The sequence below is a fragment of the Chiroxiphia lanceolata genome, chromosome 2 (genome assembly GCF_009829145.1).
Source record: "Chiroxiphia lanceolata isolate bChiLan1 chromosome 2, bChiLan1.pri, whole genome shotgun sequence".
In the NCBI taxonomy this organism is placed as follows: domain Eukaryota; kingdom Metazoa; phylum Chordata; class Aves; order Passeriformes; family Pipridae; genus Chiroxiphia; species Chiroxiphia lanceolata.
The window spans coordinates 33,955,005-34,067,245 of record NC_045638.1 but is presented as its reverse complement, the minus strand read 5'-3'; the positions used below and the strand labels follow the sequence as shown (position 1 = coordinate 34,067,245).

At 39.9% G+C, this 112,241-nt stretch overlaps 4 protein-coding genes across 14 annotated transcripts; 1 reads left to right on the top strand and 3 right to left on the bottom strand.

The window, feature by feature from the left end:
• The first annotated feature begins 334 nt into the window (after window positions 1-334).
• CYFIP1 (cytoplasmic FMR1 interacting protein 1) lies at window positions 335-74,217 on the top strand. 2 transcript variants are annotated; one of them, XM_032679194.1, is made up of 31 exons: window positions 335-491; window positions 17,015-17,138; window positions 17,765-17,854; window positions 19,131-19,208; window positions 20,217-20,318; window positions 21,790-21,971; window positions 23,298-23,394; window positions 23,534-23,662; window positions 24,869-24,973; window positions 25,147-25,238; window positions 26,501-26,618; window positions 27,309-27,431; window positions 29,921-30,046; window positions 30,340-30,506; window positions 31,454-31,601; window positions 33,446-33,599; window positions 34,828-34,984; window positions 35,545-35,641; window positions 35,974-36,050; window positions 36,144-36,252; window positions 36,830-36,949; window positions 39,662-39,861; window positions 46,574-46,661; window positions 57,978-58,121; window positions 59,648-59,738; window positions 66,986-67,116; window positions 69,389-69,461; window positions 70,630-70,724; window positions 71,858-72,096; window positions 72,987-73,134; window positions 73,605-74,217. In XM_032679194.1, exons 2-31 carry the CDS (start codon window positions 17,022-17,024, stop codon window positions 73,767-73,769), a joined length of 3,762 nt encoding a protein of 1,253 aa, XP_032535085.1. In that variant the 5' UTR covers window positions 335-491; window positions 17,015-17,021; the 3' UTR covers window positions 73,770-74,217. The 2 variants fall into 2 exon arrangements, with proteins under 2 accessions (XP_032535085.1, XP_032535086.1); XM_032679195.1 differs by lacking the exon at window positions 33,446-33,599 and adding an exon at window positions 32,999-33,146 and having other exon boundaries at window positions 73,605-74,188.
• LOC116782460 (fibronectin type III domain-containing protein 9-like) lies at window positions 50,721-55,988 on the bottom strand. Its single transcript, XM_032679196.1, has 2 exons — window positions 55,537-55,988; window positions 50,721-53,247 (listed from the first exon to the last, which is right to left on the bottom strand). The coding sequence occupies exon 2, from the start codon at window positions 53,118-53,120 to the stop codon at window positions 52,449-52,451; it is 672 nt and encodes a 223-aa protein (XP_032535087.1). The 5' UTR covers window positions 53,121-53,247; window positions 55,537-55,988; the 3' UTR covers window positions 50,721-52,448.
• A 2,735-nt stretch (window positions 74,218-76,952) lies between the features above and the next one.
• Window positions 76,953-89,909, bottom strand: NIPA2 (NIPA magnesium transporter 2). 8 transcript variants are annotated; one of them, XM_032679713.1, is made up of 8 exons: window positions 89,527-89,787; window positions 86,447-86,503; window positions 82,681-82,741; window positions 82,096-82,318; window positions 80,365-80,421; window positions 79,501-79,591; window positions 78,797-78,957; window positions 76,953-77,906 (listed from the first exon to the last, which is right to left on the bottom strand). In XM_032679713.1, the coding sequence occupies exons 4-8, from the start codon at window positions 82,232-82,234 to the stop codon at window positions 77,269-77,271; spliced, it is 1,086 nt and encodes a 361-aa protein (XP_032535604.1). In that variant the 5' UTR covers window positions 82,235-82,318; window positions 82,681-82,741; window positions 86,447-86,503; window positions 89,527-89,787; the 3' UTR covers window positions 76,953-77,268. The 8 variants fall into 8 exon arrangements, with proteins under 8 accessions (XP_032535604.1, XP_032535605.1, XP_032535607.1 ...); XM_032679714.1 differs by lacking the exon at window positions 89,527-89,787 and adding an exon at window positions 89,341-89,417; XM_032679716.1 differs by lacking the exon at window positions 89,527-89,787 and adding an exon at window positions 89,230-89,248.
• Window positions 89,910-93,687: 3,778 nt separating this feature from the next.
• On the bottom strand, window positions 93,688-108,596 carry NIPA1 (NIPA magnesium transporter 1). Of its 3 annotated transcripts, none has more exons than XM_032679519.1 (5): window positions 108,378-108,596; window positions 105,246-105,293; window positions 101,286-101,376; window positions 99,867-100,027; window positions 93,688-98,767 (listed from the first exon to the last, which is right to left on the bottom strand). In XM_032679519.1, the coding sequence occupies exons 1-5, from the start codon at window positions 108,535-108,537 to the stop codon at window positions 98,256-98,258; spliced, it is 972 nt and encodes a 323-aa protein (XP_032535410.1). In that variant the 5' UTR covers window positions 108,538-108,596; the 3' UTR covers window positions 93,688-98,255. The 3 variants fall into 3 exon arrangements, with proteins under 3 accessions (XP_032535410.1, XP_032535412.1, XP_032535413.1); XM_032679522.1 differs by lacking the exon at window positions 93,688-98,767 and adding an exon at window positions 98,790-99,151; XM_032679521.1 differs by lacking the exons at window positions 105,246-105,293; window positions 108,378-108,596 and adding an exon at window positions 104,474-105,211.
• Between the last annotated feature and the right edge of the window lie 3,645 nt (window positions 108,597-112,241).

Below are 112,241 nucleotides of genomic sequence, written 5' to 3'. Positions count from 1 at the left end.
CCCTACGGTGGTGCCGGGGCGGTGCCGGGGGCGGGTTTGTTTACGAGTACGAGGGGTCGCTGTCCTCCTGGGCGTGGTTTTGTGTTCTTAGAGACAGATTTCCCGATGCGTAGGGCACAGAAAACGTCATTTTCATGAAAAGCAAAGGGACGCAGCTCTGCCGCCTGCAGTATTCCTGGGTTTACTCCTGGCTCCCCGGCAGGAGGAGGAGGAGCCGAAGCCGGAGCCTGCCGGGGGCGGGAAGGGGCGGCAGGTTTGGGATGAGGCGGGAGGAGGAGGAGCTGGAGCGGCAGGAAGGGTGTTTCCCTGCGCAACTCCCGGTTGAAGTGACTCAGACAGGAAACTCCCTGCAGGGCGCGGCCCAGGAGCGGAGCCGCCGGGCCGGCGCGACCCTCGGCGGCGGCTGGGCCGAGCGGAGCCCCCGGGCGGGCGGACAGACGGGCCCCTCCCGCCGCCGGGCAGCGCCGTTCCCGGGAGCCGGCGGCGAGCGGGTGAGCAGCGCTTCCCGGGGCCGGGAGCGGCCCGCCCGCCGAGCGGGGGGGGTGTCGCTCCTCTGCCGCCGCGGGACGGCTTCACCCCCTCCCCGAGCATGGGCGCTTCGCCTGCGAGGCCGGGCGGCGCCGCGCCCCCTCTCGCTGGTGACCGCGAGTCCCATGCGCATATTTCGGGTTATTTATTCCCCCCTCTGCTCGGTATTCGGTGCTCCCCGCCGGCTGGGAGGTGCCGGTGCCGCCGCGGGCGATCCCGCTGCTCGAGCGGGGCCGGGCGGCGCTTCGGGGGCGCGGCGGGGAGGGTCGTGCGGAGGCTCGGCCGGCGCTGAGGGCAGCGGGCAGGCGGCCTGTCCTCAGGAGGGGTCCCTTACGGGTGCTCGCCTAAAAGCCCTTTCTGGTTTTTCTTTCTGAGTGTAAGGTTTGTCTTGTTCTCGCTCACGCGTAGCCCTTGTGTCTGTAACACAAAGATGGTCGGAGTTGTGCTTCCTAGGCTGTCCTGGAGCGGGTTAGAGGGGGGAAAAAATAAAAGTAGAAAGCCCTGTGCGAGTTCATCCCGCTCTTCAGAGGAAGGAGGTGATCTATAGTGCCTGTCTAAGGACGTGGAATAACTTCCTCGTGAGGAAGTTGAGATTTATCGAGTTAAAGTAACTATAGTGTAGTGAAAGCAGCAATGTAAGCTGGAAAATCTCCAGATGGATGGTCTGGTACTCCATCTCTCCCCTCTGATGAGCAAAGACAGACACGCACTTCATCTGCGTGAGTATTCCTGTAGTTCATCAACGTCTCTGCTAATAGTTTTTGCCTTTCAGTAGGCTCTTATTGCCTTGATTTTTATTCCCGCGCCGTTTGATGACAGGTTGGAGTAGCATTCAGACATGTAAATAGGTGTTTGTGCCAGGAAGGCTGTTGGGAGGAAGTAGTCTTTGTGGGATGTAGCCAGTCTGCCTGAAGTGCTGGCTGGAGAGTGTGCGTTATTGAAGGGGAAGGAAAGCTAGCTGGAGGAATTTCTTCTTAATTAGAAGGTCATGCCAGGCTTTGCTGTAAACTGTGGGAAATGGAAAGCTTAGGCTAATGAGTGACTCCAGTCCTTATTACATTCCAGTTACTTATTTGGCATAACTTTATTTTAATAAGCTTACTGAACACATACACATGCAGTGTTGTTTGTTAGTGTGTTTTTCAAAGTGGAATTTCTAATAATACTGTAATGCAATTCTGCAATCTCTGAATTATGTTTATATTAGCTGTACTTTAACTGTTTTATGCTCAGACAGAGAATATCTGAGCTATATGCTAAAAAATGCTATGCTAGTCCTTACCAGAGTTCTGATGTTCTGATTCTTGACTTTATTTAAGTTCCACTTTTTACCTTTAAAAATCTTTTTTTTTTTTTTTTTTTTTTTTTTAAATTTGTAAACACAGAGTTTCTCTTGATCTAGTGTAATAGGCTCTTTAAGCTTTCCCAGGCAACCGGGTCTGTGAAGTCTGGCTGGTGCAGGCAGCCAGTTGTCTCTGTAGTGGCCAGGAAGGAGGAGAAGGAAGCAGCAGTCTGTACAGCATTGGGGTATAGCAGGAAGGTTCAGTCCCGGTATCATCTAAGCTTGCTCTCTAGAAAATGTACAGCAGTTTTTCTTTGCAGCAGCTTAGAATTTTACATTTTTTTTTTTTTAATAGGGACCATGCAATTGATGAAATATCTCTAATATGCTTTGGTTTTCAGATTGTCACACCTAATTTATTTATTTTGAGAATAAACCTCTCAGAGTCTTAGAAAAGTACCCAAATACTCCCGACTCTGCCCTCCCCCCCAACTGCCCTGCTGAAGATGGGTAAGGCTTTGTTTTGTTTACAGGTCTTGGGTTTATCAGTTTCTCTTGAGGGTTCTGATGGGGAGAGCAGAGTGGTGTTTGGAATGTGGTCAGCTCTGTTAACTTAAAATTTCTACCCTAATAGGTATCACAATATTTAAACTGAAGTGGAGCTGAATTACCAAAGTTGTTTAAAAAAAATAAATAAATCTCTGTTACAAGAAAGGGAGCGTTCCCCGAACAATCCAGACTTTTCAGTTCTTAACTCCTGAATGTGTGACTTACAAAAAAGCTGGTAGTCCCTTAGTGATGTACCTGTAATATCCAACGCATTCATTAACAAAACTCTTGTTTCTTCAGCTTGCTGTGGGTGGAAATTGTCCATTGTGCTTAAACCAACAAATTCTCTTGATTGGTTATACAGACTTTATAGTGTAATTAAATAATTAACAGATATCTGTTCCAGCTACATGTTTTACGTTAGGTGTTGTCTGATATACTCCTTAAGTTTTGGCTAGTACCTTGTTTATTCATGAAGTGAGAGAGTTGTCTTGGAAGGTGACTTGTTCCCATGAGTAGATTTTAAAATTTTATCATAACTCTTGTCAGAATCATCTGATTGTTTTATTTTTAATTTTGTTTCTCAAAGATTTCCAAGATACTCAAGGTGAGGTGGAAAATTCAGGGTGGTTGGAATTGAGCTACAGGGTTGTAATAAAAAGATGGAACAAAAAATCCCCACAAAGTTCTTTTTTGTGGATTTGATTTTATTCATCCTCTGGTCTGAAAGCTGCTAGAATTTCTTGCAATGCTGTAGAAGAGAAATTTAATTTTAGTATAATTTCCACACCTATTTATGTGCACATCAAGAGGATTTCATTTTACAGTTGTTACTCTATGTTCTCAGGGCAAGTCCTTGAAGTGGTTCCTTTGCTGTAAACTTGAATGTTGGGCAGCAGGTTTTGCCCTGGTGAATTGGAAGTCACCTGTGTGATTGACTTTGCTGCTCTTGAAACAGTGACTCTGTGAGTTTCTAAATTTCTATTGTTTATATATTTTTAAATAGCTGCAGTTACTATGGCAAGTCCCAACTTAATAAGCAATTATGCTTGAACCAAATTAAGTGCTTGTTTACCTAGGGATGCTGCGGGAGCTTGGCACAACCCAAGCGTGAATGACCAGTGAAGTGGTTCGGGTGGATCCATCCCTGTGCCTGGGAATGTAATTCATTTAAACAGGGCTTCCCTGTGAACATGTTCTCAGGGATGAAGACAGAGTAGTAAATGTAACAGATTTGGAAACGATTGATATTTAGAACATGTACCTTGTTACCAGTGGCCTCTGACAGACCTTATTCTTAAAGGATATTTTGTTACTTTTTGACTACATTGTTATTTGAATATACAACAAATCAAAGCCCCCTGTATTTGTCGGGTTTGTACATGTGTGCAGAACTGAGACAGTAACATGAAAGAAGGACATTTCAACATTGTGAAATATGACCATATACCTACAAAACCTGAGAGCTTAGTGCTTTATGTTTTAAGCTACAGACATCAGGATTCTCTACTGCACATCTGCCCTTAGAAGCTTATGTTTGTAGGGCTTGGGGGCACGCTTTGCTGTGTAATACTGATAACAGAGCGCGTATTGATCTGCTTTGTTTAAGTGTAATTCCATTAATCCGCATCACTGCCTTTCTAGTGATAAAATTAATGTATGATGCATTGATGAGACTTGCTACAGTAATACAGAGGGTGCAAAATAGCAGATAATCTTTCTATCTCTTGGCACCAAAAATGTAGGATCTTTTGGGTAGCTCCTTATCTTTTGTAAACACACTGGCAAAAATCCTGAAGCTTGTTTTCTTCATAAGACTTAGAAGATTTTCTCTCTTTCAATATGCACTGTTTCATCTTTACCTCTGTTATGTCTATAAATATATGTACACTCATAAATGTGTGCATTTGGGGGGAAATTCCTGTCTTCACACAGTTCAGTTTTGTGAGAAAAGTGACAGTCTTAGACTTTTAACTGTAAAAAGCAGACCTGTGGTAAAGTATGGCACAAATAATTGTCAGGCATTTGCCATCTCAGCAGAAATGCCCCTTCCCTCAGGCTGACTGTCAGCAAGATGGCACATGAATTTCTAGCTATGTAGCCTTTCTACATAAAGACCATTGTGGGAGAGGTGATTTAAGGTTGAGAGCAGATCTGGCTGGGGGTGTTGGAAACAGAGCCCATCTCTCCAATCCTTCCTAGCTGATAGATGGTGGTGTCCCTGCTCCCAAGGATGGCTAGGAGCAGCACTTAAGCCCTGCTGCCATATCACTTCTCCACATCTTCTGTAGCTGTTTCATTCTACCAGACTTCTGCTCCTGCTGGCGGGGACCGCAGCAGGGCATCAATCTAATGGCATGGTGAGCTCAGAGAGGGCTCTTGGGCTGGGAATCCCTTCACAGCTAAATGAGCTGCTTTCTGGGCACCTCCTGTGTGGGACATATCCAGCTGTGGTCTGCCAAATGTGGATTTGCAACCCTCTGAGTTATGCTGTGAGACTGCCATGAAACATAATGACGAGAGAGAAGTAAAGGCGAATGTGGAGGTCCTTCAGTTGTGTGGTTGTTCTGTGATTCTGTGTGTGTGCATTGCTGGGACAGCTGCTCTGGCATAGGCACAACTGAAAGTGAGTGTTCTCCACAAGAGGGGACATTCTACCTGTTGACTTTAATAAAGCTTTTCTTATTTCAAGTAATCAGGTAACATGTGAGGAATTGGCACTGCTGTTCTTGCTTTCACTAGAGGTAAATGCCAGGGCAACAGCTGTGGTGCCGTCCTTTCCCTGGTTCGTGAGTGCTCCTGGTTTACAAAGCAGTTACTCCTGGAGTGAAGTTGTATGATTTCTCCTTGCTTGAAGCAGATGTTGGGAGATTTTCTCAGTTTAGCTGGGCGACTCTCGCCAAGCCTCTCACATGGCTGGTTTCTGCAGGTCTGCTTTCAAGGAATGTTGGTTAGGAGGTAGTAGGATGACCAAGAAACTTTTTAGAGACAATAGTTGCTCATTTAGAGAAAACAAATGCCATTTCCCTTCCTTTCACTGAAAAGCATCTTAAGTATTCAGGCAGTTTATAGACTTATGCTTACTAGATGACACTCTCTACAAGTGATTAACAGAGTTGAGTCTCAGTAATATTCTTATGAATTAATATAGAATATATTATTAAGTAAAAAAAAAATGAAATGGTGCTTTTGGTCTTAGAAACAAATAATCAGATTTAAAAACTAGTACTGTGGGTTTATGTTAGGGCACAAATCTTGAGAATTGACATGCTAAGTAGTGATTCCAGGTGTGCAAATGGTACAAGATATTTTTGGAGATGCTTGCTTTATGTACTGCAGGTGTAGAAGAGATTTCTGGGATTTAGATAAAAATACAGTGGTGCTGTACATCACTTTAAAATACTTTAATTCTGATATGGGTGTGGACACTTTATTGGCAGGAACTAAAAGTGCTGTTGACCTGAACTTATTTATAGTCTTCTTTCAGTATAACTCTAACTGTTTTAAGTGGGTTCAGTGACATAAAATCAATAAGGGGAGTACACTGAATTATACATTCTGAATGTGAAGTTCAGGCAAACTATCATGACACATAGCTCAAGATAGATGTGGATGTCTATCAGGTGATATCAAAAGTAAAGCTTTGGATTAATTTTCACTGAAACAGCTTATTTTCTTGTATAAAATGTTACAGATTATAAGCTCTTTTGGAGAAAAAAGAGAGCTTAAGAACTAAAAGCTATTTACTTATTTCTGTTTTTCCTTCTACCCTCTCCTGTAGTATTTCCTTTATTTTTTTAAGGAAATTATTAAATCATGACTTGCTTCTTGTCTGATTCACACTCGCCTCACAGAAATGCACACAGTGGTACATTTTTTTAAACAACTTCTGAAGCCTGTTGTGTTTTTCTTTTTTTTTTCTTTTTTTTTTTTTAATACTACAATTTTGCAAAATTGTACATTATACTTTTACTGATTTGGATATTAAAGAAAAGCTACTTTTAAGCATAGTTAATACAAATTTGCCTAAAATATCTTCCAGCTTATTTTTCAGATAAAGCCATGTAATTTTTTTTAACTGAAAGTGGAGAGAGTTGTATTTACCAAGTACTTACAGGTAGAGGAAAGGAGTGGGTATGACAGCAGACAGCCTATGTTTTAAACAGTAATTTTTATTTTGGCCTTTGTTCACTTTTTGAAGTCAAAATAAGGCAATGCTGAAGCCAGAGCTTCAGCTGCAGGCTTGCATTTAAAAAAGGACCCCACTGGATATAATTAACGCCTGCCATGTCATTGGGGAGCACATGCTGTAAGACGGAGCTGGATGCATAATGTGGAGGCACTGTGGAATGGGAGACTTGTGGAGCTGCCCCTGCATGGACAGCTGCCCTCAGCAGTGATGCAGTGGGTGTCCTTCCCAAAGGCAGGGGTGTTGCCAAGCAGACTCGACTGAGAAGCTGTAAGACTAACTTACAACCCTCTCTGTAACTGAGCTAAGGAAGAGAGTCTCTTCCAACTGAAGCCATTCTATGATTCTAAATAAACGGTTTGTCTATGGCTGAGGGGCTGTGTTGTTGCTTAGATTGAAATCTAAAGACTCCAGACCTTTGCCTTCATATCTTTGTGGCTCCTCTCTCTTACCTGTAACATGACAGCCACCATCCACAGCTGTGCCCTTTTTGATTAAAGTAACAGCACTCCCTTTACACAATATACAAAGGGCAGCCAACCAAACCCACATTGAATTGAACGGGCATGAGCAATCTGTGACAGAAATCTTCCTGCAGGATGAAAGGTGCTGTGTCGGAGCCATGCCAGCCTAATTCCATGTGCACGTGCTTGTTCTCCCTTCTGTGGGGTGGTTATTGCTCTTGTCACTTCTTTTCTCATTCTTTGCAGGCTGTTTACATGGGCAGTGTTATCTTTGCTAAGAAATGAGAGAGCTTTTCACAACTGCTGAACATGCTGTAAGCCCTGTGCTTCAGTGCTTGGCTTCTGTGCTAAACTTCAGTCGTCCCCAAAGAACTGCTGTGCAGCATTGCTTCCTAACACACCCATGCAGCAGCAGGAACAACCAGGAACAGAAGTATGGAAGAAATGCTCATTGAGGACAGCTGCAGGCGATAGCAGCACAGCAAAACTGGAAGCAAACAGAAGAGATTAAACAGGGGAGGGGAGGAGTGAACTGGGTGAGAGGAAAAGAACACGAAAAACAGGAGAGTGAGTTAGTCAAGAAGAAATAAGATGAAATGGTGCAACTCAAAGATTTAATATCAGTATTAAGAGGGTGAGGCAAGTAAGTGTAGAAAAATGGATCTCAACACACTTAATCTATAATGACAGTGCTTAAATCTTTAACTTCATTTCAACCTGAAGAGAGACCAAATATTGTAGAAGGAGGTTCATTTTGTGCGTAAGTTTAATTAGTTCACTCAGAACTAACTCAGCTCTGTAAGAATTAATTAGTAAATCAGCAGAAATCCCCTCATCCATCTAGCCCCACCAACATTAGAATTTTATTTTTTTATTTGTTACTTTTATCTTGAACGTCAGACTTAGGTACACAGATAAAGCAAACCAAGCGAAACACCTCTGAATTCTTGTAGCACAAGTGCCGCTGCAGAGGGGGTTGCGTGCTGCAGAATAAGCTGCAGTGACAGGCCCTACCTTCTTATTCATGTGAGTGGGATACCTTTGGAGCAAATTTTAGAGACTTAGACCTCTCCCATACCATCATAATGGATTCTCGAATAGGTTCTCATTTTTGAAGTGTGTGCATTTTGTGCTTGAGATTCCTACATGGGGATAGGATTTGACCCTGTATTTTAACATCAGTAAGTTTCATCTTTCCTCCAAAACTTCAGCATGTGGAATGATGCTGCAGATGCATAGTGCTGGCCTGGCTGCCCTTCAACATACCTGGCCATTACTTGCTGCATTGTGCAGATGCTGCTGCTGTAGAATTAGTATGTGCTCATCTGTGTGCTCCTGCTGGCTGCTAAAACAGCAGGGAAAAATAAACTCAACCTTGTGATGACTTGCTAGTAAAGACACGGTGACTCCAGCCTTGTGCTATGTTACAGGAGTGCTAGGGTTGCATTATTTTCTCTACGTGTGGGAAAATTGTCTTATCGATGCTGTAGAAAGGAGGAGCTAGCAGACCTACACCTGGTGATAAGCATCAGGAAAGGCAATTCTGTCCTTTCATGACTCACCAGTCTTGATGGGTCTTTGTCTGAAGAGCCTGAGACTCCCCATTCATAACCTATTGAGATGATAGTAGAGTGTCAGACCTTCCTGTTATTGGAAATGTGCTTGGATTCATCCAGGACGTTGGAAGGGAATGGCTGTAGTTACTTGACAAGCGTAACCGATTGTCATCTGAGTCCTGGTGGTCGGTGTGTCTGCAAACCGGTTCAGCTATGTGACAGCATTGTTACAGCGGTGTCCTCCTGACCCTGGTTATCATGTGGGTGGGAGGGAGGAACAGTACTGACTCATTAAAGCATGGCTTTTAGGTTGCATAAATGGTGCTACTGTTGCTCACTGACACTGCTCAGAATTCACTTTTCCAGGTGACAAGACTGGTGTATCATTGAGTGCTTGAACCTTGTTTGCACAGTCATAGTGAAGGTATTGCTTGCGTAAAGAGATGGGGTTGCTTGTTGTGATGTTTCCCTGCAGGGGACAGAAGCTGGACAGGTAGTAATGTGGGTCACATGAAAAATTCACACATGACTAAACACAAACAGCTTTTTTGGAAGTTGAGATTTTCTACAAAAAAAAAAAAAAAGGAAAACTTCCTCACTATTAGCCTCATGCTTTCCCTCCAATCTGTGCCTGTTTTTGGAAGCCTACTTTCTTCCCTGCACCCATCCAATGGCAAGGCAAAACAGTTGACGGGAGCCGCACCACCCTGTAGGAGTCTAATACTAAATTAATTGTTTCCATTATGTGGCCATTCTTCTGGGAATGTGATGTTGAGTTGCGATAATTCAGTGCTGGAATTTTTGTTTTCCCTTTTTCACCTATTGAGCCTTTTTTTTTTATTCCAATCACAGACGTATTTCTGAAAGCTTAACAGTATGTCAAAGCTGTTGCACAAAAGACTGTCAACTGCTGTTTACTTTCTTCTGTCTCTTACTTTAATCAGGCAGGCCAATAAATGATGTGGAAAGCATTTTTCTTTGCTCCTTCAGCTTATGCAAATCTGTTGCTTAGGAACGAAAAGGAGCTCCAGTCCCAAAAGGAACATCTTAGGCTGATCCATTTGGCAAAAAGGCAGATTGTGCTGTCCAGAGCACAGAAAAAGAGCATTCAAACAGAGAAGATCCAGTGTGTTGGTGTTCTCTGAAGCACTTCAGTTATCATGCTGTTAAAATGTTTTCTGCTCACTCTGAATTGATAGGTAACCAGTTGAACAGCCAAGGTGTTTGAAATTTAATTAAAATAGAACTAAAAGGGAATTTTTGAGGGACATCCTGGAGGTTTGAAATAAAATTTAATATTAGAGTAATTGCTATGCTGTTCTTGGAAGAAGAAATCTGATCCTTTTGTTCTTCCCTTTACAAGGGCCCTTTGAGACTGGATTCTCATGGTTTAACTTGAGCAGAAACATTACACAGAATATTGAATCAAATTTTCTTAATAGAAAAATGATTTAATTGGTTTTCTGCAAGCCAGTAGCACAGGAGAATGAGATAATGGGACAGAAGAAACCTGAAAATGTTGTGTTGCTATAGGGATAAAACTTAAATTGTGCTGCCATGCGAACCAATTCTATTCTTGTGGGAATGTTGTCATTAGTTTCCATGGAGTTTACTGGGGTTGGTCTCATAAACCCCAATTCAGCAGGCCATTCGATCATCTTTTTAAATATATCTCCATTTGAATTTCTTTCCTTCAATGCATGGACTGTGGAATACCTTTGTTTCTCCTTTTAAAAATTATATTCTTCTCTTCTTCCTCTTTAATTGCTGTACATAAAATTTTCCTGATTTTCTTCATAGAATTCTGTCCTCTTAAGTAGGGTAAGATTTATTTATTTATTTATTTATTTATTTATTTATTTATGCTTGTTTTTAAAAGGCAAAACAAATCATATGGATACATATTTCAGTTAATGGATTGCACAACAATTGCAATCTTCAATATCCATGCCAGGCTTGAGACTATGTTTTAATTTAAAATTCAAAGATGCTTTTGCAGACTTAGGAAAGAAGAGAGGCAATGTCAAAGGAAGCGCTGTTTGAAGTGCAGACATGCTTCCTCTTTGTCTTATTTTGAGCCTGGGAACATGTACAAGCAGTTGTAGATCAAATGTGTCTATTTAAAAGCAAAATGTGACCGGTGGTTTGCAAATAGGCATAGGGCATCCCTTCCCAACATAATTTTTCAGTCAAATGAAACACTGTTCTCATCTGCAAAGTCAGAAAATATTCTAAAATTTCTGTAATCCAGCAATTTTTTGTTAATCATTGAAACTCCACCTTAACTATCTCACTCTTTGGCATGATCCTTCCCCATTTTTTATATGAAATAATTTTTTCCACTTAAAATTTCAGCATTTGAGATCCTTTTGGATTACGTAGAGCATACTCCTACCAAAACCGATTCCTCAAATGTCCCCAAACTCTCTGCTTTCTTGGGCTGTGTTCTCAAGCTAATATTTACATGTGTTGTATTGGTGTTGGACGTAGGCTGGTTTCTAGAGCTCACATTTTACTGGGTGCAGCAGGGGCCCGTTCTGTGCAGCTGGAGGTGGGGTGTGCTGCAGCACATTTGCTTGCCCCACTTGGGCAATTGCAAGAACACGTGGCTGAACGTGCTGTGGTAACTTCTTCCACAATGGGGAAAGAGAGAGAGACTGTGCTGGAGCAGGCCAGGCTTTGCTGATCCCAGCTCAGAGTGTGGTGGTGTGTGGCCCCTGGCTGCCAGCTGTGGCCCAGAACTGCTGATCCAGCCCTTTGGGACTGGAGGCCCCAAACTCTCCTCTCAAGTGGTGGGAACTTGCCCTGCAGTTGTGATGGTGATATGATGTGTTTTTCCTGAACTGTTTCAAGCTGTTTGAAGTGGAACTATCTGCATTTTGAATGGATTCGTGCTTCATTTAAAGTCTGAGTTTTCTTGGAGCTTGTGGTTAAATGACTGAAAGAAAAAGCTTTGGAGAATTTCTTAATTTTGTTTTTGTTTTTGTTTTGGTTTGTTGTTTTTTTTTCTGAGATGTGTGCTCTGCTCTCACTGCCATGGGGATATTCATTCAGGAGCAGATGGGACATGCCTTGGTTTTCAACACCCTTTTTCAGTCAATGAGAAAATTGGGATGAATGATTCAAGGAAAGTTGCATCTCATAATTTTTGTGGTGAAGGGCTTTATTTTTCCCCAGTAAGTAGATATCATCAAACCCAGTTATCTGAGGTTGAACTTTTATGTTGGGAATCAATGTCCTTTCAAAGCTCAACTGGATAGATTCTTAAGATGATTAGAGGACATTTCTGGAGAAGTCTTGGCCAAAGGCTAAAGAGGAGCTGTGTGGTGATTTCTGCACTTATAACAAGGTCTCAATAAGGCTACAGTTACTTAAGTTCATTTGCTTTATCCGTATTTATTTATTTTTTAATTTGGTTGCTGGCTACAAGTTACATCTGTTGGACTGTGTGCACCGTTGCTGAACACGTGTAAGAACTATCTCGTACCATAAGCGTATTTTTTCCTGTTTTAGCTATTTATAGGCTGAGTGCCTGACTTGTGTTTTGATCATTTCTTTAGTAAATAATCTGTCCTGCTTGACTCTTTCACTGAAAGAAAACTTAAAAACTTCTTCATATAGCTACTTAACTCTCTAGAATTTGGGGGATTTTTTTTTTTACCTTTTAAGCTTGAGAGCAGAATAGTGTTAGTCCTCTCTCTCCCAGTGATTTTGAATTTAATGCTCTCTTCTCTATTCTCTCCTTTGTCAGTCCTTACCTTCTGCAGTTTTTATTATTTCTTTTGGTTAGTTCTGTATTTTTTTTGGTCCAAAACACTTTTCTCCTTAATTTGTTCCTGTTCATATTTTCTTCCAGATAATCTGAAGCTTCAAGAAGCCCAAAAGAGCAGGGCTGGGAGATGCATGCTCTCTGTTTTCTGGTATACTTGGAATTAAGAATATAGATCTTCTGCAAAGGCTTTGACATTCTGTAAGGATGGAGATGTGGAAATGATGTCTCTACTAAGACTGACAATCATCTCCTCTAAATACCAAAGCAATGTTGTGAGCAGGGCGCTGCTTACCACACAGCTGCATGGCTGAGAGCAACAGTACAGAATCAGGACATTTTAAAAAGATTGGCAACTCTTTTTTTGTGGATATGTTTCAATAATAATCCAGTTCTGAAAGTTAAATTAAAATGTAAACAATGCTGGAGGACCTTCAAGATCAGTTGGCTTTTTTTGGCTGGGTTTTTCTCGTGGGCAAAGTGTGGCAGAGGCAGCTCAGTGAGCTTCTTCACAAGGTCTTCTGAGCAGGTCAGGCCCACCTGGTTCTTATCTCCTTCAGAACTGAAGAGAAAGAAGGATATCTTAGTTTAGCATACTTCCACTAACGTACTTAAAGTTTCCCCAAAACACCCTGAGACTGATACCTCTGATCCTTGGACATGGTGGGACTTGGCACTGTAAGGCTGAAGCTTGTTCAGAGACAGGGATTTTTTTGCTCTGAAATCCAGAAAAAGGAACTGAGAAATAGGACAGACGTTGCTCTCTCCTGCTTAGAAAGCTGACTCTGCTCATCTAACACCAAAATTTAGCAAGACAGGTTGCTGATCTGTGTGATTCTCTCTCCTGAAGGGAGGATTTCGGATGTTGAACGTTTTTTAATTAAGTTGTGTACGACCAAGAAATTGTGTTCTTGGAGTGCATTTTGACTTTATTGTTGTAATGATGGGTCATAATACAAAGATACTAAAAATAAAAAGAGCATTATTTCAGAAGTAATACTTACATGTCTTCTACCTGACAAAATCTGTCCTGGATAATCTCAGATAGGTACTAAACTGAAAACACACAGCATTATAGGAATTTAGAAAGAAAGAAATTCTCACAACTTGTGCAAATTTAATAGTGTATCTATAATGATCAGTATGATTACAGCGTTTTAGTCTGTTCTCATTTAGGTCAACTCCTAATCTGACTTTTTTTTTTTAAGTAGGTCTTTGAAATTTCTTATGTTCTCTGCCAAAAAGGAGTCTGTTAAAGTATTAGCTTTCCTTCCCAGTAATTTCAACTGTTAAAAACTCATAGTGAATGAGGCAAAGGAGTTTTGTCTCTTAAGGAATTGGGAATTTTACCTTTCTTAAATTAATTTTTCTGATCTTAGAGGGAAAAAAAGTTCTGGTTTTGCCAACTCTTCATCACTATACATTAGAAACAGCCATTGTCTTTTAGAACTTATTTTATCAAGAACAGCAGCATCAAAGAAAGGAGAAAAAAAAAACCCTGAACTTCAAGAAAATCTTTTCTGTCCTGATCCCAGGTCTTCCACATCAAAGAAGGAGGTGGTGTGGACTGTGCAGTGGTGTCACCTGGCTGTGGTACATTGTCTCCTGGTTAACACAGTTGGGAGTGTAGCTGAGCTCCAACCATCCCCCCACTGTTGCCACTGTCAAACCTATGCTGCTCACTTCTCGGGGGGCAGAAGGGAAGCATGAATCACCCCTTCACAACATTTGCAAAAGTGTCAAAGATGGGTGGGAAGGAGCTGCTTCCTCTTTCATGTCTTGCTAGGTACAGAATACAAGGGCTAGAAGAACAGGAGCGTTGCCCTCGGCCAAAGAAACACCAGATGTGTGGATACCTTTGGCAAAACTGCGAAGCGGAGCTGTCAGCAAGCAACCTCAAAACAAGAAGATGTTTGTAACTGCGTTGGAACATTTGTGTCCAATGGTTTATGTGTTCCTGGTTTGAAAAATACTGATCTGTCTTTGGGAAATCATGCTGAAGGGCTTGGAAAAATGTACCTTCCTGTATTTCTTCTCACAACCCAGAGGACAGCAGGAAGCTTTTGTTTCTTGGTTGGGCCTCTGGTCTGATAGTGAGGCATTCCCAGAGTTGTGCTATTAATTACATGGCAGTGTAAGTCAGCTGGGACTTTGGTTTCCATTTTTAAATTATTTTTCAAGTATTTAAAAAAAAATTCCACAGATAGTCTGAACATAGAAAGCTGATGCTGGAGGATTACAATTGTAAATATTGAGGCCAAAAGTGTGCAGGTATGCTTTCTGAAATAGGATGTATGGGGATTAAGGGCCACATCTTCAGAATATTTGCTTGTAGTGCTGAGGAAACATAAGTCAGGAGCCTGGCATTTGTGAATGCCTGACGCTGTTCTGCAGCAGGGGCCTGAGTCATTGATGGACCACGTTTTAGGATTGAGGAAAGGGTGTTGATACTTTTCTTGGTTTCAATGACAACTCCCCTTCACACAGATAGGTGCAGTAATTTTTGGTGTAGAATGGCCAGATGTTATTTGCTATGGGTTTTGGAGCATATTGTGCTTTCTTGGAACCAATGCTTTGTGACCATTTGCCTGTCCAGTGGGAGAGAGGGCTATGTGCCTATTGGTCCCACCACCGGCACATCCCAGAGCAGCTGCACAATTGGGTGTTTCTGCTTTGACAGAGAGGCTAAGAGGAAGAAAAGTTTCAAGTTGGAAGGAGCCTCTCAGTTAAAGTAACCTATGTAAAGTGTTGTGCTCTTTTCTTTTTTTAGCTAAAGTTTGAATTTATGGATACTCAGACTCATATATAGAGTACATATAGGTACTCAGACTCATCTGTAGATGTTCTGACTTCTTCTCCCTGTTTCCTCTGGGGTAAAACTATTCAGTCTGACCTCCTCACTGAACTTTTGCCCAACCATGGAATTTTTTTTGGCATGTGCTCATTTATGGAAGGGAGGATGCCATGTTTTTTGCTGGTCTCTAATTTGAGAATAATTGTGGCTCTTGTATTGGAGCTCGATCTGGGTGTAAGCAGGTGTTGTGCAAGAATCCTAGTGCTGGAATGCCAACCAGCACTCCTGTCAGTCCAGTTCTTCATCCTTTTTTTGGCAAGGATCACAAGTTGCACAATATGGGTGTTTGTTTAGTTATTTTAACAAAAACTCCTATGCTCAGGCTGGAAGCAAGGTTTGGACCAGGGCTTCAAGAAACAGGCCCCTGGATCTTTCTGTTCATTGTTTGTAAAGCTGTTGGTGAGCTCTCTCCATCTGGAGTACATTAGCTTTGCAGCAATCGCTTGGGACACGGGATTGGTCTCTGGAGGTAGATAGGTAATCACTTATGGTTGTTTCCTTTCCTTTGGTTTGGGTTTTGGTTCTACATTTTGTCAGCTGAGCACTTCTTTGAAGGCAAAGCTGCTGTTTCAATGGAGCTTTCCCCAGGAATCTAAAATTAGGCAAGAGAAAGTGAGGAGATATTTCTGCCAGGCCAATAAAAGTGCAGTGAGTGGTGGCATCGCCAGCCCATGCCAGCTGTCTTGCAGTGAGCTTTTGTTAAATCTGTGCTGGGATCTGCTTGCACCCTCCCTGTTTGTGGGAACGTCATGGTTCCACGGGGGTGACACATGGCAAACAGGGTCCTGCTCCTCTGGGATATAGGTCCTTCAGTGTTCCTTCCCTCCTGGTTAGAGCCAGGGGCAGTGCTCAGCTGATCCTTTTACCCAAAGTGTTTGGTTTTGCTGTGGTAAGTGAAGGAAAATAACTTGCAAAGCCCTACAGAAAAAGAGAAATAGCTTGATTAGAGGTGTTACCTTAAACTTTTTTACTCCACTGAGGAGAATGGGTAGATCATTATACAAAAGTGGGTGATTAAATTGTTCCACCCCACACTTTCTTCCTAAAATTTCACAGAATCACAGAGTGGATAAGGTCGGAAGGGACCACAGTAGGTCATCTGATCCAACCTCCTTGCTCAAGCAGGTCATCCTAGAGCACATTGCACAGGATTGCATCCAGATGGTTCTTGAACATCTCCGTTGAGGGCGACTGCACAGGCTCTCTGGGCAGTCTGTTCCGGTGCATGGTCGCTGGTCACAGATTGCCCAGATTTCTTCCCATTGCTGTTCTTGGTTCAAAACCGCATGCAGTGACAGCAGTTGAAGGTGTATGGAGATTGTCATGACCCTGAGGGGTTTTGGACTTCTCTATCACTAACTACCCAAAGCAGTTCCAGATGTCCTAGGAAATGAAACACTGGAGACTGCTGGCACCTTTTGACAGGCTAGTCTCCTGAAGATGGTCTGGGTGTAGTAGCTGTGCATAAGATTTTGATAGCATGTTGGCTCGAACTGAGCATTAGAGGTCATCCTTTCCTCTATTTTTGGTGTGTTTCTGGTGTGCAGCAGTGGAGGAAGAGAAACATTTCTCAACTCCTAAAAGTAAGGACGAGACTGTTAGTTCCAAAAGTCTTTTTTAAACTTGTATACTAAAACTGACTGAGTTTCTGTTTGACTATTTCTCTGCCATTGTGGTGGAAGGGAAACTTCCCATTTCCCACAGTATAAGTAGTTCCCTGCTCTTCATATTACTCATGTGTTTACTGTGTATGTAGTAACACACACAAAGTTATATGTATGTGCATATACATATCTGTATGTATGTATGTATTTTCTAACCAGGTGCAAAATGACTGCTCAAGTAACACTGGAGGATGCCTTGTCCAATGTGGATCTCTTGGAAGAATTACCATTGCCAGATCAGCAACCATGTATTGAACCCCCACCATCATCTCTTCTTTACCAGGTATATTGTCATTGCAGGAAAAAGAGTTTTTCCATTGTTAGGAAAGAGTACCTGCTTTTCAAAAAAAACCCAGCTGCCCAAACCCAAAGTGTCTTAATATTGACTATATATATATATATATATATATATATATATATATATATATATATATATAAATATAAATTCTTTTCATACAATCATAGAATGGTTTGGGTTGAAAGGGATCTTAACGATCATCTACTTCCAACCCCTGTGCTGTGGGCAGGGACACCTTTGACTAGACCAGGTTGCTCAAAGCCCTGTCCAGCCTGGCCTTGAACAATTCTAGGAATGGGACTTCCACAACCTCTCTGGGAAACCTGTTCCAGTGCCTCACCACCCTCACAGTCAAGAATTTCTTGCTAATATCTGATCTAAACCTGCTCTCTTCGCGTTTGAATCCATTCCCCCTTGTTCTATTACTACATGTCCTTGTATAAACTCCCTCTCCAGCTCTCTTGCTGGCCCCCTTTAGGTTCAGGAAGGTGCTATAAGGTCTCCTGGAGCCTTCTCTTCTCCAGGCTCAACAATGCCGGGTCTCTTGGGTTTTCTTCATAGGAGCGATGCTGCTACCAAAGATTTAATTCTGTATTTTCCTTTCGCTGCAGCCAAACTTCAACACTAATTTTGAAGACAGAAATGCATTTGTCACGGGCATTGCAAGATACATTGAGCAAGCTACCGTCCATTCTAGCATGGTAAGTAGATGTTCTGGTAAGATGAAGAAGTGTGCAGCTTTTCTTTTTTTTCCCCAACATATTTAAAATTTTTTTAAATTACTTTTCTTCTTAATCAACCAATGTTGTTCAAAGGTTCCCTGCTTTCATTGTGCATTTTCCCGGTATTCTGAGGCTAGTTAGTTCTATTGACAGCTAGCTGCTGTAACTTGAGTGAAAAATTACCTTCCATCCACCCAAATTTCCACTATTTCTGTCAGTTTAATGGTGTTGAAAGGTTTTTTTGGCTTCCTCACTGAGGAGTATGTATGTTAGTGGTTTATTGGCGTTCTTTTGTGTAAGGTATTCTGTGGTTTTAACAGTTCCACAATAGATGGTAAGAATTCATGCTAGTAATTCCATCTCTGCTGACGGTGTAACTTTTTGGGGATACAAAAAAACCTACAGGCTGCCACTGCTGGTCTGTACTGAACTTGTTCTCTTTTCATGGCATTCTTGGAAAATGAGGAATAATATGTCTTGTGATTCTAGAGGCCAGTTCACAAATGGTGAAGTGGACAGATAAAGCATCTGGTTACATGCTACTGCAAATTATGTGTGTTTACACCAATCTACTTATAAAATTATTTGGTGACTCCTTAACCTGTTTTAATTGTATGGATATTGTTGTATGTCTCCTTTGCCATGTAATAAAGGACACTGCTCTGCATGTGTGGACTCTTTTATCCTTGACCATTCCATCTGGAGTTCCTAAATTTAAAAAGAAAAATAAACACCATCCCATCACCCTCTCCCCTCAGATTGGCTTTTTTATTTATACTTATAGACCACAGTGTCTTTATTTTTGGGAAGAAGGAACAACACAAAAACCAATCTCATCTGGGGAGATGATAATTTTTGTCATTAGATAAGCACAATTGTTGCAATTGTTGATTAGTGATCTGATAAATACTTGTTTGTTTAAGTGGGATGATGATGATGATGTGAATTCTCTCAGAATTAGGTGGATGACTGAGAATAAATGGAATTTTTTTAGCTGCTGGATTATAGGCAAGCTGCACATCCATAGTGGATCAGCTCTTATATGTGTAATATGTCAGATGAGCCTATGAATTATGGTAATACTGTTTTACATACATACATTATGATGTATCATTCTGCTTACAATATACATGTGTTTGTACATAAACAGTCTGATAGGAGAAATAGGTTTGTTTGGACAAGGGTTTGGAATGATGGAAGACACATGGATTTGACCCTTTTTTATTACAATGCCTAATTATATTCTTTCCTGCAGAATGAAATGCTAGAAGAAGGTCAGGAATATGCAGTCATGTTATACACATGGAGAAGCTGCTCAAGAGCCATTCCTCAGGTAAAGGATGAAAATTGTACTGTCATGCATGTCTTGTTTTAGTGTGGAGCTGCACAGATAGAGCTTTGTCAATGAGCTCCAAAATGGAGTCTACTTTGATTCCTGAATCATGAAACTGGGCATGCTATAGCATGGAGTCTTTTAGCACCTGGGGACCAGTTGGATTTTTTTTTTTTTTAATAAGGTGCCTATGGTAATACCTCATGGGTTTTGTGTCAATCTTTGTTCAAGAGTAGTATAGGGGTAATATGCTTTAGAAGGGAAATTTTGATTGTGGGATGTTTGGGGTCAAAATTTCATTCAAGAGAATGGACCCTTCCCACTCCCAAGCTTAATACTTAGGTTTAACAACTAGCATAGCATGTAACAATTAACATTCAGATTAAACATTAAAGTTTCTAGACAACTTAGGTAATCACTTTCTAAATGTCAGAGCTATGTAGTGTTTTCTTGATCTGTATACAAAAATAAAACACTGAGAATAGGTGATAAGTCAACTTTAAGTGTCTGCGAATGGTTGTACAGGCAGGGGGTAGGAAGAATATTAAGATGTATTAGAAAACCAAACAAAATTATTCATGAGCTGACTCCTTCCTTTACAAGGAATTTGTAATGCAATCATTTTTGTTATGAAATGCAAGAAAGGCATATCCTGTAGTTTAAATATTCAAAGCGGAAGTCAGGTAATCTGTTTTAATTTCTAGTTCTGACCCTATTTTAGGGCATGATTTTGAGCAAGTGGCTTAATGTGGAAAGAATATTGTTCTAACCATACAGAGGTGTTTGACAACTAAATTACTTACTGTGAAGTAATAGAAAAATCTTAGAATTTTTTTTTTTTTTTAAACACAATTAAACTTAGAAGGCTTAAGCATAAGATTACCAAACCTGGAAATTTTTGTCTTAAGTTTGTCTCTTTAGGATGATAGTGCATTTTCTCAGGATCTTAGTTTCTGAGGTTTTATCATGGAAAGTTCCAAGTGTAATGATGTCTTTAATTATCCTCAGGTCAAGTGCAATGAGCAACCTAACAGAGTAGAAATCTATGAGAAAACTGTGGAAGTTCTGGAACCAGAAGTCACAAAACTGATGAATTTTATGTATTTTCAGGTAAAAGAAATTTCAACAAAATTTGTCAGTAGGCTTGTAATTCTATATTACTATTTTGTATACTTGATGTTGTGTGCCCAGATACTGAACATAGTCATTATACTTCAGAAAAAAACCACCATATACTCTCCCAGAAGGGGAGAATTTCTAGTGCCTATCCTAAACACTAGGCAATCTCCTGTAAGGCTTTCAACATAAAATCAAAGGTAATTGTGTATAGTCCCTGTGCAGCACATGAGGACAGAGATCTGGCACTTTAGGAAGAAAGGAAATAGAAATATAATGCGTTTCACATGTGCACATAAAAACATCTCAGCACAGAAACCATTTGCTGGAGAATGAGGGATCCACAAGACTGGACAACAGAGCAGCAGGTGCAACTTGGCTATGGCAATTTATAACTGGGGCAAGCGAACCCAGTTGCTGTGACCTGCCAACCACCCGAGCTGGAGAATAGCAGTCTGTCTTGCTTTCTCCTCCCTCCTGGCAGCTTGCCATTTATTTCAATGGACTGAGGATGTTTCCAGGCATTATTCAGAGCTGGAGCAGCTAGAGCCTGTGAGGGTCAGAGCACACAGGAAGAGGAGACTGAATAAAATGTAATATTTCCTGTCGTCTTCCCCAGTCGGAGGGGTCTTACTGAGTACAATCAATCTCCTTTTATTCAAGCAGATTAGTACTCTAAAGTCAGAACAGATTCTTCTTTACATTTGAAGTTATTGTCTCTTTTGTATCTGTAATTTCCATCTGAAATGGCTCTGCTGTGTGCTTGGAAATAAGCTCTCAAATAAACATGTGCCATATGGTGTGCTGTGGATTTTTTTGTTTGTTTGTTTGAAGAGAACATACCTATAATCTGCCTTGTAATGTATATACACTTCCTCACTAAAGAGCATCAAATCACTTGTCTCAAAGGGATTTTGAACTTTGTAGAATCGCAGAACAGTTTGGGTTGGAAGGAATCTTGAAAGATCATTTAGTCCAACCTCCCTGCAGTGATTAGGGGTATTTTTAACCAGACCAGGTTGCTCAGAACCTCATCTAACCTTGTCTTGAACAATTCCAGGGATGGGGCATGCATGACCTCTGATCAATCAGTGCCTCACCACCCTCATTATAAAAAATTTCTTCCTTATACCCAATCTAAATTGACCCTCTTTCGGTTTTAAACCATTGTCCCTTGTTCTGTTTTTTGTTTATACTTTTATTACCTTTATCTGCAAAGAAGAACCTTGACTCTTGTGTCAAGCAAACTCTGTGGCAAAAATTACTGATGCTGCTTGTAGCACACGTCAAGTTCACAGATAGAGTTGGAAGGCCTATTCTGATGCCTTGCTGGTTTTGCATGCTTTAAACATTTTTCCACTTCAGTGGAGCTTTTCACTGGACCAGCTCTAGGTACATGATGAAACTTTTTCCCTGGAAACGTCATGGCTTTTACTCCGTTTCTTCTCTCTTTTTCCCCCAACAGAGAAATGCAATTGAAAGATTTTGTGGGGAGGTGAGACGCTTGTGCCATGCGGAGAGAAGGAAGGACTTTGTGTCCGAAGCATATCTGATCACACTGGGCAAATTCATCAATATGTTTGCAGTATTGGATGAGTTGAAGAATATGAAGTGCAGCGTGAAGAACGACCATTCAGCCTACAAGCGGTAAGTGGAAAGGAGTAACAGGACCTGGGTTTCTGCTGTCAGGATACAGGCCTCCCACGAGATGGCAGCAGTTGCTCTTTTTCTGACAGTCTTTTCTTCAACAGTACTCTCTTCACGTGTGGGACAGATTACCTTGAAACTAGGGATGGATTGACTGCAGTTAGGCGGTTGAGCACATCTGTTTTCTTTCTGCTGTTCTTCCAGCAGCAAAAGGTTTTTCTGCCTTTTGATGCCAAGCTCCCAAGTACTTATGTCTTGGTGTATGCATATACTTTGTTCAGTAAAGCTTCTATTTTTTTAAGTTTGAGAGGAAACTGGCTTTCTGGTCACTTGTGCTACTCTCATTCTATTCTATTTTATTCTTGGCATTCACTTTTGACATCTGTAGCTGACATTTCAGCTTTGCTGTTTAAGAGCATTATGACCATGAGTGTAGCAGGGAGGGTAGGGCGTGGATATCAGTAGCCAAGTTTTGTACTTGAGCTACCAGATGGTATCAGATATTTTCTGTTGAACACAGTGGTCAGAGCAGTAGGGGAAGACAGCCTTTATGCCATCTGTAGCATCTGTGGCCTTTCATAAAGAAAACTATTCAGGCAATGACTAGCCAATTTTGCCTATGCTGTTTCTACTTACATGAGACTTAGTTTCTACCTCCACCTGTTGCAGTTGTTGTGCCTGGAGACCTCCTAAACTTAGCTGATTTGCCTTTCTTTTTGTTTGGAGGTGTGCTTCTAGAGGCCAAACTCTTGTTTTCTGGAAGACTGACTTTTTCTGGGTTGTTGTGTGGCTTGGATCTATTGAGCCACAACTGCACGCATCAGTTGAAGGATATACCCCATGTTTTTTGGTTTAGGTTTTATTGGACCTTTTAACTAGGGCGTAGTGGGGGATTTGGGATGGCAAACCAGTATATTTTGGATAAATTAGGTCCATTTCTCTTCTAGTGAATTTTTCACCCCCTTTTTTTTTTTTTACCATTTTCTTAAAAAACCTTCTCCTTTATGAAATAGGGTCTTGACAGTTTTGAGTCCGTAGCCTATGTTTGAATAACTCACTGTTATAAAGCTGTGGCAAAAGAAGTACTGGTTGTGTCTGCCCAGTTTTCTTTCTGCTTCATTCAGGAGTTTGGAGGTGGAAGATACACTGAGGTTGACAATCCTTTAGGATCAGTGAATGATACGCTATTGTACTGGCTCTTAAAGGTGTGCTGATGACTTACAGGTCCACTGACATATTTGGGAATGGATGTGTTTCTATTGAGTGGGGATTTGCTTACAAACAGTCCTGGCTAGGGGAAATACTGTTTTTCTTATGTTTTTAAAGAGCTGCTCAGTTCTTGCGGAAAATGGCAGATCCTCAGTCCATTCAAGAATCCCAGAACCTCTCCATGTTCCTTGCCAACCACAACAAGATAACACAAGTAAGCTTTAACTGTCTTTTTGCAAATTACCTAGTGCTTTACAAAACTATTAAAATAAAGCTCTTCCAGTTTGGTGGTAATTATTGTTCACCAAGAAGTATAACTAGTTGACTAATATCCTTTCTTCTTTTTTTTCCAGTCTTTGCAGCAGCAGTTGGAGGTGATTGTTGGCTATGAAGAGCTGCTTGCAGATATTGTGAATTTGTGTGTGGACTACTATGAAAACAAAATGTATCTAACACCCAGTGAGAAACATATGCTTTTGAAAGTAGGTTTCTTTTGGGTACAAAATTAAAAAGGAATGTTGAAACGGGACACAGATGTTTGAATTCCCGATTGTTTGTGCTTTGGCTTTTTTTTAAGAAACCAGATTAACCAAATAACTCAAATTACTCCTTTCCCCCACACATCGTCTTTATTATATTACATACTAAATGTATTTATAAAGCTTCTAATCCATTTTTCTTTTTCATAAATTAAGTTGACCCAACTGAACCTACATCCAGTCCTATGGAATTGTGTTTCTATGAAGTATGACAGCAGAAAGGAACTGCTACATTTTAATTTAGATATGTGGCAAGTTTGTATAAAAAGCTTTTGGAAGTGAGGCTGCATATGAAATGTTTCAGGGAATAAGTAGTTTAAAATTAGGATTAAGTAAATTTTGTTAGCTTGAATATGTACTTGAGTAGGAGGGTGGTAGGCAATATGAAGTGTAGTTGATCTTAGCTCCATGTCTTGCTGTGGAAGAAAAGATAGAGATTAAGAACGTAAAATATGCCTCAGATATTTGAGTCACTTCAGCATTTAACTTCTGAAGAGCTCTGTTTGTTAGGACCAAATGAAAGCATCCTGAAACCATACACAAACTCTAGAGCATTTGCTTTCTGTCTGCAGGAATGTCCAATGTGACTTTGATATTTAGGCCTTTTGTCTGGTAAATGCTTGCTTAGAAAACAGTAAGTGGCTATGCTTGGCTCCTGTAAATACCAGATTATAACTCTGTTAATGAATAACTTGGACGAAATGTAATTAGATCTTTTTTAGATGCATTGGAGCTCTTATGTGTATGCTTCAGAGTTGCACTGAAAGCCATAAAAAACAATCACTCAGAGATGTTAGATCTAAATTTCTGTTACAGATCAGTTTGCACATACAGAGTTATAGTAAATACAAATGAAAAAAAAAACTGTCTAAAATTAGCCAGCCTCTAGTTTCAGTGAGGTGGGGTTTTTTGTATGCTAAACCTTTATACAAATGAATAGCAGCTTCTAAGGATAACTGATCAGGCTAATGTTAATGTAAAAACTACTAATATACATGTAATAAAAGAATACTCATAAATGTATGTATTTGAAAATATATTCTGTTTGAAGGAGGTTGGGTGTTTCAAGATTGTTTTTAAAATGTTACCAACAGGTTTTTACCTCTGGAAGTCCTTTTGTGAAAAGGATTGATTTTTTTTCTTTTTCAGGTAATGGGTTTTGGATTATACCTGATGGATGGAAGTGTCAGTAACATCTATAAATTGGATGCAAAGAAAAGGATAAATTTAGCCAAGATAGACAAGTACTTTAAGGTTGGTTAAGATGTGATCTTAGTATGTGATTTTAAAGGTAATTCTGCTTGCATTTTAAATATAATTCAATAGAATAAAGATCACTTTGGATTATACTGTGGGTAAATAATGGTTTCCTTTTACTAAGATTTGTGTTAATAATTTATCTAATCTGATTTATTCCCTGTGTACAGCAGTTGCAGGTTGTCCCGCTGTTTGGTGACATGCAGATTGAACTTGCAAGATACATTAAGACCAGTGCCCATTATGAGGAAAATAAATCCAGGTAAGAGGGCAGAAAATAAATCCAGGAGGCAGAGTGGAGCATCTGGGCTGGGGAAAGTCATACCCTTGATTATTTCCATTATCACCTTGTAGTCTGTAGGTCTGTAGTAATTAATGGGATTTTCACCTGGTCATTTTTTTGGTGTGGGTATTTCGCTATTAATGTAATTCATGTAGTAGATACAACTGAAGAAACAGATTGTTTAAAAGCATTTCTCTGCTACTGAGCTTATTCTTGTATCTGTGACATTTCTTATCACCTGAGTTGGAAGAAATTAATTTTATCTTGTACTAATTTAATTTTTATTTTTTCCTTAAATATGAAACTTTCTTTAAAAGAAATGAAGGATTTTACTAAGCAAGGTGAGCAGTAATAGTGCATGGGTAAATAGGCATGTGTACATTGTACATGGAGCAGCAACTTAGCTTGTCTCCCCACTCTTTTTGATTTATTTTTTTTTGGCTAGGTGTGCAACACAGCAAAATGTTTGGAAAATGCAGCCAGTTTTTGCATAAATGGTTCCATGGTTTATGATTATTGCTTTGTTTTAGTGAACGTTTCTATGCTTCTCCAAGACCTTTCCTCCATGCAGTTACATGAATTCAGAACGTTGTGCTTTGCATTTTAATTCCTGCAGAAAAAAATATATAACCTGCATGTAATTGCTAAGAGAAAATCAACAGCAATGGGCCTACTGAGCTACTAAAAATATGAGGCTACTTAACATGATGTTCTTGATAGCATGTTTTCTTACCTCTTGATAACATGTTAATAGTATTTAATAATGCCTTTTTTATAGTTGGGAGCATACTGTACTCTCTTCATAGTTAAACAAGAAGAAACATCCAAAGGTAGCTAGATGTGTCTTACAGCCTATACCTATACTTCTGCCCGACCTTTCAAACCTTTTAGGTCTTGTTCCTAAGTGTATGCCCCTGAAGAGAGATGCTGGTTTGTATTTCATAGCAACAGCCTTTAAAAAAACAAAAGAAAAACGCCAAAACAGAAAAGAAAAATTTTGGGATCTTTTTTTTAAGACTTGGAAGGAATGCTATTTGAACTCAGCAGGGCCGTTCATCACTGATGGATTGTGCAGGGTTAGAGGTAGAGGTGTGAAGAGAGCAAAGGCATCAAGTAGCAGAGAAGGAAGATGTAAAAAAAAAACAAACCAAAAGGTATTGTGGATCTTTCTTTGCAGTATCAGTTGTGCTGTTTGTTGCTAAAACTGATTTATGTGGCATTTTTTTTGTCTTCTGAAACAGATGGACATGCACGTCTTCCAGCAGCAGTCCCCAGTACAATATATGTGAGCAGATGATCCAGATTAGAGAAGACCACATGCGTTTCATATCAGAACTGGCTCGTTACAGCAACAGTGAGGTGTGTGGGTTTAGAGCTACATGTGCATATTTCACATCACTCACTAACAGTTATTGTTAAATATCTGAAGAGCAGGAAAACATGCTAGGAAAATGACAAAACTTGATCATCTGAGTCAGGAGTTGGCTGCAGGGCTAGTATCCATTCTCTGCATTATATTTACTTTATTTAAATTTAAAGTAATAATGACACATCATACAAAGTGCAGTCTCCTTCTGCCTCTTTCCCGCTATATTTCTAGGATAAATACCCTAAAACTTTTGCTATGTCTTTTTTAGAATATATTGTCTAACCCTTACTCCAAACAGGTACTTGTAACAATTTAAATGAAACTAAAAGTTAAGGGATTAGTAAAGGAAAACTGAAGTGCACATGTATACACATACTTGTATGTATAATCTATATAGAACATATAACTATGTATATTGTATATAATTGATGTCTTGAGTTCATCTGCAGTAGTATTTTGGTAATTGGGGATATCAGTGATTTCCATCTCTTAACCAAAATCTATGAAGTTTAGCTACATAAATCTCTGGAAGCAAAAACTGATATTAATGCAGATGTTTGTATATGTGATGCTGTTTTAATGCTTAAAAGAAACCTAGGTAGAAATTTGGCTGTTGATGCTGGATACAGCATGTTCTGATGTGGGTTTGTTGGGCTTTTTTCCGTTTAATAATATTCTAGGTGGTGACTGGGTCTGGTCGGCAGGAAGCTCAAAAAACAGATGCGGAGTATCGGAAGCTCTTTGATCTCTCTCTCCAAGGCCTGCAGCTTCTCTCTCAGTGGAGTGCACATGTCATGGAAGTGGTATGTTATCTGGAAATATAACCAGATGGAAAAGAGGTGACTTGATGAGGTTAGACAGAATAAAACAGCTTTTCTTTAATGGAATGAAAAATTCATGTTGTGTTTTCACAGAATCACATAATATTCTGAGTTGTAAGGACCCACAACGATCTTCTTTCCTTAATTCCCCTCTTCTTTCACTGCTTTTCTCCTTCTGCTCCAAACTCCACTCTTAGAGGAAGGCACATGAAGTTCTCAGAGTTTAGGAGTAATGTTGCTGCTTGGAAGATCCAGTAGCTTGTACAATCTCACATAGTACATTCAACTTGTTATATTCAAAGGATAGGCTGTCACCTGTGAACCTTCAGCAGGCGTTTTAATGTTGCTCTTGATACGTACATTTTGTAGACTAAGACTTCATCATTTTCTTCTAAACATTGTTTAAAATTATATTGTGAGAACTATCGACACTGACAGGCAGTCACCCAGGAGGAGGTAGAATGGCTCCAACTGGCTCTGTTTAGACATCACCACTTAGTAAATTGAAGCATGTACAGTCTTAAAACACAAAAATGGATGGAAAGGCTCCCATTGGCTTTAGATTGGGCTTTTAGTCAGAAGGAAAGTAAATGCAGGGAAAGGAAAATTTGAGAGGAGATGAAGGAGGGGAAATAAAGAACCTGCAGAGTTGTTTCTCTGTATTGTAATAGTTTATTTTAAAAACAGATGCCAGTTAGAAAAGTGACTGTGTTTGGGTTTGGTTTTTTTTTACAATAAGAAACTGCTTAAGGCAGAAATTGAAGAGGAAGATGCAGGAGTCCTTTTTATGCTGCAGACTTAGATAAAAGTTGCATGCCTTAGCTGCACCAAAATATGTGCTAGAAGGGGTTGAAACATGATTTACTATATGAGAGAAGCCAGACTTGCTCCACTTCTGCCTCTAATGTCTCAGGGGGCATCAAGTAATTTGCACGATGTGAATTTGTGCAGTGCAGTCACAGTGGGCGTAGCTAGAGACCCAGTTTTCTTTCTCTTCTGTATTTTTAACTGCCTCTTTTAAAAGGTAGTAGGACTCATGCTTTTTCCTGTATTATTCTATTCCTATTTAAATCAACAGTGTATTTTATGTTGAAAATCTTTTTCTCCTTTTCTCCTCTTAAGAGAGGTTGCTGTCACCTATTCCTGGCCTCTGCAACTCCCAGACTTGCTCCCTTTATTTCTCATCAAAAATTGCTGCATCTAGGATCTCTTTAAAGTGACAATCTTCCTATTTTATCACTGAAGAAAGTCTCTCATTCTTAGCTCTGTTTTTATTCTCCTCGTTCCAGAACAGACTTCCTTTGAGCATCACAGGAGGGTTTTTTTGAGTATTCTTAGTGTTTTTCTTTGTCTTTCTAATTTGTATGGATTCCCATAAGCACTTCTTATGTAAGTTCAAATTCATGTTCACCTTCTCCCTATCCTCCTACTGAGAATTCATTCTGATATGGAGTATCCTAATTATTTATCTGTCCTCACATTCACTCAATATCCATGAACCTACTTACATGCATCATGTTCAAATAAAAAGTTTCAGCTTATGTTTGTTGTCCATCTTAACTTAATGCCTCCCAAAATACTTCATCTTTGTTTAATTGTTTCCTCGGTGTCCTCTTTTTAGCACTTAGGTTGCAGGGTGTGATGCTCTCTTTTGCCATAGGTAAATTGGTACTATTAATCCTTTATAGTAGGCAAATTTATATTGCTGCATAACTTCTGCAAAGATGATGTCAACCAGATCTTACTATTCCCTGAACTCAAACTGTGAAAAATTGTATTTAAATGTGACTAGGATTTTACACTTCATGTACCCTAATGGATATTAGACCAGCCTAACAATGCTCAGGGATATTTTGAGCTGTGTTTGCAGTAACTGAAAAGGCAGTATTTAAGAGAAATGCATGCTGTGCAGATCATATTGTCCCAGATAATACAATTATTTCCACACATTTCAGTCTATTAAACTTAAAACTCCCCCGCCCACCCCCCCCAAAAACCCCCTGTAGTTTTCCAGTTGTTTTTTGAAATCTAAATGTGACTATTTGGCCAAGTAGAAAGCTACTCTGTGTGTGGGTGTGATGGATTCTTTTTTCTTATGCTCTGAGGTGTTTCTGCGTTTCTTGTGCTTGAAACAGAAAAGAAACTTCTGCCTATGCCAACATTTGCTCAGAAAAAAATACCCTGAAGTGCATTACCTGATGAGTTTGAATTGCATTTTTTGAGCTAATATAGAATCACTGGTTTTCAGGAAAATTGTTTGGGGAAATTATTGTTTGGTACTTCTGCTAGATAGTAGTTTCAGAATTTATGCAGGGTTTGATACTGTTTTTCAGATATTCATGAAAACATTACAGTATTTCTCAAAGCATGTTATTTGTGTCCAGCTGGCTTTTTTGTGTTTCTCAGGCATTTTTAAAAATTTTTTGTTCCACCATCTTTTTTTTCTCCCCCTTCTGCTCTGCAAACTGCAGTATTCATGGAAGCTGGTACACCCAACTGACAAATACTCTAATAAAGATTGTCCTGACAATGCAGAAGAGTATGAAAGAGCAACAAGATACAATTACACTAGTGAGGAGAAGTTTGCTTTGGTTGAGGTAAGATAAATGTCTTTTTTTAGGGATTTTCCAAAGATTAATTCTATACAAAGGAGAACATTCTCTCTAAGCATTTTCTCTACCCAGTGCAAAAAGACAGCCTGCCTTGTGCTGACTCTGAAACACCATGTGTTCCTCTATTCAATATATACGAGCACAGCAAAACTATCCTTTATCTTTTGTAACTTACTTCCTTTTTTCTAATTTTCTGTATTTAAAAAAGGGATTTTTGAACAATTTTAAAGAAAAATAGGAAAAATACAGTTGTTTGGTTTTGTTTTTTATTTTTTCAGGTGATTGCCATGATCAAAGGTCTTCAGGTGCTGATGGGACGGATGGAAAGTGTTTTCAATCATGCCATTCGTCATACTATTTATGCAGCTCTTCAGGACTTTGCCCAGGTCACACTTAGGGAGCCATTAAGACAAGCCATTAAAAAGAAGAAAAATGTCATTCAGAGGTAGCATTCTTGTTTTCATCTCCTTCTATATTCTCCTTCTATATTCTTTCCCCAAACCTTAGTAAATTTGTTGCAGAATTGCACAGCTGTTAAATTCTACCTGTGTAATCTGTATCCCCCTACTAGTCTGTTTGGCATTTGTAATTAGCTCATTGGATACATGTTGAAAGTTGAAGGAGCCTGAAGTTAAGAATGAATGGCTGCCAGCATGGGTAAAGTAAGCATCCAGGCTGTCTTGAGCCTCTTAGGACTACTTCTGAAAGTCTCGTGTTCCCTGTTGTTTCTTTATATTTTAAGAAAATATGAATATAGTGATTCTGAAAGCAAGATTAGTGTTTTTATTTTGAAGAAAGGTTTCACTGTCCACTTTATAATTCTGGTGTTTCCTCTCCTTGTGTCTCATGTTTATCCCACTCGATCTATTCCCTGCCTCTCTTAGCATTCTGCCTTATTTCTCAGCTTCTGCTGCTTTTGCCTTACAACTCTCTTCTGGTGCTCCATCTGCCAACACTGATTGGTGACATTTCCCAATCTTATTTTTTTGTCCCTAATTGTTTCCTCTGAGAGTGGTGAGACACTGGAACAAGTTGTCCAGTGAAGTTGTAGATGGCCCATCCCAGGAAGTGTTCAAGGCCAGGTTGGATGGGGCTCTGAGCAACCTGATCTAGTGGAAGGTGTCTCTGCCCATGGCATGGAGGTTGGAATTAGATGGTCTTTAAGGGCTCTGGACTATCCCTTTTTTGATAAACAGCATGGAGTGATTATTTTGTGGACATGTCATTCTTGAAGTTGTTAGTGAAATGGTTTGTTATTGCTTTGAGTTACCTTGAGCTCCTAAACTTCTTGCAAAGTTTCTGTGCTTGTGGAAGAGTGCTTAAAAAAAGTAAAGTGTTCTCATCGGCACACTTGGATGCACACTGGTCTAAAGTCGTGTGAATTGTGTTCAGTGTTTTGCAGGCCATAAGGAAGACAGTGTGTGACTGGGAAGCAGGTCACGAGCCGTTCAATGACCCAGCTCTTAGGGGAGAGAAGGACCCCAAAAGTGGTTTTGACATCAAAGTCCCAAGACGTGCAGTGGGACCCTCCAGCACTCAGGTATTTTCCTGTCTGGTGGTTGTGATATCCATCAACAATTATTGCATGAGTTGTTTTCTCTCTGTCCTGAACTATTTTAAAATTACAGGTTTTATTGTATTTTTTATAAATGCTAAAAATCTACTCTGATTTATATTTACAAAATTATATATACTTAACCAAGATCCTCTGGTTTACTGTAATTTTCTACTCTGATGCATGATTTTTCCAAGTGTTCAATTTCTTCAATTTGATTTCCTGGGAAAAAATATTTTCTCATTGAGCTCCTAGTGTTTTTTAAATAATATTTTTGAACTATTTGAATTACTTATTGGCTGACTGCCATCTCTGCTATGGCTGATGAAATTTTTTCTTTAAATCCTATTATTCAGTAGATGTCTAGTAGTTTTAAAATACGTTTAAAATATAAATGAATACCTGGAAAACATGGGAGAGTATTTGACTTCTGACAAGATCTCTCTCAGTGTTCGGTAATGAATGATAAAGCTGGTCCCTAAAATCTATCTAGCCTACTGCTGCCGCTAAAACAAGAGGTATTTCAAGTGTTATCTGTGGTAGTCATTGAAATCCCATACTAGATGCTTGTTCTTGTTACCTCCATATAATTCTCTTTTTTATTTTATTTATGGATTTGTTTGGAAAGTGTGTGGTCTGATATTCAGAGCTCATCTGAGAAAGTGAGCACTTTGGGTGACAAATTAAAGGCAACTGTGGTTTGTGCAGACAATCTTGTAATACCTAAAATCTGTGGGAAGGAGAGCATATATGAATAATAATCTTGGGTAATAAAAAGTTGCTTAATTTGTGATAAGATGGCTTTAATGAAGATTTTGTTTTGATAACTGGAAAAAATTGTTTTGATTTCTAATTTCCTGGGGGAAAAAAAAAGTTAAATATTACCACCAGTGTGCTTTCCGGTGCTTTAAGGGCTTTGCTTCACCTGCTGCAATAGGCTGCTTAGAGTGTGTGGTTCTGTCTGCTTTTTCCGCTCTTGGGCTGGCACACTTGTCCTTTTTGACTGACAGGAGGAAGAGAGGTCAAATATATCCATTTTTAGATAGGTTTTTTTCTCTATTTCATGCAGTTCTAAAATGACTGTGTATGAATTGGGAATTGGTAATAACTGGAAATCTTTGTGAAATCGTTTGATAAGATGATGGCTCTCTGAGCGTCCTCTGAAGTGAATGGGAATTTTCCCCTTTACTCGAGGGAGCACCATATTGCAGTGATTATTCTGAACAACCTTTCTGTATGACCTCCTCTGCATGCTTACTGTGCTGTTTTTCATTATTAACAAACTAACACGTTTTCTCTGCTTCTGTTTCCCCTTCCTTATTTACCCATGTGTTTTTATTAACGGATTCTCTTTCCCCTGCCTGCCCTCTGTTGGTTTTTAGCTCTTCATGGTTCGCACTATGACAGAGTCCTTAAACTCTGCTGAGCTGTTGAAGCAGCTCAAGTCTCTGGGATTGGAAAAGCTATTGCATGTGACACACAAGTTTCTGAGGCAGTCCTACATCTATCCGCCTCTTTTAAACTTTGGTGGTAAGACATTACTTATTACTTTTACTTTTTGTGGTGAACTGTTCCACTGCAAATGGTCCTGCTGCTGAGTGTCAGTGGAGGTCCCCTTGGCATGGGTAGGCATTTGTGCTGGTGCATAGGCTAGTGTTGCATCAGTTCCTCTTGCCTGAAAGGCTTTTCTCCACACTGTGTCAGTTTTCAATTTGAAGTGGAGCAGTCGCTTACTGATAGTAATTCTCAGTGTTGCTCAACTAATGTACCATGTGTATTTTCCTTTTTTCCCCCCCTTTCCACCATAATTGTTTCCTTTAATGATACAGCTTTACATGGTGAGAACTATGTTAGAGTCCCTCATTGCTGACAAAAGTGGTTCCAAGAAAACCTTGAGAAGTAGCCTTGAGGGGCCCACCATATTGGACATAGAAAAATTCCATCGCGAGTCTTTCTTCTACACTCATTTGATAAATTTCAGTGGTAAGATACGTAGATGATCAGTGTCCAGCTTAGCATGTCCTAACACCTCTAACACGACCTGGAAAATGTTTCCGATTGCCTAAGTCAACTTACCTTTGGGTTGTTTATCAAAAGCCTTGGTCTGTCCAAACTTTTTCTGAGACATGGTATTTCGTATTGTGGTGGGGTTTTTATTTTGACTTGTTATACGTTTGTTTATAATGCGTCAAATTTTGTATTGTTACTGCTTTTTCTATTTTCTTTATGTATGTATTTATTTAAACAAGGGACAGATAAGCCTATACAGGTGGAAATTTTTAAAAGGAAGTAGTTTTTGTGTTTTGGAAGATTTTTTTTTTGTTGTTTTTGTTTCAAGTACAGAGGGAAAAATTCTCTGTTGTGGTAAATTTGATGTCATTTCACTACTCTTACTATTCAGTTAATTGTAATCGGAAACATGCTGTCCTAAAGAATTCACCTACTGACATTGAGTGTATCTAGTCTTTGTCATCACCATGCTGTGTTGTCTTTTATTTTTGTTTTGCTACTGGTCTCCTTTACCTTCAGAGAAGGGGGAACCTGTTAATGTCAGTCATAATGCTACTGGGGAACAGCACTGCAAAAGGTCTTCAGAAGGTCTTAGTGTAAAAACTTCATTCCTGTTTTAGTTTTCAAGCCTTCTGCAAAAGAAGGATTGCATCAAGTATTTTCTGCAGAGATGGGAAGCACACCTCTTTGCCCTTGGCAGCGTCCTTAGGAACCTGTTGGTTTAATCCCTACTTCATGTGTCTGTCTGTCACTTCCTGCCCATCTAATCAACAGGAACATGTGGAGTGATTCAGTCCTCCATAGGCAGAGATGGTACTGGTGGATCCAGTGCAATTTTGTCTCCTTCACCTGCTGCTTCCCAAGTTCAGTGTATGGCTTTCTCAGCCCCCAGCTGAGAAATTGAACTAGAAATCCCCCTTTCCTGGTGTACATAGTTTTTCTGTTTAACTGATAGTCTGGTCCACTTCCACTCTTTTTTTCTGTAATAAAGCACCATTTTGGGGGCCGATGTGGAGTTCAAAACTCTTTTAAAAAGTCATAGGCTTTACGTTCTGAATTTGGTTTACATATTTGGCCTCTGTATAGCTCTAGTGACTCACACCTGCTTTTTTTGTTTCACATTGCATCATCAGAATTGCAGTTGTATTGTGCCTGATGTATTTTTATAAGAAGTGTGATTCTCCCTTATTTATTCTGCAAGAAACCCTGCAGCAATGCTGTGATCTGTCCCAACTGTGGTTCAGGGAATTCTTCTTAGAGCTGACCATGGGCAGAAGAATCCAGTTTCCCATTGAGATGTCCATGCCTTGGATTTTGACGGATCATATTTTGGAGACAAAAGAGGCATCGATGATGGAGTAAGACTCACTTGTACTCGTCCACTGAATGTTTATTCTTAACGATTGCCATTCCTTATTATAATGTTACTACTTTCAGTCGTTTTAACAAGTAGCCATTGAGAAGGTATTCTAAACCTTTGTAAAATTTTCCACTTACATTTTCCCATTTCCAGATTCTCTTAATCTTCTTGAAGTAATTGAAATGCTAAACCTTTCATATAAGTATCATTGCACCAACCACACATTTTGTTCCGTGAGTGAGTTCTCCTCACTTACCCTTCAAAGATATCAAATATAACGTATAGTGGTAAAAACCTAGTTCCATTTTGATGAAAAGCTACATCTAGAAAACAAGTTTTACACAGCAAAAACTTATCTACACCTTTTCTTGAATACTTTCTTAAAGGAAAAATTGTGATACTTTTTTTATATAAACTAAAAAAGAAAAATATCCTGTTTACATGAACCACATGTAGCTTACAGTATTGACTGGCTTGCAACATCTTGACTACTCCATCCTAAAGAATCATAACTTTTATACACATGTAACTCTGTTTTTTTTATTCTTTTTCATTCAGGTATGTTCTGTATTCTTTGGACCTTTATAATGACAGTGCTCATTATGCACTTACTAAATTTAAGAAGCAGTTCCTCTATGATGAAATTGAGGCAGAGGTAAAGTAACTTTACCTACGGGACAAAAATAACCTGTACCCGAAAGTAAAAATGATGGTAAAGGCGGAGACCTATATTCAGTTGGAGATAACAAAAAAAACTGAGACAACCGACCAGAAGATGTGTAACTGGTTGGATATGTTGTGAGAAAACCTGCAGACCTGTGCAAAGCCTCACACTAATGCCGAAAGCTGAATGTCATATTCTCTTGTACTGGGAAATTTGGATGTATTAACTTTCTTGATTCTGTTTGATAAACAGTGGGAGGTCTTGGATAAGCTCTCCTCTTTTAATTTTAAGTACCTCTAAATGGACATTTTTTTCCCCTCAAGGTAAACCTATGTTTTGACCAATTTGTCTACAAGCTGGCAGACCAGATATTTGCATACTACAAGGCAATGGCTGGCAGGTAGCTATTCCAGTAATGAGAACTTTTCTTCACGCGTTTCGGCTCTGCTTTGCTGTTTCATGTACTTTAAGCATTTTCTTCCTTTCTCAATAGCCTGCTTCTGGATAAGCGATTGCGCTCAGAATGCAAGAATCAGGGAGCAACCATTCAGCTGCTACAGTCCAACCGCTACGAGACGCTGCTGAAACAGAGACATGTTCAAGTGAGTTAACTCCTACTGTGTTGTACTGGAGTTGCTGGGCACTTTTCCGATGGTGTTGATTTGTGTAGGTAAACCAAATTCATTATGTGCTTTATGTTCTGTCATCTGAGTGGCATAACTGAACATTTGAGATCTGCTTTTTTGTCATATGAAGGAGTAAGTTAAGAAAAAAAAACCTTAAAAAGATCCTGTTTTAATGCAAATGTCTGTTGCAGTTAAGCAAACACAAACCAAATAGGAATGTCACGGGTGGTAGCATTGTCTTCCTAGTAATGTCTTTCACCGGTTTTCAATATGTTGTTGGCACAATGTCATGGAAGCATAAAATGCTGATATAAATACTTAAGTGGAAATGCAACATGTAATTTTGCTGCCTTTTGTGAGAGTTGGGATGTAAATTTTAGTACTTCATTTGTTCATGAATTTGTAAATTTTGTCTATCTGCTTTGTTTCAATGTGTTTGAAATGCAAGTTCACAACGTGAGAGTCTGTTAATCTGTGGGGTCTCATAGTCCTTGCAGAGTTTGTCTCATAGAGTGACTTTCAGTTCAAAACTTCACAACATGTTTTTCTTTAGCTTCTTGGTAGATCGATCGACCTGAATCGACTGATCACTCAGCGCATTTCAGCAGCCATGTACAGGTCAATGGAACTGGCAATTGGCAGATTTGAAAGTGAGGATTTGACTTCTATAGTGGTAAGTGTTGTGTTGCAGTTTTGCCAGGTCACTGACACGTCAGTTGTGGTCTAGGTGCTAGGTTTTTTTTTTGTTTAATGTAATTTATTTTAATTAAATGTTTATTTCTTTTATTTGCATTGAGAATCATAAATATTGAGTGCTTTTTAAAATATTTTTTTCTTCATTATGAATTGGTATTTGTGTTTTAATGGCAGAAGCATTAGGACTTCTGGCTTTTGCTGGAAATCCTACAAGTATACACTAAGCAAATAGCTGGACAGTCGCTCCTGAAATAAGAAGAGGCTGAATGACAAACAGGCAAACTTGTTTATCCTAAACCTTAATTACATATATAAATGGGAAATAATTTAAGCAGTGTCATTAGAAGAATAACAAAACTCTTCATTCTGATGTTTTGTTTTCATTGTCCTATAAGTGTGAAGTCATACAATGCAATGGTTGAAGTTTGTCTGGTTTACTAAGTCTAGGTCAACAAAACCTCTTACCAGAGAAGCAGCTTGGTCATACAAAAGGCATTTTCTTAGTTACCTCCATCTATGTCATAAATTATACTGGCAAACACTGTTACCATTGTAGTATATGTATTGTGGACTTCATTAATTCTGATGTACCATGATTTTTGTCTCACCATGCCTTACCCTGCCTCTCTGTTCAAACAGTGCTTTGGCCTGAGCTGATGCAGTCCTCTGAAGCGTGCTGCTATACATGGGACTGTGCAAGTCCCAGTCCTGTTGAGATAGAGAATTTTGTTCTTTCGTTGCCCAGAAAAAAACCCAAACCTACTGCAACTGAGGACCCTGGCAGTATAGTATAGAGAAGTATACTAGGAGCCACGAGGAAACAAGGAAAACAGCGTTCTTCTGATTTAAACTTCTGTAAATGCCTGTTTCTGTTCATGCTTGTAGATAAATTACAAATCAAAACAGAACAGCCTTGTACCTGGTAGAATCAAAATTAGTTTATTTATCCAGGCAGCTTGGTTTTGTAGCATGACAAAAATAATTTCTTTGTGGAAGAACGAGATCTAACTTGTGCCTGGGGAAGAAGAGCATCTGTGCAATATTGAGGTGTCTTTTTGAGTTAGTTTCCTAATTAAAATGCTAAAAAACAAATTTTATTTCCAGACGGCATAAATTTGACAAGTAAATATGCAGTCAGCAAGAAATATATCAGGCACATTCAGTTCTGCTGCAATGAAAAATAAGTTAAAAGTTACACAAGGAAGTTTACAGTTGGTCATTCTGTATTAAGTTTTTTACCAGTGGCGTTTTGTCATGCAGTTAACTACCTTGATTTAATTTCATTCTTTACTGAAGAGAAATCAAATAGTGAGGCCATAGAGCTTCTTGACTTTTCAGTGCTTGGTTTTATAACCTTTGAATTATTGAAATGTAGTTTTTCTTCCTTATGTGCAGAATTTTCTTAGTGGCTAGGTGAACAGAAACTGTTGATGATGTGTTTCTTAGGTCACAGGTTCTCATTCTTCCCATTCTTTGAGTTAGAAAGTGACAGAACTAAGATGTTGTCCATTCACCACGCTCCTCTTTTCTTTTTTTTTTTTTTTCTTTCTATCTTTTTTTTGTGGGGGAAAGTGTGGTTTTTGGCTTTTTTATTTGTTTGTTTGATGCAAAATAATTTCCACTGAAAACTGCTTGGTTTCCTCAGTGAGAAACTGATACTAATAACTTAAGTAATCTATAATTTCTACTGTTTTTCAAGTTAAATAAATTGAATTAAGGTATTTACAAGACTGAGTTATTTTTTCCCCTCAAATTGGACTTAATACTGTAATAACAATCATAATGTTTTTTTTTCCTTGAAGTAGCTGTTACTCACATGTTTAAAAATCCTTTGAAATATGGAGCACTTAAATGAGAGAACAGTGTATGGGAAGATGACCAGTAGTTTGATACACAGCTAAACAAAACCACCGGACATTTCTTCACTAGGTCATTGTACAACAATCTTTAAAAGCAGTGCTTGCATTTTTTGGAAGAAGAGGTGGTGTTCTTTCTATTTGGTGTTTGCAGTGTCTGATGTCAGATATGGAGTTAGTTTAGTTTAAAGAAAGTGTCAGAAATTATACTAGGAATTTCTTATCAAGAGGGAAAGCATTATGAAAGGCAGTGCTTATATATAATGTGGCCTGCAGCTAGTGATTCTGTGGATATCTTCACAACATTTGTAAATGTCTGATCTGGTCTTTCATTGCATCTTAGTAACCTCCTTCACTGGAGTAAATGATGAGAAGGATTTGTGGTAAATGTGATGTTATTCCTACCAGTAGCACTACAACAGCTAATTTACCAGTTACCCTACTTAGCAGAAATTGCTTTCTGTGTTTCCTACTTCATAAGGTATCACAAAAATGCTTTTGGCTTGTGTCTGACCCCGTTTAAATGTTGGAGTTTTAACTTCTGCTCAGTGGAGGAAGAGTTGGCACAGATCTGTATATGAGATCCATCTGCAGCGTGGATGATTTTGTTGAATAATCTGAAGTTCTCCGAGGGTTTTGGTGTTTCTTTCGTTACAAAACAGTCCCAAGAGCATTGTTTCTTTCCAACTGTTATCATTAAAGTAAGAGACTAGGAAAGAGTTGTTCGTTTTGACTTCTTTCTAATCTTCTGTTTGGTCAAGGTTATTGATATACTTTGTGCAGTTTCTCCACTTTACTAAATGCGTCACTCTCTTTCCTCCTGTTTTTTGTAGGAGCTGGATGGCTTGATAGAGATAAACAAAATGACTCACAAGCTTCTGAGTAGATATATGACCTTGGACAGCTTTGATGCCATGTTCAGAGAAGCCAATCACAATGTTTCAGCCCCTTATGGGAGAATCACTCTTCATGTCTTTTGGGAACTCAATTATGATTTCCTGCCAAACTACTGCTACAATGGATCCACTAACAGGTTAGCAAGGCAGCTTTTTTGTTTGCAGCTGTTATTCTACCATCCTCCTGCAACTTCCTTCTTAGCAGGTGCTGACAAGTCCCTCTCCATTCATTTAGTATTTTCCATTTCAAATGAAGTGGCATGAGTCATTTTACTCATTACTGTTAAATGTATGAAAGCCTCTTATTTGTCCACAATAGAAGTCAAATGTAGCCACAGCATCCAAATTCATCATTTTAATGACTTAGTTATGATATGCTGAAAACTAAAGTGTGTCCAAACCCACTGCGAAGTGCGTATCAGGAAGATATTTTGGTAAACATGATCTTCAACTGTGAGACAATGGAAATAAAACTATATTCCTGGTTCTGTGTTAATGTGAAGAAAAGAATTGTTTGCTGGAGAACAGAAGAGTTCAGTGTTCACTGCAACTACAGTTGCAGCCTTGAGTGAGTAATGGAAATAGGAAGAAGAAGGTGGGATCTAAGGTTTGAATGAGGGGGAAGGTGCAGTGTTCAAGATTTTTCATTTATGGGCTTCCTGCTTGTGTGCTGTTTTTAGGATTTGTGTTGCTTTTAGTTTTTACTCAGGTTTTGGTTAAGGCCTCGTGAAGTGACAGTAAAGTGATATTGAATATTGAGATGTAGGAAGAGGAGGAAACCTGTTCTCATCTTTCACTGTCTCCTTCAAAAGCTTTCCCTGTCTGACATGTTCTATGATGGTTATGTTGTATTTTAGATCCAAGATTCTGTCTGCAAGGAAAAAAAAGAGGAGTGGTTTTTTTTGTGACTAACTTCTGTTAAGTGAATCTGTTTGCATAGGGAAGTTGAATATATTTCCAAGGGAGCTGCTGTGCAGTTGATGTATCTGGAGATCAATATTGGAATATTCAGTGTGCTGTATTAAGAATCATATAAGTATAATATTAAAAGAAAATGCTGATGAAATGCTGCTGCTTCACCTGTCAGCTTTATTGAAAGACATTCAATAGTTCCTATATGGTTTAGTCTGTGTTCATCCTGGCTGTAAAGACTGACATACTGCAGACCACAATGCTTGGAAAGCCAAAGTGAAGTGCCAACACCAGCCGAGTCTTGTAGTTGCTTGCCTGTTTAAAAACTGTACACAAGAATTAAGATGATCCTCAAGCTTGTTGGGTAATTAATTCAGGGTAATTAATTTAAGAGATGATAAAGGGAGCCAGATCTTAGGCAATCTGTGTACCGTGTTGTCTGATTTCATCGCAAAATTGCTTTGATTTTGGTCAAAAGCAGCAGTGTGGAGAGAATTAATGTGTGTGTTGCACGTGCTATACGGTGCCCTTTGATATTTTTGGTGAGAGAGGGAACAGGAAGTTTTTAGTGATTTTTATAGTTCTTAAGCACGTTCATGATGTCTGTTGCTGCCTTACTGTTAGTATGAGTTTTCAATTGGTGAGCTCTCTGCATTGAACTGTACAGGTTATTGTGTGTAAATACAGGAGGATACAGTGAGGAGCTGTGTGAGAGCTGCTGGTCTAATTCTTGACTCCTGATATGTAATGTCTTGTATGAAGGCTACATGTAAACAAGGGAAGAAAAGTAGCAATGAAAGGTTGGAAGAAAGAGAAATAATCATTATGAAAAGCAGAGAGGTTACTTGGTGTGAGGGGTTGGAGACAGTTTTCCCAGGAAATGTGTAATACCTATGGCTTGCCTTATATTAATTTGTCTGCAGCTTCAGTGTAAGGGTCCTTCTTTTAAAGTTGGTGGGTTTTTGTATCCAGTACCTTTTGAAGCTCTTTTCCCAAGAATGCTGGAATGTTACAATTTCAGATATCTATAGAAGAGTTCAAGTATTTAGAAACCCTGCATATTAGTTCAAAGCTAAGGCTTTTCATGCAGAAGTGCTGAAACATGTTGCACATTTAATTATTTGGGACTTAGAAATTCTTTTATATCTGATAACGTACTGAGATTAAGCAGTGAGGCTGCTATTAAAAGATTTAATAATTTAGTAATTGCAGTTGCCATTTATCTGAAATTTAGTCTTATTAATGCTGGCCAGCTGTACAGCTGTGGCCAGATTCAGGGACAGCAGTTTGTGGAGAAGCAGTGGGGAGATGAGTGAGGGGACCTCTGTGGATGGGCCTTAGGGGTAAAATCCAAGGGTGTTTTTAATCCAGCAGTTGACGATCATGAAAGAAAGATAACAAACCTTTGGATAATGCACAAACATATGAATTGTGGGTTCAGTGCCATGGTCAAAGGCAGGTGAGGTCAAAGCTGTGTCTAGTCCAGCGTCCTGCTGCTGTCAGCAGCCACAAAGGGGCTGAGTGTGAAAACAAGGGAGGCTTAAGGTGATTTTTCTTCCCAGGAAACATGCCAACCTCTAGCAATGATTAGGTGTTTCTGTAAAATAAAAATGTTGGGATGTTAGTGTATTTCTGGCCCTTTACAGGTATAGTTTTTTCCCCCCATTGCTTTGTCCTGTCCTTTTTATAAAGCTACGTGAGATTTTGGCACTCATGATGTGCTGCAGTGAAGCTGTGTGCTGCAAGTATCTCTTCTTGTTTGCTCTCATGTTGGCCCTCAGTCGCATGTCTTCCCGAACCAGAGGTCTTTCCACACCAGGAATCTTTGTCATGCTTATGTCTGCATCTGTACTTTTTCATTCCCCTGTACCTCCCTTTGTGCAATTAGGAGGTCTAGGAATCCAGCGGATTCAAATGACAGAAAGACAACATACACATTTTTGTTCTTTGTTCCTTTTCCACTATCTGTAGTGTCCCTTTTCCTGCCTTATGTTCTTTACTAGTTCTAAGCTTGTCTTTTCCTTCCATGACAGCTTGTTTTGTGTTAAGGACTAACAGAGGAGCAAGTGTGAGACAGTCTTATATTTATTTAAATAGAAGATTTTCTGTGCTTTCTTGACACAAATGATACAAGCTTTTGGACACAGTAGTCAGACTAGTAGCTCCATCTCCTCTCAACACATTACCCAAATCTGTGTTCTCTGGTATAAATTCACTTGTATAGTAGTCTTCCAAATGCAGTGTGACATGTTTCTTCCAAGGATACAGATTTGTCACAGAATGAACAAAAAGACCAGCTTTTTATTTTTCACTCTTCCTGCCTGCCTGCCTCTCCCCGTTCCTTTTGCAAGCTCTCTATCTCTCATGCTGCTTTTGAGACTAGCATTCAGAAGAGAACAGCTGTGTCTTCTTGTGTTGCATATACTCTGACACTCACTCTTCAGAAAAATGTTCAACCCTTTCAGACACCGCTGGAGCAAACCTGAAAAGAAGCACTGGCAGTGAAAATTACCTAGTTTCTGCTACAAAGAGCCAAATGGTGCAGAGATACAGACTCATGCAAAGTTGAGGTGACTGTAGTCAACTACCTTTCCCAACCTAAGAAAGCAATCAAGCAAACGGAAAGTCTTTCTGCCAAAAGGAAAAGTAATAGCAATGGATTGGTGGATATCTATTACTCTTTCACGTGGTGTTTTGCCTGCTGTTTCCTCTGTTCTCTCCATCTTGACATCCATGTTCAAGAAGGGTGAGTTGGATCTAGCATTCACTTAGAGAGAAGGTGTAGGGCTACTCTTAGAGCTGGTAGATGGGACAAACTAACTTGAGAAGGCTGAAAGTTAAAAGTGTTCATACCAATTAGGCAGGGGAGTGCAAAGGGACAGTTTCTGTAAGAGCAGGGAGGGAGGATAGTGATATCTTACTACTTCTGAGATGAAGCTCAGGAATTTTGTGAATGAGATTGTCTGACCTGGTGCCTGCAGTAGAAAGGCAGCAGGTTCATTGACCAAAAGTGGTCTCTTTCAGATATCTCCTTAAATATATTATGGTAATTAGAATCATAGAATCATTTAGGTTAGTTTGTGAAATGCTCACTATGAACTGCTTCCTGGCAGGTATCACACAAACACCAATATTAAATGATGTGATCCCTAAAATACTTACTTTAGAGGCTCATGTTTTCCTTTAGCAATCACTGTTGCAAAGCTTTGGTAAGCCAGAAGGCTTTTCATCTGCTTAATCTACTTGGACTGCTTACAACGTGTACTGATTAAAATGGATAAATTGCTATGAGATCATCAACACTGATTAAAAATGAAACTGATTATCTTGGAGTATGCTGAAACCTGCATCCAATCAGTATCCAAGGGAAAGTAAAAATTTACTTAGCTTTAGAATTGACACTCAAAGAGCTTCAGTTCTTCAAAGAGATGTTTGAGGAGGAGCAGGAGGAAGCCAACCAGCAGAATGTCAGAAAGAAAACACATACACACACAGAGAAAAAGTTTGAAGAACAGTAGATGATGCTGAACTGTAAAGGTTTCTATGTAGCCCTTAGTTTTGAGGGAAGAAATTTCTAATACTTATCTGAATGATATACTGGGATTAGTCACATACCTCCTAGAATGGTGCAGTCTCTTTAACCTGTTGTATCCTTAACCTTAGACATTGCCTCTCCATAAGATATGACTGTATCTCTTACTGCTACTTCCTTACTCTTTTTCTTCCTCTCTTGACCTCTTTCACCCAAGAAAGTATAAAATGAGTGCTTGCTTCAAGTCTTCGAGACAGCTTTAAGACTGTTTTGCTACTACTCTGAAGCATTAGAGTTGGAGAAACCCCCAAGAATGCAGAGAAACACTGGGAAACACACAAGAGTTACTTGTGCTTGTACTAACTGGTTTGCTCCCAGACTCTTAATGTCGTTGTCATTGAGATATAGTCACAAAACCTTTTGAAAAGTTTAAGAATTACAGTTGCAACTTCCGAAGTTATGGGGTGCCCCCACTTATATTTTGAAATACTCTTTTCCTTGTGAGTTCAGTGATAAGAAATCAGCTCTTGCCCAATGTGCCCACACACTGAAATGCAGTCTTTTATCGAATGACATATCTCTTATGATTTCTTTCATTTTAGAAATTTTCTTAGGGCTTCAAAGTTGTGTCAATTCCCAAAGGAATGGGATTTGGAGAGATAAAGGGGAATAGAATAATCTCTGGGACTGTCGTATGTTGCAGGTTACTTTGAGTTCCATCAAATGTTTATATCATCTCTGATAAACTCATTAGTGAAGTATCTGCAGAAAACAAATTCCAGTGATCTCAAAGGAGATTTCTATGTAAGTGAGAGAGAAGGGGGGAAACTTGTAAACTGAGGAAATATAAACGTAAAGAGATTTCAATAATATATATAGTATCAAAAATAAATCACATAAAGGATGTATTTTTCCTCAAAAGTTCTAAATGCAAACACTTTCTGGACTGCAGCAAATACAAGTATTTTGGGGAAGATGGGATAAACTGTGTCTGAACAAGTAGCTGTATCTATTTTTGATCAGGATAAAAAAAAATAGAAAACGTTGTCCTGAAGTTATAGAGTCTCACAAGAATGATTCAGATTTCTCAGAAATAGAATGTAGTGGAAACTATTGAAAGCAACATGGTGCAATTTATACTTGTCTGGATGAAACCATTTTGGGTTAGCATGGCTGTTTTTGTTTTCAGCTAGAAAATGGATTTATTAAAAATAGAATGTCTGTTATTTCTAGGAAAAATTATTAATGAAAAATTGATTTTGTATGCTGGTTTAAATTAAAATACATTTTAAACAAAACCAGATCAAGATAAAATTCTACCTTATGATATTGTAGCATATTGCAAACTTCCTTTCCTGAAACCTTGTCCTAGATGCATTTATTTTGCTTGGTTATCACTCAGATCAGCCTGATTTGATACAATCATTTGATGTGCACTCCTTAAATAGCTGGTTTTGCTTTTCGCCATGCATATGCAGCTTTACACCACTTAGCAAGAAATCCTTTTTAATCAAGTTAAAAAATAAAGTGGCCATCCAACTCATAAACAACCCCTCCAATAATTTTCCTCTGTTTAGCGAAGTTAAGCAGAATCAGAATTGCCGTGGATGTTGATTAGTTTCTTTCTGCACTAAAACTGTAGTGCTGCCAAATGTTCATTACACTATTAACAGGGAACACTGGGGGGAAAGTCTGTGCTGCTTGTTCACAAGAGGACTTGTGAGTAATCCTTCTGACTTTGGTGCCTTCAGTTGGGCACTCAGTTGGCTTTTGATCCTATCTTTTGCACTGCTCCATATCTTTGTAGTTCTCTTGCAGTCCTTTTAACACTATATAAAGGTAAAGCTAAATGTGGTTTGTATTGGTATTTGCTCACACTAAAGTCTAATCAAACTTTGGAAGCATTGATTTTGCTACAAGGATTATACCCTTCCTCATGACTTTTTTTAAAGGTAACAATCTAACATACTTCTGCTGTGAGTTTGGGGGGAATAAAACTCCAAAACATTAAATAGAAATGTCATGTTCTTCTTTGAAGGTGTACTTCTTTCTCAAGGATTTAATTTTGTGAGCACAAGGAACTTCTTTACTCCCCGTTAGAGGTTATTGCTACTTTGTTAATTGCTTCCTTATTTGCTGGGCTGGGCTAGAGTAGAGGTGAGGACTCTTTTGGGGCTCTGCATACCACTGGAAGAACAGTAACAGTTGAACTGCATTATGATTTGTGTCCATGCTTTTGGGCAATGCAGGCTATGTGCTTCCCCAGTTTCTACTAGGGCTGAAAGGCTACCAGTCCAGCTTTGATTTTATATGCAGACGAAAGCAGTATTATACAGGGAAGGTGGATCAGGTGCACACTGACTAACCTAAGTATAATTAATTAATTCTTTACTATTTTTTTATAGATTTGTTCGGACCGTGCTACCATTTTCTCAGGAGTTTCAGCGAGATAAGCAGCCTAATGCACAGCCACAGTATCTCTATGGATCAAAGGTTGGATTTAATTCCTGTTATGTTTATGGTTTGCTAATGTTTAAAGGTATCTCTTTTTAATTATAGAAAGTATGGTATATGAAAGTTATTAAATAGCCTGAAATACATTCTGTGTGTATTTTAAATTGAACATACACTTTTTTTTCAGACTTTGCTGTGAAGCTCACCATATGTTTCAGCCAAAGTGCAAGTGATTAGTCTGATGGTTAGTCTTATTTGACATAGCTAAAAATAATTCCTTCTCTCAACCACCTTGCATTGCACAGTTGCTTATAGTGGCAGAGCAGACTTAAAGAAAAGATTAATTACTCATCTGGTGAAGTGAGAATGAGAGCCCATCTTGGGTGCAGCTGCTCCCTTGTTACAGTGAGCAAGACTGAAGTGAAGGGAAAATATAGGAAAAATTGCTTCAGATGTTATCTGACTTAAAAGGAGTATAGATTCTGACCATCATAAACTATCAGATACCAAACTGCTTAAATTATTTTTTTTAAATGTAGCATTCCAACCAAGAGCCTCAAAGTCATTGGGATGAAATTGGAATTCAGGGCATCTCATCTCCTGCATTAGCGTCATGTTTGTTGCTTTGCAGATTAGGAGGGCCTGGAATATTTATGCAAGTTTTCAGTAGAAGTGTACATGATATGCACTCATGTACTCTCTGCCTTAAGGCAATCCCTGATACTAAGGTTGGAAAGGAGCTTATGTGGGTGACAAGTTGAAAGAGCACTTGACACAAGAGAATAGTTGTGGGTTTTCATGGGGCTACCCGAGTGAGGGAAGTTAACCTGTATTCAGAGGACCAATGCTATGCTCATGTGTAATAGATTTGTTCTCCCTAACCACTGCAGATCTATTTTCAGAATTATTACCTGAGTCTTAATGACAGTTAAAGGCATAGTGCATTAACATATATCTGCATTTTTAATATCTAGTCAGAAATATTAACCTACTTCCAACAGCAGTAAAAACCAGCAGTGATATCTTCAGCAGATCATTTGAGAATATTTAACGAGCTGTCATTCTATATTTTGCATTGTTTTTCTGAATACCAGGGAGGCAAATTTAAGTATAGAAAAGATAAATGAAAATATAAGGATCAAATTAGAGAATTGACAATAAAAAAGCTTTAAAATTATTTATTATTATTTAAAATTATTTAAAAATATGTACTCAGTTATACTTTTAATTTATACAGGTGTGCTCTAAGTGTCATGTCAGGCTACTTTCATTATCTACCTCCTGCTTAAACATGAACATAATTAGTCTGTGTCTTACTGTTATTTTCTGTACATCATATCCTAGTTATGTGGTGCAATCTCTGCCTAGCAATCTAGTTTTTGAGAGCTGAAGAGATAGCTCAGAAGTTGCAGATTTCAGTCCTAAAATATCTGTTTTATTTGTAAGACTTTCATGCTTTTAAAATGTAAAGGAAGTAGAAAATGATTCACATGTCTTAATGTGGAATGTAACAGCTGATTGTTTGGTCCTGTGAATAGTGTTTTATATAATTATTTGCCAACAGGGCACAGTAAATTATAGGAAAGTGGGATTTCCTTACATTGGAGTTATTGTGTTCCTTACTATTTTAGGAGCTGACCAGATGCAGCGTAGAGCAAAAAACCCACTGAATTTCATAGAGATTGCTAACTTAATTTATTTGAGTGATGATACAGTGGGGTGAGTGACAGAGGATTAACTGAGGAACACTTTTTTTATCAGTCAGGTTACATTATTAAAATGAGTTTAGTAATCTTTACTCTGAGAGCTCTACATTTTCAGAAATCTTGATTATTTTTATCTATGAACAGAAGCAATTGAGGAGGGGCTTACTTGCATTTCTGGAGCAAATTTCATAACTAAATATGCCTATATTAGCAAATATTCCTGACTCTCTGTAATTTTAAATTTTTACAGGAGTATGTTTTTATTCTTGAATCTAGTGTGGTTCGAAATTGAGGATATCTGAATGGAATTTTTTACACTCCTACTGTATACAGCCAGTAACAGATAGGAATTCTTACAGGATGGAGGCTGCACGTTCTAGTGTGGAATATGACTGCATGATATTATTCTGTGTAGTATATAGCCAGGCTTGTTACAGAGCACATCATTGTTTGGGTCCTTTAACTATTACGTTGTTGAATTGCCTCCTGACTGGATAATAATGAAATATGGAGTAGCTGTGGGTTTGGTTCTTTTTTAATTTTGTCTTTTTTGAGTTCTCGAACTGTTCAAGATATTCAGGTGAGCGCTTCACATTGATCATTTTGCCTTCATAGTGAAGAAATGTCTTTTCCATGTTGGATTTTTTTGTTGCTGGTTGGTTTGGAGTTTTTTGGCATTTTGGAGTTTTTACGTTTCTTTAGCAATGCATGTGTGTATTTAGGTCAAGTCAAGAGTATTTTGATTTCTTGTGCCTATGTGCACTCATATATGCATGTATTGCACTGTAATGGCTAAACACTTTCTGTGCAGAAGCTTTGCACAAGCAATATGCTTGTATAAGTGTAATTAAAGAAGGTTTTAGTTTGGATCTCCAAGTGTTCACATATTCTCAGCTATTTCTAAATGAATCAAAGCATTTGGTCTATACTAATGTGTATTGATGCTTAGCATAGACAGTTGTAGCAACATTCTCTTTTGCCTCTAAAGTTTCCTGAACAGTATCTTCATCCAATTAGCAAAACAAAACCCTGCAGATAAAATTATTTCTTCTGACTGAGATGGAAGCAGAGCTGTCAGGTGGGAAGGGGCTGACCTGCAAAAGCTTCTCAGGCTTTTAAGTGAGCTGGAGTATTTTAAAAGATTGTTGAGCATGGTCATTGAAATTCCTTTACTCAGGTAAGGTGAGTGTAGGATTAATGAAATTAATGTTAGCAGGTTGGAATTTGGCAACAAGGAGTGGATGCATAAAATATTTAATAATGTACATATAAGAAAGAGTCTCCTTTGGGGATTTGAACTAACATGGCATGTTGATGAAATGCCTGGTTATATAGAGGTTGTGTAGACCAGCATTTAAGAACTTGCTTTCTTATTCAGTATTTTCCAAAGATTTTCATGTTTGCATGTCTCCTGCATTTTGTAGGCGCTAACTCATTTGTTTTCTGAAAAACACCCCTTTTGGAAGGTACTTTTCAATGTGAATATAATGGTTTTTATCTACTGCTGGTAATTAACATCAGTCTGCACTCTGTTGTAACTTGTTATGAGTTTGGTAATCACTTAAAATGTTTGCCCCTTACTAGATGATGGTTAAAACTGGACAGTGAACTACCAAAACACAGAACTGCCAGAATGAACCTGAATGAATATGTAATAAAACTTTCTGAGCAAGAGAGGAAGAATCATGTAGTTGTGTGAGCGTGTGATGACATGAGTTGTTCAAAGCTAGTGGAGAACACAGATGCCACTCTGTATACATGGCTCATTTGCAGTGGGTGCGAGATGCTTCATTGATTGTAAGATAATATAAATGTTTATCTAAGTAGTGCACAGTAAACTCTGTGGGTGGAATGGTGTTACACTTAGATGAGGTAAATCCCTTTGGGAGCACTTCTATGGTACCAGTTTGTCATCTCAGTCTGATACAGACGTGTCTTTTTGGATATATGTGTTTATATACAAATAACAAAATTCAGTAGGTGAATTGCCTCTTAACTGCTTTAAGACTGAACTGCTCCTTGTTTTCAGTAGGATATATACATGTGTATATAACAAATATATGGAAATATGTGTATTGGACTACCTTAAAACCCACATAAAGAAACAGAGATGCAGAGAAGTAAACAGGTTTTCAAGGGCCCAAGATGTTGGTAGAGATAAGAATATGTCTTGACTCCATCCCTTTAACATTAAAATCATCTTTTCTTTGATGAAAACCCGATCACAGGAGTGTTACCGTTAATTTGATTACAGAAAGATATTAAAGCATTTTTTCTGTTCCCAGTACCCAGCCACCCCTTTTCAGAAGTTAACCTGTAGTGTTGGCTTCATTGTCTGAAGAGGGTTTTTCAGTGTCTATTTCATGAAAGACCATCATTTGAAACAGTGGTGCACTGTTATAATTTTCAAGTTTATTTGAGACTGATGTGCAAGACAAAGAAAAACATGTCAACTGGAGGAAATGCTTTGTAGCAGGTGGACAAAACGTTATGGCTAACTTCACACAATGCAGATGCCTTTTGAACTGATTTCTAAAAGTAATACTTGCCCCCATCAGCACATGTTTCTGTGTGCCATGCTTATCCTAGTAAAAAAAAAAATAAAGAAGATGCATCAAACTTATGCAAACTTGTGTCTTCCTTCCGCTATGAGAGTTGATGCTTTTCACAAGTCGTGGGAATTGTTGTCAAAATAGAGTAGCTGAAGAGATCTGTTACCTGCTGTGAAATTGGGCACTCTCTTGCCAAAATTTTACACTCCCCTAACTTCCAGGGCATGGTGGAAAGGGATGGCATCTGCCCAGCTAACAGTTCTCTAGCCTTTACTGGTACAACTGAGCTGTGTCGGTGGGAGCTGACTTCACACATACATTCATACCAATAACGATTTAAAATGCTTGCAGTCACAGTGTACCTTTGTTTTCTAGGCAAAGTATCCTGTATTTTATATGTACTATATAGCAATACTAAGATTTATCATGTTTTTATGGAACACAAATGCACTTAAGAGATTTAAAACAGAGTGACTTATGCATGCAAGTCAGATTAGAGTTGTAATGTTGTGAGAGTGAACAGGTTTCTGTCTGAAGGACCTTGGCACTTTGCCATGAAGCTCGAGGCAGAGTAAGATAATCGGCAGGTTTTCTTCTTACAAAAATAAAATGTATTTTTACTATCTTGCCCTCCTTCGTTACTCAAAATGTACTGTGCAATCAGAAAGAAATTTGCAGCTGATTAGTGAGTTTTATCATTGAAACTTGAAGGGAAAGAGAGAAGGAAGGGCCGGGAGCTGCTTCTCTGAATTCCATTTCCTCTACAGGGAGTCACTGGCCTGTGGAGCAGAAGGTAGCTTGTGGTGGGAGCAGAAGAGTGCAAAATGTGATAACTCAGGATGTTTCCTTAATTAGAAGTGTCCTTACAAAGTCACTGTGCTGCATGTATGTAGACCAAGGGAAAATTTCAAAGACAGATGAAAGGATACCACAAAAATCCTGGTGAGTTTAGCTTACATACTGAGACTGACCTCAATGCACATGGGAGCTATGGAGAGCACCATGGACAGTGAAGTATATAATCTGAATGCAGTAATTTGCAGTGTGTGGTTTGGGAAGCAGTTAAATTTGTATGAGTAAAACACTGTCAAACCACTGCACTCTGTATGTTCCAGTTGCCTGTGGTGTAGCAGTCTCGGTTGCCATCTGAAAACTTCTACTCAGTCTTATTCACTCTAGTTAAAAAAAAACCCACACAAAACCCCAAAAACCTACAAAAATTCTCATGGTCACTTTTGATTAATTCTTCTATTTGCTTGCTGTTTTAGACTAAAGAAAAGCAACCAAAAAATCCCCTTGAAATGTAAACCAATTATTTGCTACATGCTTCATTTTTAAACAGTGGAGTGTAACTGAAGTGCTCACTTCTTGGGAATGTGAACCTTTGCCTCTGAGTACTTCTGGATGCATATAGGTTGTTGGAAAGGGATGTGACACCAGAGGTACAGCTGAGAGCGCTGGGGTGAGAAGTCAGAGCTCCCTGTTGTGAACACTGGCAATGCATGTGATGTGTTGGAAGCAGTTGGGATATCATACATAGTAAAAATCTTCTCTCTGACAAAGGGTTTCTAATTTATAGCAGAGCACTGTCCCATTACTGGGACTTGTTCCCGGCTTTGAGAAGTTGATGTGACAGGCTCATTGCACACAGAGGGATTCTCTATGATTGTGGCCAGCTGGATGCCACCTGGATGCTTTTCTTCAGTGTCCTGCATCTGTTGTCTCTGTCTGCTGAACTCCTCTGAGGTGTAAGCCACGCTTTTGGTCCATGCCTCCTCATGGTCTTGTTTGGAGGTCTTGTTTCGTTCTTGCAAGCGCTCATGTCTCCTGCGGCACAGGAGGTGCAGGCAGCCATAGAGGAGGATTGCAGCAATGATGAGGAGCAGGATGCTGCTGGTGAGCCAGATGCCCAGTGCCAGCTCTTTCTTGGTGTTGCTCGCAGATGCCGGGTCTCGTTCCAGTGTGTTGAACACTCTGCACTGGTCACTGGAGGGGTTTGCGGACTGGCAGGTCACGCACATGATGTATGTGGTTAGTGGAGTTAGGTTTTCAACAACAAAGGAGGAGCGACTGGTGGGCACTCTCTCTTCCTTCTGAAAGCTTTTTCTTGAGTAGCTGGATAGCATGTTGTTCCAGTTAGGGTGGTACATGATGCTGTAAAAGCTGTCAACACAGCCGGCCATTTTTGGCCAAATTACCATTGCCGTGTTTCCTGTGATGTTTTGGATGGTAATTCCCATCAGTATGTTGCTCGTGTGTTTTTTCCTCTCTTGATGCTGATCTCCCTGTGGAAAGGGAAGACCTTCTTTGGAGGTAATAGAGAATCTGTGGCACTGAGGATGTTGTGTGGATCTTAATCGTAGTGCTCTGTAATTTAGGAATGGAGTTTGTTAGGAAAGTATGCTCTCATCTTTGGTACTGCAATGTAAAACTGTGAGATTAAAGTTCATAGAGTTTGGGGTATTTTAAAATGTGTATTTCTCTTCCAAGTGAAAGGATAAACATAAACTTAGAGAAATTCAATCAGAGTTGCTGCCTGTTACAAGTGACCAGTTTTACCTTTTCTCCATGAGAGATGGTGAATTTTTGCAGAATTTGCAATCAGGGAATAACTTCCTTTTACATTTTTTTTTTCCAGGTGATAATGGAAAAATACAGCAGTTGTTTTTTCTCTAGTCTGAGTGTCTTGCATTTTATGTTAAGTGGAAAAAGAGGGTTGGCAGGAGTGGATATTGAGGGATAAATGCCTCTGCCATCCACAAGTCTTCATTTTTGCCAGTCACATTCAATTGAAGAACAAAATAGTGTTTGGAAACATCACCAGATATTATTTTGTCTCCAGTATTTTACATTAGTTTCTTATTCACAAATATGAATATGAGCACCTCTCCTATAAAGACCATGTGAGAGAATTGGTACTGTTCAACCTGGAGAGGAGAAGGCTCCAGGGAGACCTTAGAGCACTTTCCAGTACCTAAGGGGAGCTGACAGAACAGCTGGAGAGGGACTTTTTACATGGGCAGATAAGTGATATGACAAGGAGAAATGACTTTAAGCTGAAAGAGGATAGATTTAAATTAGATATTAAAAAGAAATTCTTTACTGTGAGGGCAGTGAGGCACTGAAACAGGTTGCCTAGAGAAGCTGTGGAAGGTGTCTATGCCCATCACAGGGGTGTTAGAACTAGATGATCTTTAAGGTCCATTCCAGCCCAAACCATTCTGTGGTTCTATGATACACTCCATTTTTGCTGGTGAATTAGCACATCTGTAGCTACTGCGGCTCCACTGCGGCAGTGGCTGTGATGACTGTACATTGGTGGTATCAGTATCACAATATCTAGTCTTGATGCTAGTCAGCCTCTTGGAAAAGCTTTCTTAAGTTAAGCTTAGTGAAATACAGCTTTCACTGTAGCATGCCTCTTGGAAAAGTAGTGGTTGTTTTTTTTTTTAAATTACTAATAGTCTTTTCTGTTCTAAATGATTTCATGTAATCCCATAGTCTGTCTGCCCTGAACTTCTCCTCATAATAAAATTCAAAATAGAAAACCTGCCAGTATTTTGAGATTCTCAGTATATGTTACCACTGTAAATAGTGAAAGGAAAGCATCTATTTTGTGCAATTTTCTAAACACTTCTATGAAAGAATATATAATAACAGCCAGTGGGTATTTTCATTTGGTTTTGCTTTTACTGTTGTGAGTGTAACTTTTGAAAAAGAGCCTATCTCTTCGTTTAATTGTCTGTTTCCAGTGGCACTCATGTGAAAGTTTTTCTTCCACTTGGAAAGTTTCTTACTTTTTTAATGAAGATAAATGGCCATGACAATAGCACTGTATTTAATTGTTTATGACTTCATTATAAAAATGAATTTATTATGATCAGATTTAAAATGTTACATCTCCTGACTAAATAGCAATTAAGTATTGAAAATTCTCTGAGGAAGAAATCTTCTAAGATTTGCTCATAACACGTTCTGAAATTATTCTGTAATACTTATATTTTATACTATATAGAAGACTGGAAAAGTATATATTATTTTAGTGAGATTTTGATAGTGACATTACATTAATAGTAAGAATTCTATACCTATTTATCTATGAAAATTTTTGCTCAAGGCTTTTGGATTATACTTATTGGGAAGTGAGAAGAAAAATATGTATGTTTATTTACATTATGATGTAAAACTATGGATATGAATGATCTGAGTAGATACCACTGTTCTAATTATGTGGTAAGTGCACCCTTTTAATACAGAAACAGTATAAAGGAACTGAGTTTGCTATCAAATAAACTTATCAGACAGACATATTTTGGCATCTACCCAGCTACTGCAGATACTGAAATTGGGTGCATTAGTAAGATCAGAGCTTTTACTTTCTCGACTGTCTTCTCTTTAGCTGGTATATCCCTAGCACTTAAAATTACAATTTTTTTATTTTTTTTTAGAACACTTCCTAACACAGCCTAGAAACAATAGTTTCACCAATTTAATCCTCACAGCATTTTGTAAGTAGAATGTTTGGACTGTAATTAAAAAACAATGATACGTTTCTAACATTACAAAACATCAGTTATTAGAAGACACATAGTTACTGACATGTAAATGTTTGGAAAAACCATTTGATGTTTTATGGATTGTAAAGTCAGTACTTACCGTCACTTCCTGATGGAAATTTCAGAACAGGATTTTCATATGACGATGCTGCTGTGAAAATGATTTAGATACCAAGTTTTCTCTATCCCTTTCCACATGAATTATTTCCTGACTGATCTCTGTTTGCCAGTTTGCTTTTTCTTCCCCTCAGATTCCCTGGACTGAATTCTCATTGCTTGGTGATTTCAGTTTTTTTCTCCGATGCTGCTAGTGGCATGGTTTCTTTGTCTCTTCCACTTAAATTCATGCAAGAGCACATCTTGTCTAAAGATGCTGTTGCCTGGCTTTTCAAAGACTATGCAGAAGAAAAAAATGTCTTTTCCCCCCTCTCTTGCTTGCCTCCCCTTGGACAGTGTACTGCTTGAGCATCCCTGTTATATGCTCTTGTGCGTGGACTAGTGATGCTGTGAGTGATTAATGTTAGCACTTAGATGACATCAGCAACTAACAACTCTTTTTTTTTTTTTTTTTTTAATTTAAGTAGGGGAGGGAGCAAGTATAGATTAAAAAATAATGAACAACAACTTATCTTCCCTCCCTCTCCACCCCCACTCCCCTTTTGTTAGTGGCTTCTTCCCTAAGGATTTTATGCTTCTGTGCATCGTGGGGGGGAAGTGGTGGTGGTGTGTAATGGTGTTTTCTAAATCCCTTCTCACAGTTCGTAAAGCTTTAATAATGCAGCATTTACAGTGGACCATTTTAGGTACTCTCCCATGAGGTTTACTTTAAAGAAAGCTGTATTTTTAGATTGGCTGGCTTCTTATTGTGAAGTTTTTTAAATACTGAAATCATAGGTTTAGGGCTTGCTTGTCTGTGACAAATTTTTGCTGTCTGAAGAGAAGTTTCTTCCCCTTAACCTCACAACAGTAAAAAGCTTTAACCTACTGAAGTAAAATTCCTCTTGTGCTATAGTCAAAATACGTAGTTCGGATGTGTTTGTTGTGGAGATCTACCTGATTGGAAACATCAAAAGCAAAAGAGGAAATCTCATCTTTTAGGGGCAGTTGTGTAAATGCTTAGTGTACCAGGACGTTGATCTGCACATCTGTTCTTAAAGTTTTCCCAGTTCTCTCCACTGTCTTTGCCCTGGAACCCTTTTCCATATGCAGAAAGCTGTGGAAATGCACAGGTTGCAGTGGAGGGATGCTGCTTTAGACTGCCCCCCTGGTGGGACATGTTTGGAGTTTGGCCTTTTAGCCAGCTCTGATGTAATAGCAGGACTCTGCTATGTATTAGGATTCTAATAATTATTCAAGTGTCTGTTTTAGTTTGCATCTAGAATGCAATTTTTAAATTTCTAAGACCACAGTTGGAAACTAGTGTTTATATAGAGATTTATAACGTAAATAAAAATATGCATTTTCAATCCTGGTTGCTTCTAAAGATGGTTTTTAAGTCCTTTTCTGTTATGAGACTAAAATCCTTCAGGAGCTTGGTAGAATTTCATTACTTGAATTCCAGTGTTGACTTGCATGGGTAATTAGGGCAGGATCTGCATTGAAGGAAATGTTCTCCCTGGAAAATTTTCTATAACAGCTGTGTGTGAAGTTAAAAGTCTAATAGTGTGCTGTTTTCCATGTGTGTATTAGAGAGAATGAAACTGCAGAAAATAAAAGGAAACACGACAGTGCCTTCTGTAAGAAAGGACAAAGAAAGAGCAGGATTCCCTCTTAAAATTAAATTTCAGGATATTAGGAGAACAACCCAGTTGCAGAAATGGAGGATGTCAAGTTATCTGACTCCTCTCTGATCTGTGGCTTCAGCAAACAGTTCTTAAATCCCCATACAGCACCAGTCTGTACAGTTGTGTTCACTTTCATAGAAATAAATGATAATATGGCAAAGCACCTTGTCCAATTTATACAGCTCTTGAAGAATTTCCATGAGGTTACATCCCAAACTTAGATTCGCTTTGATCTTGTGTACAGCTAAGGGGTTTGAAGAAGAAAGATCCTTATTAATTAGTTGCAGAGAGCAGTAACTGCAGAAGGCTTTTTCTTGGAGGTGAGTACTCAGAGACTTAAAACAGAAAATTGAAGTAACTTCTTTCAAGATGTTTTGTGTATAAAATGGATGATATAGGAATAGAAGCTGTGCTTTAAATTCAGGGATCTGAACGTTGACTTTGACTACTCAAGCCTTTTATTCTCATGTAAATAAAAAAAATACAAAAGAGGAAATGTTCATGGCTTTATAAATGGTAAATGGAAGATGTCTGGTGGAAAAAAAAAGTGTTTACAACTTTGTCTTGCTAATACAGAGATTTTGGTTGAAGTTCCTGCCTTATAAAAGGGAAACTCTGTAATTAAACTTTCCAGAGTGACAGTGAGATACAACGTTATTTTAGTTTTATTATACTTTAAAACACTTTTTAAATTATATTATTATAAAGATACAGGCAGACAAAGTTTCCATTAATCATATGTGTTCTCTCATTTTAGGCATTGAATCTGGCATATTCCAGCATCTACAGCAACTACAGGAATTTTGTTGGTCCCCCTCACTTTAAAGTCATCTGTAGACTTCTTGGATATCAGGGCATTGCTGTGGTGATGGAGGAATTGCTGAAAGTTGTCAAGAGCCTGGTATGCTAATTGTCTTTAATTTTCTGCTATTCCAAAGGGTTTCTGGTAGGAAATGTCTCAGGGAAAACAAAGTGAAAATAAGATCTTGGATAAAAATAATTAAAACAACTTCCACTGAGGTTCAATATAAGCTGGACTTGACAGTCTTGTGCAAGCAATAGATATGCCTTGGTACCCTGAGCAGTGTTTTGAAAACCTGAGATTCTTCATTAGAGATTAATTTAATTTGTGGAAACCTATGATGTTAGGGCCTAGGTAGACTCTGGAAAAGTGTGAATATTTCAGATTAGTTGATTTCAACTTAAAGACCATACTGTAAATTTTCTTTCTTGATATGTTTTTGACAACAGCTGGAGTGTGCTTTCTGCCTTGAGCCTAACTTTGGGGCTGTCACTAAGGACATCATTAGTAGATGACTCCTTAATAACAAGCCAGGTTTGATCTCCATGTTTGATCTAGCAGTGGTGCTTGGGCCAGATGTACAAGATCTTACCCATACAGCCAGGGTACCCTGTATTGGAAAGGACCTTTTCTGTAACTAGGAGGAGGTTGAGGGGCTGACTGTTTGCTATATTATTACTATTTATATATACAGCCATAGTGTACTGCAGTTAATTTAAGCCAAAGAAATTCTTTTCTGCTCTGTCCCTGTTGCTTGTAAGAGGCTTCCTGCCAAAAAATCCAACTGGGAAAACTGTGGTATTCATAATCGCACTTCAGGCACTTGACACATTTGGCAGTTTGTTTACAGTAATTCCCAAAATGTTCTAATTACATTTTTGGTGTTCTAGAAAGGCTGTAGGATGCTTGAAGAAGTGCTGTAGTCTAATCTTCAGGGAGAGAGGAAATCACATATATTTTTCAGGGTTTTGGGTGTTGAGTGTTGGTTTGTTGTGTTTTATGAGGGATTTTTTTTTTTAATAACTTAGTGGCAAATCTTCTCAATTCATTAAAGGTGGCATTGAACACTTAGTCATTTACAAAGAAAGTTAAAAGGCCTGGGGGAAGATATCCTGCCAATGCCTGATGCAGATGCTCAGATGTGGGGAGACAGATAAGAGATAGGTATCTAGTAGGAGGAAGAGAGACTGACTGTAGGCTGGGAACTATGTCTCAACTGGTATGTCCAGAAGAGCCAGTTTGGGCAGTTACAGTCATATCTGATCATCAGCTTTTCTCTCTTGTTGCTTTTGAAAGTATTCAAATGTAACTTTTTTACCAAAAACCTAAAAGTTAGTTGGACGGTAGAGACAGTGTGCAAGGCAAGAGCATGTTTTCATCTTTTTTACCTTCCTGGCCTTAGCTGTTGTGCCACTCTTCTTGTAGTGAAAGGTGTCTAATGCCACATGAAGGAAAGTGAAGTTCTGTTCATCTGAAAAAGTTGCCTTTTTAAATATGATGACTGGTGGAATTAAACGCAAGATTTTTAGAACTGCTCCAATTCATGTGTAGTTTGAATGCAATTCCTTGTAAAGTTTCTTCGTTCAATAACACTGACATGTTTGCATACATCTGTTTTCTCTTAGTTACAAGGGACAATTCTTCAGTATGTCAAGACCCTAATGGAAGTGATGCCTAAGATCTGTAGGTTACCAAGACATGAGTATGGCTCTCCAGGTTAGTTCATGTTTGGTGTTATCACAGCAGCCTTAATAAGATGATACTAACCACTGTCTTCTAGATCTTGTATATATCTGACTTTCCCTCCCTCTTTTGCCTCCTGGTAATCAGCAGTTAGTCTGTGTTAGGCTTTTGTGTTTTGTTTTATTTTGTTTATTCCCACAACATGAATCATTGAATGCTGGGCTTTCTGCAATTACATAATAAAGTTTAAAGACTGCTATGCATAGAGCAAAAGGATGACAATCTGTATATAGGCAGTCTTAAGATATAATTGATCTTGAGCTGGGATGTTCACAATAGTTTCTATTTTTAATCTTTCTCATAAGTGTGTTGAGCTTTTCCTCTGCAAGTTAGCCTCTCACATTTTTTCTTTTTAAATGTCTAATTTAGATAACCTTGATTCTCTGGAACAGCCTCTATTCCCTCTTCCTTTGCCCTTATCAAATGTCAGATAAAAGGAGTGATACTGCTGAGAGGCAAACTGGTCCTGCCAGAATAGTTATGTCTGAGGCTTGTGTGGGGCGCATCTTAGCTGCTCAACAGGAGGAGTGACAGTTGCAGGAGAAGAAATGGCTTTGAAAGCCACTTACCACTATGGAGAAATAATTGGCTAATTAGTATTTATCACATTGTTCACTGAAATTTTGAATCTGCTTCCCCCCTTCAAAATATTCCTCCTCCACAACTTCTAATTAACACAAATTAATCCTTCCATGTGCCACCCACCTCCTGAGTTTATTTTTCCAGAGTTGCTTAGTTTTATTAAATGCCACTCCAACTGGAATGAGGTTGGTTTTTTTTTTGCTTCCCACAGTTTTCTTGACGCTCATTACCAATATTAAATGAAACTGAGGCATTACTAAGTGTTTCCTTCCTATTTTTCTCCCTAGAGCATAGAAATGGATGAATCATGGTAGTTAGCAAAAAAAAAAATAATGTCTCTGAGGCTTTTATCCATTCATTAAAGTCTTACCTCAAAAGCAGTAGGTATTCTCAAATGTAGATTATGCATCACCAGGGTCTGTGATGCTTCGGGTGACATTAGGAAGCTCATAGTCTGTTGCCAGAAATCCTCACCTGTAAGGTAAGATGGCAGGAGATGCCCAGGGACTTTAGGAGAAATCTTTTTCTTAATGTTAAAAGGCAATCCATCCTATAGGAAAGGCAGAACTTTACTTGTACAATGGTAACAAACAATTTGGATCTCATATTTACTCTTCCAAAAGAAATACCGTATGTTTAGATGCCTACTGTACCGAGAAATCAAAGCAACTCCTATTTTTACATGGAAGATCATGGCAACTAGAATTGGACTGGATCTCAAAACCACACCTGATTCTCTGCTCCTTCAGTGCCCCTATTCCTGTCAGGTTTTGTCTTGACACATGTAGTTTCTTTGTTCTGAACTATTTCTAGCAATGGACACTTAATAACCCCCTGGAGAGTCTCTTCCAAGAAGTGGCAGAGACAACCTTTATCACACTGTCTTGCCGCTTCTCCCTCTCCTCTCAAAGACACCAGACAAAAAGACTTGTGGAAGCTCAGGGTCCCTCTATCCCTCTCTCACATCACGGGAGCATTACATTGTGCTCTCTGACACCTACCCATCATGGAGCTGTCTGTCCTTGGAACAACTCTGACTCATAAAGCAAAATGTTCTCTGTGATGAGGATGTGCTGTAAATTTTAGCCCTCATCTGATATCTGGAGAGGAACTGCCAGATTGTAGAAGGGGGGGCTCAAAGTGTGCTCGATTTCAGTCACTGTCCTCACCTTTCTGTGCTAAATTCTCCTCCATAACAGTCTTTGCCGCACCTTGTTGATGTGTTTTGCCACAGAAAATGCAAGCCAATACATGCCAACTGTTGACTGTTCTCTCCTCTGCCTCCAGAAGCTTTCTCAGAAATTACTGGTTGTAGTAGTAAGCCTGAGTGCTATGGGATATATCTGTGTGCTGCTTCTGTTCTTTTATAACAAATCATTCAATCACTAAACTGGCACTACCTACGTACACAGACCAGAACTGTGATTCCAATCCCTAGATTAAATATGTAGATTCTCATCTCTCTTGATGTAACATGCATTTATCAATTCAGAATTAATTTCCTGAGTCCATTCTCCACAAGCAAAGTGATTTAAGTATGCTCAGTAAATAAGCCTCTAGCTCTTTCATACACTTTGGACTTTTTATTTGGAGAGCTTTGTTTGGTCTCTGCTGATTGCAATTCCTTGAGCCATAGGAATTCCATCAGCCTTCTAGACTTGTGGATTTCTAAATGATGGTTTATTCCTGCTAAAAGGAGCAGAGTACAGACAGTGGCATCAGAGTTGTTCAGGACTCCTCTTTGCCAATGGGTTTGTTTCCATAGGAACAGTCTAAAGCAGCGGGGAACTTGCTCATCTTGTAGTCATAAAAATATTTGTCTAAAAATACATTAAGCATAAAGATTTTTAAAGGGACCTTTTAAAGTTGCTGAAGCTCTTAAAGGAGTATTTGCCTTATAAGAGTTTAAACTTGAAATTTCATCTTGGAGGTAACATTCTTCTGCTATTTTTGAGTATTTGAACATGGCATTCCTGCTTTTGATGAATGAGTATCGTGCCGCTCTGAAGTGTCGTTGAATACCATGAGGAAAGTAATTTGTCATCTCTGCTGTGAGATGAGGCTTTTGTCACTGGTATACCACCCCTCCAAAACAAAGTTTTTTAAAAACTGATGAACTTAGCAAGACATAAACTTGAAGAGAAAGTAGCCTAATTGTGTATTTTTTCGTAAGTATAGTATTTCCATATTCTTTAAAAAAGCCCCAACAAAACCAAACCAAAAAACCACACAAAACTGAAACAAAACACTCAAGCTGGTGCAGGACAAAACACTTGTTACCCCAGGCCGTGATCTCTTGAAATCCCATGTGTTAACACCACAATTTGGGGAAGTCTCCCAATGCCCCATGCTGCTGGCTGCTGTGTTCCCATCTCTCCTGGGCTGATTGTACAGCTGGCAACACCTTGTGAGCTGCTTCAGCACAGCAGTCTGGCAAAAAAGCAGTCTTCCATGCCTTCTTTTTCTAGAATATTTCAGGTCAGACTGTAATAGGAACTGGAGCAAGCCTGCACTGGGAAGCATGGGGGAGAGCAGTAATGGCTGAAGGCTGCTGAGGAAGCATCACTTGGGGTGTAGCAGAAGGGTTAAGTAATGCTTCCTGTTATCCCAGGCTTTTGATCAAACTCAGACGAGTAGGAGAATAAGTTAAGTGGAGGCACAGTGGCCTAAGTGCTCACTGGATGAAGGGAATGTATTCATAGGTCTTTCTGAAATCTGTCCATTGGAGAAGGATTTGTGAGAGCATCACAGACTATTTGAAAGACCTAAATCACCTGGTTGACTGCAAAAGGGCAGTAAGGACTCGTTAAATATGCAGAACAATGGGGTATTTCTTTCTAGCAAAATAAACACAGTGCACAGGCTCCATGGTCACAATTCCTGGATACATGGAAGTGCTTAAACCTTATGAATAGTTCTATGTCAAGGAATGGCAGGACCAGTGATATGCAGAGTTAATGATGTCTCTTGTGAACCAAAGAAGTATTTGGAGCTAGTATTGAAAATTATGTGTGTGTTGAAATGTATGAAAGTGAACACAGGCTAAGGGTCATTATAGGACCCGATTTCTTGGGAGCAGTTTTGCTATTGCAGATTATTAGATTTTATTTCATAATAGTCAGTTCTTTGCAGAAAATAACCCAAAACACACTAGGCCAACAATTATATTAAAAATCCAGTCTGTTTTTAGTCAGAAATTCAGTTCACTTGTCATTAGTCAGAAATTAGCAGCTCATTTTTGTCCTAATCTTTTAGGTACCAGAATTATTCAAGCTCTGGAACGTGTTTGATTTCAGTCTGTAGGTGTGAACTGAGAAATGAAAGGTGACCAAAGCGAGGGACTCCAGCTTTGTGTTGCATGTGTTGATTTGCTCAAACTTCCTAAATGAATTAGTGTACAGACTGCACAGCTGAAACTTGGCATCTGCTGTTTGAGTGCTGTTGGGATGGGATTTTAGAAGCAGAGAAGGAAGCTAATCCTTTACTAATCTTCTGTACTTTACTGGATCTATTTTATATCAGCAGTCTTTGCTTCTGTTGAGATCTGTGTAAATCAGAAACTGGGATTATAAGATCAATTATTATGACACCTAATGTCACCCCATCTGCAGGAATAGAGGGATTTAATTGAAATTGCTTTCTTGGGTAGGAGAAGCAAAAACCTTGATTCATTTGCTTTGCAAAATTCAGTGTCTATATAACTAACTCAGTGACTTATGATTGCACCTTAGGGGAAGGAGGAAGGTTGCATGCAGTTAAGTGAAATTAACTTTCCTAAGACACTTGTTCTTTTTCCAGGACTTCTGTAGGCATGCATAGTATTTCATAAAAATACAGTTCTGTGTACTGTACACAGAAGTGTAATTGGGAATGCCATTGCTTGAACATTAATGAAGACATGATGACGTATTTCTGCCACAGGACTCCATTGGGGAGCAGATTGTGCTTTCATCAAAAATAGCCTATGTAGCTCTGTAAACTTTTTTCTGTTTTGCTGGTAAATCAAGCCCTTGATCTAAAGGGAAGTAGTACACGGATAATGGCAGCATTTGAAACAATGCTAAATGCATGCTAAATACTGGCTGTCAGCTTTTCAAAATAATGTCACAATTTGTTCATGAATGCATCTGTGTGGGTGTGCATATTTATATATCTGTATATGGAGACTGTGGCTTTGGGTGAAGAAATAAGGAACTTTGCTAAGGATTTTGAGAGGAGCTCTGCCACCTGGACTGGCTGTAAAAGAGAATATGTAATTTTTACGGTATGAGCCTCAAGCCTCTCTGACTTCTACTATCCTGCTGCTTTTGGGTGGACTTAATGGCTCATTTTGGTGTCAGTCACACTTTCAATATGAGTTTCTTTTTGCTGTTCCTGGTTTCTCTCTGTGCCATCCTGCAGTTGATCCTTAGAAGATCTTTCTTTCTAGTTGTGGAAACCCTTTCATGAGCAAATACAAAGGAAATACTAGTGTAACTAGAACATGCTGTACACTTGTGGTAAAGCTTCCCTAACTTTGCATGGTTTTCCTGGCATCAAAAAATTTTTTGTGAAAAACTTCCTGCCTTTTCAACTTCATCTTTAAAACAGGAGTCCCAGTACTCAGCACTGCAGCATCCCACTGCCATGGTGGGCAGGTGTATTTAAATGACAAACACAAGTGTTCACTGCTCCTCATACACCCAGCAATTGTGACTGGCCTGTATTCTGCAGCGTTGAAAGAACACCGACGGCCTTTTCCAGAGCTTTTTCATTACACAGTCCCTCCCCATGTTATGGGGAGGAGGGAGTTGGTGATGTGCTGGCATGACTTGTTTGCTTTTTAGCTAGGTATAAATGTGGGTTTTTTTAATAAATTAAGCTCAGCAAGCACTTGCTACATCTCACCTTTCTCCATTAGTTTTTCAGTCCTGTTTTTCTGTCGAGTCACCAGAGTACTAAAGTTAGGTCTGAAATTTATCTTCACTGAATACATGTGGGAACACTCATTTACTGCTAATTTTCTATTGACAAACACTTCTTTGAGATGTAACAGAGCCGGCCCTGCATCACCTCGTCATGTACTTTACTGATGTTTCGTCTTACTAATTTTGATCACATAAGACTTTCTGTAGAAGTGTGGGAGTTAGCTACACGGTTCTCTCCTTCACTGTATGTTTTCAATTTCCTCTGCTGAATTTGAGGGATTTCCTTGGAATATATAGGGTGCAGGCTGTATTTTATATTTGCGTGCTCCACTCAGCCGTTGCCTTACTGGGTAGATATCAAAGTCTAATCTCCTGCATGAGAAGTGTTCATCATTTGTGTTGAAGAAGCACATGGGAAGGTGGTGAAGGGCATCTATGTTCTCTTTCCTTGTCTTCTTTCAATTGCTTTAGATGCAATTGGGTGGAGATTTATCTGACTTAATTCAGTGTAATGGAAATGAACTGCCATATGCAGCATTCAACTGGAAAGCTTTGTATGATGCATTTTCTTCTGTTATCAGCCAAGGGGTTTTGGTAGCTTTTTAAAAGGGGCAGGCTTGTTCAGACAGATGGACAAATGCTGATAAAAATTAACTTGTAAAAAGCTGAAGAGCTGTCTGACCTACCGTAGTTCTCTGCTCTTCCTCTCCCATCCTGCACATCACTTTAATCTCTGTGGTGCTAACCAGGTCGAGTCTCTGCAGAAGCTGCTAAGCCCATGGTTTCCTGGGCTTATCTCTAACCAAGGACTGCACAGCCTTTCTGGGGCTAGAGGGTAAGGAGCTGGAAGTCCACCAGTGTGTTAGGTATCACTGTTGTTTGGGAGAGGTTTGGTGGAAAAGATATATGTTTGTGGAAATTGTGGTTTTGAAAATCATAATTTTAGCTGGTTTTTATCAGCATTTGGCAAAACTTTGACAGAAATTGTGTTCTGATTATGCTTGTCAGCAGGATCTAAGCCTAAGCCTAAGTAAAGCAGAACTTTACTTGTGATCTCTGTATTTAATTGCTTTGTGAGGTTGCAGGTCACCTCTGGCCCTGTGGCACTGTCAGTCATACCCTGATACTACCCCTGTTCCATATATCTTTACTCTCTGCTCCGTGCCGGCCCTGTCATCCATGAAAATAGCAGCTGTGAATTGAGCATGTCAGGTGGTGCAGCAGGTTGGAGAACAGAGGCTAGAACAGGACTAATAGCAGACAAGAACCTAGTTTCTCTTCCTGCTCCCGGGTATTTTTTTCTTACCTCTTACACTGGCTCCATTTTGCATGATGTATGCAGTTAAAAAGGTCAGTGCACTACTGGCTTAACACTTCATAACCTCTGATTTTTAATGCATTTAAGTGCTGCTTCTTTCAGTTTCCTCTAGGCTGCACATCTGGAGATAAAATCTCATGTACTGATACATGGAGATAGAACTCTAAACCTGCACCCTTGGTTAGTTTTGCTGTATACAGTATATGCACACACATTTGTGCAACCTTTGAATAGGCAAATTGGTTAGAAAATCAGGGTGGTTTTGAAGCAGAAAGAAAAATTAGTCCTGGTCCATGTGACTTATCCACCTGTCCAGTATCCTTTGCTTTTTTGAGGTAACAAGTGTGTCTGTCACTAGATTTCATTCTAGTTCCTGAGATTTATTTATTTTTTTGCTTCTCTTTTGATTTCAGGTATCTTAGAGTTTTTCCACCATCAGTTGAAGGACATTGTTGAATATGCAGAACTGAAGACTGTTTGCTTCCAGAATTTGCGGGAAGTGGGAAATGCTGTCCTGTTTTGCCTCCTCATTGAACAGAGTCTGGTAGGTGCCTGCTGTGCTAGTTTAAAATCCATCTGTCTCTCAAAATGTACTCTCATATTTTTGTTACTGACGTCATCAATAACAAGGTTGAAATCTGCGAGTTTGCTATTACTGATGGGCAGATGGGTAGAAACAGTTCCCTGTGCTAATCTCTTACAGTCTTGCAGGGGCTTTCATATCTGTGAGACAGCAGTGATGCCTGACTGCTGGGTGAGAGACATTGCCTCTTGTATAGTACCTGAGGATCTAATATTGTAATCTTCACCATAAATTATAATCACATATAGTACTGCTGCATTCAGTCACAACAGAGAGAGTCACCCTCTCTTTATGTCAGTGAGTTGTGCATCTGGTACTGTTATATTCCTTTCCTGCATGCCATTCCTGTTGTCATCACAAAGTTAATGTGGACATCCTTGGACATCCCCCTTGCTGCTTTGATGGCTGACAGTGGTGCCTGCTCTGGCAGACTTTCATCTGTCCTAGTGCGAATGAAGCTGTGAAATGTGTCCAGTCTTTCAGCTGGTTCTGATATATCCTGATTCTACCTCACACTGTGCAAACCTGCCCGCTGCTGAAGGCACAGTGCTACAGTTGCTCTTTATTCCTACCTCTAGTTTTCTTTTCCCACTCTTCTTCCACATTATTATTTTTTACTGTTCAAACAAAATGGCCAGCCCCTGTAATTTCTTTGTCTTCAATGCTTTTGGGTGCTTACAGAGGAAAAGGTGGGCATTGATAATGGACCAGAATGGCAACAGGTGTGCTGCCTTCCCTTTCTTTACCTACCTTGTGCTGTTGAGACTTGGGTGGGGAGTCTCTTCCTGCTGTGCATACAGGCACCCTGCCCAGGCTGTGCAGGCTCACAGTGCTGCTGAGGTTGGACATCACACAGAGATCTTTGCTGACTGCAAACCAGCCACGTCATTTCCTCAGCAGGCTGGATGGGGGCCTGCCGTTGTACAAAAATAGATCCTCACGGAAGATGACTTCTCTAGGGTCTGTTAAAGCTGTTGATGTTAGATAATGTAATGGAGACATGCTGTTCCTCAGAGTCCAGCTCGTGGTGTTAGAAGGATCCCTCCCTCATGGGGGAGAGTAATTTGAGGGCTAGGTGACAAGCAGCAAACCTCTATTCAGTAATGGGATGACTGAAACAGAATGAGAAACTGTATTACTTTGGATTCAGGCTGAGTGGGTATGTGGTAAAAGGCCAGGCAGGTGAGGGCCCTAACTCCCTCCTGAGAGAATTGCTTGATGGTGTACCAAAGTGACACCAGCGTGGAGGTGCCTTCTTTGGGACACTGCCTAGTCATACCCCTGTATTCACTGCCTTTCCTCTTGATTTTGCCCTCAGTCATGTGCCAATGTCCTGTCATGAAATTCCATATTTTTTCCATTCTGGTCATCCATCATAACTAATCTAGACTTTACCACAGTGCAAAGTGTAATTCTGAGTACATCTCTGCTAGTGGGTGGGTCTTGTTCATCTTGACTGCCTAACACATGCATTTTCCTGGTATTGACATCAAGGAATTAGACCTGGAAAAGGCACATGAGCCCCAGTACCCTGGCCTTGCCGAGAGTATAGCTGATGAACAACTCTTCTAATATTAGTGTTGAGAGATTACAAATTAGTAGGGCCTCTGCTTCAAAAATGAGGAGAGTGTTTTAGCAAAGTCATGCATCTGCTTCTGGTCATCTCTGCATTTTCTCTGCACATATATACAGCAGCCAAGAAACAGGAGACATCTGCCTCCCTTTTTCTCTGTCCCTAAAGATGTAAAATACTTCCTAAGACATGGTTCACTGCTGCTATGTGTCTCAGCCTGCTTGGCAGGGAGATGCTCCCACAACGATAAGCTCCCACTAGGATAATGGGTTGTGGCTTTGATAAAAATAACCAAGCAGTGAGTCATCTTCTTCCCCTCTTTGTCTGCGCAGGAGCCGTCTGTCACTTTCTCACCGAAATTACTTATTCTGCATTAGTTTATTTAATAATTACCCTGCCCTTTATGAACTGGTAGCTGAAGGTGGGAGGAGAGTTGCTGGAGTTTGTTTGGGAATTCAAGGTAACCTGATGAAATCAAATCGTCTTTTGGAATGATCAATGAGGAGGGAGCAGGCTCCCTGTGGTGGTGAGGGAGGCCGGCTGCCCTCTTGTGTTTCTACAATGGCATTGGCCTGCATTTGGAATTCTGTTGTGGGGTCTGGTGTGGTTTGGGGATTGATTCTTTGGTCCTAAATGTTTCTCATTTTCTTTTTGTTCCAGTCCCTAGAGGAAGTGTGCGACCTGTTGCACGCGGCACCATTCCAAAATATTCTGCCCAGGGTTCACGTCAAAGGTGAGGGTTAAGTGAAAATACTTTCTTTGGGTAATGTTTTCCACTTCCCTTGCTGCTGCTGCAGTTTTGGTAACTGTCCCCAGACACCCTTTACAACACCACTGATAGTTGCAGGACAAAGGTAACAGATTGAGGTCTGTTTGCCTGGCTGAAAAAACATGTGTTTTTTGGCAAGGCTCTGTGCAAATTACAAGAGGAAGAAGAGGAATGCCATGATATGGAAAAGCAGAATGGATGCCCAGGGCAGTATTATCCTGCTTTGCAGATATGGTGACAGGCTTTCCTGAAGCTGCAGTTCAGATTATAGGATTGTCAATCAGATGGAGTAGATTTGATCACACAGGGTGTAGGAAATCTGTCAGCAAGTAAGTAAATATCAATGGTTCCTGGTCCCAGTAGATTTTTCACATCCTTTTTACTAAACTAAGCATGCAGTAGTGAATATTTGCAATATTGCTTCCTTTGGTATCTGTTCTCCTCTTTCATCAACAGAAAGTGAGCTGTCCCCCCCTGCCCCCCCACCTTCTCTTCTTTCTGTGTTGCTTCTCTGTCTCCTTTCTTCTCCATTTCTTGCTGCCAGAGCAGCTGATTTGTTTTGCTTGGAGAAATCCCATCAGCTTGAAATCTGTGAGAATGTTTCCAGGCTCACAGCAGCTACTTGCATTTCTGTATAAAACTAACCAGACCATTGTAAATGGTATTTTCCCATTTGCCAGAGAACATTTCCTATTTGCCAGTGTTGAGGGGGTGCCAGCTGCTTTTTCAGCCTTGCTATACACAAGATTCCATCCTCATTGTACTTCACCTTCTAGAGACAAGCATTTTATGCTTAAGGACAATTTAGTTGTCTTAGTACAAGTAGGGGTCAAATATGTCAGCAGCAGCATAATAGAGCCTTATATTCTTCCTTGAATTTAGTTAATTAAATATATTTTACTACAAGTCCTTCTTTCTGTATGCACAAGTAATGTAACATTTTAAAATATAAATGTATATTTTTCTAAAAGCGTGTTGAGGATTAACACACTCTTTAGAACTGAAATTACCTATAAAAATGACACACAGAGTTTTCTTCCTCACTGAATAAAGATTGTGTGAAAATAAGAATTTTCTTGATTAACTGCAATTTATTAGTGCTCTCTTTTTTTTTTTTTTTATTTTCTTTCAGAGGGTGAAAGACTTGATGCTAAAATGAAGAGACTGGAATCAAAATATGCTTCACTACATTTGGTTCCTCTCATTGAAAGACTTGGCACACCCCAGGTAATCTCTCTCATTTGTGTCAGAGGCAATTCAAGAAATCTCAGAGCACCAGAAAGCCTGTCCTGATAGCTCTGTCAGAACTTCAGTCTGCACATCCAGCTTGTTCATACAACAGGATTTTTTTTTTAGATCCATGAACTTGGTAAATCTGTTAAAGCTCAGATATAAAACTCAGAAGTTTAAAACATTTGAGATGGGGGTGAAGGTGACATGTTTGGGGGAAAATGCTAATTGACATGTATGTTGCTATGTGATACCCTCCCAGCATAAAGTCCAGCCTGGGAGCTACTTGTGCAAATTTCAGCAAAAACAATCCATTTTCTTGTGCACCTGTATATATGTTTTTAAAACATTTTTTTACTCTTTCAGCCACTCATTTAGAAACTCTTGGAAAATGAGCTGTCATTTGAGTTGAGTGCTCCTGGAAACAATGACCAAAGAGAACATTTTTTAACTGCCTTTGCAGCTTCAGCACTATTTCCCTTTCTCTCAGTGTGAGGGCTGCATTAATTCCCTGTAGAAGTTTACAAGTGGGTGAGATGTGAATAAGTAGAAACTAAGCACATAGTGGTCTGAAGCGAACTTCAGGCTGCTTTCGTCATCAGAGGTGCTGCAGTTCAGTAGGTGCCGTTGCAGTAGGAGAGCTCTTGTTGCGATGGCACAAGATGGGACAAGCCCTAAACAGCATTGCCTCCCTATGGATTTTGTCTGAGCCTGTTTGTGCTCTCTTCTGAGCTTTCCCATCTTGAACAGCAGCAGTAAAGGAGATGTGCAGGAGAGCACAGAAAGGAGGTACTGCTCATACTAGCAGGGGAGCACAGAAGTCTTTGGTTTTGCTTTCTGCCTCCATTCAGACACAGATTCTTTAAACTTTCCCGAGACAAGTCCAGGACTAGTATTACTGCAGTTAGTGTCACTTACTTTCAAGCCTGTCTGCTTTTACAATTTTCTGTGAAATGTTTTTTCCACTCATCTAAGCCCCAGGTTAGCAGTCGCTGACCTCACTCGGATCAGGAGATATCTCTCCTAGAATAAACCCAGTGAAAATGGAAAATGTATTTGTTTTTTAAACTAAGATCTTGTGGTCAAGTGGCTTTTACAAGGATTTTGCCCTTTGTTTCTCTCCACCTTAGCAAATAGCCATTGCAAGGGAAGGGGACCTCCTGACCAAAGAACGCCTCTGCTGCGGCCTGTCCATGTTTGAGGTTATCCTGACAAGGATCCGCTCCTTCCTGGATGATCCCATCTGGCGCGGGCCCCTGCCCAGCAATGGGGTGATGCATGTGGATGAGTGTGTGGAATTCCATCGCCTCTGGAGCGCGATGCAGTTCGTCTACTGCATCCCTGTGGGAACACACGAGTTCACTGTGGAGTACGTACTGCCAGCTGCCTGCGGTTCACCTGCGGCAACAGCGCTTGGCTTGTCCTCCCTGTCAGCGGCAGTGGGGCCGGACAGAGGCGTTTGTCTGCCTGCCTGCCAGAGCTTAGCACAAAAACAAGGAAAAGTGCTGCCATCACTGGGAGGGGCTCATAATCCATGAACACAGATACTATTGTATCTTTAATGAAAATAGCCCTCTATTTTAAGTATTGCCAGTGTACAATGAGTGATCCCATGACAAACAGGCCCTAGCACGTGTCTTTCAATAGGGGTCATAGCCCTATGGATGCTCAGCTTAAATAAAATAGCAGAACATTTGTGCATCTATTTCTAACAAGTATTTCTTCTCTGAATTAAAAGCAAGAATGAGCACTTGGAATTTAACATGATTAACATGAGTTAACCAGGAACTGTTGTTTGTTCTTGGTTTTGTTGAATTTGAGAATATCCTTATTTTGAAAAACTGTTGAGCTGTAACGTGCTTTTCACTGAGCAATTAGAAAACAGCATAGGACATTTGCTTCCTTTCATGCCTGCAGCCTAAAGGAACAGAGTGGTGTTGAATTCCCACTTTGTTTTCTTGGAAAGCATTGTTTCCATTGAAAATGAAATGTAATGACACAGGAGTCTAATGGGGAGTAAAGGTTTTTGGAGTAACTCTACGTTATGTAAAATTTGTGGAGGGGGGGCTTCTGGTATTTTTTTTAAGCATCCATTTGAATCGCTTGTGATATCTGCAAAGAAAATTAATATACCAGAGCTTTTGCTTTCTAGATTAATGTCTAGCATATTTATTATTCAGTGTAATGGCTGATTACCAAGTGTTTACTGTAAATAGATTTAGGTGAAACCTGCTCTGTGTGATGTGTTTCTTGTTTCAGGCAGTGCTTTGGAGATGGCCTACACTGGGCTGGCTGTATGATCATCGTGCTTTTGGGGCAGCAGCGTCGCTTTGATGTGTTGGATTTCTGCTACCACCTGTTGAAAGTCCAAAAGCACGATGGCAAAGATGAGGTTATAAAGAATGTGGTGAGTTGAAAACATCTGTTCTGTATTTGCTGCAGTAAGAAAGACAGCAACAACTCAGAGCTGTTGGTGCTCAAATGCAGCGTAGATGTAGCAATCGCTTTTAGAATGAATCGCTGAAAATGAGGGCACCAGAACTTTCGAAACAAAAGATTAAGGCATCAATACTGGAGTGTGAAGACTGATCAAGTAGAATTCTGATGTCCCATGTATGTGAGATTTTCTTAATGCCTTCCATCTCATATACGTGCATTCAGATAAAGATAAGGCTGCTGTAAATTGAACTTCTTTGTACCAAAAGCAGCACTGTCAAAAACCAAAACAAGCCTTGGATTTCCATTGGCTTAGCAGTGAAAGGGAAACATTGGTAACATTGCTCAGAGAGGTGAGGTAACAGCATTTGCTGCTTTTCTGTCTAAGGCTTTTTATCTCCAAAGCTAATTCCTGTGTGTCTTGTTTTTTGATGTGTGCAGCCTTTGAAGAAAATGGTTGAGAGAATTCGCAAGTTCCAGATTCTAAATGATGAAATAATTGCTATTTTGGATAAGTATCTGAAGTCCGGCGATGGAGAGAGCACTCCTGTGGAACACGTGCGCTGCTTCCAGCCACCTATCCATCAGTCCCTTGCCAGCAACTAGACCTGACGATACTTTTTGCACCTATTTAGGCTAAAAGTTTAAGAAAAAAACCCCAAGAAACAAAACCCACACCAACAGTTTTAAGGAATACTCTCATCTGCATTTTTCAGTATGTCTGTGCCATTTGAGTGGTGCACTGTCCTCTCCAGTCTCCAAGCACAGTAACTGTATACAATCCATACTTATTTTTCTAGACTAAAATTTTATACACTTTGATTAAAAGCCTGTAAGATTTTTGAAATCTCTTTGCATTCCTATCCCGAGGTGGCCATTTTAGACTGGACTGGCATAATTTTTCCCTGAAGTTATCAAAATAATGACTGTGGAGGATAAAAAACTGGGTTCTGTAGAAAAAAATTTTTAGAAATCAATGCATAATTGTTTGTATTAGAGCCTTAACTGCTTAATTTGCCTTTATTAAAAAAAAATTAAAAAACAATGAAACAAACTCTGCTGGTGCTTTGTGAATAATTTTTGTAGTCAGTTGATTTAATTAAAGTGTTTGTTTCAAAGTTATTTGACATGGGGGTGACCGAGAGTATTCTGATCTTTTCAAGAGGCAGCAGTTTGATTGATTAGAATGGGGACTGTTTACTTTTTCCTAATGAGAGCTTCTAACAGAGTTTATATTTTGGTTGGATACGTACCTGCATACCCAAACATCTTTACAAGTGATAAGGAATTGCTGACTACAGCAATCAGGTGTAATCTTTCCCAGTACATAAATTCTAATGATGTTAATCATGATTTACTTATGGAAAATATTTGTTTAATTACACTTCCTGTATTATGCAAACACTGCATCAGTAAAATTGTTTGTAAAACTTTGCAACTGTAAAAGTTGAATTTTAAAGCAACTCATTCAGCCAAAAGTAGTAACTCCTGCTTGCTTACTCCAGGGTCCTAGCACAGTTCCCCAGCTGGCTGTTGGGATCAGCCCAAACCAAACATGAGTAAAGGATGGCCAGAACAGACACAGACAGATAATTACATGTTTTACCCAGGATATGGATATCTGGAGATGTTACTTGGTCAGTGTTTCTAACCCATAGTTGTGAGATCAAGAATGCATCCCTTTGAGAACCTGTTCTTCCCCCTTCCCTCTTACCAGTTCATGATTAGGTTACAGCACATCTTTTCTCCTGCTCAGCCCTTTCCAGATGTTTCACAGCCATGGGATTGAGTCCAGTAATGGGTAGAAATGAGCCTCTGACAGAGGAAGTATGCAGGAGGTGACCAGTGTGTAGGTACTGGGGTGGCAGGGAACTGGATTCTGAGGAATGAAATTAACTTAGATTTCCCTCAGCTAAACAGAGGATGGAGATTTGCCAAGCAATCTATAAGCAAGTTTCCACTGTCACAGGTTTTTTCAGGACATCTGTGCTTGAGAGCTGCCATTCTGGAGGGGTGTCTGTTTTGAGAACACACACAAGGCTGCCCACTGCATGAGAGACAGAAGAAGCGCTTGTGCTTTGTCACACCAGCTTGTTGCAGGATTTCTTTTACAAGGTGTTGAACAGACAGTTTTCTTTAAGAAACATTTTGAGTTCTCAGAAGAATTCTGGTCAACCAGATTCTTCCATGTGCTTCAGGCTTTAATTACGTACATGAACAACTTTCCTAATTTGTTGAGATAATCACTGGTTTAGGGATGTCTTGCACACATGAGGCTTTGGCTTGGCACTATGGTGCAGAGATGGTTGATTAATAAAGCCTGTATGTTTAAGAACTATTTAAAATAAAAATAACTAGTTATGATATTAGTAAAATAAGTTCCAATTCTCACCAGTTAACTTTCAGCAGTAAGAGGATTGGTCTCTAACATCTTAAAACTACTTTTTATATACTTTCTGATCACTAAAAAGTTCAAGAGAAAATGTAGACATTAGTCCTAGGAATTTTCAGCAGCATTAGACTTGATAGCAGCTACATCCTCTTCACCTGGTATAACTTCTTCTCCTGCCTAAAAGGAAAAATGGGGGAAGGTGCATAAAAGGTGTCACTTTTTCCTTTTTGATTAGTTCTCATCAAAACCAGTGGGTCTGGAGGCCAAAGTGCCCATCACCACAGAAAGTAAGAGACTCTACTGTGTGAAATAACGTGCTCTTGTGGTAGGTAGGCTGGTGCTTTGATATTAGAAGTGGCAACCAAGTTCAGCAATTCCTTGGTGTTTGATGTCCTCCCTGCCCCTCCCTGTTTCTGTGCTCTTCCTTGTCAGCACTGGAGGGACTTTTTCCCCTGACTGAGCGCTGCTGACGTGATGTTCTTTACAATGAGGTGCAAGTTCAAATCCTGTTCTTCAGCCAGAATTGAAAGAACCTTTTTCTTGTTTGACACATTCGCTGTTCCTGTATGTTAAGACATGCACCAAAGGAAGGCACAGAATTTGTTTCACAGGTGGGGACTGCTGAGGGGTTTTTTCTGTTCTGGGAAAAATCTTAAATACTCTTAAACAGTAGCACTAATACTGACAACAACCAGCAGTAACTAGCAGTCTCTGTTCCAAGTATTTCCAACCTTCATATGCATGGTAGAAATGTTTTTATAAAACCTCTATCACTAATTTTTATTTTCTGCCTTTGCAAACTTAAATTACCACCTACCTGCCTTAACCCTTTTTTAAGCAGTGACATTATGTTCCAATTTTTCTGGCCTTTTTTGAAAAACTCAGTGTTACAGCCAGTAACTGTGTTACTGCAAACAAAACAGTAATTCTATTCAAGCAATTCTGAGTTCAAGCTGCAACACCAAGAACACACAGCAGCTCTGCAGAGCCAGGGCACCATGGTGCAGCACAGACAGAACCTGCTTTTACAGAAGGGGGAATTGCTTTTCTTGGCTACTGTTAATGACTCAAATCCTTCTTCCTGCGTAAAATGGCATGGCCTCCCTATCCAAGCAGAGTAGAAGCTCCTGCCTTCTTGTTGCTGGCAGTTAATCTGATTTGGTAAAGTTGGGGTGTTTTGATGCAAATGCAGCAAATTTAGCATACAGCAGTACGTTCAAAGGATCAGTTGTGCTTGTTTGTAGCTTTTCCTTTCCTCTTTCACAAACTAGGATGGAAGTAGTTGCTGCAGCTCCTGTTTCATTACGGTTACAGTCACTCTGTGGTCAGTCAGGGCACAAGTACAAAGGATCCAGGTTCACTGCAACCTTTTTACCACCAATGCAGAAATAAAGCCATTTATTTTTGATAAAATTGTCATTAGTGCAATACATCTTAAAAACAGAAGAATGAAATTAAAGTATTTACACATAACTTAAGCAACACAACCAGTTGTGGTCTGAGGTCATTTTAGTATTTTTTAAAGTAAAAATAAGGCAAATAAAAACAGTTTCAGTGTTCTTATCCAAACTAATCAAACTTAAAAATCAACGATTGTCTACACATACTGTTAAAAAGTACATGAATTTCCAGACAAGATCAGACATTTCACAGCAGAAAAAAAATTTCCAGAGTTACAGAATTGTTCTTTTCTTAAGTAACACGTAGCTATTTTCAGAAGGCTGACAGACTTCCATTTCTCCTGGCTGAGAGACTCTCAGTGGACTGCATTTCACCTAGACAGGCAGAACTTTCTTCATCATCATGAAAGCTGTCATACGTGCTCAGCACAGTGCCATTTGCTGCTCTATCATCCTTCCGCAAAGAGAGGGGCAGATTTGCTAAGGTGAAATTAACATCTTTGAAGGCATGCAATAAAAAGATCCCCACAATAATAGTCAGGAAGCCACTGAAGGTGCCAATAATGTCATCAGCCGCCATGTGTTGCCATTCCTTGAAAAGGATGGCAGAACAAGTTAAAACAGATGTTGTAAAGATTACATAATATATCGGAGTCACTATCGAAGTGTTGAATATATCCAGAGCCCTGTTTAAATAGTTGATCTGCGTGCTCACACAGACAGTAAGGCTTAGCAGCAGAATCCAAGACAAGGGATGTTTCAGCACTGGTTTTCCTGCAAAAAGTTCCTTTATAGCGATGCCCAAACCTTTTACACAGGAGACTGATAAGGCTCCAATTACAGAGCAAATTGTTATGTACACGAGAATGTTGGTCTGTCCATGGCGAGGTCCCACCACACATATCAAAATTAAAGACACAATGACAACAAGTGTTGCGAAGACCACAAAACCTGTGGTTGGGGGGAAAAAATCGTGTTAGTTGTGGACACTACCAAAAGCATCTTAGGGGTACCGAGAAAACACTCATTAACAATTTGACCGACTCAGCTTAAACAGAAGAGTTCAGGATGTTTCTCATTAGCCCTCCAACATCACAGTTAAAATTATTTTAGAGCGAGCTAGCCAAAACAATGAACCCCAGGCATGTTGTATTACCTTTACCAGTCTATTGGCAAGACGTCTCCAGGATGTAGATTGCTAAATTGCCTTACACACAGACTCACTGAGGTGTAGATGCCACCGGATACAGGCTTGAGTCTGAACTGACTCTTTTTAGGAAGTTAGGTTTTGGCAGGTGGCTGCATTCATTGCACATTTCCAAAAATCAAGTCATTCTTTAAGAACAGCTTTTTAATCTGTGCTATTTCCTCATGTTTAAAATGGGGATTGCCTTCGTATAATTAGTATTTTGCAGATGTGCATTTGTGAGTGCCTCATCTTCCATGTAAGCACAACAGCTCGTCTTCAGAATTTCACTTCTCAGCAGACACTTATCACGACACCTACTTTTTCATTTTAAAGCACGGCTCAAAGTTGGGCTTGGAGACTGACACGCTTCAATCAACATTTATAGAAGTTTTGTTTATCCACCTGTGCTGCTGCATTTATATAAACAGTCATCTCAGTGCTTCACAGCAAGACTCTTTGTTCAAGGCCAGACAAGTTCACTGGCATCACACAAAGTTCCCTACGGAATTATGTTACAGAACTCAAATCTCTAATTCATTCAGACAAAATGAAGCAGACACAGGCTATCTTCTGGAAACTTGAGAGCAGCAGTAATGAAACTATAATAAAGAAATGATGGGCTGTGTACATATCAAGCCAGCACTTTTCTTACCTGGATCACCTAGTTTGTGGGACATTTCATCCAAGGTTTCTACTTCCTCCTCTTGTGGAGCATGAATTACCATCACAGTTGATCCCAGTATACTTAGCAAACACCCTATTTTTCCATGTAAATTAAGTTTTTCGTTTAAAAAGAAGGATGACAGAATGGCACTAAGAAGAAAAAAATGCATCAACAAACATGGAATTAGTAATATTAATTTTCTCATCAACTTACAGGTTGCTTTGACTGTAAAGGTCACTTGCATACACAGAGTGCAGCTTAAAAAGATATTCAAAAGATATCTCAAGATACTTGCTATGGACAAAACTACCTGTTAATATTTAGCATCTCTCCCCAGAACCCCCTTTTTATGCTGTCAGCAAAAAAATGCTCTAAGAACTTGCAAAAATAATTTTAGAAATACAAAAATCTTTACTTAGGAACGAAATACTGCTCTGTTGTATATACCAAGTTCTTGAAATGCAGAAGACAATACTCTTCAGACGTGGAAGTGTAGATGCATTGCTAGAGCCCTTTCATATCACAGTCACTGGGTATTTGGAGAAACTTAAAAGTTACTCCTGATGTTTATAAGCACTCATTATTGTTAAAAACAAACCCCATTTATTACAGCATAGTTCAGTGACAAATTTCTAAAGAAATGTTTTACTTCTCTCTCTCAAATCACACTGCTTTCTGTTAGTGTTTCTTACCTTACAAGAACACTGAGAGCTCCTAAAGGAGTCACTAACGTAGCTGGTGCAAAAGCATAGGCAGCAAAGTTAGCTACTTCGCCAGCTCCCACTGCAGAGGAACAGTAATTAAAAAACAGGAGTTAGATTGTCACACAACAAACCTGAGATTCAGTGCAAGTGTTTGTGTAGCCACAGACATGCAGTAAGGAACAACGGAAATTCTAATTACAGCATTCAGCCAGCAGTACTAGCAAATCACACCCTTGCCCCTCTGTCCCACTATTAAATTTTAAAAACAGGCTGTGGAACTGCAACAGGTATTAGAATTAATTCTACCAAATCACAAGGTGTTTTCCTTTAGTGTCTGTGTTCTAGCTGCTCAGCCTACCTACTTGACTCATGAACTTCTCCATGGAGAAATCTGCAATAGCAGGATACAGCGCAGCACATACAATAAGCCAGTTACCTGAATACAGCCAGTAAGTTGAGAGTTTAAGCAACGAAAAAAGTTCAGAAAATAGACATAATCGCAAAACATGCTTCCCTCTAAGGAATCCAATATATCTAAGCACTTCTCTGCTAAGACAAAAACCAGAATGCATATGGTAACAAAGACATACAAGAAGACCAATGCCTGTCTAGCTCCACTGCACAAAGAGGGCAGTTAAATTAAAGGAAGAACTTCTGGTATAAGAGAAGTTATATTAAAATCCTTAGAGCTGCACCCATCAATCTCCAGATAGTATTACCATACGTTGTAGAATCCCAATCTCGTTCCTTTTTTTGTAATCACTGCTGCCATCTGTGGCAGAGTTATTTATTAAAATTATATCATGCAGATCGTATTTGCGACACTTAGATGAATATATTTTTGATACTTACTTGAAAGAAGTCCAGCCCACCACAGCCACTCCTTAAGGTATGCATGACCACCTTGACCTAAAATTGAAAGAACGTTTGCTGCTCCACTAAAAACATACATCAACACTCCATCACTAGTAACGCTGCCATGACATAAAATAATTTTTGTAGCCCCTGCCTTTAAAAACATGGGCAACCTTTTGATACTTAGGCTTCCTAGGTAGAGCATCTTCAATTTCTGACATGCATCTGCCTCCTACAGCCTACTTTGAAAACCAGTTATTTCTTTTGTGTTAGAAATGGCTGATGACCATATATGCTTTACTGTGAGAAACAGTTCTTTCAACTCACTGTAATGACATGAAAAGCCAAGTTATGTGTCTCTTACAGAGACACTCTTACAGAGTGCTACTCTGTGGAAATTGTACATGGTTTATGTGGTTGATTACATGTGCAAACATCACACTTTCTCGTTCCAAACCAGGGAGCATGAACTATGGGATATCAAGATCAACCATCTTTTAGAAGCAAAGATGGCAGGTACTGAATAAAAGATATTCAGAGTCAACCTTCTGAATGATCTGAGGATGCTGCAACTATTCTATTTAAATCCATCCTCTTTCAGTTTAAAACCATTGCCCCTTGTCCTGTCACTACAGGCCCTGGTAAAAAAAAAAAATTATCTCTGTCTTTCTTATAAGCCCCCTTTAGGTACTGGAAGGTGCTGAAAGTTCTCCCCAGAGCCTTCTCTTTGAACAACCCCAGTTCTGTCAGCTTGTCCGCATAGGAAAGTGTTCTATCCCTCTGATCATTTTCATGGCCCTTCTCTGGACTTGCTCCAACAGGTCCGTGTCCTTCCTGTGCTGAGGACCCCAGGGGCTGGATGCAGGACTCCAGGTGGGGTCTTATCAGAACAGAGCAGAGGAGCAGAATCACGTCCCTCCACCTGCTGGCCACACCTCATTTGGATACAATTGGCTTTCTGGGCTTCGAGTGCACAAATTGCCAGGTCATTGTCAGCTGTTCATCCAGCAGCACCCCCAAGTCCTTCTCAGCAGGGCTGCTTTTCATCTGTTCATCTCCAGCTGCTATTGATACTGTGGGTTGCCCTAACCCAAGCGTAATGCCTTGAGCTTGTTCTTGTTAAACCTCATGAGGTTTGCACAGACTCACTCCTCAAGCCCATCCAGGTCCCTCTGGATGCCATCCTTTAGTGCATCAGCTGCCCCACTCAGCTTGGTGTCATCAGCAAACTCAGAGGCAGAGCACTCAATCCCACTGTCTATATCACTGATGAAGATATTTAATAGTATTTCTTCCAGTATGAATCCTCAAGGGACACTGCTAGTTACACTCAATTACCACATGTGATTTTTAGTTTTAGAAAACAATCTCCTGAGGCTCAAACATTGTTAACTCTCCTAAATTCACTCATTCAGGAGCACAGATGTAGTTAAGAGTGCTGCTTCCAAGTTCAATTTGCAAGTACAATTTAGACTTAACTGACATGTAAAGGAATCCTTTGACAAGTGTCCCCAGAGCGTATTACATACAAATTAAATAGCACGTATCACACACAGAGTTAGGGGTATCTGACACCAGAGGAAAAACATATCAGCCCTATGTTTTAGTTATCATATACATTTAACAAACAAAAAAAACCCCAAAGTCAAAACAAGATCATTGGTTTAGTAATCTGTTAAACAGCAAAATCTAAACATGGGCAATTTATTACAAGATGTATTTATTTACCTGCTCTCATGGAGCCTTTCCTGGCTAACCGGAGGAGACCTTTCTTTTTCAGAATGAAACTTCCTCCAATGAAAATGCTGGAACTCATAGCCAACACCAAACCAATACAGAAGTCATATCTCCCACGAGTTTGGCTCATTTCGTAAACTACTAAACACTGTCACATTGATCAATGAGGAGTAGAACTTCTGTTACTCAACACAAAATGATGCAACACCGAAACCTGAGCAAAATAAACACATTGGAATTAAACTGGTAGAAATACACGCTGCATAGGAAAATCCTCAACAGCTCATGTGACTGGTTCTCCTACAAAGGTCTCTGCTAACAGTGTTTAAAAAAAAAAAGGCAATCTTTGAAGCATGTGAGAGCTTGCACCATGGATGACTAACTAACAAGTCTGAACACAGCAAAGGAATGGTTATATACCTGGCATATAAAAACTAATACCCAAACAAATAAAAGTTCTTTGAGAAACGTTAAGCAAAGCTTACAAATATGTGATTTATTTTTCTTTTCATTGAGTACACAGATCTGTGGCTGGCACACCATGTAACTGATGATACTGATCAAACAATTACTTACGTTGAAATCAGTCTGTAAGAGAGTTTGAGAACAGTCACAGCATTTCTTCCACATAAACTCCCTAGAAAAATGAAAGAGATTAGAAGGGTGTTTAATCATATAGTCATCTCCATAACACAAACAAGCCTGACATGCATGCACATGCAATTATTCTTTAACAACCAGGAAAATCTGGCAAGAAATAAGGCACTTGTTTGTTGATTTATATTACAGAGTTTCCCATACCTGTATGAAGCACCTGTTTCTTCAAAACCTGACTTCTTTCAGTACTACTTTTCCCTGTATTTTCGTGCTTCCGATTTTGATTAATTTTCTATACCCCTAGGAAAAACCTAGCAGAGAGCTACAGGTAGGTTAATGTTAAAACTGAACACAGATCCTCCTACCTGCATCCAGTGAGGCTGTGAAGAAGTAGAGGAAAAGAGTCTCATTTAATAAGCACTCAACGTGGCACTATTCAAAATGCTGCAAGAGCCACTGTTGAAAATTCTCAAATCCTCTTCCCTTAATCCTTGCATAGTAATTTTTAATATCTTATTTGTAGGAGAAATTAAGTAAATGATCTACATGAGAGTGCTTTCATTTTCTAGCAACTTTTAAAACTAAACTAGATTCTTGCATGATACAAAATCACCTATGGAACAAAACCAAGAAAAACAAATCACAATGCACGAGATAGATCAGACCCAGCAGCCTCACCTACCACATAAAACATTCCCCTGGTTTTGAATTCCAACAAGACTTTCAGTCCCCTGAAGAATAAAGGGATTTTTTAATGCAAGGAAAAGACATCAACAGGCTTTTGCAACTGTTCTCTCTGCCATCTTTTCTAGCAGGTGTAAGGCACACTGTTCAGGTAATCGAGCTATGAATGTTCTTCCAGCTCCAGCTGGTGCAAAATGTGACACTGGTATAGCATCACCTGGGGGAGGAGGGGCTGCTTTTGGTAAGCTTTTATACTCTACCACTTTTTTCAACAGTTGCTACTTTAGTTATATTACTAAAGGGAGTATTTTTACTAGTATAGCTTTTTACTAAAAGAGAACTCTCCATACTTTTTTTTCCTTTTTCTTCTCTCCCTGGCTTGCATATCTTCACCTACACTAACGGAGGAAAAGAGCATCAGTTAGTCCCATCCTGACATCTTCCACCCACTGCATTTCAGAGACAAGGGAGAAGCACAGGTGGCTTTTCTTTGCAGCAGCAGAAGAATCTGATTGCAGAAGAATGAGGACACTTGTGAGCTAACAGGTAATTTTATGAATTTATACTTTAAAAGGATGCTACACTTCAAAACTAGCAGTTCTACTTTACCCCATGTCCCAAATACACTAAAGAGTTTTTGATGCCCTGTCAGCCACTTTGTTAAACTTGTAAACGACTCACATCTTCATCACTTAAATTACATAAATTCAGGTAAATTACTGCTAACTCTTCTCATCAAGTTTATTTGTCCTCACAGACATGGCCAGTCCCATTTCTGCTTGGGCTGGACTGCCATACTTTCCCCTGTTTATACAGATGTCTACAATTGCAGACAAATGTCACATAGTCATGGTGAACCCAAGTTCTCTCTGAAGAGATTTGGTTCCCTTTGCATACAGCACAGATATAATTTGCACAGGTAGAACTGATAGGTACAGCTGCAAGGTCAAAGCAACACCAGGCATCGGAAGCTTTCCACTTCAGGAAATCAGTAGTTTAATTCTAACCCTAAGACTCAGTAAAGAACTAATGCGTCCTCAAAAATATTATCAAGAAAAATTATCTTTGGAAATAAGAAAAGAAAATGCCATGAAACAAGCAGTTTCTGAAATAAATATGCCTCTCATGTTTCTGCTTTGGGACATACAAAACCACTGCCAGGGCCACTACTAGGTCATAAACAGGAGAGAAACCAGAAAATGTAGGAGTTAAATAAAACCAGCAGTAGTGGAGTTCTGCAAAGGTTCTGTAATCAAGTTCACAGCTGACTTTAACACAAAGAACATTTCATCCACTCAAGACCAGCAGTGTCATGGAGGAATACTAGTTGGCTGCTCTGATCTCAGAAGAGTAATGAGGGGATGAGACTCTCCTATCCACAGAAGCTACAACATTTATAATGCCTCCAAAACCCACTCGTTAATGAACTACCTGTGGATCTGCTGGTATCCTGAGTCATAACTCTCAGCACGCAACAGGGCAATGGCAGATTACACAGGGTTGGAAGGTTAACAGACAGGGAGAGATGGAGAAACTTTGAATGTAAAAAAAAAAACCTGCGGAACATAAGCAAGTCCAGATTAGCCACAAAGTTTGTTTGCTTGTTTTCAAGGTGTAACCAAAAAGCATGACAAATGCTGGCAAGATACAGACTCTCTCATCTAAAACACAAGGTAACGTTTCTTTGCCTCAAAAAAGCAGCACAAACACAGCACTCAAAGATGTTACATTTATTGTAGCAAGTAAGTCCTCTAAATATGCAGAAACACTAAAAGAGGTGTAATGAGATGAAATAATAGTTTACATTCAAAATCAAGTCAGCTTAAGTAAGTATGTGGGAGATATCAGCCAAAGAAAATTAGTGTCAATTCCACAAGCTGTACATTGTATAGAAGCAAGAATTAGACTTGGGAAAGGCAGACATGGTAGATTGTTCCAACTTTACTTACTTGGCCACAGTCCCTCTAGAGTTCAGTAGACAGTCTTACAAGACTTACAGGAAGTAATCTAAATATACGCTAAATTATTTAAATACCAGAATTCACATTTTTCTTACCTAAAACCTGATCTTTTAAACTGTGAACAGGATGATATAAGTAAGCAAAAAATGACCTTAACAGGCCATTTACTTCAACCTTTTGCCACGTACTGCATCATTCACTGCTGCTTCTCATCACAAATAAGTCAGCCAAGCTTCTCCCAAGAAATACTTGAAAAAGCAACTTCACAAACATGGCATCTATGCTTTGATGCCATTAGGAATTCTCACTATCTAATGATCTTCACCTAGATCTTCACTTTCACTACCAAAGCCATTCTGGATTTGGAAAAGATACAAGTCCCTTTATCTTTGCACCCACATATTAAGATTACTCTGTAAGTGAGGTGCTTGGCACCTCCTGCTGTGTCATCCTCTGGGTTCCTTCCGAAAAGCTTTTTTTAAATGCAACTCCCAAAGCTGCATACAGTACTTTAGCTTGAGTTATTACTTCCACAAATCAGTGGAAAACTATATTTCTTCTTATACACTCAAAACAGGTGGTTTTCCTAGCCCTTTCTCAGTAGTCACTTACTGTTGACTCATATTCAGCTTCTCTATTAGTATAACCTCCTGCACTTGTATAGCAAATTATTGCTGCCTGGATGTAATTCATTCAGACATGACTCACACAGAAGGTTTTAAAACAAAGGCCTGTTCAGGCAAAACAATAGTTACTCCAGGTACAGCCATTCCGCATCTTTTGAGCTGTTCTGTGGTATTTTATTGTAAATTCTGCTCTTTTACAAGAGCTCCATGAAAAGTTTTATGTTTCTAACATTGGAATAAAGCACCTACTTTAATGCCCTTTAGTCATAAATCTTTCCATGGAAGAAAAAGGGGCTGAATCAACAAGTTGCTTTAATAAATAAACATTGACTATTATGTGTCACACTGGCTATTATGTGTTCACTTCTTCCTTTCCACAGGCATAAAACTACAGGAACCAGAAAGAAACACTCCCTAACAAAATAAAAATCCAAATGTTCAGTGATGAGCCTTTAGAAGGCTCATTATACATACCAATTTTGTTCCAAAATCCAGAGGCATTCACTTCTTAAATATTTCGAAGTTAGGTTTCTAAAACAGAAGTTTTAAATAGTATTAAGTGGCATTTTAAGAATTCAGCAAAAAACTGTCCATAATTTCAAGCTGATTTCATTTTCATGCATGACACACAAGACTTTACAATGTCTCATCTGTGCTTTAAAAAGGGACAGGCTTTTTGTTTAAAAACACAAAGCAATGTGATTTTAAATTTGATCTTCCTTAGGTATGTCTTGCCTGAAGTATTACTTCATCCCTTTGCTTTTCACTTCACAAATCAAAGAAACTAACTTGTGATCTAAGCTATTCTTTAGAAGGCACCATGTTAAAGTTGAACTGAAATACTATCCTAGTCCTTTCAATTTTTTTCTGTAAGGCACTTTTCTTACAAAATAACTAATATAGTTTTAATTACAGACTTCAGCATGGTGAGCTTTCAGAAGATGTTTATATAACTCAAGATAAGAATGACAGAATATGTTGACTTGGAAGGGATGCCCAAGGGCCAAGTCTATCTCCTGGCCCTGCACAGGACAGGCCAAAGAATCACACGCCAATCTGAACTCTGTCAGGCTTGGTGCTGTGACCACTTGCCTGGGGAGCCTGTTCCAGTCCCCAACCACTCTCTTGGTGAAAAACATTTTCCTAACATTCAACCTAAATCTCCCCTGACACAGCTTCATGCCTCGGGTCCTGTCACTGGTCACCAGAGAGAAGAGATCAGTGTCTGTCCCTCCGCTTCCCCGCTTCCCCTCGTGAGCAAGTCGTAGATTGCAATGATGTCTCCTCTCAGTCTCCTCCAGGCTGAACAAAGCAAGTGACCTCAGCTACTCCTTGTATGGCTTCCCCTCTAGGGCCTTCATCATCTTTGTAGCTCTCCTCTGGATACACAGAACTCTGGAGCAGTGGGGATTATGAACACAGAAATAGTCTCAGTAAAGTTACTAAAATCCCCCAAATATACCTAACTCTTTAATCTGTGTCCTCCTCAGTTGTGTTCTGTCCACTCATGAACGTATCTTTTAAGCACAGGTATAGAGAGAACATTGAAGGGACAGATGTAACACAGTATTAGGATAAAAGAGCTGCCAGTTCAAAACTGAGTGCATCTTTAAAAGGCCAAGATGCATGCACACAGTACCCAAAGATTCTGTATACACTGTTTAGGAAACACTTTATTCAATTTTGCAACTTTGTAAATCTGCCCCAATACAGATACAGTTTTCCAGAATACAGATACAGTTTTCCAGCTCTGTTAAAGTTAAACAACTGCCCAAACTTATACATATAATTATTTACATATTTCGTAGGCAAGCTAAAAAGATATTTGTTTATATTGTTATATATCTGCATATATACTAGCACGTGCTCAGAAAGCAAAACACACCTTAACCATTCTAAAGTTGCCTATTTTAAAAGGTTCAGTTAAACAATGGTGAAATTTATTCTTTACAGCAGATTTCCATTAATAAAACAAAAGCAACAACTATTCCATTTTATGAAACCAGGAGGAAATAAAAAAAAATGCCACACTAAAAACTTTTTTGCATGTTCTATTTGTAGTTATTCACTTCTATGAAAAGAATGACCTTTAATTAAAGCATTTTCACATAAAGCTACAGATACCTTCACTAAAAGAGTGTTATTTATTAACTGAATGCAAACTACAGACAGTGCTACAGACAGATGATGTTGTATTAACTGCTTTCCGGGAAATCTATCAAAATAGACTCAAGATAAGAGTTGCTTCACTTTTGCTGTACCTGACAAGTTACCTCTACTCTCAATGGGAAGAGTCACCAGCACAGGGCCACTGAACTTCCACCTTTAGTATTTCAGATGGGCAGTTTCAAATTTAAGATCACTCAGGATGTTAAAGTCAAATCTAGACATTAGTCACTGCTACTCCTTTGACATGACTGATATAACCTGTTACAACCTGCCTTCTTTTTGCCAGGATTTTATCCTAAGAATCAACCACTTTAACAAAAGCAGAACTAGTGTGACACTGAATTCTAAATACATTGATACTGACAAATACCTATGCAATAATTTCCTATTGATGAAGCTGTTATCTTCCAGGGAAAAACCCTAACTCTATACAAGGCACGTCAAAAGCATTAAGAAAGAGCTATGATGACTTACATTTTTTATGTTTTAATTAAAAACAACATTAAAGACATTGAGGTGAAGTGGAGAAAGTTGACTGCTTAAAACAGAAAAGATCAGGGGAATAAAACAGGGACAAAAGAGTCAGATCCAGGCAACATCTTCACAGTGTATGAACAAACAGAAATCATCATTCTGAATCACAGAATCAATTAGGTTGGAAAAGACCTCCGAGATCACTGTGTCAACCTATGGTCCAAGACCACCATGTCAACTAGATCATGGCACTAAGTGCCACGTCCTCTATTTCCTTGAACACTTCCAGGGATGCTGACTCCACCACCTCCCTGGGCAGCCCATTCCAATGTCTAGTCACCCCTTCTGTGAAGAAATTTTTTCTCATGTCCAACCTAAACCTCCCCTGGCGCTGTTTAAGCCTACAATGAACTACAATGCAAAGTTAAGATTACTGTTTTCCATGTCAAACTAAAGCACCGTCAGGGCTCTGAAGTTCTACCGAAGCTGCTCTGCTCAACCCTCAGCCTCGGGTAACTCAACCCTGAAGACGAACCGGTTTAGCTCCCTGGTTAGCAACACTCCAGTACGAGGCACAGCGGCTCCAGAGCTCTGGCAAACGCAGCACACCGTACCCGGTCACTTCTGCCCGGCGGGAGAGCCCCGCAAACACCCAGATTTAGGGTTTTTAATTCCAGCCTTCTCTGCCCAAACCACAGCAAGCTTCCCACTACGGAGAAACCCACCTTGGGCTGCTACAGGCAGGTCCAAGACCCGGAGCCCCGCAACCGCCGCCCCCGGCCCGCCCGCTCCTCACCCGCAGCGCCCGCGCTCAGGGCCTTGTGCCGAGCGCTCCGCGGGCAGGGAGCTCCGCCTCCCTCCGCCCTCCGCGGGGTCAGCCGGGCCCCCTGCACGCCTCTCCCCGCCGGTACCTGCGGTCACGGCCCCCTCACATCCCCGCAGGCAGCGGCGAACGAAGAGGAGGAGACGGGGGCGGGGGAGGCCGGAGCGGGCGGCGGGAAGGGCCGGTGCCCGCGCGCTCCACCGCCATGAGGGGACGGGACGGGAGGGAAGAGGGACCGGCAGCGGGAGCGCGGGCGGCAACAGCAGCGAGGGCGAAACGCCGTCCCAGCCCCGGCCGCCCGCTCCGCTCCACGGGTTCCGGCAGCGCCCGCCGGAAGGGGCGCGGCCCCGGCCCCGGCCCCGCCTGCCGCGGGTCACGGCCCACCTCCTGCAGCGCCGCCCGCTCCCGAGACGGCGATACACTGCTCACGGGCACTGCTGTGCCTTACCCAGCGTCAGCTCCGGCCCGTGAACCCCCCTGCGACGGACCCGCAGCGCCGCTGTGCACCTGCAGCCGCGACCGGCCATTCCCGCCTCCCGCCCCGGGTGCTCCGGCCAGCACCCGCGCTACCCAGCTTTTACACTCTCACGGAAAAGCACAGAATCACTGAACGGTTTGGGTTGGCAGGGGACCTTGAAGATCATCCACTTCCAACTCCCCTGCCATGGGCAGGGGCACCTTCCACTAGACCGGGTTGCTCAGAGCCCCGTCCAAGCTGGCCTTAAACAGCTCCAGGGATGAGGCATCCACAACTTCTCTGGGCAACCTGTTCCAGTGCCTCACCACCCTGACAACAAAGAATTTCTTCCTAATATCCAGTGTAAACTTACTCTTTCACTTTGAACCCATTCCCCCTTGTCCTGTCACTTTATGCTCTTGTAAATAGTCTTGCCCCATCTTTCTTGTAAATTCCTTTCGGGTACTGGAAGGGGCAGTTAGGTCACCCCGAAGCCTTCTCTTTTCCAGGCTGAAATAAACACTTAGAAGCCACATGCAGGAAGTGAGAGAGGCATTTTACAGGGTTGGGTAAAGGGCATGGTTAAGTAATCAATTTAATTCAGGTCCCACACTCTCGCCGCATGCTTTACAACCCTAACTGCTTTAATCTCATGCTAAATAAATTGGTAAGTATAGTTAGACAAATATTTGTCTTTGGCTTACAGCAAGGAGTCTTTCAAACAGTTGGACTTCAGGCTCAGAGGGCTATTGGGTTTCTTCAGGACTATCTGAGTAGGCTTTACGCAGCTGCCTTGTAACATTAAGTCTGGACAAACAACACTGCCAAAATACCTGTGGTAGCTCCACATGGAAGATGCAGCTTTGCCTCTTCAACACGAGACAGTTTTGTCACAGCCCTTAGTGACAGCAGTTCCTACTTTTTTAGGCTTCTCAGGATTTGTGTTGACATTATCCTAGTCTGCACAAACAGCTGCTTTATTTTTGCTAAACCTGGAAAAACCTGGAAACAAAACCAGAGAACCAATCTTGGCTTTCTCTCACAGGATACCCATAACAAAGCCACTCCGTGTCACATTACCTGCTGTGTTTTTCTCATTAAAAATGCTCCCTCTACATCAGTCAAAGCATATGGACAAATTTTAGGCCTATTCTATTCTCTAAGGCAACATTCCATTCCCCAGTGTAAAACTAATCTAGTATTCTTGACATGAACTTTGCAATTATATATATATGTGTGTATATATAAAAATATATTTTAACATATAAAACTGCTAAGCAATTTGCAGTCATTACCTACATAATTACACAGTAGGAGGCTAGCTTTTCTGTGTTTTACAGATACCAAAGATACCAAAACTGTGAAGTCTTTGAAAAAAAGTTCAACAGCTGGTGAAAACGGTTTCTCAAATGGATTAAAAAAAAAAATAACACCTGTACCACCTAAACTGGTACAGTATAAACAGAAGCATCTAAGTACTGATAGCTAAGTTCAAAGTTTAAAAGAGCTAAAGAAATTAATGTGCCTGTGATCATGCCAAATGCTGGTAAAGCATACACATACATATTCCTGAGTTAAACAACAGTCATGCCTGAAGCTAGTCAATTTAAACTTCCCTTTCCAGTCTCCTCTCCTGCTCTCCTCTTTTCAAAAACACCTCTCAACCAACCTAAAGCAATGAGTGAACACCTGAAAATATTAACTGGACTCCTCTAAGCATTATAGACCCTTATGAAACTTCAGTCATTCTCTGTTAATCCTCTTCCTCATGTTTCTTCAACTGCTAGTTCTGCTTAACATACTGTCATCTGTTCACACAAAATATGAATTCAGGTGCTCTCAATTTGGCACAAATCTTTAAATATTTACTCCAAAGCCAGGGGTTGTGCTCAGTAACAGAAAATACTCAGACCATCTCTAAGTAATTTACAACAGCATGGTACTTCAGGCATGTCTGCTGAGTATCTGGAAAGAACTCCAAACATGAGAATGCTGGTAACGTGCCTAACTTGACCCATTCTTGTAGGGAAGCTCAGCCATACAAGCCATCTTTGTGCCCCATGGATTTCACAAAGGAGGTGAGCTAGCGTAGGTACTATGAACAGCGTTTTTCAGGGCTTAGCATCTCTTATGTGTATAAACAACTCGTAATAAAAGGACAGAGAGCAAAAATACCACCCATACAACCTCGGGGAGCATGACCAAGTTAGCAGATAGTCTAGTTTGTGTTGTGTACCGACTGACTCTTGTGCAGTGATTTCAGATGGTGTAGACACAGCAAAGGGGTTGCGATGAACGGCACTGTGTGCCATCCACCCCCAGCTGCTTTCTGATACATGGTCCCTGGGCAGAATGGTGCCAGCTGGCAGAGTTTTAAAGCATCCCACCAGGATGGTGAATCTAGTCAGGTCAGTACCTGATAGAAAACTGATTAGGCAATCAGGAAGCTCTAATAGGGTCTCTGATGTCCACATCATGTTGCATTCATGAAGACAGCTGAGCAGAACAATGAAGTCATGTCTGTGAGTCTACTCATTCAACAGGTGCACTGTCACATACAAATAACTTCAGGGACTTGGCTTAAGACTTAAACTCTTAGAACAAACCTCACAAAAAAATCAATGGAACCGTTTTTTCTTTTGGCACTATCAGATTTTGGTCTCTAACACTCTTCCTATATGAACTGTGTTGGTGAGATAAATATGCTCAGGTTTGATTATGTCCCAGACTTTCAACAATACCAGTGGTGTAAATGGCATATTTGCCTTTACCACAATGCTGCTGCCTTAGAGGCCTAACTCCAGAGATGAACAAGAGGAAAATAAAAAGTTGAATTCTCCTGATAAAACATGTTCTCAAAATACACACTCCTCTATGCTACCTACTTAAAAATCAGATATGCTGCATGCAGAAGAAAAAGCCTCTCTAGTTTTTTGGACTATCTTTGTATGTTGCATTAGTATCATCAGCACCTCTAAAAATAAAATTACAGTAAAGAATCTATGCCAGTCTTTTCCACTGCATATGTTTAATATTGGAGGAGATAATTTGTTTAAAAATAACTTTAAATTTTGACCAGCAGTAATACTAATGCATCCCCTAAACCACAAATGCCTGAATCACAGACTGAAACAATTCTTAATCATAAATCCCACCACTAAAAAAAACCCCAACCACCTAAAACTTAACACACACACACATAGATTGTAAGCCATGTATTTGCCAGTACCTGATACAAGGAGCTAGGAATTTCAGATGAAGGATTAGATGGGCAGTCACTGTAATTTTCCAAGTGATTCCAAAGGAAGTTCTTGTGACAGACAATAAATTAAGACTGGTGACTTCCTTACAGCTGTTGCCACTCCATGCACACCCAACTGTGAAGCAGTAGATCTTGAAATAAAAGCACTAGCAAGTAGCCAGTGTACAGCAATGCAGGAACAGAGCACATGTTAACCCTAAAGACACAGTTTAAAGCGACTCAGGCCTCAGCAAACATTTCTCCAGAGAAGTGTTCATTCTGCCTGTGAGCAAACTTCAGTCTAAGGAAGACATTAAGACTATAGCCTGCTGGTAGACTCCAGTATAGGACAATTGAGCCCTTCGTGTGGCAACTGATCTGTACCCACACAAGAACCTGCTGTTCTGTGTAAACGCAAACCGGCTATTTTATGAAAGGTAAATGAAAATAGTTTAGGCTTATGAATTGGGATTAGGCTGTAAAGCAGCTAAGTGTGTGGGAAACTTGATTTTTTTCTCCCCCTGGGATAAAGAAGAATCACAAAACAAGCATTGAGCTAGAAATAAATCATTTATTTTAAAACAATACAGGTTAATAAATAGATTAGTTATCAGAAAACTTAATAAATAGCCTTTAATAATTTACACAAGGCAAATACAACATGCCTATAACTATTTTTTAAAAAGCAAAGAGAGTAAGCTTGACTTGTAAGCTGTTAACAAATCTATATATACATTATTCGGAAGCTAATAAAATAAACCATTTTTATGTAATCTGTAGTAACTATATTGCAAGAGCATTGAAGCAACCAAACCTGACACTGTATGTTTGTTGCCATCCACCTTTTCCCCATATCCCAATAGAACTATTTTTCACATTCTGGAAAAAAAAAAGGAAGGGGGAAAAAAAAAAAAAAGAAGAGAAAGTTCCACAGTTGAAAAAGGATTTAACTTAAAAATACCACTTTTGCGTAATATTTTCCACTCTGTAGAGCAACTGTATCAGGAGGGGGGAGGATGGGAGGACCCAACACAAGAACAAATAATAAAAAAACTCCAAACTTATTTTCAGCTTTTAAAAAAAGATTTCTTAATCCATAACATTTCAACACTGCTGTCTGAAACACTTGGGCACTAGTAATAATAACTGTTGACCACATTGGTGCCTAACACAGTACAGACCAAAATTCTGCATTCTTTAAGCCATATTAGCACCAAAAATTATTACAAAGATAACAGGTAATAGATAAACATTTGATAATGCTTGATTTAACAGTAAAACTTCAGCAGTTACACGATTTCAAGACAATGAAGGAAGATCTGTAGAATCCTTGATGTTTTATATTTGTGAAACAAGAATGTGAGAGGGGTATAACATGCAAACAACTGCCCATTTAAAGCACCCCCTATTTATTAACCCTAAACTTCTTCAAATACAAACCCTCTATTTTTTAAATAAAGAAGAAAGGTAAACCTCACTTTCTAGTGATTCAAAAAATTAATCCAGTGTTTCCATTTTTCAGTGCTAATTACTTCAGAAAAATACATATGTTCCAATATAAATCAGTATTATTAATAGGAAGCTTCGCTTGTCAAACTGTGATATGACAGCTTCTTATGTTAGTTGCAGCTCACTAATAAATAGGCTCTATTTACACATACAGAGTCCTGGAAAGTCAGTACAGCAGATAACGTGTTTAGACATTGTTCTTTTTTACAGAAGTACTTAAGATGTAACAAATCTTTTTTTTGGTTGTATCAAAAAGGTTTCTATTCTCCTATTGGACATTTGAGGGATTTTTGTGTTTGACACCTAATAAAGATTGTGACTGACATATGCAAATCCTCCATACACTGAAGGGATAATGATCAAAGAGCTATCCTCAAGTGAGTACCAAGTAAATATGTTTGACAAGTATAACAGAAGTCAGACATACAGAGTGAAGCGCCTTTCACATGGATTTGAACTGAATTCAAATGCATTCCACTACTGCAACGAGTCCACTTTTTGTATGCATAGCCTCTCCCACTTCTACTTTGGAATCAGAACTGAAGTCATCTGGCTCCCAGCTATCAACAGACATAACACAAGAGAACGGGAAAAGGGCAGGCCCATAAGGGACACCAAAGCTCAGGAGACAACTACGCACATTTGCTCCCTGAGATGATGAAACTCAGATATCTGTCTTATTCAAAGTGCTTACTTATTAAAGGGGTGAAATAAAAACAAAAAGAGTGAACAGCTAAAATTCAACTTCAGCATTGCCTTCTTTTAAATCAGAAAAGCAATGGGACTAAAAAAGGTAGGACACCTAGAAAGAGGAGGGTGTGGGATGGAGTGGAGGAGAACCTTATCAACAGTGACAACAGGAAATGCTAATACATTTCTAAAGTTAGAACTGAATCAGATCCAGGTACAGCAGAACTCAAAGGAAAACTGCTACACACTGAACAAAATAGCAAAAATAAAGGTTTCCATTACTTAGCATTCAAGATGTAAAAGGCTGCAGATACAAGTGATGTGCAAGGCCACAAGAATTTCTTTCACCTTATGTGCTGGCTTTTGACATCTCTATTTTAAACATCAAGGGTAACTAGACATTTCTAGAAAGATCATCACGGATGAGGAGCATCTGGGGAGAACTGTGCAGACATTTATCAGCTGTAAGGATAGTCAGAGAACCACAGAACACGGCTGCTACTTTATTCTTCCTCTGCATAGTGAGCACTTATCAAGTAAACTTTGTGTGGAGCAGAAAGTGGCAAAGTTTAGACAGGGCAGTCAAGTTATTTTAAATCTAGTATTAACTAATAATTTGCATATGCACCTAACATAATAGGACAGGCACTTTATAAATAATTAATTTTAAACCAAACCAAGACAAACAAAGATGGCCAAAGGAGGAATAAGATGAGACCACAATCATTTCAATTCTCACCTAAAGATTTTTAACCAAAGTCTTCAGAGATTAAAGGCTAATACAAAACCAACATGCAACTCAGGAACTCTGAATTTGAATTTTGAGAAGACAACTTGACTGCTTCAAGTTGTTGCACAATATTTGAAAATCCATGTAGATGGTCTTTTCTCTGCTAGTGCTACTCTATTTCATTAAGATACCCAGTTACTGCACTGGCCTATAACGACATACGTTTTTGCCAACTCAGTCACTCCCCTGCAATTTGGAGTTATAAAACAAGCTTGAAAATAACACAGTAGGACTCTTACTCCCTCAGAACAGTCCCTTCAGAATACTAAATCTTTAGGATTCACTTTCATGATTATTGCTGCCATTAGTAGGGCTTATAGCATTCATTTTAAACTAAAGTGGAGGCTGAGTTTTAAGAAAACATTAATTCAGGTCAACAAAAACGATCACGAGAGCAGACAGTATTACACCCTGCTAATCAAAGTCCATGTTCTTGCCAGGCAGCCACAAAGCTACATTCACGATTTCTGGATGAAGTGTCATGGACTTTCTCAAATACTGTCTCGTAACCACGTTGGGTTTTCTTGTTTTTCTCAGAAGACATCCTGATCTAGAGGTGTTGAGTTCCATGGTACTCTTCTAGTTTTGTACTTACATAGAAACAAACACTCATTGCTTTGCAAGCTTTCAAGTTTTTGACTCATGATGTTTTAGCTACCAAATATAAGTAGAACATGAACATTAACTGTTTCTTTCTTTGACATATCAATATCCTCTAAATGGTTTAAACTGAACTGTTCAGAGTCATCCCCATCACATCTTAAGCTATCTCTACTACTTGTCAAAATATTATGGCTGAACCATTCACACAGGTCTATAAATTACTGGAGCTGAATGTGTGTCCCTGTCAGTTATCTAAAACTCAGCTCTTTGAATGCCTAAGCTTTTTTGGTCTTTAACCTCATTTGCCCATGTTACAAGAGAAATCAGACCATCTTTTTTGAGAAATCTCATGCTCTTCTCTCTCTTAAATTTTTTTGTGGTCTCTATTTATTAGCTGCTTCACAAAATGGTCTCCTGCATTTAGTCACTGAACTAAAATAAAGGTATGCTGGACTGTTTTCAACACTCCTGTAGATTACCTCTTCTCATTAGGCCTATGAGTTTTTCAGAAGCTGTCAAGGCATCTGGGGATTTCAGTTCAGGTTTGTCAAGTCTTCAAAAAATATATGGGTCCTTCTAGATGCTTTATGTGTTTAGAATCTGAATATAGTCCAATATTGTAGACAGTGAAATTGAATTATTAAACCAGTATAGGCCATCTGAAACAAATACATTCACAATTATGCAGTATTTTTGGATTGCAAAGGCACTGAAACAGTTCTGAGCTGCTTACAAATAAGCCACCATGTAGGCAATGAGTCTGCATCATTTCCATATCCTTCACAGGTTTTTTGTCTGCTCCCAATTAAAAACTCTCAGATGAATGCAGTATGTCTTAATGCACGTAAGTTACAAAGAAAAATGCATACCTGGACACAACCATCAGCTGATAAGTAATTAGTGAAAGAAATTTAAGGGTCCACTGCTCTGTATAAAGAATTCAATTTAAAACTCCCCAGTGTCTTCACCACATGGCAGACAATGTTGCCAAGACAGTCATTAAAAAGGACAAATCTGCAGTTCATGGTTCAACCAACATTTATCTCAGAATTCACAGCCTTGACGGTGAACACATTGCTATACTGAAACTAATTGTTCCACTTTTATTCCCCCTTATTTTAAAGGTGCACATCACTCATGATGGAAGGTATCAGATTGAGTGAGTTAGAAACTGATGTTCTCTGCCCACAGAAATGGTACCTCAGAAGTCACAACACAAGCTTTCACATGCAGGTCTGTCAGAACATCCACAGACCTTTTCTGAAGGAGTACCTTTTACAGTGAAGAAAGACATCGGTCTCTATGCTGACTCAATCAGTGGTTGCAATTAAGGTCATTTATTGTGTCGACTGGGGTACATGGACAACTGTTCCTTTGAAACTGGATGGAGGCTTCCAATTCATTTCATGTAGGCCACCAAATCATCAGAGGGTAGTTACCTGCCTGAATCCTATTTGAATCAGTGACCTAGAAATTAAGGACTCTGCATCCTCCCCTGAGCCATCCAGTTTCCCCTCAAAAAATATTTTAATCTGTTTTCATGTTAGGTTTATTTAGATCTCCAATATTGAAATTGAATTCCTTGAAGACTTGTATAAGAACAATTCCAATAGATACTGTGGTGAATCCACAAGCCATTCCCAAAAAATCTACCACTCCTACATTACTCCATTCCCTGAAAAGGATGGCGGAAGCCAGCAAGACTAGGGTGGTAAACACAACGTAGTAGATGGCACCAAACACAGAGGAGTCAAAACATTCCAGTGCCTTATTGATGTATCTGAACTGAATGATAATGCTACATCCTAATACTGCCAGAAGTACCAGACAGAGGTACAGAGCCCTTTGACTCGACGGGTTATTGTGAAAGATATCTTGAGCAGCCAGCCCAATGCCTTTTGTACTAGGAACAGTGAAACTGCCCAACAGAGAGCAAATACTGATGTAAACCATGATATTAGTAGGTCCATGAGCTGGAGCTATCCAGAAGATAAGCAGGAGAAGCATTAGCAGCACTATGCAGAGATAACCCACGAAAACTGGAAAACAAAAAGGAAACAAGATAATAGCAAGGTGAGAACTCCTGGTCTTCTAAAAATTTTAGCAGGCAAATCATGTCATACCAGTGAACTTCAGTATACATCATGCTTAAGATTTGCTATTCAATATAGATCCAAACCACTGAGCTTCTAGAGATGTTGTTGGCATCTGCAACTGATGATGTCGTGTTCTTTGGGTAAAACAAATCATCATGTAGTAAATGACACTGTTGCACATTTGAACTGGATTTTGGATTGCTATTTTTATTTTATTCTCTCTTCCATCAGGACTATACTCCTTAAAGTCTCCTGTGACAGACAGCAGGAACAACACCTCCTTCATAACTAGTTCAATAAGGCATGGTGTGTGGATCCAGAAAGGAGCTTAAACATAAAGTTACATCCCATTAAGGTGAGCAAGTGGAGTAGGGACAGTTGGAAAAAACGTGAAGCCATACCACTAACATTATAGCATCAGTATACAGATTAGATCAGTGAAAAAACATCTCATGCTTTACAGTTTTAAAGAAATATATTGCCAATTCATTTTGTTCAGACTTAAACTGTAAATTTAGACCAGGGTATTTGTTTTCTTTTCTTTGTTTGCAGATTTTTTGAATAGCTGATGTTATTAGGTTTGACTTTCACTTAAAGCAAATAAAGGAAAAACAATAGTTGTCCATTTAGCTCTTAAGCAAGAAAAATAAAACTGGGCCTGGAACATATTAGCACCAGTATGTGTCCTCCAGCAGCTAGTGAGAAAGAAAAGGCATTTCAACATATGTCTCAACAGGCTATTTCTATACAACAGCCTATTTTTTGCTTTATTGTGTCATTGTTCTGAGCTTGCTGTGCAGGACAGTGTTTTCAAAAGTATCCACATTTTCCTTTCTGCACACATATCTCAATAAATATGACAAGTTCAGCGTGCAGTAAGGCATAGTTTTCCTATACAAAACCTGTACTGGTTTCTCTCTGTCACATCATGTTTTCTTCAAAAGTCAATTTTCCTACCTGATAGAAGTGTTAAGGCTCTTCCTCCTGCGTACTCTTGCTCAACGTCACAAAATTGTTATGAGTTAATAAAAAACCACAGTACCTGGATTTGTAAGCTTCTCTTCAAGCTCAGCCTGAGTCGTTACACTCTCGGACTTTGGGGAATGGATGATGAGAACAACAGACCCGGCGCAGCTCAGCAAACATCCCAGCTTGCCAAGAATGTTCAGTTTCTCTTTCAGTAAGTAAGAAGCTAAGATGGACCTTTCACAAAGAGGAAGAAAAATAAAAGTTTGACTACATCCTGTTAATAATGTTCTAACAGTGTTGTGCCACATGAATTTCCTTCTTAAAGGAATATTATCAAATGTCAGTGGATCTTCAACCAAATGTTGGTGAATCCTCAGACGGTATTTCTGACTTATCTTAGGAAAGATTCATCCATTTGCAGTTTTACTCAATCCTTGACATCTCATCTCAGGAAAAAAAAACAACACAACAAAACAAAACCCAAACTCCAAAAAAACTCCTAACCACAACACCTCAAAAAACAACACCACATCACCCCATCAAAAAAAAAAAAAACCACAAAAAACCTAACCCCCAAACCAGACATCTGGCCCCCGAAGGCAGTTATCTACCCATTTCTAAATTCGTGAGCTGTGACAAAGCCCCATTTTACAGGTGCTAAGCAGTCAGGAGATAAAAGTGACCTTTGGTTACAAAGATCACAGGGCTCAGCTCAGAGAAGTAGTTGACCAAAGTACACGAAATTATGTGGCCTAGGATAAAATAATAGGTGGTAAGTAGAGCACCATCAGTGTGCTTCATAGTGTATAAAACTAAAGTCAGCCATGAAGCTGATGCAAAGCCATCTACACTCTGAAGCAGATGGCCAGTGCAGTCACCAGAAAAATCTTGAGGCAATGTGCAGCTTTGTTTTTAAAGAGTTGTGCTTTTTCACTGCATTAGTTCCACGACTGTAGTTTATTCACAAAACATTTAGTTGCATATTAAAGTCCTTAAACTCACAGCCTTTTCTGTGCTGCCCACAAACACAACGTTTAAGAAGCTGAGGGCATGCAAAGAACTCCCTTGCTTCAGGACAGGGGCTAAATCTAACGAAACAAAAATCAGCATTAATAAATACATGTGGGCTGTGCATAGCAGGGCAGAGAAAGACTGTGAGACAAAAGGAAAGATCTACTTAGTAAGGGAACTGTGAATAAGAGAATAGGCAGAAGAGTCCAGAATAACCACAGTGAAGGGAGAAAAAAAGTGTCTATCTGTTCTGAATCATAGTGATAGCTAAAGCAAAAGATAATCAGGAAAAACCTTCACCACTGTCTCCCCCTAGCCCCAGTTTTGCCAGGGAAAGCAGGAATAAGTGACATTATAACACATCATTAACAGCCATAAGCCCAACATCTTCTTAGTGGTCCTCCAATGAGCACTGAGTCCATCTGACATTTTATTAAGTAGTGACAACATCCAGATAAGAACAAGAAAAACAAACTCTTACCCAAATGGAACGCCAAGAGCTCCCAAGGGCGTCACTAGCACAGTTGGGACTGCAGTGTAGGCCAAGAAATTCCCTATTTGACCCAGAGCCACTGAGAAAAGAACCAGAAATAAGCCTTTAAACCCCTTTGTAAAAAGAAGTAATCAAAACTTACCCAATATTGTTTGGGAAAGACTGAGCTAACTGGAAAACAGATGTTGCAGATTTGCTTAGCTCTGTTAATTTTGCACTTAAACAAAATGGCTGGGGTTTTTTTATATTTCTTTATTATTTCTTCATATAGGATTTATATTTGCCACACAAGAGTATCCAAGTGGGCACAGTAAATAATCTTTTTTGTAACTTCTCTTAGTTGAACATAAGACAAGACTATAAATTAGAAGCACTCATAGATGACACTCAAATATCTCAGTATTAAACTTAAATATTTATATAAGAAAGGCTATAAGTACATATGACCCATGTTTTCATCTTTAGAACGTGCATGTACATAAAAAAATGCACTTGATTATAGTTCCTGACAGTAGTGCTACTTTTTTGGGAGAAAAAAAGGACAGTATTGAGGAATCTTCTGAAGAAACCCTAAGCACAAGCATAAGGACTCCTCAATACACTACACCAAATAACACTATATAGCATCAAAAGTCATTCCTGACCACTGTAAACAGATCCCTGACAAGTCATAGAAACAGCCTCACACCTTATTTTTCTTTCCTCCAATTCAAGTAAATTCCAAGATGTACCACACTATTGCATATCACAGCTGTGATAACAGTTCATGTGTTCAAGCTTTCAGTTAAAAAATAAAAGTTGGGTGGTTTTGCAAGTGCTGGCAAGTTTATAATAGATCAACGTACTTGCATAGTTACAGGGTCTGTGGTAACTGCAAAGAAGCTTGAGATTGAGCACAAATTACATACAGCTCAAATTTCCAGCTGCTCTTAAAAGCCCTTATCAGCATTTGAAAACATTTCAGGAATCCAAGATGTCTTTATACTCAGGCTGGCATTGCCCTCAACTATCAAATATTATTACCATCATTCTGGTTTTTACACCTGCAAAGCATTGTGCAAACATTAATTAATTTACCAATTTAGCTCACATTATCAGTAGACCTGAAGACCTGTGTAACCTACAGGAAACATGAAGGAGACAAACAAACTTGCAAAACTGCAGAGTGTGGCAAAATTACACTAATTAAATTCACTGAGGTTTTCTCTAAAGGCAGGAGTGAGCCAGAAAAGTTGATGAGCAGCATTTCTAAAGCAGAAGAGACAGTGATGGTCTCCCTGCCCCTGGGAACAGAGTAACTCTGCTATCAGCCTCAGGCTTAGTTTTCAGATATATGTGGCAACTTCTGGCATTATCTTCAAGGCATTTGAAGGCACTGGGGCAGATCTTGGATGGGGGATGGAGCACAGCTGGCATGCTGCGTTTCTGCAGATTACAGACATTTCCAAATAACTCTGACAAAAGGTTGCTTTTTTGGAGGTCAGGTGTCTTAACTTTCTGTTGGAAGAACTCCTAACAGATGGCATCAACAACAATCCATAAATTAGGTCTCTGAAGCTTCAGTCAAACCAAACATATTGTAAGGCAACTGAACTTACTGGAGGTTTTCCGTATCACCATGGGTAATATTAACAGTCCCTTACCACCATGAATGACAGACCAGGACTAATTAAGACCAAATAAAAAAAGAATCTCATTAATTGTTACCATCTACCTGATGATGAGGACCTTTGCTGCCAACCTATCCAGTTCTCTCTGGACAAAAATTCCTCTCCAGACACATCAATGCTGTAAGTCAAAACACGACTTCAGTTCTTGAAGGCACAACAAGGTTTAACCTTGGTAAAGAAGTACCAGTATCCCTAAAATTATTGCAACATAAAACTCGATGCACACTGACCTGTCTACATTAACAAGGAGATCAGGAGTAGACTGGGAGTACAGAAAAAGGTATCTGCTCTAGGCATGTCAGGGGTTTTATTTCAGGCTAACTTCTGCCTGCTCCCATGGACTGGAAATCTATTTGCAGCTTGTATATATTAAGCATGTTCCTAGAGTGCATCTTCCAGCAGTTTCATTTTAACATCCAGTTCAGGAGCTCCAACTCTGCTATGAAATGTGAAATAAAGGCCAATCCATGGTGACAAACAGGAGATTAGCTTCACAAGTGTATTCCCCATCTGCAATAAAATACTAACACAGACATATCCACTATAAGAACCAGCTGCCTCTATGCTGCTATCAAAACCTGCACTGTAATTAATTAGCCAATTAATTAATTTAATGCTCATTGAAATACCTGTACACACGCTGCAATCACTTTTTCGACTACAGTGAAAGAAAAAGTCCCTTAGCAGAATCTGCAGCCCTTCCTTTGAAGTCCTCAGTAATCCAGTGGATCCCAGGGCCCCAAAACAGTTAGGCAGCGTTATGCTGAGTCAGCATGCCAACACAGAAATGCTTGTTCACTGTCTGAACAAATACCATGAAAACAAGTTGACAGAGTTTATGTGGGTTTTGTTAGTCATCCAAACTCCAAATTCTCTGCTTGATAAAATTATATCAGCTGCTATAATTTCATCAAGATATCTGGGGATATTGCTAATTCCCCAAATAGCACCCTTCTCTGCATCCCATAGGTGCCTACCTGGCCCTTGCTATTGCTGTTTGTGACTCTGTTGCCATTCTGAGTCTATAATATCGATAACAATTCTTCTTGGTTCCTCTGTAAAGCTACTAAGGCTTTGTTTTGAAATACCTGCATCTAGCTGCTGGGAAAAAAGCCAACTGATACCATTCCCTTCAGCTGTTTTGCCTTCATTCAATTCAGTCAGCTCTTTTAAGCATGAAATTGTTTTCTCCGATTCACCAGGATAAGTCCTGTAATAAAACCTCTCTTATTTTAACTCCTTCTGCTCAGAGATCGCAGATGGGAGCCTCATGAGTGATAAACAATGAGATTGATGCACAGACTTATTTCTACTTAGGCAGTAGTGATCCTGGCAGAGGAGGAAGATGACAAAGAACTACTTAAACTCAAGTTAAATTAGCTGAAGACTTCCTTCTGAAGCTCTGTTGGCTTTTACACTTGTGAACTTTGTCCTTCAAAGGGATCTATCAGTTTTTGTTCCTTTTGCATAGCTTTAAGACAACAAAAACAAAAACCAGAGACTTACCTTGCTGCCACAAAACCAGAGGCACAACTGGACTCATATACTTCTCAGAAACAGCATTTCCAAATAATTCACAAAAGGCTGGATTAGAGTCTAAAAGTGGGTATAATTTTAAGCTTGTGGGTAGAACTAGGGCTGACCTGCAAGAGGAGAAAGCCAGCTGCTCCCCATGCTCCACATTCACATCAGAGAATGAACTTGGTGTGAGCAGAGTTTAAAAAGAAATTAAGGGTAAAATTACACTGATCTCATATCAGCACCGCACAAGGCTTCATAGTAATCTTGCAGATTAAAAGCAAAACTGAAACTATATCTGTTGAACTAGAACTCAAAAAGGATTTTTTTTTTAATTGAGGCTGGTTAAGTGCTTTCTGATCTAAAAAATAACATGTTCTCAATGAGCCCTTTTGTGCAGAGCGACAATTTTTAATTCATCTTTGACTTTTATTAAAAACTGAGCAGGCCACCACAATCCAGAGACAAAACCATGCAGGAACCCAGAGTCAGAGCAGTGTGTGGCTGCCAAGGGCTGCAAATACCCAGTGGTTTGGAAGTGTGAAAGATGTGTGACTTGTGTTGCTTTCTCAAACACCAGCAGGCATGGTAGCCAGAGTGGGAGATTACTAATGGTGGGATATTTCTGGTGATGGGAATTTCATGACAAGTGAGTATGAGATTCAATATGAAACCCCAGATTTCCTAATGTCTTGTATCACCATCTAAGCCCAAGTCCTCTTAAAAAAAAAAAAAATTTCAAAACTTCTAAGATACTTACTTGCAATAGTGCCAGACCACCATACTATATCTGTTAAGTATGAAGTACCTGGAAGAGAAAGTATAGGAAAATATAGTTATTAAGGACGTTCATCTTAACCCGATTCTTCAAGGCGACTGAGTGTGAGGGGGAAAAAAAAGAGAGAAGGTTCTTGGATTTGGCTTATGTGTCCAAGTGAGACCTTCTTAAGACAATATATCAATCAGAAGTTCTGAATTCCAGTTTGAAGTACCTATCTGATGCTAACATAGTATTGTGTAGAAAAGCATCCAAAATGTCACCAAATGCTTCTGAGGGTGACATTTAAACATACAGATTAAAACCTCGACTAGGAGAATGAGAAACCTATGGAAACAGAACGTGATTTGGATCAATTAGTTTGCTAATATAACTTCAGTGAAATTGTTTCAGAAAAATTGTAGCAGAGAAATTGTTTTGGTGCACAGGCTGGCAGGACTGTAGTGTGGACCAATCCTCCTGCATTTAAGCACTGGGAAGTATCATGACTGAAGCCTCTGAATTCCTGATATCCTGCCCTGTTTCAGAGAGAGGAGTAAAAACTCTGGATTGTCCCTTAGTACGTCCCAAGTTTAAGGATGATTATTTTTCACTGTCAGATTATAGGCCTTGGAATATGCACATGTGGAGCCTGCGTGCCGCATTTTATAAGTTCTGCTTCTGTAGAACATCAAGGCTTTCTACACTAAAGCATGGCCTCCTCCAAGCACAACCTTCACATCATGTTATGCTTCTATGTTTTGCTCTTTTTTCTAGCAATACAGCTCTGCATTTATTTGGGAAGGTGCTCTCTCAAAAGCCACTGGAGTGGTAGACAATATTGTACCTACCCTGAAATCCCAAATGAAAGAAAAACACAGTAATCTATAACTCTGGAAATCAAACTATATAATTGAAATGAGATGAAAAATGACTAGTGGAAAATGGCCAGCTTTTGAGTGGGTGTAATAAGTTTTTAGGCTTTTGTTATTGCACATAAAATAAAAACACTGTTGGAGGCAGAAATTATAGAAAATATTGACTCAAGTAAGGTAACTTTGAAAAATATTTGTCACTTACTGCTGTTTCTAACCAGGCAAGTATTACTAATTGAATTGATACTATATTATTGATTGAATAGAGAGGGCAGAAAAGACTTGAGGTGCCTCCTTGTTAATTATATAACACCTGCTGAAGCCAGTGGAAAAAAGACATCATCTGACACGGACGATCTCGGACTCACAGCTCCAACTGGTAGATTCAAGGTGGAACCCCACTGCTTCATAACATTAAATAGAGAGAAACCTGGAGTATTTTCCTGTATGCCTCCACACTGAGCACAGCAATAGAAAGTACTACCAACTGCTCAGCAAGATACACAAATAAACATCACTACTATCTCCAAAACAGGATGTTTTACAGCTGCTAGCGCTGAGAAAGTAGGCACACGCCCATCACACAACTCAGTGCTCCACTGAAAGCTCTTCAGGAGTAATTAGACCCGACTATACTGCAAAATGGAAACTTTCTCCAGCTGCCTTGGAATGAAAAGTTATTCCTTTCTCTTGTGTCTTCTCACTGTTTCCTTCACAAAAAAGAAATAATTTGTATTTATGATGCAAACGTGATCTCTCTGTGGACAACAAAAATGTGTTACAGCCATCTTGGAGAGAAAGGGAGACTATACTTGCAAAATCAAAGTTTGTCTGAGGCCTTTAACTGTACGGTCATCGCAGAAAACGCAAACCAAACTTTTTAGATCATGCTGGCAGCTGGTAGTGACATAGTTCCAAACCCTGCTTTACTCCACTGCATCCACTATTAACATGCTAATTGCAGCAGGCACGGGAAATAAACTGCTGCTCTAATATGAACCATCTCAAGTACAAATATATATATATTTACGTACACAGATGCACACAAAGAAAATACCTTGCCTCTCCTGGTCACTAAAAAGGATTTTTCATAAGAAAGAGTTCCCAGAACCTATGGACACCTGCTCATACACAGACACCGTCACCAACAAAAACAAATGGCTATCGACTACAGTAATAGAATCCAAAAGGCTCATGCAACCTGTGTTTATAACTTTCCCCTTACATAAAAGCATGACACTAAGAACAAATACATTGCATTCTCCTATATTCAAAGCATGATGATGCAACTAGCAAGTGCTGTTCAGCTGCATGCTTTGGGGACCTCCAATTTCAAACTAAAATACAGAAGATCTTCACACTCTGAATATATAGTTTTGTTTTGGCCAGACTATCTAGACAGCACAGTCAGTTCCTGAATACGTTCACCTCAGACAACAATAATGAGGCATGGGATTTCAATATGAAAAATAAAAGAAATAAATTACTTCATGTTACTGGTGCATCTTTCTTCTCAACAAGAGAAAACCACTATGACTGATGCAACGATGCAACTTGGAAGGGCTAGAATAAACAAGTGACAAGATGTGCGGGTGCTGTTCATGGTAAGAAAGTAGCAAAGCCACAGAAACTGGTTGGAAAATCCCACAAGTACATGTACGGGCGTGCATACAATACACAAGTCCCCAGTGTTGTATTACAGCGAGACATAAGACCAGCGAGCTGACCATAGATCAGAAAACTGTTGCTGGTGCCCACCTTCACCCACTCTCATTGCTCTCCACCCGTAATACATCCTGACTGATCCCCACCTGCCGTCTCTCCGGTCATTTATCACCTCCCCGGCGCCGCGATCCAGTCACGGACCTCTGATGTCAAACACGCTCAGGCTGACAAACTGAGGCCGGCTCCCCCGGTCCGGCCAGCAGAAAGGTGTCCCCCGCTCCAGGTGACACCGCCACCCCCTCGGAAGAGGCTGTGTCAGGGGCCGGGGGTGCCCGTGTCCCGCGGCAGCCCTCCCGCATCCTCCCCCTTCCCCTCCGGTCGGGCCGCCGCCGCAGCGCGGGAAGGGCTGCGCGGGGGCGAGGGGAGGGAGCGGCCCCACGGGCGGCCGGGCTGCCCCGGGGAGGGAGAACCCGTCCCGCACGGGGCCGGGGGCGGTGCCCCGCGCACCGGGGGGTTACCGGGGGTGCCGAGGGGAGCCTGGAAAGCCCGGGAAGGGGCGCTCCCGCCCGCCGCCACCGCGTCGCCGGGCCCCTACCTCTCCCGCGGGCCCGCACGATCCCCTTCTTCTGCAGGACGAAGGTGGAGCCATTCACCAGGCTGGAGACCACGGCCACGCTCAAGCCCAGCGACACGGCGGCGGGGCCGGGGCTCTGCGCTGCCCCCTCGCCCGCTGCCGCACCGACCGCCATCCGCATCGCCCCGCCGAGAGCTGCAGGCGCGGCGGCTGCCCGGGCCCAGCGCTCCCGGCAGCGGCTCTGCGCCGGGACCCGCCCTGCGCTGCGCTGCGCCGGGGGCGGCTCCGGGCGGGAGCGGCGGCTCCTGGCGCCCGTCCCGCGCGGGGACGGCACAGGGTGACGTCATGGCCTCGGCAGTGCTACCCCGACGGCAGGTCTGACATCACGGCTCCCGCCGCCCTCCCCGCGACGGCACCGCGGGGCAGGGAGCTGCCGCCGGGCCGGGCCGGGCCGGCGCCGCTGCTGCTGCTGCTGGCGGTGCGGGGGGCCGGCGTGGGGACATACCGAGCAGAAGCTCGGAGCTGCGAGCGTCCGTGGACAGAGGGCTGCGGGAGGATATGCAGGGGGATGCTGGAGGCGAAAAGGATGTGGGAAGATGTGCAGAGAGATGTGGGAGGAGAGGGGGATGGCAGCAGGGCGAAAGGTTACGGGGAGACGAAGGGATGCGAGATGAGCAGAGGGATGTGGTCTGCAGGACAGACGAGTCCCGCCGGTATGGGAGCAGCGCTGCTTTCCAGCGCTCTCGCTTTCCTTCGGGTTTTTTAAAATTCATATCTGGTCCCCGGTCCGGCCAAAGCACGAGGTGTTGCGGCGGCAGAGCGGGAGCGAGCCGAGGGCCAGGCGGGGGCTCAAGGCCGCCGCTGTGAGCCGGAGCTGCGGCTCGATCCGCTCTGCCACCGTCCAGATCAGTGTGCTGGGCAGAGCTGGGGAATCAGCGAGGGACTGTGTGGCTACAGACTGAGAAACCTCGGCCAAATGGCAGGAGTCATACACATTGCCTGAAAACTATGGGATCCATTATCACTCCAGTTTTGTCCTGCAGTAAATCCCAGAATCTACATTTATTTCTAGGAAAAAGTTCACTCTCTCCTAATGGCACAGGCAATGTGAGATGCTCAAAATCAAGAACCTCCCCTCTCAGCTATCATTCAGTATCTTCCAGGTTCTGGGAAGGCAGAACATAAGCCGTCCTGCTGTAATGGAGAAGGGCCAGAGATCTCTCTGGTAGCAATACAGGTGGGCCATGGGGCCACAGATCTCTCTTTGAGAGATCTTAGTCTCTCAAAAATGAAGTGCTGAGCTGAAAGCAATCTTCCTTGCTCAGCAGAAATATTTTGTAGCAGGTATCTCATTGCAGTTCTTATCATTTCCAGATATATGCTGAAATAAATCAATCCATAATGGATTTCTGCGGCAACATCCATTTAGGGAAATGGGTTATGGTATCTTGGCTTAACGTAAGTGAAAGTGGTCATTTTTGTCTTTTTTAACTATTGGGCATGGTTCTTAGCATACATTTTAGCATTCCCAGGAAATATGAGTTTAGAGAAGAGGCAAACTCCTGAAAATGTTGCTCTTGTCAGCATATTTCTCAGTTTGCCTGCACTGCTCAAGGCAGTTATCCTAGGAAGACACAGGAGGGCTTTTGTTGAGGTTTAGTGACAAGATAAGTAATACTGACTGCAGTAGTACCCATATTTTCACCTAGATTGCTTCATCAGGTCTTTGTATCTATACTTCATGCTATGGAACAAAGGATTCATCCTTGTGAGACACACAAGACCTGCAAAATGAGAACACAGGAGGTGGAAGAACAGTTATCCATAGCAACACTTGGAAACAAAGATAGAGGTGAAGACAAATACAGGCTAATTATAAATATCCGCTTCTGATCTATATACAGCCTAGTAACACACACAGGAAAATTTGTTACAGGAAATAATTTATGCTTGCACAGTGGAAAAATTATATATATTTAACAGCCTTTGCTTCTAATTATCAGGCAAGTTTCTAAACAAAGCCCAAACCTGACCAGTTTTTATACTCAAAAGTCTCTCTCTGGTGTGGTTGAACCAAGAAAAAAACAGTATCAGAGATCCCAAGAAAACAGTTTATTTCTCTTTAGCCATGTAATTTTAATATTCTATTTGTAAAATTTATATATGCCTTTCTAAAGTATGTATTTGGATAGGTTATTCTAAATATGCTTACTCTGCCTTATTCGATTAGTTACTATTACAGTTGCTATACAATAGGTGTAGTGTTCGTAAGGATCAGCCAGAGGCTAAAATAATAAACACAGTGCTGTAAATATTAAATTTGAAAACAGCTTGAAAAACAGAGCCTGAATTCACTAATAATATCTGTATTATATAGCTTACAAATAATTTGGACCAAACCATAAAGGTACCTTGAAGAACACAGTTGTTATCATTAGTTGAATGGAAATTAGATAGCCTTTCTTAAACTATTACATATATAATCCTGTATATATGTGTAAACTCCTGAGGTCTATCTGGTCTTCTGAGACTGAGTTTCATTGTGATAGCATTCCTCCTGCCCAAGTTGTGTCATTATGTTTGTAATATAGCAGAACAAAATGCCTTGAGTTAGTTTGGCTTGTGCATTCCAATGCTGCAGTATTACTGATGTCACAGCAGTCTGATGTCTCGTGAACACACAAATTGCATAGGAGGAACCTCAGATTTATGTGGCATTTCCTCCAACAAACTCTACTCCCCTCCGTCAGTCTTATCCAACTGCAGTCTAAGCACTCATAGTACTTTTAGTTCCAAGCATGTTGGCCACTTATTGCTAATTCAAGCAATATGTAAGAGCTGGTATAAAGAGTGTACAGGTTGCTTTAGCCAAGTAGCTAACACTGCCCTGATAGAGTATGGGTGTTCAGGATCAGTTGAGAGGTAGAAGCATATTTATAAGACATTTGTAGGGCTCCTACCCAGAGGAAGGGATGTGATTGAGGTACATCTGTTCAAAGCAAGTGAGCAAAGTTGGTAGAGGTTACACCATTTTTTTGCAGGGGCAACGGACAAGAAGATAATGTGAAACTCCTTACAAAATAGCTGGGAGAACAAGGTGGAAGTTTACCAACAGCTGTATCAGACCCTGAGGCAAGAGCAGTAAATCTCCTTGGCAGAAGAACTGGAGATCCACTATGGCAGTAATTGAAGCAGTATGAACTGAGACTGTAAACTAAACAGCAAGAAGACAGAGACAATCCTACTTTTTCCAGCTCTTGAGAACCAAAGACCACAATAAGGGCAGTTATATGAAGGCTTCTGTAATGTTCCACTGAACCTAGGCCTGAAGGTGACCTAAAAATCCTTTCTAAGGAGCCTTGATCAATTACCTGGAGTATAAAAAGTGACTTTAGTATAAGTGGGCCATCACTGGTATGAGTGGGTCCTGCTTTGTCAAGGAAGTCACTTGAATCTTGGTTGTAGTCCAGCTCTTGATTTGCTATGGGCATTCGTATCTGTTGCTGGGAGAATGTATGGAAACCTGCTCAAAGGAACTGCTCTGCACTGATGGGTTCTGTAAGCTTTTTGGCTCTCTATTCCATTAATAAGGACTTTGTTGAACTGGGCCAGAGAAGACAGTGTGGAGTCTTTGGAGCTTGTTATTGATGTGCAATTCCTAAAGCCTAGTCTAAATGAGTAATAGAGGCTTGCTGCCACTTTTGCACATGGAAAACAAATTCTCTTTTAAATTACAGTGGCCACTGTCAATATTTCTGGGATTTTGAGAGAATTTTGGCATCCTTCCTGAAGAGATGGTGCAAGACTGATGTTAGGTTACTGACACAGAAAGCATAGCAGGTGTACTGCAGACAGACCACACCATTTCAGCTCTTCTGTGAGGAA

Excerpts from the sequence above, each read along its gene's own strand:
- LOC116782460 (XM_032679196.1), bottom strand. The coding sequence starts at position 53,120 with ATGGGAATTACCATCCAAAACATCACAGGAAACACGGCAATGGTAATT.
- NIPA1 (XM_032679519.1), bottom strand. The coding sequence starts at position 108,537 with ATGCGGATGGCGGTCGGTGCGGCAGCGGGCGAGGGGGCAGCGCAGAGC. Across the intron at positions 105,294-108,377 it reads CGTGCGGGCCCGCGGGAGAG|GTACTTCATACTTAACAGAT; the intron begins GTAGGGGCCCGG and ends TTTCTCTTCCAG. Across the intron at positions 101,377-105,245 it reads GTGGTCTGGCACTATTGCAA|TGGCTCTGGGTCAAATAGGG; the intron begins GTAAGTATCTTA and ends TTCTTTTCTCAG.
- CYFIP1 (XM_032679194.1), top strand. The coding sequence starts at position 17,022 with ATGACTGCTCAAGTAACACTGGAGGATGCCTTGTCCAATGTGGATCTC. Across the intron at positions 23,395-23,533 it reads ACCACAACAAGATAACACAA|TCTTTGCAGCAGCAGTTGGA; the intron begins GTAAGCTTTAAC and ends TTTTTTTTCCAG. Across the intron at positions 36,950-39,661 it reads AGGATTTGACTTCTATAGTG|GAGCTGGATGGCTTGATAGA; the intron begins GTAAGTGTTGTG and ends TGTTTTTTGTAG.
- NIPA2 (XM_032679719.1), bottom strand. The coding sequence starts at position 82,234 with ATGAGCCAAACTCGTGGGAGATATGACTTCTGTATTGGTTTGGTGTTG. Across the intron at positions 80,422-82,095 it reads GAAAGGCTCCATGAGAGCAG|GTCAAGGTGGTCATGCATAC; the intron begins GTAAATAAATAC and ends TTTCAATTTTAG. Across the intron at positions 78,958-79,500 it reads GCTCTCAGTGTTCTTGTAAG|TGCCATTCTGTCATCCTTCT; the intron begins GTAAGAAACACT and ends TTTTCTTCTTAG.